General features: G+C 45.5%; 2 protein-coding genes across 5 annotated transcripts; one reads left to right on the forward strand and one right to left on the reverse strand.

The window, feature by feature from the left end:
• Window positions 1–12,587: 12,587 nt before the first annotated feature.
• RPAP1 (RNA polymerase II associated protein 1) lies at window positions 12,588–59,310 on the reverse strand. Of its 4 annotated transcripts, none has more exons than XM_068399861.1 (25): window positions 59,271–59,310; window positions 52,953–53,192; window positions 51,833–51,981; window positions 51,177–51,269; window positions 49,646–49,826; window positions 47,440–47,616; window positions 44,286–44,492; window positions 39,560–39,675; window positions 39,042–39,140; window positions 38,481–38,582; window positions 37,526–37,693; window positions 35,013–35,195; window positions 33,100–33,234; window positions 32,757–32,936; window positions 28,804–28,961; window positions 27,314–27,493; window positions 26,344–26,545; window positions 24,266–24,375; window positions 22,210–22,405; window positions 21,130–21,279; window positions 20,509–20,651; window positions 18,294–19,098; window positions 16,031–16,207; window positions 15,294–15,350; window positions 12,588–14,514 (listed from the first exon to the last, which is right to left on the reverse strand). In XM_068399861.1, exons 2-25 carry the CDS (start codon window positions 53,140–53,142, stop codon window positions 14,359–14,361), a joined length of 4,314 nt encoding a protein of 1,437 aa, XP_068255962.1. In that variant the 5' UTR covers window positions 53,143–53,192; window positions 59,271–59,310; the 3' UTR covers window positions 12,588–14,358. The 4 variants fall into 4 exon arrangements, with proteins under 4 accessions (XP_068255962.1, XP_068255959.1, XP_068255961.1 ...); XM_068399858.1 differs by having other exon boundaries at window positions 59,247–59,287; XM_068399860.1 differs by lacking the exon at window positions 59,271–59,310 and adding an exon at window positions 58,749–58,799.
• A 22,700-nt stretch (window positions 59,311–82,010) lies between these two features.
• Window positions 82,011–100,694, forward strand: LOC137661731 (transmembrane protein 151B-like). The gene is made up of 4 exons (XM_068397355.1): window positions 82,011–82,088; window positions 82,218–82,401; window positions 90,898–90,938; window positions 99,264–100,694. Exons 1-4 carry the CDS (start codon window positions 82,011–82,013, stop codon window positions 100,692–100,694), a joined length of 1,734 nt encoding a protein of 577 aa, XP_068253456.1.
• The last annotated feature ends 5,644 nt before the right edge of the window (window positions 100,695–106,338 follow it).

Raw genomic sequence — 106,338 nt, forward strand, 5'->3', positions numbered from 1 at the left:
ATCACGAGAGACTACCCTAACCTCAGGCTACTGGTCTTTCTGGGGTGCATCATATTTTCTATCTAGTTTAGACCAGAAACTGCATTCTGGAAAATGTTCCTGGCAAGGGTTTAGGATGACTATAAAACTGCATTTTCTGTTTAAATAAAGGCCAAGAATTCCATGCTAGCTGTAGGCTTATTGCTTCTTTCTTCCATCTGCAGCTAACTACAGGAATTACCAAAATAAATAGCTACAGAAAGCAGCAAGCAAAGATTGCTGGTTCAAAGGGAAAGTTAGGTTGCAAAACTGACAATAGTTTCTTAATCTCAAGAGCATCTTGGTAGCATAAGAGACTCATACAAGGAGAAAATTTATTGTCCCTAAGACAATACTGGCAATTACATACTAATTCTAGAGGAGCTCTGCAAAATGCAGCGGGTACACCTGCTAACTTTTCCAACAGTGCAATGCTTGGCCTTCGTGGCACCAGTGCACACTGAGAATGAAACCATTTGACTTGTGATGCACAGGAATAGTTAGAATCATAGAATTGTTAAGGTTGGAAAAGACCTAAAAGATCAAAGTTATTCAGAGTCGCTGCTGAATACAAATACCCAAAGTTCTGCATCCTATTTTTAACTTGCAAATTGTACTGTTACAAAAAATATAAGTGCCCCCCTCCCCCCAAAAAAATTGAGCTTCAGAAACAGCTATAAAATATAAAACTTGCTGATAAGAGATCATTGCAAAAAAGCATGGTCAGCAAGTCCACACTTTCCTCCATAAATATTTTAAGTATTCACAAAACAGTACCGAAGAGAGAAAGACACCAAAAAGTATAGTTTACATCCCCTTTCCTCCCACTCCTTTTAACAGTGGACAGACAGGAGAAGAGCAATGGCAGCTCCTGCCCAAATAATTTCATCAATTCAAACCTCATCAATCTTACAGCAGACAGTACCAAGAGGAACAAAAATGAGCCACCATCTGTGGCATCTTCTTGGTGGCAGCACAACTAACATTTTGTGAGTGAGCTGACACTCACGTCAGAGACAACAGATGCACAATACTCTAGCAGAAACTTTTGTATCGTTCTAAATTTATTTTTGATAATCTGTATTGAAAGAAATATTGATGCCAGGAGTAGCAAGCTGCTTTTTTTGTGAAGGATGCTAACAACATATTCACAGTTGCACAGCACACTTGTGTGGACATCATTGTATTGTCATGGTGTGACACAAACCAACCCCCCTCTGAAACTACAGGTTCACTACTGGCAACATGATACCTGAAGTTAATTCAGAGCTCTTTGTGCTTCCTGCTGCTCTGAAGAGATCAAAGAGCCACCCTGAAAGTGCATTGTGATAGAAGCTGCTAACAAAAGCCCACATACACTGAGGAAGCCTGGAAAATTGTTTTGGCAACGTGCTTATTCATTTTGTGAGGCAAAAACTTGCCATGGTGGAAGCAATAACAGTAAAGAAAAGTCACTTGATACACAAGCATCAGTCTTCCTTTCAGTACACAATAGATTAATTGCTAAAGTGTCATCAAATATCTGACGGACCAGACTCAAACGGCGTGGTGTGCTTACACCACCTACACAGCAGGCAATCTGAGTCTTAAAAGTAAAGTTACAGCCGCCTTTGCTGTAAGGTTTCCAAACAGGCATGTCGCACACATTATTTATGGACATCTGCCCAGACATTTAGATGAACACCCCAAGAGACGCGAGCTTCCACCTCAAACTCGGCAGCGGCATCTCAGTTCTCCAGTTTAACTATTGAATTACTCATTGCCTCTGCAACCAGTCAAAGGATTGAGAAAAGCCAACAGAGAGGAACTAGAAATTACTATGATGTGGGAAAATTCAAAGTAGAAAGGCAAAGACAGGGAGGGAAGGAGAGCCTAGTGAAGGACAGCAGGGACACGGAAGAAAACACATGAGGGGACTACTGGGGGAGGGGGACACTGTGGAGAGAGGGGGAACCACAAACCTCACCTCAACATGACAGGCCCAGAAACAATGGCACCTGAAAGCTGAGCCACCCTCCATGCTCACCGGCTTGCTCAGTCCTTCCCTTTGACCAGGTCACTGCCATCGTGGAGCGAGGTTGCATTGTGGTGGGACCTTCGGTACCTGTTTTCCTGCTCCCCTATCCCCTCAGCTACTGCTGGGACGGGGCTCCTCCTGCCTCCACACAGAGCGACTGGAGGAGCCCGGCGCTTGCCAGAGCCCCCTCAGTGCACCCCAGGGCCCCACAAACCCCCAAAGCAAGGCCTCACTGAGGACGGGACTGATACAAAAAATCGGAGATCTCCAAACCCCCTTGCTTTCTAACTTTCCTCACCGAAGTGGGAAGCTAGGTGCGGCTGGGTAAGGAGTCCGAAAGAAAACTCAATAACACCAGAGTGTGTTATTAAGGAGGCATTCTTTATTGCAGCGCTGGGCAGCACTGGGGATTATCCACCATGAGTGCTCCGACGATTTTGCAGATTTTCAGAGATTATATACCATAAAGTTATACATAGTCATAAGATTCCCAATAACTCATTTGCATAGTCATGAGATTTCCCGGAACTCATTAATATATGTAAATGTCCGTTCCACATGCGCAGTCGTTTTCTCTGGTGGTCGTCAGGGGCCTTCAGATGAAGGCTTATAGTCTTCCTCGCTGTGTTCGCTAACTGACCCCTGCTTCTGCGCAAACTCAGTCCAGGGATCACGTAGGTCACGTAGGCTGTGTCCTTCAAGGCAGCTGTTGCAACTCCCTTATCTTTAGGTTTCTGTGCCTCTGTTTTCCCAAGGCCAAGTTGTCTTAGGTAGGATCCAAATTTTCATAGCTAATTTCTTCAACCAATACCATAAAACGCAATTGAAAGCTATTAGTACAATGACAAACACTAACAATATCAGAGGTGGTGTCAAAACCAAAAACACAATATAATCATTAACAGTCTCAAGTTAACTTTACGGATGTGGGTTCTGTGAGCTGGGATTTCCATGGTCCTCCAGGTGCCTTCTTGATTCTCAAGTAGGGATCCAGGCAGTGTGCTTCTCAAGCCTGACCGCTGTGTAGGTCGTGAGCAAAACTTGAAAAGGGTTGCTCCATTTCTATTCGAGAGGGTTACCTGAAATATTTTTAACATAAACCCAATTCCCAGGTTTAAACAAACGCACTGGTGGCTATAAACCATTCATAGGTTTCCTTTAAACTGGTCAGCAAAGTATATGGGTTTTCCACTATTGGATACAAACCTTTAACCATCTGATTTATTGTTTGCAAATCCTGCACCCATCGGTAAGTTTTGCCAGCAGGTTTTTAACAGGTAAAATAGGTGTGTGTTATACTCTGAAGAGCATTCAATCAATAATCCAAATCTCATGGCATCCTTGTCAGGGTCCGAGTCAGATTCTGGGCTCTGAGAAGGTTCTTTGCTATCCCAGAGAGAGACATTAAGGCATAAATAAGGTCGGATGCTGCCACTCAGACCACTTTGTTGAACGAGAGGGCAGAGAGAAAACGAAGCGATAGGAAAGGTAGGAAGTGAGAGGAGAAAACTAAGGAGGAGAGCAGAGAGAGCAGCAGGGTTAGTCACCACCATGGATCCAGCGGTGTGCCGTCGGTCCTCGTTCCTTGGTGCGGGGGGGGTGCACAGACAAAGAAGCAGAAGCAGGCGCCGCCCGGAGGAGGGAGGCGGCAGCAGGGGGGGCAGCAGCAGCAGCAGGGGGAAGCAGGGATGCTGTAAGGATCCTGCGACTGGTCCATGGATTCGTGTCATCCAATGGGCATGTGTCTCCATGTAGGTCTTCTCCAATGGATGCGTGTCCACAGGCCTCGGTAACAGAGCTTGTCGCTGGCAGATAGAACATGCGCACTTACCCCAAAATAACTAAACACACCTGCTGTCTGCCCCAAAGAGCCCATTTTATGGTCCTCCACACCACCCCGTGGCTCAAAGTTTGTTATGTCATCTCAGATCGCTGCCTTCGGGATCCCGTGGTGGTGGGAGAAGGAAAGGATAATAAAGTAGGAAAAGAGCATTTGAACTTTCTAAAATGTAAACAATCAACAAATTCAAACAATTTGTACAACGATGGCTTCGGTTGGTGTATTCAATGCCACCTGGTCATTAGGTAGGTCAGACAGAAATAAATTCAAACAAAATTAGTCTTTAGACCTTATTGCTTTTTCAAACAGAAAGTTGTAGGCAAACATTTATCTCTCTCATGAAAGTTAGTATTGAATAAAGTGGCAGCTCTCCTAGGAAATTTGTATTTTAACAATAAAGAAAACTTAAAATATTGTTCCACCCAACAAACAAAACAAGACAGGCTTATGTAGCGCATGGACAGCTTCGTCCACCATCTTGATATGTACATAGTAATTATCTTAACAATATCTTAACAATCTAAAGAGCAACAATTTAAAGAGAACAGAAACTTAAAAATATCTCAACAATTGAAAGAGAATAAAAACGTATCTCAGGCCATGCTGGAGGTTTATAGCTTTGGGGGATCAGAAGAAGGAGGTGATTGTCCACAATTGCAAACACAAGGCCAATGACAATTACAGGATAAATCATAATCATAAAAAGCCAGAAGATTAAGTATTCCAATAATGATTAAAGTAATAATTAAAAGGAAGAGTACGACCAGAATCATAATTGCAGCTCCTGGTGCCAGCCACATTCTGTCCTTTTTAATTCTTACGATTCGTTTGGCTATTCACAGATGAGTCTGCCACCTGCGTCGCAATCGGGAGACTGGTGGTCACGCTGCCCTGGTCTGCTGGAGTTGGGGTCTGCATACACAGTAGGGAAATAGATTTCCACACCCCCAACCCAATAAGGAATGTTCCAGCATCTTCTCCTGGAAGGGCTGGAAGGCGCATGTGTGGTTTGGGGGAAAAATCTGTGCAATGAGATCTAACAGATATATTCTTTAGATATGTCTTTTATGTCTAGCAATGTTACTTTGATCACCAAGGATACTTGCAAGTAAGTATAGGACCCTGACAATCAGGAGGCTCTGCGTTTTACTAATGTAATACTCTGTTGACCTTTTACCAACTTATATAGATCCACATCATTTATTCACTTTCACACATTCTGATTTCTTTCAGCTTATGTATTCATTTCACTCAAAGCTATCAACTTGTAGCGCATTTCTTGGTTGGTTTAGCAACACAACAGACAAAACAAAAAAACCCAATTTGGTAAGGTAGTTGATGTTTTCCATAGTATTGGAGACTTAAGCTTCAATATTCACCATTACTAGAAAGTTCAATAATTCCTTGTTTTGATGACAAACTAAAAATTGTCCATAAAGCAGAAGGGTTTTCACAATTATGATGATTCTGCCAATAGTTACAAAGATCCTCTTTTCTTTCAAATAACTGTTTACGTAAGATGCAGTTATAGCCTGCTTTGGTTGTCTGCTTTTTGGGCCACCCCAAGACCAATTTCTCTAGCCTGTCTGTGGGTAACCCGTCCATGAGGTCCCTAGGGACACCTTTATGACGCCCCAGAGACCATAAGATGTTTCACCTATTTGGTGTGTTTCTCCCACCAGGAGATCTAGGGGGAGGGAACCCTGTGCAGCTGCCGGGGGATTTTATCTCAGTACGCCACAAGCCCTTTGATTCCGATCTCGCCGACGAGGTGTTAACTGGGCCATATTTTTGCCCACAGTTAATCAATTCCTGAACTATTTCCCCCACGTCCCCACCTTTTTCCCCTGGGTATAGCGATCCGGGGTTACAGCTCCGGTTAAAGCAGCTGTCACCCGTGCACTCTGAAGAAAGAAAAAAAATCGGCAATAGGTTTTCCAATACACAAACGGTTTCACTACAAAACCCCAGTCCATAAGCAAGCTTCCACAGAAATCCTAATGCACAAACAGGTTTCACACAAGATCCTAGTTATCAAGCAATTTTCCACACAGAATTCGGATACACAAGTTACACAATCCAGGCACACAAGCCACAAAGTTCTGATGAAGTTCTGATCTACAAACACAACAAGCAGGGGGGTAATCGTCTCAGGGAGGCCGCACATAAATCTTCACAAGGCTCTGGTTTAACAGGGATTTTCGTCACACAACCCCCACCCCAATCGTCCCTGAGAGGCACACACAGAAAACCGAACTCCACACACAAGAACTCCCATCCCTTACATCCCTGAGAGGTGAACACATAATACAGACATGTGATACAGATCAGACCTATCCGGGGTACACAGGAGAAACGAGGCAAAGTTAAAGCAGACTAGAAGCGCAAGCCAAAGTTAAAGCAGGCGAAGGGCGCAAGCTGAAGTTTAAAGCGGGATGGAGGGCGACACTGTCGCTTTAAGGGATCCTGCTGAGTATGCAAGTCCTCTATAACACTTTTCACTCCTCGCCTATCTTCCAGTTTCAGGGGATATTGTTTTATCCTAACAGGCCGTGTTCTCTCTTTAAGTTTAACAACAAACCATTCTGCATTTTTAGCTTTTCCAGGCATTCCTGAGGCCCACACTCCTGGATATACCTGGTCCTTTATTTCGTGTATAATTTCTTCTTCCCTAATTTGGGGTTCAGTGAGAGCCAAACAAAATTTCAATGTTATTCTTTTCTGGTATTTTAACTCAATTTCTCCATTTTTAAATTTTATCTCAGCATTCAATTGTTCTAATAAATCTCTTCCCAAAAGTGGTCTAGGAGCATCAGGCAGGTAGAGAAATTTATTAATTACTACACTTTACCCAATTTTGAATTCTAATGGTTTCAAAAGAAAGCTTTCTCAACCTGCCCAGCTGCTTCCACAATGTTAACATTTTGTTTGCTTGTTGACAATAAGGTCTGATTCAATACTGAAAATGTGGCACCTGTATCTACTAGAAATTCTACAGTTTTTCTCCTTTCCCTAGCTGCATTTTTACCAAGGGTTCTGCTAGGGAAGAATCTCCTCATTCCAGTCAATCAGCTCCTGTGTCAGTAACCATTACCGATTTCAGTTTGAGACAATCCTTTTTCCAATGCCCCATCTGTTTACAATACACACACTGATCTTTTCGGGAGGGGTGTATTTCCCCTCGGTGGGGCACTTGCACTTCGTCTCACAGCGTTAGTGTTATTTCCCGGTAAGTTCCAGAGGGTCTCTGGCCTCCCCGCGGTGCGCAGAGCAGCCGCTGCAGCACCGGCAGCCGCTCCGCCCTCGCTCTCCCCGTCCGAGTCTCCCCACTTCGATACGCCTGCCATGCAGTCTCCAGCAACCTCTCTCAATCTCTCGCAGCCATTCCTTGCACTTTCTGTAGCTTTCTCCTAATATCATCTGCCGATTGTCCCAAAAACAGAGATCCACTGTTCCCGGCAGAATTCCAGCCAGAATCAGAGCCTGCACCTGGGTTCTGACCGCTTTCACAAACACCACATCCAACATTGCATCCACATCCTCCCAGTCAGGATCCTGGGTTTTCACAATTAGTTCAAATCCTTTAGCAACCTTTTCAGGATCATCCCGATAATTCCCCGCAGCATCTCCTTCTCTATCCCCTCCTCTAATCTTTCATTCTCTGCACCAACCTTTAAACACTTTTGTACAATGCTACAAGCCAAGCAACATCCTTCTAACCTCCCATTTTTCTTTTTTTTTTTTTTTTCCTATCACCAGGACCATAGGGTCCTGGGGTGCTAAATTAATTCCACATTCCTTTTGTCACTCTGGGTGATTCCACAGAGTAAAGAACATATCTGCATAACCCACTTCATCCCATTTTCTTTCCCTTCTTAAAAATAACATAAGTTGTAATAAAGCATTGTAATCTAAAGTTCCATTAACAGGCCATTTTTCTCCATCATATAACTTGTGCAAAGGCCACCGATTGCAATATTTTATCAGAGTCTTACGACTCGCACTTCCTCCAGGTGGTCCCCAATATCTTTCCAGCGAGCCAAAACGCAGCCCAAAGGGCTCTTTTTCAAAACTCCACCCTGTTTGTTTCCCATTTAAAATTTATAAAACACAAAGACAGGGACTGGGGCCCGAACACTTATACACACACACACACACAGAGTATTTCAGGTTCCCACATTTATCAATCACTTTGTCCTTCTCAGGCTGTTTCCCTCGCAGGATAACAGAACCGTGGATCCAGACTCTGCACTTGCTTCGTACATATTTGTACGTCTCACTCACACAATCACACAAATTCAGATAGATACAAAGTCAAGTTACAATAAACGAATTTTTCCTCTGAACATTCACTCGCCCCCCCGCCAAACCTCGGGGAGACCAACAAAGGTACAGAGATTACAAAGTTAACAACAGCAGCTGCTACTCCCCAGATGACAAATGTCGACATAAGTTATTCAAAGATGTTCAGATACGCGTATACCAAACACATACGTATTACTACGCATATGTAAACCAAATGCCACCCGGCGGGGTTCTCATGAACCGCGACTTATGAGCAGCCCCAAATACAAATGCACAAACAAACGATCGCACTAACCAGAAGATTAATACGAATTGTACATGCAAATGTCAAAACCAAATACAAATGCACAAACAAACGACTGCACTAACCGGATGATTAATACAAATCGTACATGCAGATGTATGCCACCCGGCGGGGTTCTCACGAACCGCGACTTATGAGTAGCTCCAAATGACCGGTCCCCAAAACAGAAACAAAACCAAACCAAAACAAAACAAACAAACACAGAAAGAATGCCTTTTCTTACCAGTGGTCCTTGTCTGTCCCTGCACGGATCGGCTGAATCGGAGAGTCCCTCCAGAGAAGTCTCCGGGGCCGGCCAAGGGAGTCTCCGACCCAGGGGTCCTGCAGCCGGACAGAGAGTCTCCTGGCTGGCTCGCCAAAACTGATACAAAAAATCAGAGATCTCCAAACCCCCTAGCTTCCCACTTCGGTGAGGAAAGTTAGAAAGCAAGGGGGTTTGGAGATCTCCGATTTTTTGTATCAGGACCAGCACAAGGCTGAGGACTCAGGCAGCCCTTCCTCCTTCCTTGTGGAAAGCACAAGGCAACCATCAGCGTAGCCCCAAAAACACAGCAATTGCCTCAGCCAGACAGAAGCCTCGACCCAACAGGACCACACCAGCCCTGGCCCCAGCACACAAAATTTATTTTAACACTGCCAACCTGGTCCGCAGCCTCGACAGCCCCTGCCAGCCATCTAGTGCTCCAGAAAAACAGATAAAATGGATGAAATACAGTATTTTCCTCCTTTCGATGCTGCTGCTGGCCCCTCCACAAGCTCTCTGAGGGCTGGTGCTGCCCCTCCCTGCCTGAGACTGGGCCCAGGTGTCCCCCATTACCTGCCCAGCCCCACAGCTGCCACCTCTCAGGGCAGGCTGCCAGCACCTGGGCTCTTCCAGAAAACTTCCTTCCAGCCTAACAGGCAACTAATGCACCAACCTCAGATTTTAGCACACACTCCTGTCACACATGGCTATGCTTTGACATGGTAGCACTTCTAGGTCACACAAGCCTCCTTTTTGTTGTGGCTGGGACAAGCTGCTGCTTCACGAGCATCAGCGTCAGTGGTCTGGTTTGTCATCCATGTTAGATTGGGGCAGGGTGACATAGAGGGTAGCAGCCCCTGGCCTTCCTCATACACCTTAGACTTTATGATCTCCTTATACAGTACTTTCTGGAAACATCCATCGCCCTGATAGGACTTTTGAGCTGGCTGCTCAATAGACAACAGAGTACTGCAAAAAAGTTGCCCAGGGGCAGGATAAAGGATATTACTCTGGTATCTGGAGCCACAGGTGTCTGTCAGTATCTGCTAGTTACGCCCCAGCAGAAAATGAAGAACTGGACCCAGCAACAGACCAGGTGTCCCTCTGTCTTAAACGTCCTTTGTTCACTAGTAACCTGCACATGGCTATTGCTCAGGGTCAGGGTTCGCTGGAGGGTCACCACAACACCGCTGGTGCAGTGTCCGGTCCTTTTGCACCATGCAACTTCTGTCAGGTTGAATTTGGGTTCTTCATGCTCTTCTTTTCCTCTTTGGGCTGGGGCTGGCCAGAAATCCACATACAGCACTTTTGCAACAGCTGTTTTGAGACTCAAGATTACCACAAAAACATGGAGGGAGGGGAGCACACAGTGGCCATTTTACCCCTGCATACAAACACCAGTCATTGCACAAAACAACAGCAGTTCTGACAGCACACCTTCATGGCACACTCTCCATTCAAAGGGCAGGGGGGGAAGCCAGTTTTTAAAAACTAGGGCAAAGGCCAGTAAATTATCATGAAGTTATTTTTACAAGGGATATTGGAGGGCCAGCTTTGTGAATGAGGAGCTTATATAAGCTTCCGTAAGCTGAAAGAAAACATATTTTGCCCCCAAATTTGATTATCAGCTCGAGGCAGCACCACTTCATTGATGAGAGGTTTCCAAGGAGAACTGCAAAGGAGCAAACGCAAGGACTAACATGCCTTTCTGCGCTACTTTCTGTCTGACACCAAAAGAAACACATTTGTCTGACCTGTAGTATATTTATACACCCACATCTTATGGCTTGTTCTATCTGTCCATGACTTCATCAGCAAAAGGTGTTTAGGGTTTGCCTGATATTAAGTGGTCAGACAGAATGCATTAGTCTAGAAATGGGTTATTAAATTCCACTGTCAAACTGAAGGAGTCAATAAATACAGTGGAATGCAAGTGCTTTAATCATATAATGCTTCATGTGTACTTTACTGTTAAAAAGTTCCCATACAGTGGGGTTTCAGTCCTATTTTGATCTCTTCCTTGCCTAACTCTTTACTACTTCTGCCAGGCTTTGTCCTACCCCAGTGTATAATACAGCCAGCTACTGAGTTGCCTACATCTTCTTTGGGAACTGCCCCTGCTCAGCGAAGTGGGCCAAGTCACCACATAGGGATCCTAAATCCAGGGAATTCAAACCACTCAGTCAAAGGATCAAATCAACTCCATTTCTTCTAGGTAGAAAAGGACATGCTTTCAGGCTGATAGGAAGCCTCTCTCTCCCCTTTCAAAATGCAAAGAAAGATTCAGTATAATGCAGAAAACTGCTACCATTAAAGTTATGGGATGCAAAACTATGACAGCCCCATCATCTTACCTACCAACTCAACAGCAATACTAGAATCTTCAACTCATCTCCAGTTCAATCAACCACTTGTTTTTAAAACCACATTGTTGCCATCTTCCAGCACAGTCCCTGCTGAATTTGTCCCAATACAGATTTTCATTGTTCCTACATGGGATAACATAAAACCAAGCATTTTCTAGCTTCTATGGACCACAAGATGTCTTTTTTTTCTAAGAATTAAAAGATAGCACCTCTGGGCATTTTTTTATTTGGTTGTTGTTGGTTGTTTTGTCTCCTGACAGAATTAGACAACATATGCTGTTCTGAGTTAGAACTACTTCAACCCCAGAAACCTATTTGTTGGTCTTATTTCAGCAGAATTACTTTCTTCTCAAAGAAATCTTAATCTTTTGATAAAGAGTTAAGAAGTCACATCAATTTTTGGGACAGTTTTCATTTTCTTCATCTCCTCACTTACTTTGATCAGGATTAAACTGAATTAACAGAACTGGCACACTTTGGTCCTGTTTCACTTAAACTGCATTGAGTTTAAATTTTAAGCTTCCATTCACCCTATCATGATTTTTCCAAAATGCTCCTGCTGGCAAAGCACTGAGTGATTCTTAGCAACCAATCACATTAAAAAAATTATTTAATTCTCCACACTTTTTCCAGAAGTATATGCAAAAATAAAAAGTACAGAAAATTCAAACCAGGTTTAAGGGCTGGTTGATTTTTGTTGGGTTTTTTTTGTTTGTTTGTTTGTTTTTGTTTGGTTTGTTTGGTTTTTTTTTTAAGTCCCAACTTCACTGAAGCTGAGAAAGTTTGCATTTAAACTACATAAAGCAATGCCCTCTAGTGTTCTGCAGAGAAATCTGTTACAAGGCTGCCCAAAGCCTTAAAAACTTCAAGCTTAGGATTGCTGTACCAGCTCAAGTGACAGCCAAAGCTTTGAAAGCTTACAGCTCACATGCAGCATCCTTAGAATGTTCTGCACACAAGCGTGGCCTGCAGAACCATTTGGGATCCTTTCCTTCCCTCCATTGCTGATGCCTGCATCAGAATTTCATGTCAAGAGATGTAGGTATTTTCTGGGCATACACTGATGGCTTGAGGAACACCTGGGAACGAGAGGGGCTTTTCAGAATCAGACAAAAGCCTAATTTTTCTTTCCTTCCCAGAGTTCACAAAATAAATGAAATCCACCTCCTCTCATCACCTACAAATGCCATCTGTGGACAGTTTTTTACTGTCTTCCCACCTCTGGCACGTGACAAGTCACATAATACCCACCTGGCACCTTCCCCAAGTACACGCAGCATTTGGTACCCTGTGTTACTGACCCACCACACAAGCAGGATGATGCCTTTGGTGTGAAGCTTAGTGTGCTTCCTCACAGCAGTAGCACTCCCATGATATTGATAAGTTCCAAACAGAACTATCCAAATTCAGGAAAGATTTAAATAAAGGAGAGCATTCTCATAGTTCCAAAAAAACCCTGTAGAGCTATCAAAATATTTATTTACACCCTGTACACATTACAAATCTCAATTTTGCATCGCACGAAGGACTGGGAGAATTTTTATAACTGGAGGTCTGAAAAACAAAAGGCAAAGTCTTGGATGAAGGCTGCTCTTAAATGGGCAGCTAGGAGTCCTCACCATCTGGACAGAATAGAAATTTGAATGCCTTTGATTAAACTTTTACTCACACCAAGTACTTTTAAAATACTTAACAACAAAAAACCTCCATGTTAACCACTGTGCTTTTGTTACTTCATGTGCCATTGATCTGCAGTAGAGAGAAACCACAGATCAAAAGCTGCAATACTGGAAAAAAAAATATATTAAAATGTAACGTCAGTTCTGCCCATGTGCTATCTGAAATAAGGGGGAAAAAGATGAAATGGTGTATTTTCTGGCAATCTGAGGGGGATCGCTACACTTAGAAAACTGCCAATGCAAAGACAACACCACAGCCATAAAGTTGCTAGCTGGAATTTGTTTCTTGTCTGGAACAATTACAACAATTACAAGCTGGCCTATTAACAGTGTTTCACGCTCTTATTAGGACATTCACTGTAGCAAGATTAATACAGACATGGTTTCTTTGGAGGGAAGCTAGCTTGGCCTGTTTGATAGGTAAAGAGAGAAGCTTAGGTCTTCAGGCTAAGCATCACCCTGCACCTTCCAGAGGAATTTATTGACAAGAACAAAAGAAATAACTTTAACAAGTTTTGTTCATAAAAGTAAGTTCTCCAAACAAAAGCCTGCCAGAGTGACTGTAGTTCTGCAAAAATCACTGGGTATAAACAAAACATCCAGTGAGATCACACCTAGGGTAAATTCTGGACTTGACCTGGCACTTGTGATGAGCCTTTTAGGGCACTATATGGGTAGCCCTTGGGTCTGAGGCTGCAATACAGAATTTGAATGTTGAAGTGGGATCAAATTCAGAATTTTTAGAATTAGGTTTAAGCTTAGGAACTCCACTTTAAAATTTAAATTACATTCCCCTCTTCTCAGAGGGCAACCAATACATATTCTAGTTAAACAAGCAGATACTTTTTTTTTTCTCTAATGGGGAGTAGTTGCTGCCAAGCATCCTGCCCTGCAAAGAAGTTATTTTCCTCTTGTTATACACGCAACCAAATTAAGGGAGAGAAGAAAGCAGTTTAGAGACTATCCAGAAGACAGCCAAGGGAGGATATCCAGTGTTTGTACCACTGCACTAGGAACCACTATTTCTTAGAGGTCTGATGCAATGTGTCTATGTGACTGCCTGTATGCATGGAACGCTGTCCTAGAGAAACTGCTTGTATATATATTTAAAAAAAAGTTCTCAAGATCAGCTTCTTCCCTGCTGTACTGTCATTTTATTTGCAGGGGATAGAGTGGGGAAAGGATCATTCAAAACTCAGGGTACAAAAAAAAGCAAGAGAAAGATCTGGGGAAGACAGACATCATCTTGAGAACCCACAGTCTCCAGCCTGACTGAACGAAATAGCTTTTCCACTTCCTTCAGTTTATTCAACAGTCCAGTGCCTCTCAGATACATTCTCACCTTCTCCGCAGGGAAGCAGAACCTGAAAAAGAATGGAGGAAAATGCTCCAGCACTCATCATGGAGAGGCCACACACACATATTGCCATATCTTGAGAAGATACGTATTGTTCTACTAGTGCAAAGATGCCAAGAGTGTCCAGGTAACACACAAACTGTCTGAAGTGCACGTAGTTTCATCAGTTAAGCATAAACTGAGCTCTTTCATTCTTCCCCTTGGCCCTCTTCTTGCACAAGTGTTTTGCTATGAGACTTGCGCTGGTGCATTCTCCTTATTTTCTTTCTGTGTCACCATCTGCAGGTACTTCAGTCGCATGGGAGGGAGCTGCTCATAAAGGTCAAATCCCAAAGGCCTCTCTGCATTCAGCAGTCTATAGTAGAGTAGGTGCTTCTTCAACGTCTGAAGAAAGAAACAGCAGCCATTAAGTATGTCTGCAAAGAATCTAATCTTTTCCACCCTGTCTCCAACACGACATAGCGACCTGCCAGACAGTAGAATTCCATCATGCCCAACATATTTAATTACATCGTCTTCAATAGAAGAGCTACAAAAGGTGAGTTTCTTACAAGAAAATTCACTTTTGATTTGCATGAGATTTCCTCTTCTGAACACAACTCCACTGTCTCCTCAACAACCCCTCAAAATGCCTTCTTGCCAGAAGCCCAAACTGGGTTTTGAGCAGGATCTAAGAATTTACCCTGGACGCTAAACACAAAGGGTCAAATGACCCAGCCCTGTCACGCAAATAATAGACTTCGGCAAGTTCCCCGAGAGAAAGAGAAACCTTACATCTGTTTTGTTCTTTCTGGGGGAAGCATCCAGCTAAGAGCTAAGGGAGATCACTGGTGCTGGCCACCTATTCATAGTTGTGCTAGATCATCCCTCTAGGACCTCTCACTATCCAGATATAACACTGCTTGGGCAAGAGGCATGGAAACACAGTACAGGAGATTCATCTAGGTTCCAATGGGCTCAATGCTTTGAGTTCAGTTACTATAAGAACTGGGTAACAGTATTTATAGCCATCACAGGACAAAATCCTGCTGCTAATCTCCTCTCCTCCTCAAATTAGCAAGGTAGTTAAACACAAATGTCAAAAGCCAAAGGTAAATCTGTAAGAGTACTGTGTCTGAAAAACATAAGTCCCAGTGGCACAGACTGAACCTTACAGATCCTACCTCATCCACCAACAGCCACGTCTTCCGCAGCATGCTTTTCCGAGCAGCATCAGCCTCCTGGGAACAAAACACATACTTGGCTTAATATGGCGCAATGCTACCTTTGCCTGCTGGCATACAGCACTCCAGGAGGATGCTTTGCTCATTCTAGTGATGCTCCAAAGAGCAGCTTGTTCAATCAGAAAGGGCTTGAGATGGCTATCGCTTGGATTTTGTCTCTCTCCTCCTTCTCCTGACCTGAAACTCAGCTGACTTCTCAACCTTCAGGTAGAGGTGAAGTGGTAGCACAAGTAACCATTGCTAGAGGGCCCAAGGCCATGGAAGGGCTTCTACTTGGTTATTCAAGCAAGCTGAAAGGAAAGAGTACTCTGCACATTAAGATTGCCCAAAGCAGAGGCTAAATCTGCCACAGGCTCTCTCTGCCTGATCAGCTCCCTCATCTTCGCTGCTTCATTCTTCCCCGCCTACCATAGCCCACGTAGTTTATGACTTCAAAGGCTTATGTAGGATTAGCTACCATTAATGCAAGTGCTTTATAGGGTATAACGAACAAGAGCTGCTGTCCGTGTCTTATATGTGGATTCTCAAACAGCTGACCAGTCCTCAAAACATTTGCTTGCAATCTTTGTTTTCAAGCCCAGGGTCAGTGACTCACCACAAAACACACTGGACCCTTGGGAAGAGCAGATGCAAAACCCAAAGCTTGCAGTCCTGAGGGTCTGCTATCCATTACCTACCTGCGTCGTGCTGTCTTGGGAGAAAATAAAGCTGTTCACATGAGCCACAGCCACCACATAAAGAACAGGGCACCAGGTGTGGCGCAGTGCACCAGTGACCAGTGTTCGAAAGTAGAGTCGTAAGAGGTTCAGGTTATCCTCAGGAGGGGAAGTGTATCGCTCAAGAGGCACAGGAAACTGCAACAAACCCACCCAGAGGCAACGTTACAATTTTTGTCAGGGTCTAAGTAGTGAGGGGAAGTTCATGACTTTAGGGTGCCCCTCCCCAGCTGTTTGTGCATGCACTCCTATATAACACGATGTACCTCGGTGGCACGACCCCCATTTGCAGCAGAGCTGTTACTGCCCACACTGACTAATGTGACATGCCTTTGACAAAGCATCCTCAAGACCTCTTCAGCTTTATGGAGAGATGTTTTACTGCTTAAATCACTGCAGTTGCTTTTTGGCACAGGTAAGAGTGGTTTCAAAGTGAGGAGACAGAGTACTTTCAACAGAACTGCATCCCACTAATGTACCAGAGAGGCTTACACTGACCTATGCATCTAGCCAGAAAAGGAAAGCAGATATATGTGTCAGATGATGTTGTTAAGTGAAGTTTACAAAATTTTCTGACTTCACTGTCTACCTTTGAAAAACAGGTTAGAAAAGCTTTTAGTAACAACTTGGTTTTGTTTGTTTGTCCCCTCTCCAGAAGTCCAATTTTTATTCTTCTCAATTTTGAGATAAGCTCTCTAGGGCTAAAATTACTCATTTAACTTTGGAGCATCTTCTTTGCATGATTAAAGACAATCATTGATTCAAAAAGCAGTCTGCCTGCTAGGTTATTCCTACTGCCCACTAGGATATTTTTAACTCAAGACAAAAAGGGAAAAACAAACAACACCTCCTCAAGTGAACTTGCTCAAAATTTCCAACACAGTTTGTTTTCAAGCAACATGGCAATGAAAACGTTGTTCAAAGTATCTGGCATTTAAAAAATTTCTAAGCACATGAAAAACAATCTGCTTTGAAATGTTCACCATTGTAACACATGTCACAACTCTGATGGTACTGAGGGATCTGGTGTTGAGATATCAAGACAAGATAAAGCACATGACAGAGAATCAAGGCTTTCATCTGGAATGTGGTGTTCAGCTCTGTTCCTACATATATTTGTGGAACTGGAATAGAGACAGGGAAGGGCTACTGGGAACATCAAGAGAACAGAGAGCTTACCATAAGCAGCAGGCCAGAATATCTTCGCTTACCTACTTTAGAAACAAAGGTTCATCTGGCCATAATGATATAGAAAAACTGGCTGCAGGGCTACTACAACCAGGGCAGAAACACTGCAACCACACAATGGAAAGCACTGATCTCATGTAAACTACTTGTTCACAGTTGTTTGGAAAACAAGTTTTGAAAGGTTAACTTTGTATTAGCAAACATTTTGGCTAGATCAGGGATTGTCTGTCAACTGACATAGAACTTAAAGCCAGCTAAATTCCATCTCTTGTGCTCTGTTCATTCAAAAGAAATGCAGTCCTGCACTTGACAGATCAAGTTTTCCTCGCTGAGTTACACAGCAAGGCACATCTCCAGTACAACTAAACATGGAAACATGGTTGAGAGGGCAAATGACCGTTTGTCCATGCATCGAGCAAGGAAAAGGTTCTCACCAAGGTAAGAAAAGACTTATTTAAGGGAAAGGTAAAATCTGGCAGAAGAACATGGGATGCAGACTAGCACTTCAAACATACAGGTCATAAATTAGAAGGAGGTCCTCAATCATTAGACCAAGCAGAGTGTGGGACAGTTTCCACTGAAGACTGAACAATTTCACACCTCCTGCCCTCCACATATACACACTATCTGCTCTCAGAACAAAGTTCAAGAGGTGGCTGAAAATGATTATGTGACAAGGGCCTGCACCTACAGGGGCTGGACACTGTTCTTCAGACTTACAATCAAATCAGTTTTTCAAAAAAAAAAAAAAAAAGAGAAACAACAACAAAAAGGTATACACTGCTGTCACAGCCCTAAATCAAAAGAACTTTGCTCTCCATTCCTATTCTATTTTACATTCCACACATTGGACTTTCTTCACAGAGAATGAAAAGCTTCTAAGCAAAGAAAGCATGATTATTCTACTAGACATGAAGGGACGAGAAAGAAGGGGAAGTGCTGAGAGGATGCCCAAATCAAGGTTGGAGAAACACAGGCAAGAGCCCAGCAGCCCAGAAATACACAGTGACAGGCAACTACCATAAATCAGGATTACCTGCTGGAGCGGCACTCCCAGTGCCCGCAGGATATTTGTGTGCTCCCCAAAAACAGACAGACGCAGATGAACGCTGAAACACTTCTGTAGAGGTAGAAGAACAAAGACTCCAAACAATGGATCTCCAAAGGAGACACCTTCAAACTGCTCCAGGAGACTTATATAGAGATCGTGGAAGGACGCCAAACCAGGGAGAGGAGCATCCAAGTTCAGGGAGTCCAATGCCTTGGGCTGGCAATACACAGAGAGAAGGGCAGCTGTGTAGCGGTGGATTGGCGCTTCTAGAAAGAGGTCACCGCCTGTGAGGAAGACACACATAAGCCGTGCAAGTTTGGCAGCAGTAGGGATGCTCTGAAGGGTTTTAGCACGCCAGGTCTCCAGCAACAAGACCCACTGCAGGTTCCAGGTCACAGTGTTGACAAGATCAAGTGGGAGAGAGTTCAGTACAGCCCCACGTGTCTCTGCATTAGTCACTTTGTTGTAGAGGCTGATAAGTGGAAAGAACGGCCAGTCTGAAGGCAGGATGGGCCCTTTGACCTCAGGAAGCAGCATTGACTGGATGAGGTAGTGCCGTCCTTGGTAAGACGCTTGGGACCGCATAAGGGTAGGCTGCAAGTGGACAAAATGAGAAAGGTAGCAGGAGCGGATGAAAGGCAGATTCTGGTACGATTCTCTCAGCAGAGCACCGCGAGTAGCCTTTGAAAAAAATGCTGCCGCAGAGTCAGGCTGTGCCGGTTTGACACTGGTACCCAGATGCAGGATATCAGAGAAGTCAGCTGCTTCTGGCCCTCCAGCCTTCCCTTCACTGTAAGATAAAAACAAACATCAGTTTAAGAAATAAAAAAAAAAAAACCAAAACCACCACCAACAAAAAGAACCACTAAACAAATAAACACCACAGAGATCCACCTCTACAATGTTCCTGGATCAGGGAGAGTAGTATATGCACAGCACTCTCAACACTTTCTACAGCATTCAGCTATGATAATACTGAGTGCCTGTAAAGCATCAGCTGTCTTGGTATTTACAGGGAATTCACAGAACTACATTTGGAGCTAGCAACACTAAGGCCTTGCCATGAAAAACCTCCACACAACTCCAGCAGTCTGGTGTGGAGGCTGCAACCCCTTGTCAAGAGAGGCAGTCTACTTACCAACACAGCTATCAGGGTACTGAGATGAAATACTGCATCTCATATAAGGCCTACATGAATCAGTAAGACAATTAATAAGTAGCAGCTTTGCAGCTGGCAGTGGCAAGGTCAGGGGAACCATACAGACTGGGAGTTAGAAATTGGGGGTGTGTGTTTGTCAAATCCATGTGACATGATCTCGGACCAGAGACTGACCATGGTCTCAGAGTACTTGCCAGATTCTCACAAAATGGTAGCTCTATAGCAGGTATTTGTAAAAAGAAAACAAAAACAAAAACACAAAACAAAAACACACACACACAAAAAAAAAACCACCAAAAAAAACAAACCAACCAACCAAAAAACCCACCAAACCACCACAACCACAAAAACAAAACCCAAAAAACAAAACAAGCAAAAAAACCACAAACACCCAACCAAAAACACCCACGCACAAACTTTCCTTCTTTCTGGAAAACTATAGTATCTCCTTGCAGCACCTTGGTTCAACCTCCTACAGAGATGCACCACGGCAAATTTCAGAGAGATTGTGATGAACAAGATAAACTGCTACCATTTTCTTAGCCAGACACGGGAGGCTTCACATTTGAGATGCTCATGATTTCTTCCAGCACAAGGTGGAAGACATCACATTTATGAAGTCATCAAAAATTTGTGTAAGAACTTGTATAATAAGGGTTTGAGGAAGATTTAATAAGCTTTTCAGGCTATGTCAAATTCCCATGTATTTTCTAGACTCACTACTCAGGACAGCAGATGCTGGGCCTTAGTGAGAATCAGTTCTATCAGGAATTACAGGACTCTTGCCACTACCAGGAGATCAAAAGAAACTGGTCACATTTGTCAACATTGGTACATCGGAGAGAAATCTGCAACCACACTGCTGGTCTGATTAGAAGACTCCATTACTGGAGAATACGCCAATGAGTAACTAAAATTTGAATACAGGCCCTATTAAAGGCCAAAAGTTATGACAATGTTGCAGTGCCAACATGTGCTTTTTCAATTTTCCCAAGTTTTCCCACGTACCAGACTACAGAAAGGAAAAAATGCAGAGCTTACGGAAGAAACTCTGGATTAAAGGCAAGATCCAGTAGGACTTCATAAGCCAGATGCTCACTCCCGGGCAACAGACGGTTTAGCAATGCCATGGCAACACAGTGATGGAGTGAGGCATGCTGGGGGTAATCCGGACAAGTGCCTGCCTGTACAGGAAACAAAACAACATATAAAAGCACTGATATCATTTGTCAACAAGGCAATCAGCAAGGACAGGAGGGTCAACCAAGACATAGATCTTGCTGGAAAGTGAGAGACTGAGGCAGACTGCAAGAACTGTCAGCATTCATACCGAGATCTTTCTGCTTCCCCTGATTGTTTTAGGCAGTCACACATCTTTTTTAGCAGCACACTTGAAAACTTTGTTTTCACTCTAGCCCAAAGCCAGGCAAAAATATAATTTTGCCATTCAAACTATTTTGGATCTAAATCCCCACATCAGTAACTGTAAAGATATTACTTGCTAATGGAGCATAAAAGACAATGAAGAGTCACCAGACCTAAGTCAGATATGAGAAAGAACATGGATGCAAAGACCAGTTGCCAGTCTGACACACTGACTTGGAGAGGCCAGGGTGAAGTCAATTCCTCAGGTGAAAGAAATGAAAGGACTAATAATGATACCATTCTCCGAGCCAATGCTAACACGAAGTACTGCAGATGATATTCATGGCGCAGGATCCACGCAGATGAGGGAGTTACAGAGGGATGTCCGGTCTGCCAGCTTTGATGCAGATAATCCCTCAAGCCTCTGAAGCCCAGCACAGAGTTGTACTATAAAGGAATCAGAAGTGGAGACAAATACTGCTAAGACAGTTTGTGGTTGAAGGAAAGTAAAACATAACACTCTCCAAGGCCTACCCCCTACCTTCTCCCATGAGAATTCCTGTGGGCTACTCCAAAAGGGATATTTAAAAATAGCCTGATAAATATCTGCTTTTCTGCCTCAGAGCTCACCTCACCCATCATGACCATCCCTACCGCAGGTAACCAACAGTCACTGCCTACATTTTCCATAGTGCTTTGTAAGGCAGAAGTCTGGCCAGTGGCTTAAGTTCTTCGCTCATCTGGCCAGATATTGCTATTAGTAATCGGTCAGCTAATTCAACATAAGATGACAGAGAAGGCTTTGAGAAAGCTTATGCTAGGTACTCCATCTCTCTAGGGCTCTGCCATTTCCTCTTCAGAGTTTGCACTCTTACATGACTCTCTCATTCTAAAAATTCAAGGCAACCTGAAGTGGGAAGAAACCTCTTCAGCCACTGTAGCACTCATTCTATTGTTTAATTTATCCCATTTTTCTTTGTTATATACACTTCAACCATTCCTTTCCTCCTCTGACACTCATTTATTTTGCTTAGGCAAACAACAGCTATTTAACCCTTCTTAGTGTTCTTTATAAATCCATCCTTTAATCATCATCATCATTCATCACCTGCTCTGTAATTCCAGCTTCCCAGTGTCAACTGGCTATTGGAATTCAAAGACAGAAGGTATTTTTCAGATTCTTGTACCACCTGTTCTGAAAACGGGGGTATTTCTCTCTATAGTACTTGGATATTTTCAAAATAAAAATACACATCAGTTCCTTTTTAATAGTCCTACTAACATCACTCTTAAGCCTGAGAAGATAACAAATACTAATCTCCCTCACAAGTATATCATCATTCACCTAGAACTTACAGTGAAAAAATCTACTCTTACCTTGCTGGTCAGGCCTTTGTGAACGTGAGTGATGCTATTGATGAGAAATAGGAGGGCAGTGAGGAAGGGGAAGGGTGACTTGGAGCCAACCAGGCTCAAAGGAGGTTTACCTCCAGTGCAACTCAGAGATGCAATGCTGAAGACAGATTCTGGTGCTGGGGAACAGGACAGAGGGTTGCACAAAGCAGAACATGGCCTGTGTGAACAGATAAAAAGAGAGGAGTCAGGTCAAAAGCACTCATGCTGCTGAAGAATTATCTTGTATGGATGTTACTATCTGAACTATGCCACACTGCAGTAAAATGGAAGCCCTGAAGACTGCGAGAAAAAACCTAGTATCATGGTTGGTCAAGTAAGCACTATTGCCATGCAAGCTAATGCCAGTGAACTGTCATGAATTCTAATCTTCAGCTACATTGTTCATGACGTGCAGAAATACTGATGCAGTGACACACCTCTGATGTCAAACGTTTGAAAGCGTTGGGCCTTTGATTAAAAAAAAACACATTTCCCCATGTACGTACGTAAACCAGGCTAATAAAGCTGCCCACCCACTCAATACATTTCAATAACAAACCAGCATGCAAAGCCAAAAAGCCAGCTTATATCTAAAATTGACATTGCAAAAATGCTGCCCTTATATACTCATGAAATGCATATTTTTAAAGTCTATTCAGAAACAACCTAGCTTTAACGTACGTGAACATGACCGTGTGTGCTGCTCTTGGTATGTGCGCTCACTCTCTGCAGGCAGAACTAGAACTTTTCATACCAGCAGTGCTTACAGGGCCCACACTAGAAATACCATGTCTGTACAGGTAAGACCACTACAGGAAGAATGACCACAAGCATGTTGCTCAACAGTAATGGGGAAATAGGGGAAATCCTGTCAAAGATCCATATTGTTACTCTATGACAGAGAACTAATTCTTTAAATGCATTGCTCGCTCTTCCACTGGCACTACCATGTAGGAGATGCGTGAACACATCTGGGGCTCACAGAGTACCCTGAACTCCTGGCCCTAATCTGCCCAGAACATTTAGACAAGATTGTCAAAATATTAAGGCAGAGATTAGGTGACTGTTCATTTTTACCAGCCAGTGTTAAGAACAGCCTAGGAGAATTCTTGCTGATGGGCTTTTACAGCCTGACCAAACCCATCATTTTCAGACCTCAAGGACAGGCAGGAAAGCGTCTAATGAGTGCCCTTGTGTTGGAAGCTTTGGCGCTAAGAGCTTCAGACCTCAGTTCTCATTCATGAAAGAACACGGGCCAAACTGTTTGGTGATCATTCAAATACTACTTAAAACCAAAGATTTCAAGAACACTTATATCAGATGTTCTCAGAAGCAGCAGGATGATTACAACTTAGGCCTTTTCAGCTTCCCCCTCTCCAGAGGATTGATCACAGGCTAGTAGGGAGGCTCCCTCTACAGCAGAAAGACGGAATATCTGCAGTGCTGAACAGTTCCCTCAGCCAGAGACAAAGCTTATGTTATCCAAATGTCTGAAAGAACAGTTTGGTATCTGGCTTTTCACTTTCCTGCAGGGGCTTCAAGGCCTTAGTGAAGCTCTGTAGGAGCTTAAAGAAGAGAGTCTAGTTTGAATTATTTTATATAAGCAGCATCACACAGCACATGAATGGTACACGCACACACCCACTCACCTCCCCGATGTAAGAGGGACTCAAATTTATGTTACTTTTTTTTTAAACCCATGAAACCAAAGAAGAATCTAAGACAAGAGTGACTAAAATAAATCTCAAATTGATATGAAAAACACAGCTACATGGAAGGGCAGACATGTAGACTCTGCAGCAGCACCAGTAGGAAAGGAGGAACTGGAGAACCTCTGTGGCCATCATGCTATTTGCTGTGATGGGAGAGAGGACAAAGTAGGGTGTAGACAGAACCCTACTGCACTCCAGTACACACATATGGGGCACATATGTACAGGGGAAAGAAATGGGAGGGGGGAAATCGCCACACAGTGCAGTATAGAAATGAGGCTCCCTTAACTTCTGGTAACAGCATCTTAGCAGTGAAATTATTTTACCTGAGCAAGTCCCACATACTGTGTATGGCTGACTGGCTGAGAAGGGGCTGCAGCATCTCAGATGTCAAACGTTCCAGTTCCTCTAAGCAGTCAATTGGATTGACTGATGGCTGCAGAAGACATGGAGAAAGATAGGAAAAGATGGTGAATGAAGGCATTGCAGTGAGGGCAAAAAGACACATTGATTTAATTGCTTTCTCTGTGTTTATTATCTTTTTGCCAGACCACATCATCTACATAGCAGTACTCCTCTAGGTTAGAGCTGGCCTCCCTGCTAGTAGTGTGGAAGCTGAGAGCTGGCACCTGAATGTGTTCTCACACTCAAGCATTAAAATGCATCACAGAGATTTTCTAATTGGCTGGAAGTAAGGTATGGGATCCTTGGGATCAAGATTCCCTAAATGAAAACTTGCCCTAAGTGGCTAAATCCCCCTCCCCATACTATCTACATGCTGATCTTTCCATTTAACTTGAAGATGACACAAAGGTGATCACAACTACCTTGAGAAACCAGAGTGGTACCATGAGGGTCTCCAAAAAAAATTATTAAAAAAAAAAAAAAATCAACTGTATAAAGTGCAATTGACCTACCTATCAAAGCATGACTGTGGATGAACACTGCACAGAGGAGGATCTGTGGCTTTTAGAGAACCATCTGAATTCTTCTGACCCTAGTAAGCAATATTCCAAGTTGAAGGAACATGCTGGCAAATTTTAATGTTCTTTCCCTTCATTAGAATGCTGCTTTAGGATACAGAAATTCTTGTTTCTATAACATAAAATCTAATTTTCCCCCCAGTGAAATCCCCCTTCAGAAATCAGTAAAATCTACACGAAGATGTTAACCTTAGTTCTTAGTAATCTAACAAAAAAGGTCCCAGTATACACTAATCTAGTTACTATACAAGTTAATTTTTTTTTTGCACTAGTCCATTCAAATGTGCTACATGCAATTTTATTTTTATTTTTTTTAATCAGATTAGCTAACCACAGGTAAACAATTGAACTTCTTTTTAAGTGGAAATAAAAAAATCTTATGTCATAGTTCACGGACTTAAATTATTTTGTCAGCCACTCTTCTGGGATATCTATAAAGGCTGAAAAGGAATATTAACCTCTTGGTTATCCTGGTCCTCTAATGCTTCGGACCTAATGGCAGCATACAAAGGGTACTACCAAACTTCGCGGCACTGAGGACATCTTTGAAAAATACTGACAGCTTCCACCCCAGCCACAATTAACAAATTCAGTTGCTCTGGGCAAGTTTCAGAGGATTTGCAGAAGTGTAAATAACTACAACCATTAAATTACCCCCGTACCTTGAAGACAGCTCTCCCAGGTCAGAACTTGGGCATGTCAGTTGGGCAGTAAAGAGGAAACTTGCATTTATCTTTAGAACATGAATCGTTAAGGTAGCTAGCATATAAGACATTCTTCAACAGCATCTGATGTGACCTGATGTTACCACTGATGTGTCACCTTCAGAAAACTCACTTTAAAAGACGGTCACATACTACAACTGTAACTGGGTTACAGAATTTGACCTTGAATGTCAGTGGGGCAGCAAATAAATTTATCTTTATTGTTTCCTATCCAAAGTTCATACGGCATGACCCTCAACGCTCAATCTTCCAATCCGATTATTGCAGTGTAGCTGTCCACATGTAAGCTCTCAGTCCACAGCAAATGCAAAAATGTGCAGCTTGATTTAGTGCACAAGGACAAAGGACTGCCAAACTAAAGTAGGTCGTATTTGCTTCATGCTTTGGATCTCTGCAGTAAAATCAGAACAGTCACAGCACTACCACATACCTTGATTGAGACTGTGAGCCCAGAGGAAGAAAGGACATGAAAGGAAGACAATGATATTTGGCACTGCTAATGTGAAGGATCAGCAGGCTTATCTGACCCTAAACGCCACACAGCCTAGATATGGCTGTGGTAAACAAAATCTTGTCCTCAGCTAGATGCCTCAACGTCTGTCTTTTTCAGCATTGCCTGTCAGTTCAGGTTTTCAGAGGTAATACACAAGCTGATGCTGGTGAGATGAAAACACACCCTTTATTTTCAGGCCTTACCTGTTGGCTGCAAGCACTGTAATAAACTCCCAGGTAGATCACATAAGTTGTGGTCAGGGGCTGGAGAGTTTGCCAAATTTCTGTCTGGGATATCTCCCGGAGGAATTTTTTCAGACTGGTCTCAAGGAAGGGCTGTAAGCCTGACACTTGATTCCATGCTACTGGAGGGGGTAGAATCTGTTCACTATCTTCAGAGCTGTTACTGAAACACAATGGAAGAACGACACAGGACAGCGAATATGCCTCAGAAACAATTGTCTCTCTAAATCATCATTTTTAATAGCAAGATTTCCAATTGCATGTAGTCTGGAAGGCGATACCCGACAACAGCGACTAAGGGAAAAAAAGTCTTTACACATTCCCACAGACCAGACCAAATCAATTCAGGCAGAAAGGACGAATGCAAAACCTACTCATGAAAGCTTAAGTTTCTTCACCTGCACTACTCTGTCCTTGAGCTATGCTCTGGTTTCACCGGACACACTACCTCAGTATCCAGCTTTAGTTAAGAGTTCCTTGCTTTTCACCAGAAAAAGTACCTGTGTCTTCAGCAAATCCCACTGCTTTGATGTCTATCAAAACCAACAACCTCTTAATCCTAACCTATCTGAGTGTCTGTAGAGAGGTTCTTTCCTCCAAACCTCAGGGAGGTTACTTTCTTTTCCCTAAAGGAAGGTCAAAAGAACTTCCTAGCTCCTTTCAGCAGGGCATTTGGCTAACACTGCCCTTCTGCCCCACAGCTGAATGCAGATTTTTACTCCTGTCTCTTACCAGGCTAGCAGGTATACAGCTGCCAGACTACATACCCCTTCTGACCTTGTGTCAGAGGATGCAGGGATTCACATGTGGGACAGTAAACCATCCAAAATGAAGGAAAAAAAAGAAGGAGATAGCAAGGTCTCCAAACCAAAGAGAAGGAAGAAAGGATGCCAACTACACAGATACACACAACTGGTGAGAGAGGGCCTACCTGCTCAGCTTGGCCTGCAGCTCTGCCGTGTAGCCTGCTGTTTGCGTCACGTGTATCAGCAGAGTAACTACTGCCGTAGCTCGCTGGACAGACAACTCAATCATAGGGCTCTTCCCATGGCAAATGTTGAGCAATTCAGGCAGGGACTGCAGTATCCTCACCAGCACAGGGTAGAGATCCCTATAGTGTGAATCACAGAATAGATGAGTTGGAAGGGGTCTCTGGAGATCATCTATAGTTCAACTCCCTTCTCAAGCCAGGTCAGCTAGAGAAAGTCTGCCCAGGAACATGTCCAGTTGGATTTTGAATATCTTCAAGGATGAAGAGTCCACAATCTTCCTGTGCCACCTGCGCCAGTGTTCGATCACCTTCACAGTAAACTTTTTTTTCTTACACTTAAGAGAAATTTCCTGTATTTCCATTTGTGCCCATTGCTTCTTGTACTTTCATGTCATACCACTGGAAGAAGCTGGCTCTATCTTCTTTACACCCTCCCACCACATATTTATAAAGGTTGCTAAAACGAGATTATGAGAGCCATTGCCACCACCAAAATAACAAAAATAAACAGACAAGGAAAAAAGATGACAAATGAAGAATACTGTCATTCCAAATTCATCTGAATGGGACCTACCTAATACTCTACCTCCAAACATTCCGATAATCTCTTGGAAAAACTACTGTTACTTTATTCTTGTTTCCCTAGTTTATAATCATGCAAATTTAAGGAATCTTCTGCTGTTTCTCTTTCCTCTATATTATTTACAGTGCTAAAATATTATATAGTTTTTACTCTTTATTAACCAATACACCTGATCGGGCTGAAGAACACAAAATGCTGTTGTGGAGAGAGAATCTCCCTTCTGAAACAATACTGGCCTCCCTTTTACTCCTCTTCAGAGCAACTCCATAGTCTGTGCTTCCAAGTCAGTGCAATTACAGGAATAAGATTCAATGCTTGAGGTAGGTCAGACTTATCTCAGTGCAGACCTTGACGGTCAAGCACAAGAACTTGTACTGAACTGAAAGTCAATGCAGCATGCAGAGTTTTTCTGCATCAGTCTGCCTCACTTAGCATGCATGCTGGTGACTGCTGCCCACAGACTGCCTTTAGGTCACCAGATTCAATCCCAGGTGTGCTGCAAACTACGTGTCTTGATGTCACGCAATCACAAGTTATTCACGCCTTCAAGGGGAAAAAGATGCAACCCTAAAAAGTTAGGATGATCTCCCGTAGTACAGAGAAGAAACAACAAAATACCAGTGCTTAAGCACAGGAGATAAAGAACAACAAGAAAAAAAGACAATTCTCAACACAAATACCTTTAAAAACTGTGAGTTTTACTGCAGAAGGCCAGAGAAAGGCAGATAAGACTCCCTGAAGGGAGTAGAGACTGAGCCTGGAGATCCCTATATTTGCCCCTCTGGAATAGGATGTCCATTTTCTCTGTTGTGCCCTCCACCCCCATTTCTCCACCTTTGGACTGTACCTGTAGAGATCACAGGCCTGACCATAGCCAGCCGCCACAGCCCACAACCGGAAGGCTTCAGTGCTTAGCCTGATGGCTTCTTCCCTTGGCAGGGGCAGATCCAGCGGGTCTTCAGCTATAAATCGACTTAAGCGACTTTTCATTTCAAATTTGTTAAGCTGTAAAACAAACAAACAAAAAAGAAAAGAATGAATAACAAAAAAGACAAAGGGATAAAGAGACAACAGTTGCATGCATCATTACCTCATTATGCTGACACACCGAAAGAGCTGCAGATTTCAAATCAGCTCATTCTAAACTCCTCTTGTACTGTTCAAATCTGTCTTTGTCTTGTGTAATCTTAAGGAGCATACTACAAAGGATCAATAAATGGTCAATGGCTATTAAGAGAGAAGTATTTCTGGAAAGGATACCTAGGTGTTACCTAATCCATTCCTAACACAAATCAACTACACCTAAATCATTCACGAGGTTTGTCTAGCCTACGCACACTCTTGTTTTGGATGCTCTCTGCAGCACTTAGCTGATTTTTTAAAAATATATAATTATCCTTCTTTAAGTAGTCATAAATAGAACTCTGTTAGTCAAGATTACATGTAAAGATATATCTTATAAAAAACACTGTATACAAAACTACTGAATTGATGCCAATACTCTTTTTGGGAGGTCACACTAAATGGCTTTCAGAGGTCCTACAACATATATCTTATCCTATGATTCTGTGTTTATTTTATAAAAAGGGTATCTCCTACCTATTATTTTTATAAGATTATAGAATTTTGATGCCTTGGAAATGTTCTGAGGTTATTTTAGTATTGAATTAAGCATGACGTGATTCATTTGCCATTCTCTAGAAATAATTTTTATCCTCCCCAACAACTGGTATTTTTGCTTAGCCATAAAAAGAGCTTCTCTTTCCTTCTCCCACACATACAAAAGCTTGTGTGTGCTCTGTCTAAACAAATGAGATAACAATGTCTTTTTTACAACACAAGGATATATTATAGACAATTTAAAATTCAAATGCTTTAGAGACATCTTGTAGGGAAATCAATGCACACCAGCAAGAAAGCAAAGGAGCTGATGAATCAAACTATGAATTCTGACACCCCTCCTACAGAACAGGAGGCAAAGTCAAATTTACTTCCAGAGGAGGAATATGGAAGAATTTTGTTGTTGGCTAAAATAAATTCCTACATTGGATTTTGATTTAGTTTTTTATTGCCTTCCTTTCCCATGTTTAAGTGCCTGTAACAAGCCATATCAGAGTGCAATAGAACCAAAGCCTGAGTGGCAGGAACCTTGTAAGCAATTTTTGCATGCCTTGAAATACCTGGACTACACAAAGCCTGAAATAGAGTAAAATTCTGAGATTTTCTATTATGTTCCTAGCACCACTTGAAAGCCTTTAAATATCCTACTATCCATTATCAGCACATTATTCTATATATTTTATAGCACAGACTGGTGTTCTGCTGATGTTAGCAATTTCCTGGATGGCAATTTATTAGATGCTATTAACAATACAGAACGAAAAACCCTAAGAGGTGCTCACTGCACTGTAATGGATGCTGCTCTTGGCAAGAGCAGAACTTTTGCCTTAGATTTCCGCAGGGCAGACTTTAGCCTGTTTAAGAGGTTGGTGGACCAAGTCCCTTGGGAGTCGGTCCTGAAGGGCAAAGGAGTCCAGGAAGGCTGGACATGTTTCAAAAGGGAATTGCTAAATATTCAGGAGCAGGCTGTCTGGGTGTGTAGGAAGACAAGCCGTCGGGGAAAAAGACCGGCCTGGTTAAACAGAGAACTTAGGATAGAACTTAAGGAAAAAAAGAGACTATTTGCTCTGGATGAATGGTTGGGTAACTTGGGAGGTCTATAGGGATGTGGCCAGGTCGTGTAGGGAGAAGATTAGAAGGGCCAAAGCTCAATTAGAGCTTGATTTGGCTGCTATGGTCAAAGACAACAAAAAAAGCTTTTACAAATAAACCAACAGCAAAAGGAGGGTCAAGGAGAGCCTCCACCACTGGCTGAATGAGGAGGGTAGTGTAGTGTCAGGGGATGAGGAAAAGGCAGAGGTGCTCAATGCCTTCTTTGCCTCGGTCTTTAATGTCAAGACCGGTTGTCCTCAGGAGACTCGGCCTCCAGAGCCTGAAGTTAGGGATGGGGGGCTGTATGAACCCCCCGTAATCCAGGAGGAGACGGTTAGTGACCTGCTGTGCCAGTTGGACACCCACAAGGCTATGGGCCCGGGAGGGATTCATCCCAGAGTAATGAAGGAACTGGCAAATGAACTTGCCAAACCACTCTCTATTATCTACCAGCAGTCCTGGTTAAAAAACTGGCTGGATGGCCGAGCCCAGAGAGTGGTGGTGAATGGGGCAAAGTCCAACTGGCGGCCAGTCACTAGCGGTGTTCCCCAGGGCTCAGTTCTGGGGCCGGTGCTCTTCAATATCTTTATAGATGATCTAGACGTAGGGATTGAGTGCACCCTCAGTAAATTTGTAGATGACACCAACCTGGGTGGGAGTGTCGATCTGCTGGAGGGGAGGAAGGCCCTACAGAGGGATCTGGACAGGTTAGATAGATTGGCTGAGACCAACGGCATGAGGTTCAACAAGAACAAGTGCCGGGTCTTACACTTCGGCCACAACAACCCCATGCAGCGCTACAGGCTGGGGGAAGAGTGGTTAGAAAGCGGCCCGGTGGAAAGAGACCTGGGGGTGGTGATCGACAGCTGGCTAAACATGAGCCAGCAGTGTGCCCAGGTGGCCAAGAAGGCCAATGGCATCCTGGCCTCTATTAGGAATAGTGTAGCCAGCCGGTCTAGGGAAGTGATCGTCCCTCTGTACTCGGCACTGGTGAGGCTGCACCTTGAATACTGTGTCCACTTCTGGGCCCCGCACTTCAAGAAAGATGTTGAGGTGTTGGAGTGAGTCCAGAGGAGGGCGACCAAGCTGCTGAAGGGTCTGGAGGGTCTGACCTACGAGAAACAGCTGAGGGAGATGGGGTTGTTTAGCCTGGAGAAGAGGAGGCTCAGAGGTGACCTTATTGCAGTCTACAACTACCTGAAGGGAGGTTGTAGTGAAGTGGGAGTTGGCGTCTTCTCCCGGGCAACTAGCGATAGGACAAGAGGACACAGCCTCAAGCTTCGCCAGGGGAGGTTCAGGTTGGACATCAGGAAGAATTTCTTTACAGAAAGGGTTATTAGACATTGGAATGGGCTGCCCAGGGAGGTGGTGGAGTCACCGTCTCTGGATGTGTTTAAGAAAAGACTGGACATGGCACTTAGTGCCATGGTCTAGTTGACATGGTGGTGTCAGGGCAACGGTTGGACTCGATGATCCCTGAGGTCTCTTCCAACCTGGTTGATTCTGTGATTCTGTGAGATGTCATGCATTTCTAGCACCAGTGTGATGACCTATATGAGTGAACGCAATTATCTCTGAAGTTGAAAACCTGTCCAGAAGTAGGTAAGAGGGATTGGAAATACTGATAAATGGCCTCAGAGTTATTAAGACAAACAAATGGCAGGAATGTTCAGCCAGGGTTGTAAAACACAAGGATAGCAATAAAATCTCTGGTTTATACAGTTCTAAGCTGCCTATCACTGGAACATGGGAGAGTGCAGAGCATCACACACCAACATGTGCTCTAAACACCTACTGTTGGTCAGTATCACTGCGCTGTGCTATGATTTTGTATAACTGCGCTACGTAAAACAAAAAAAAGCAGAGAAAAGCCTGAGACAGCTCTTCTGCTGGTACACAGCAGAAGGTATCATTACTATGACGCTGTCAACAATTCCTTCAAAACACACATAGGCACCTTCTTCACAATGACTGTTTCAGCTTCAGCTCAGAGTCACCTCCAATTAATCCTCTAGGTTTACTTAGAAAGTAAGGCACAGAAAAAAAAAGGCCTTTGCAATCAGAAAAGCTATTCTGAGAATCACTCACCAGCCTGGCAGTTGCATTTCGGCCTCCAGATGCCAACACTCTGATGAACTTCATAGCAGCGGCACAAGCAACTCCATGGAGGCTGGTGAGTAAATACCCTGGTTCAGCCAGTTGGGAATTCCACTGAGTAGGCAGAAATTCCCTGACAATGGTCTCAATCAACCGAGGACAGTCAAGCAGCTGCAGAGAAATAGCAGGCAGTATGCAATTATACAGACATGCAGAAGACATGCAAAACACACAAGTTTGTCTAATCGCCTTTCCATAACTTCACCTGCTTTTTTCTTCCCTTTTTCAAACCTTTCTCTACCAATCCAGAGCTCCTGTACAATGGGGGATTTACCTGGCTGCAAGCTTCAGAGGAGTGCCTTGCTATGTGGGTGAGGATGTGCAGTATATCCATGACTACTGTTGGAACAGGTCGTACCACCTCCAGGATGTACCTCAGCCGGTGCTGGATCCGTGTCTTCAAAAGTCCCTGAAAGGAGAGAGGGGAAAAAAAAATTCCATTATGCTCTTAACAATTGCTCTCTGAACTGCAGTTGCTGGAAGACAACAGCAGATTCAATTACATCTTCTGCAGAGAGTAGATTTTAAAATTACCAGTGGGGGAACAAAGAGATAAGTTCCTGTAGATTTGCCAGTACACTAGCAAAGGAGCAAGAATTAGGTCAAGAGAGCAGGAACAACTGACCTTCTGTTCTGAATCAGACCACTGGTGGTGTTTGGATACTTGTGTCTTCTAGAGTATGAAACTGGAATAGGAAACAGGGAATAGGAAAACAACCTTCCCTATAAAGGACCACTAAAACCTAATGTGGCTGAAAAAGCTTCTTGTGCTCCTTGAATCATTTTGGCTAGACACCACCTCCACCTAATGCAGCACTCTGTCCGATAGTACCTACTATGTCAGAGAAAGCTGACAGAAGCGGAGAACAGACACCAATCCCTGTTTTGCAGTAGGAAAAGAGATGCAGAGAGACGATGTGATTTTTATTTTACGGTTCACAGAGCAGAAGACCATGATCACTGGTGGTGCTAGGAAATAAATCTTCAGTTTGAGTAACAGCATTTTGCATTCCTAGTTCTGGGAAAATGCAACTCCACACCACCTGAGTTCATAGTACCGATACTTTTAAATAAAAGTTGCAGCCAAGCAAGGCTGTAGTTCTAGGCCTGACTGAGTTCAGCTGCTAGTTTAAATGCTTTTCCAACTGTGTGAAGTAATTGGGTTGTAACAGCCAATAAACAAGTGTGAAAATGGAATTTCACAACTGTAACAGTGGAGAATTTTATCCCAAATACCTTCTGAGTTCAGGCCACTTGGAACAAGTTAAAATCTGTTATGCTGAACCACGTAACTGTTTCCATAATCACAAACTGATCTCATCTCTTCTGTCTACAACTCTTTTGTTAAGCTTTTTAAACAGTGTCACCTAGTAGAATACATGTGAAATCATGAAGCCTCTAAACGAGACCAGATGCCCAAGTACAGTAATTCATTTTCCCAGGGAAGCTTTTTACCAAGTACCATTCGAACACAGGCTCAAGCACATGGACTAAGTGATGTGATCACAGGTTTTAATGATTGCAGCAGGCAAGAGAGTTGCATTAGCTCCACCAAAGCTGGGTTTGAGATAACAAAGATTGCTATTTTTAGATCTCCTATCAGAAATGTGGGATTAGGCTTAAATATGTGAGGAATTCCTTCCTAATGCTGTAAGTCTTTATCTGAGAAATGCAAATATGAAGAATGAAATTGGGGAAATGCTAATTACCCACCTTATGTCAAATACAAAAAGAATGTCATTGTACAAATCTAGTCCTGAACACTAACTAACCGTAATGCTCATGTTTAACTTTTCAAAAGTGCATACAGACACTTTAATAGCATCTGGAATCTTTTCACTTTTAGGTCAAGTAAGTGAGCTTGAAAGTCACGTCTGTATGCAGTCTTTCAGCAAGTCTTACGAGGTCATCAGTGTGCTTGTTACCACTTACCCTAGAGGAAGTTAGAGATACTTAATGATACTGAAATCACACAGGTCAAGTCTCAACGTTTTTAGAGATCAATAAAACTACCCTCCTGGTAATATATGACAGAAACATAACATCCAACAGCCAGGGAAGAGTTCTAATTCTTGTTCAGAATGTTCTTAATAGTATACACAGGAGGGTAGATATTTCAACAGCACACATAGCCACCATGCAGAGCCTATATTCCTAAAAAGATTTCAGGTCTAGCTCTGTGCTTACCTTTACAACATCATATCGGGCCACATCTGGATCTGGCTTGTTTTCATCCTTTAATTTTTTATCTTGAGACTTCTCTGTTCCATTTAATTCTTCCTCTTCCTCCTCTTCTTCCTCCTCATAGTTAGGGACAAAGGGGAATGCAGCCATCCCTTGGTACCATGAGAAAGTCCAATCAAGATACTTCTATAGGGAGAGTAAAAGCACATAAAATAAAATTCACACAAAGAAATCATGGAAGACAAAAAATTTTCAAGGATGCATTTGATTACAGAATGCTTTATTAATTCCAACCTAACCCCAGGAAAACAAGAGCACAATAAAGGGTATTCTAAATATGTACAAGTAGAATGCAATGCTTTTTCAGGGAAGTGATTTTAACCTATGACCTACACGCACTTGGGAAGCCATGAAAAGTAATTACTGTGAGGTGAATTAAATTCACTACATAGGTAACAGTAATGCAGCTTAACTGCAAAATGTTTAAGACAAAAATAAACAAACAAACCACCAAGGCTCTAGAAGTTAAAACTGGAATTTGGCATTTGTTTGCTCTATTCCCATTTCAGGACCTGTGTGGAACTTAGGTCACAAATAATACAGAATGATCATGTAAAAATTGGTATGTTAAAATAAAGACTGCCTGGTGTATCTGTTCACGTTTGTTTAGCTTTTGTTTGAACATCACTCAGCTTCAGCAAAAAAAAAACCTTTTTTATTCACAGCTAATGACAATGTCAGGTACTTTCAAGTCCTAGGGCAATACTGCAATAAGTGAGCTTTCAACCCTTCAGAGAGGGGATTGCTCCCATAGCAGACCTACTTCCCTCAAAATGTTTTAGAATATAAAAGACAGTCAAATTGAATGCTTGCACTACTTAACAACTGTTTTAAATTTCCATTTCCTGAATTGGCAATTAGAAATAACTACCACATTAGTCAGAAAAGAAGTGGTTGACTTCAACCAAACCCTCAGCTGTTTTGAAAAATTTCAAATGGGGAGTGCCAAGGAAGTGCAAGTTATCAGACATCAAAAAAGAAAAAACGCAATATTAAACAAAGTTAGTAAGTGAGTGAATGACATGGTCAGAAAAGGTCTGACTTTAGAGGATGAAGCTATGAGTCCATCTGGAACACAGAGTTTGGGACCACAGCCTTCCTTCCACCACGAGAAGGAAAAGCACAAGACAAGAGTATCTGGGTCTTCGAAGGAAACAAAGACAAAGGTGCTTCCTTTCCATAACCATTGATGAATGAACAAAACCTTCAGACAGGGTGATTTTTATACGTGTTGATCTTGTGTTTATAGTGAGGACAAATCCTGTTTGTCTTACAAATCCTGGATCAAAAGGCCAGACTTCCAGCCCTGTCCCTTCCTCAGAGACCTTTCGAAACTCAGCAGCATGAGACTCTAGGAAGGACTCTCCAAATAATAAAATATACTGACACAGCACTCAAAGTGCTGCTTTTGGCATCAAGAGAGTCAGCAATCCCCATTTATACAAGACATCATGCCACAAGCTTTGATCTGAGAATCAGAGCACTGCAGATAGTTATAAACTAGAGTAGTATCAGAAGAAAGAAAAGCACATTACGAAGCTGATTCATAGTATTAATTACCTACTATGGGTGAGCAGGACTCATCTAGCAGAACACCATTAGACTCATAGCTTAGAAAAGGCACAAGATATGAAGAAAGCTACCCAGCCCTTCATTTTTCTTGCCTCCCCACTAGGGATAGCTCTAAAGGCCTGGGAGAAGTTGCAGGCGGCTTCTTGAGATCTACCCACTCTTCGCTATCACCAGCCCCTTTACAATCTGACACAGGAGCAGCTTGCATGGAAGGAACTTGAAACACAGCCCACAGCATGCTTTGCCTATAATGGACTGCTTCTGTACAACCAGGAAGACATCTTAATCTTGCTGCTCAGGATTCTCTAGTATCTCTGAACACTCAAAAGAAGTTTCAACCTTCTAACAGGAGAAAAAGCATCAAGAAGAAAACAGACACATGACAAGGCAAAATTAGGTATTTATCGGTGTCAGAAAAGCACATGAGAACAGCAGAAAATGGACAATGAGAGAAAAAGAAAACAGCATCATTATGATGTAAGGGGAAGCAGGGAGAATATTTAATCTGTTCAGAAGCAGGAAAGCTACAAAGCAAGAAGCCAACAACATGAGAGGCCATATTAAAAAAACTAAATTGTACATGTACATTAGTAGTGGTCTGATCTAGATTGTAAAGATATCAAAAGGAAGAGAACCTCAGCAGCCTACACTGAATTTAATCATGGGGCAAAGCTCATTCAGTCAGGAGAAGAGATGTCTGAATCTCTCAAACTGGGATAACACACTCCCTTGTCTGTCCCAAAGCACAGCAATGGCACTCTACTGATCATTATGCTAACCCATCCAGCAAGCCTTTGTTCAAGCTACCTACCATGTCTTCTCATCCTGATTCCTGTAAACAGCTCAGCATGAAATCAAAACCAGGCACTTAATGATTGTCTTACCTCATCATCGAGTGACACCAGCAGAGCCCAGAGAGCACCAACAGATGCTGCCATGACATTATCCACTGCATCATCCAGCGAGAAGCGTAGCAAGAAGAGAAACCCAGCATCAAGCAGCAGACGCAGAATGCTGCCCTTCAAGGAGGACGCAAACTCTCCAGCCCTGGCCTGAAATATATGCCACACAGAGCCAGTGTTAAAGCTGTCTCATCCCAACTGGGTACGTCTCAACATTCTGCATGTTGGCCTCTTCCCATTTCTACTGTAAAGCAGCTAAAGTGTGTGCAGGTTTTTTTTCCTTCATTTTCTCCTTCTTTCATTCTACAGACACAGGCAACTCCAGTTCCTTAATGTAGGAAACCTTTCTTTCTAAAGTCTGGGCCCAGCTTCTGACTTTACTCTGTTCTGCCCCATCGTTCGTCTCAAAACCACACTTTCTTCCTCTCTGCCTCCAGTGCTGTTGGAGGGAAGGTTAGCACTTCCCCTAAGAGCTAGGTGGAAATGTGCACAGAAGTAAATATTCATTTTGCTTTATGATACTGGCACATCATTCTACAAGTAGGCTTGTTCATTCTCACCTCCTATAGAAAAAGCACATCGTGAAGCTGGCTCAGAGAACAGGAGTGAAAGGGTCATTGCTTAGGATAGGTTTGTCACAAAAGTAACACCAAAAAAATAACTTGTGTCCAGAGCAACAACAGAACTGAAGTTGCAGCACTGCTGCTAAACAACACTTGGCAGCATCTCCTTCCAGAGAAACCTGAAACTCAGTTTGTTATGTCCCAACACTTAACTTTTCTAACAGTAAGGATCCCCAGTGAAAAAGAATGCCCTCATGGTGATTTTGCTCATCTTCATTGAATAGTACAAAGCAACCAACTAGTACCAGAAAATCTGGGCCATGATCCACCAGAAACTTGAATTATGGAGAGAAATTCCATGGAAATTGACTTACTTTTTGAACAATACGACCCAAGACCTGTAGAGCCAGTGTCCTCTGTTGAATAACTTGGCTGCGAGACAAATGAAAGAGCTCTTGGAGAGAATAACCAGCCCTCTAAATGGGAAAAAAAAAAAACAACAAAACCAACAAAAACCTCAGCTATAGGTAAAAATGGGCCCCTTAAAATAATATTAACTGTAAAATACTGCATAACAGGAGATAAACTGCATGCAATGTTGTTTGCTGCTGTGTGGCAATTGCAAACGAGATTCTAATCATTGATGTGACAAGACAAAACTGAACTTCTTAGGAAAAGGAAGTATGTGCACGTTTTTCCAACGCCACAGATTCTTAATGGCACTAAAGAGAAAAAGCATTAATGGAGTTTTCTGAAAGTAAAGCAGTTAATGCATGCAGACACAACTTCTCTTCAGGAGCTTGTTTCAAAAGAAAATCACCCGTCCTCACTTTCCTAAGGTTTTTGTCACTAAAAAGCCTTGACACAAAAGGAATCTATCAAATCAAACACAGAAAACGGAAATGTGTTTCCCCTTTCCACTACATTACACCTACCTCTGCCTCTTCTCCATGGTGATGCAGGCCCAGATGTGTCGGTAAATCAGCATCTGCAGGAATCAATTCTCCTTTTAAACTGAATCGAGCTTGCATTCCCTACAGTAAAAAGGTGGAGGGAGAAAAAGATTATTTCTATTGCGTTCCACTCCATTCATCACTTAAAATACCACTTCTTACATCAACTGCTAGAAGGTGACAGTTCAAACACTCCCCAGATCAGGCCTCAAATTCTTAAAAAAAATTACTCCCCTCTTTCCTTTTTTTCTTAGCTTTCAGACCTGTTTCATCCCAGATTACAGTTGCTAGACTCTCACTTCCTAGCTCTCTTGAGCACTACAGATTGAACTGACCATGTATCATCCCACCCTGTGGAAGAAACTGGGGAATCTCTCAGCCTGGTGAAATCTTATAGATTGAGTAACCAGAGGACTAGATTTTGAAGCCTTCAAAACTGTTACTGCTGAGAAGCATAATCCAGACACAAACATGAAAAATATCAGTTCCTGCGTTCAGACCTTTTTTGTTTTCTTCTGCCGGGGTGAGGGCAAATCTTTCATCCATTCCAGCTTCTCAAACTCCACATTATCCATGTGAATCCATTCCTTCTTGGGCTTCACAGGCAGATCATCATCTTTGGGGGGAGAGGGGGAAAATTGCAGTCTTACTTTCCAACGTAGGGATGAAGAAAATACTATTCCCTCCTTGCCAACCTACTTAGCTTAAAGACTGCATCAAATATAAGATTCGTGTAAAATAAGAAGAAAACAATTTTCAAATTGACTGTTGGCTGATGCATAAACATCAAAGGTTTAAAGCTGTTTTCATCTTTCGTGAGAGCTAGAAGAGGAAGTAAACAGCACTGTAATGATAAATTCACAGACAAGGCTAATTTGGAAGAAGTTGAACAGAAGTCAGGACACAAATAAGGCAAGTGATCGGAACCAGGGCAGAAAAATAATATCAGCCCTACTTCTGAGAAAGCAAACTAAGGCAGGGAGTGTTAGGGAAGATGTGAAATGATTCGAAAGTATGAATGCAGAGAGGTCCAAGCAAATTATTGGAAGCCAGTATGATTTCAGCTTAGACACACTGGAGAGAGCACAAACACTACTATTCATGCTTTTGTCGCATTTGCTATGCTGCTCTTCATTCTGTGTCCCCCTCTAAAGGCTTGGGAAGAAAAGATCAAAACAGCTGAAAATTTGCACAGCTTGCCTGAGAAACAGCTCAGTGGGGAAACTGGACAGCTGAACAAGAATTTCAAAGGTGCAAATACTAAAGGAAGAAACTACTGATTTAACTTTATAAAGAACTTCGACTAGAAGAGTTCAAGGAACAAGACATTTATGCCTGACATCACAAGAGTTGCCCTAGGAAAGAGACAGATCAGCATGTGGAAGAATCTCACAAGTGAAGGGACATGACAGATGTAACTGGAAATGATCTGAACACTAGGAAAGGTAATGCTTTGCTACTAGGACACTATCCCATACCAGCATGAGGAGAGATGATCTAAGAAGTCTTTGCTGTCTCAAGAGAAATAACATATAAGGGCAGGAACAGGCAAGTCTGAGGGCATGAAAAGCAGCAGCATCACTCCTGCTGGAGCAGCCCAGAACTCATTTGCATTGCAGCTATTAATCCCAGTGCTCTGGTCTTCTCTTGCAAGGAACAGTGAGTCCCACTGAGTTGCTATTCTTTTGTCAGATCTTTTCCTGCTGATAACTGGCCTGAAACCTAACCTTTTACTTTCCTCCAATTAGCAGATAAACTTTCAGGAAGGTCACTCATCCTTTCTAGGATGAAGCTTCACCCTTATGATCAAGGTGGTATTGAGTCAGGCAAGGAACAAAGCACAGAGTTATCTTCCCCAGCCAGAAAGCTGTTCCACAGAATTTCAGCCAAAGGCTCAGCACACATTTTAATTGAAGAGAAGGAAAAAACATCTGAAATGTAAGAAAGTGGAATGTTTGTGGGTGGTAGGTGCAAAACTAGAGGAAATAAAATCAGCAGAAAAAATGAAATCTATTGACATTTGTAATTCAAAAAATTGTTTTCTCCTCCATTAATCACTAAATGGATAGTGCTGAGTTAATCATTGTAGAAGGAAATTAGTTTTAATAATAAATAGTTTTTGCTGCTCTGTTAGGACTGGTAGCCTTGCTCAGCACTGGAAGCTGAAGTGGCTGAAGCCTTGGGCTGCAAGCTGTGAACTCTCACCTAGTAAAGTGGAAGAAGGCCCCACAGCTGGTTCAAGACAGAAGATAAAGAAGCTACGCTCATGTGCTGGTTTTGGCTGGGACAGTTAATTTTCTTCACAGTAGCTTGTATGGGGCTATGTTTTGGATTTGTGCTGAAAACAGTGTTGCTAATACAGGGATGTTTTTGTTATTGCTGTGCAGTGTTTACACAGAGTCAAGGCCTTTTCTGCCTCTCACACCATCCCACCAGCAAGTGGGCTGGGTGTCCATAAGAAGCTGGGAGAGGACACAGCTGGGACAGCTGACCCCAACTGACCAAAGGGATATTCCACACCATATGGCATCATGCTCAGCATATAAAGCTGGGGGAAGAACAAGTAAGCAGGGGGGACGTTTGGAGTGATGGCGTTTGTCTTCCCAAGTAACCATTACGCATGATGGAGCCCTGCTTTCCTGGGGATGGCTGAACACCTGCCTGCCCACGGGAAGTAGCGAATGAATTCTCTTATTTTGCTTTGCTTGTGCACGCAGCTTTTACTTTACCTATTAAACTGTCTTTATCTCAACCCACAAGTTTTCTCACTTTTACTCTTCTGATTCTCTCCCCAATCTCACCAAGAGGGGAGCAAACAAGCAGCTGTGTGGTGCTTAGTTGCTGGCTGGGGTTAAACCGCAACAATTCATTAACAGAAGCTGCAACCTTAGAGATAAGAAAAGAAATGGCCTGCCCAGAGACAATGAAAGGACCCAGTGAAGAATGGGAGGAGCTCAGACCCTAATATTACTAGTAGTCAGAACTGTTACATGAAGGGTGGGGAACATAGATTATAAGGGTATAATTGCCCAGGGATTTCTTTGTTCAGGGTCCCTCTTAAGAGGCACCCAGCTCGAGATGTTGGGCTATTAATAAAAAGGACTTTATAGAAGAATCTCTTTTTGGCTTATTGATTCAGTGGAAACCTAGAGTTGAACCCTGTTATGGTGGCTGGCATGCGTAATTTCCATAACATCATTCTGTGAATAGGATTACGCGTATTACCACCAGCCCTTAGTATTATGATCTTGTTGACAAGAAAAATAGATATATATTCCAAGGCATCAGCAGATTTTTCAGTTACTGAGAAATCCCTTTACAGAAACACAAGCTGACAGTGTGAATGCAACATTTGTACTGAACTTTTTCAGACTTAGATTATATTAAAGGCTACCACCCAACCTCTTCCCTTTCTGCTTTGCTTTCCCTTTTGTCTTGGTGCCAGAAATTACTTTTACATTTGGTAGGATTACAAGTTGCTGGATAAAGGCTTCACCATCTTGTTTATTAGAAACAGTAGCCTTTTATCCCATTAGACAGACAGGTTTGACTTTTGAGCAATCACATTGCTTTGTGTCATCATCCTGTTCCTGGGGACGTTCAGAATGACCATTTCTGCTGGGTTATTCATTATGAGTTTACTCCTGAGCATGAACAGATGCAACAGCCCAATACTAAGTGCTAATGTCAAATTGATGTTTTACATTTCCTGTTGGCCAAGATGGGCTGCAGGCATAAACTCAGGTGCTGGGAAGGCTTCCCTTGGTTTTGTAACTGTGTTCCAGCTCATCCTTTCTTTGTTATTTCAAATATCCTGGGAAAACTCCTCTTCTCCTTTCCTGTGCAGTCTTCCATGGGAAGCAAAATATGCTGTCAGCACACGATGCTTTGAACACTGAGCTATTCCCAAGAGCACTACTACCATCTCGTTCAGCCCACTACTATTGCTCCCAGGTGAGTCATTTAATCTGGTGCTACTTGTGCACTCAATTGTTCTGGAACTAGAAAGAACTAAAAATAGTCCTTTTGATTAAGATGGATTCACGGAAAAGCAAAACTTGGGGAGAAACAGCAAAAGGACTGCTCAGTGTTCTCCTTAATAAGAGACTACTAATCAGCTTTCCTTCTCCTGCACATGTACATGTGGTAAACTGTTGTTATATCTTGCAAACACTAAGCTGTAATCCAGGAGTGATTGAGACCTCTTTAATGAGTCTGCATGTTGCACTGGGACACAAAGAATGCATCAGAAGAGAGGATCAAGAGACACAGACAGTCAAAAATTGACATGAAATTGGAGGAGAAGCATGCTGAGGAGGGAGAGAGACATGCTACGAGCAAAAGTGTGGGAAAGGTGAGAATGAGAGCCTAAAATCATAACAGAGAAAAATAAATGGCTAAAGAAAAAACTGTAGTGAGGAAAGCAACAAGAGCAGAAGCTTAAGGGGAAAACACTTCTTTTCTCCCATGAGAATATATGGGCTGCTCTAGCTGCTGGGGATAAAGCAGCTTTCTCCTCATACAGGCATATATTGAGTATTAGAGTTCTGTCATAAGAGGCAACAGCTCTGTACAATTCTTCCAAAAAAGAAGAACACTACACCTTAATACTTCCCTCCATCCAAAGCACAAAGAAAAGAACTATATCCTGTGGAAATCACCGCGTGGGCTCTGAGGCACAAGCCACAGAGTAGGGCCATCAGGAGCAGTGTCATGATAAGACACACATGCGCTATATGAGCAATTTCCCTGAAGTGAAGTTGACCATCACCTCCATGCTATCCTGTGAGCAAATCACTGTTACCTACCCAACACCCTCTTCTCCCTAACTGGTCCCAGTTGAAAGAAATTACTCAAGCAGGAGCTGAATCTCACCACCACACTCTTCTGTTTCCCTGTTCACACGACTGAACAGAAGAGCAATGATTCCTACTGTTTAAAACACATTTTCCCTTCAAAGACCTCACAACAAATTTCAAAAACAAAGCAAGACTTCCCACTGAATAGCTCACCTCCATTACATAGTGTATCACCCTTCTAATCTCTGGAGCCCAGCTAGAAATAACAGATGTTAACAGATGTATATGTATTTTTTGAATACCATAATAAAATTCTGAGCTGGGTAACTAACAAAGTGCCACATCAATCCAATCTGGATTGATGCAAACACCATACAAGCCTTACATTTATGTTCAGAACATTAACAACGTGCACTTTGTTTCTTACCTGTGATTTCTACCTTCATATTTTCTTCCTTTCTTACAGATTCTTCCAGACCTGACTCCTGCATGGAAAGAGGTGATCCTACATCATGCTCAGCAACAGGCAGAGATTCCAAACACTCCTCCGGTCTGTTCTGTTCCATTTTTAATTCCTTTTTCTGGCCTTCATTGTCATCACATCGTGACTTTAAGAAAGCAATTAAACTGGAATCTGCAAGTATTGACAGAGACAGACAGAGAAGTGACAGAAAGTCTCAAAACACTTGATACGCCTATAGCTCCTGCTATTTATGTTTTAGCCTTTTCATTGCCATTCCACATGCCCTCTTCTTCTGTACAAACTTTCTTTTCAAACTGAGGCACTTAAGTGCTTTATGACCTCTTCAGCACATAAGCTGGGTACAACTGACTGGTGAGGTGACACCAGAGAAATAAATGATAAATGTCTTTTAAGGTAAAGCAACAACAAAAATTCTAGTTATTCTCCTAGCTTACAAATAAAGAGATAATTGTTCCTTTCCCCTTCACTGCCACTGAAAAGGCACATCCAACCAAGACTATTCATTGCGGAGAGAATTCTGGTTTGTGATTTATGGGAGCAACGCAGGCCTGACAGTTTGCCTACCTTGCCCGTGGGCCGCTCGGTTGCATCAATCTGAATGCTATGAAAACACACCAGACAGACACCACAAAAAGCATTACCTGCTCTTTATTGAATTGCACTAGAGTTGCAGCGCATGGTCTAGATATTATGTTAGGAAAAGGAGATCTTGTTTGTTCTCAACTGACTCCCCACCCTGAGAGTCAATTATGGTCTGACAACATCCAGAAAAGAGATTCTCATTTTTCAGAAAACATTCTCTTCATGGTTTGGAGGAAAAAAGGAACACTTGGGAGGTAGGGGTGTTTTGAAAGACAGATAATATTCCTATGGCTCTAAAATAGGAAAATGTCTGAAGATCATCATTTTACTTTCAGTTCTGCTACAGATATCCCACATCATTTCTGATGGACTACACTTTCTCTCTGAATATTCTCCATCCAGAAGATGGCGTTGGGATGCTTATGCCAGAAGTGAACACTAAGAGCCTGTGCACTGTGCCTCTAAAAGGTACAGAGATACTCCAATAAGCAGTACCAGAGACATATAAAGTAAGAGAATATAACACCTACATTGATTATTTATTCTTTGGAGGACAAAGGACAAGCAATTCAGAAATGCTCTGTACCTGAGAGAAGTCATCCCAAAAAGGAAACTAATCCTGTGTCTCTGAAACAGTTCAAAGAGGATTCAAGGATCCATCCCACACTTGTGATCGCTGCACACTCTCCTCATAATGCAGTTTAAATCTCCCTTGGCAGGGGAGAGGCATTCAGCCCAGTCTCATTAAAACACCCATATTTTTTCCTGAATGCAAGCAGAGCTCTCACTTTCTCACACTTCACTCTACACAGCAAGGAAAATTATTCCATAATTTTGTTATTTCATAATTTCACACAAACAGTGACAAACAAGTCACTGATTATGTCAATCTGTGCATAGCATGTCAGAAAGTAAGCCTACTCCTGCCCAGAGTCTCCATGAGCAAAACCAGAACAGTCTCAACAATAAGACCCTGAAGAGGCTGCCCAGCATGGAATTTCCTACCCATCCTCATACTCCACACCATGGAGTCTCATCTGCTTCATAACTAAGAGGTTAATTCAGAGACTGGGCAGCATTAAACACCCATAAATTATTCACACTCCTGAATATGGAGAAAAAGTCTCTTTAATTCACATCTCTGCGCCTGTCTAGTTCCCAAGTTAACCTGTAAGCCAGCGATTTAGTTTAGGAGTTGCTTCATCATGCATAATTCCTAACAGATATTTTTGGAATGCCAAAATTACTCCCATCTTGCTTAAGGCTTCAAAGACTGAAAGATCTACAATTTTAACCCATAGGGCATATAAACAAATACTTTTAGAAAATGATTTATTGTTCAAAAATACTTAAAATATATCCTACCCTTTTTAAACTCCCTAAGTATTCACTTCACTAATATCCCAAAGGATAGAGTGGTGGGGACAAGGAGCAAATATCACAAATCAGTCACAAGAAGAAAGTACATAAACAAGATATTTTTCATACACATGCCATTGTTATAAGCACTGTATAAAAAAAATATTTTTGTCACCTCAGCTCTCTGAATGAAGGATGTGCCTCTCCTTTGCCACCTTCCCAGTTATACCCATGCTGCTTGCAATAAAGTCAACATTAACATGATCTTTAAGCGAAACCCACAATAGACTTATGCATCTAAAATGCCACTCACACTTAAATTTGATGCTAGAGAATCTGAAATTATGAGAATTTCAAAAACCCTTCCCTGCCACCTACATCTGTACGTCTGCTCTCCTTGAGCATACAAAATAATTGAAACCAATGCCAACGTGTTTTACCATGCCCTAGATCACAGAGAGTCTTATCAAATATATCCCACTCAGGGTTCTCCCCCACCTTGTAATCAGCTGTCAGTGACAGGCATTCCCAGAGCACCACTGTGGACAGGGCTCCAAACCAGAGGCCAGACCCCTGCACCCAACAGCCAGGTAATTAAAACACTTTTTCAAGAAGTTCAAGGCTAGTTGTAAGTTTTTCTGCTCCACCAAGTATAGATTCAAACTGAAATCTCCCACATGCCGACACATTTTCCTTATCTGAGTACTGACAGTTCTGGCCCAAGTCTTAGGTATTTTGGAGGGGAAGACCAAGGGCGCTCTCTCACCTCAGCATTGCTACGGCCATCCTAAGAATAGCTTTGCTTTCTTATCTGCTTCAGAGAATTACATTTTAGGACCTCAATACATGTATATGTAACCAGGTATTTGATGTGCAAAGTAACAGAATGCATGGACCGTCCTAACCCACAGCAAAGGGGAGACAAGACAGACAAGCCAAGCCCCCTCTCAATGAGGAATAAGCACTCTAATTCCTTCACACTTAAATCTTACTCATAAGCTACTGACATGACATGGAAACTAGATTATCCACGTATGCAATGAGCAGGAATCCCAAGCTCCCATCTTTGATCTGTGAACTTGGTAAGACTTCAGGACACCTGCATATTCAGTAATCTTCCACGCCTCTAGTAGAATTCACCCTGGGGAGCACATACCCAGCTGAGCCAGAAGCCTTTCCTGCTCCTGCAGGATCTCTTCCTCAGACATGGACCGCAGCTTCTCCAAGTTCTCTTTGTGAATAGCTTGAGCTTCCTGCTCACTCTTTTGGCTCCTAAGACCCTCTCCCGTTATGAGACAAGGTCGCTGAGAGCTCAAAGAGTCACCAGCTTTATCTGTAAGATCCACCAGAGAAAGGTGTTAGTGATCTAAGTGTCTACAGCATTATGAATGTATCTCCATATTGTCATTATCAGGCTTGCATAATTTCTTTTTTTTTACATTGGTTGCCAAGTTAAAATAGGAGTAAAGAAGTTTAGTTTAACTTCAAACAAAATTAAAATATTTGGGCTTGCATCCTATGTCACAAGAAAATGACATTTCCACCTTGTTTCTTCAGGAGCTGGGGAAAGGATGGGGGGAAAGGAATTTTGTTTCTTTAATGCAAAGCAACAGCAAGAAAAGGTAAAATGGAGCATAATTCACAATTGACGCATCAGAGCGTTCTTCCAAGTTAGTGAACGCTAGATTATTTCTCTGCCCAAGAAAACCTGAACCCACATTTGTATGTCAGGTGAACCACGACCTAATAAATATCTGTTGAGTGAGACAGAGAATTAAAATTACTATGTAACCTAGTTTCTGGAGTGATACAGGATCGATTCTCAACACAGGTGTGGTTGCTTCTAACAGTGTCCTGTATTCACCTTTAAGGGTTAAACATATTTGAAGTTCGGGGAGGGATTTTTCCTACCCTGAACAAAATCAAGTCTCCTTTATCAGCTGATCTAAATCCTTTTTAAAGGCTCATTTCATTTAACTCTAGCAGCAGGGTAACGTGCTCCTTTGGTCAGACTGAGCCCCCTCTCAGCTGTCCTGTAGCCCACTATACAAGGACCTGACTTAGTGACTTCATTCCTTATGCTTTGTTCATATACTCCATATAGTGACTTGCAACATGCCTATGACCCTAAACCAGCCAACTCTGAAAGCATCAAACCCCTGTTCAAACAGCAGTAATTACACTCATCACAACATCAGTAAGGTTTGATGTCATCTCCACAGCAGTTGTCTTGCATATTGAGCAGAAAGAGATGAGAAGCCAGAGCGACCTGGTAAAAGATTCAGTAAGCTTCCCACCATCAGCAACTGAGCTGAGAGTTATCAGGCACAAACATTTTGTTACCAGAGCTCCCCCTGTTCTCCTCTTGCTTATAGTGATCCTGCTGCAACAATCTCGCTGAGGAGGCCAATTCATTTTCTGATCCCTGTGTTGTGCTAGTACATTTTAAAAGCATTCTACTTCAAGAGGATCACAGCTATAGGGCTGCTGTATTCCCCCTTTGAGACTTCTCAGAAGTACACATGCACAAACGTAACAGGATCTACAGTAAGCACAGTGTATTGACCTGGATGGTGGATTTGTGCACGCATAACACAGCACATCTCGGGGTTCTCTTACCAATTTTCTGATGGGGTCAGGGCAGACAGAAACCTTAGCCAAATTGCGATAACCCACAAATGACATCTGGCCTCTATTTCAATGTGAAAAAGAGGGTGCCAGGGAAAAACCCAGCCACATGGTGGTCCTAAGCAAACAGGACTGCCCAAGACAAAAAAGCCTGGAGGTGCTGGTACCAGTTAAATTGGTTTCATCTTTCCTTGTCACGTTGCTGTCAGACAAGTAACTGCTGGAGGTGGCACTGACTCATCAGCACTGCCTCACAGCATTCCTTATGGAGCAAAGCCACAGTCTCATTGCAGCGGATCTGGTGAAAGAAGACTGAGCTTTCAGCTTCTAGGTAGGAGTGGGAACCTGCATCACAGTGGTCTCAAACACCTTCATCAGACACAAGAAGAACCCTCCTCCTAAAATTGTGGAAATCAACGATGAAACAAGAAAAACTTTACATATAACAAACAGACAGGAAAAGGAGGACAAGAACCTTGAAAAATAAATCTGTTTGGCCCTGTGTGAAGCAAAAAGGAAATCAGTGAGAAAGCTAACCCAAATTTTAGAATATTAATTTGGGTCTCAGACCATTTCAAACCCTTGTCACTCCACAGACATTCCAAGCAACCTTGAGATTCCTCAACTGCGGATTAACGGTGCTACCCTACTTTAAAGATAAGGTGCACTGATGTTATGGTTACTAAGGCTATGTAAATATGGTAGGCTGGATAAGCAGAAGATTCTCCACTTACCACCCCTGATGCGGGGGAGAGGTGCCTCTCCTGCTGATCCCTCAGGACCCAGGGCATCCGGAGCAGCTGGTCTCATTTGCACGCACTGGGCAGCAGAGGGAGCTGTGGCTGCCTCTTCAGCAGCTCTTCTCGCTGCCATCTTTTGTGCAAAGATGCTTTTTCTTCCAGATCCCACCTTCACCTGCAAACAGGGAAGCCATGCGTCACCACTTTCCTCTGCAGAACTCCCCCGCACACCTGCCACTAACAAATGTATAGATCTGATCCTAAAGACACCCTCAGATCAGACTTTGGGACGTGACACTGAGAAGCTGCTGGCAGCCACCTGCCCTTTTCTGTGTGTGTTATTCCTTTTTTAACACACAGTTTAATGCTAGGACAGAGAGACAAAAACATGAATGTTTTTGCTAACCTAGAGAAGGAAGATGATTAATTATGAGTGAATTCAAGTCAGGCAAGCACACCTAAAATATCACCAAGCACAACAGTTCCAGCTTTCCTGCTGTTTGGAAACCTTGCATAGCTGAATACTTTGCATTTCTGAGGATAAATGGGGCTATACTGTACTGTGCTCACCACATGCTTGGAACAAGCTTCTTATAAGGTGATTAGAGAACAGCAGGGTGAAGAGATTTATGCCGTAAGAAGTGGGCAAGTGGTGCTAAAATAACCCTGACTAAATTACTGTGCTGCTTGCCTAGGCAATGGAAGGGCATGGCTCTGAAGTGCCTTGCACAGGATGCACAGGAAATCCAAAGCAGACTAAGTGAAAAAACTCTTGCATGTCCTCAGTCCAGAGAAGCGTAAAAGGCAGTCTGAATATTTGGTAGCTGCTTTGTGCACTCCTGCATCAAGTAAACAGAACTGGTAGTTTAAAAAGTATTACTCTTTCCCTTCAAAAAAGCTGTCCTTCAAAATAAGCTACCTCTTCAAAGCAACCACAGCTATCAACCACATACCAATTCCAAGCATCTGACTCCCGCTCAGCTAGCAGCTCTTCCTACTACAGCAAAAACTGATGACAGCAGCCATGGCTTCCAGTTTTACAGCCTCAGATAAAAAAATATGTCAAAATTCCAAAAAATGCAAAACATAATCTGTGCAACCGTACTCAAATATCATGCCAGGAGGAATCAGGCGCAACTTCAGTAAGCATGGACTTAATCAAACCTGGTTGACAAATTAACAGAGATTGTTCCTCAGAGAAAAAAAAAACAGAACAGGATCTATTACAACAGTGCAGATTTGACCTCACTAAAGTTAGCTGAAGGGGATCACCATTTTTCCTAAACCAAAAGGATTCCGATGCCATTTAACTGCATGGTATGGACTGCCTACTTGATGGCAGCTTCGTAGGAGAACTCTTTCCTACACTAAGGTGGTAATGCCAGAGGTACGTTGAGCCAGCTACTAGTCTTCAGCATGCCAAGTCACTTATTTTGAGCCCTACCACCCATCAAGCAGTAGGCTTTGTGGTGGGGAAGTTGAATAGTTAATGAAGGTAGCATAAAAGAGCTGCTCGCAATCTTACCTCACTTTTTATCTCAGAGCGGTGAAATGTCCTTGGAAATGGGTCTCCTGTGGGCACTGGCGTGTTCACTGCTACTGCACTTGTGTCTCGTTCCTGCAGACAAAAATTCAAACCCTGTAGAAACCATTGCAACAGCCAGACGTGTTTCTACCATTTAGCTAAAAGTGGACTGAAAATCTCTCAGCTCTGCATCTCACAAGCTTTCTGCTACATCACTGTCAGGCTCATAGTACCTTATGCTTATTAAGAGCCAAAGTGAGGCTATTTTCCAAAAGGCTGGGCTGCCAAATTCCATGCACCACTGAAAGAATCAGATAAAGGAAAACCTGGGCCAATGCAGAGCAATAAGAACATCGCCCTTAGAAAGTCCAGAACTCAACCAAATCCCCACTAGAGCACGTGCCTGCATTGCAAGCTGTGTGACCTGTAGGCAGTCTGGATTGGAGAGCAGATTCAAACCCATATTTAACTGACAGTAAAACTAAACCCAAAGAACTTTTTCTTTCAAGGTGCTCCAGGACACTGGTCTACAGTGCTACAACTGCTTCATTACACTGTAGAAATAAAAAGCAGCAACAGAACCCTCCATCCCTGTCCACTGCTCAGTTTACAGAATTCAAAGAAACACTAGACCGTCATATAAAAATCAGACCTACAATAATTTTGCTGAAGACTGCTGTAATGTGTTGATCATGACTCTCCAGTCTTTCCTCTGGATCTTCATCCTCAAAGTGGACACAGGCACTTTTGATCTTGGACTTTTTTGGAGGAGCTGGAGTTAAAGCTGGGAGAATATCAGGAAAATCTGTGGAGTGGAAATAATAAGAAAAAAAAGCAGTCAAGTTACTCATACATAACTACTGTGCAACAGGTGCCAGTCCAAAAGCTCCCTAATAGCACCTATTATTGCTTTGATGAGAAACAAAGAAGATCAGGAAGCAATAAGACAACGAAGACTCCTCTGTCTCCGACTTGCACTGGGTAGTGGAGAGAAACATGCTCAAGAATTTCATTATTTATGTATTGGCACCAAGGTCTTTTCAAAGAGGTGCATAAGCAGGAAAGGGTATTGAGGCCTGATGGCAAGTATTAAGGGAAGAAGCAAGGATGTACAGAAACAAATAGCGTCCTTGCAGGTGGTGTACAGAAAAGCACATTTCTACTACCAGCTCTAACAGTGAGTGATTTGTATGATCATGAGCAAGTGAAGGCCTCCTTTTCACTATCTACAAACTGGGATTATATCACCTTATCTGGAGCCAAGCACTGTAAGATTTAAATCGTTGCTTTTAAGAAAGCACCTTGAGCTTCTGAGACTATTAAACAGATGACAGAAATGTTACAGTTACTACTGATGGAGGAAAACAAAACGGCAGGAAGGAGGCTTATCCAGCCAGATCTGCTGGCTGAAAGCTGGAGCTGTTAGCAGAACTAAATCTCAAAGACACTGAGAACAGGGTCTGGATAGATGGAAAAATAAGCAGTGAGTGTCCAAGTTACAGAAAATACCTCCTGCACTGAGGCTGGCAAGGTACCACAGACAGCTGATAAATGTAGACAAAGGCAATGTGCTGGAAAGGTAGTTCTACTGGATGCTAGTAACATTGGACAAGTACATTTTCCAACAAGGCTAAGAACAAACAATACTGCAAGAAGGACACACATGCGGGGCAAAAGCAACACTGGCTTGAGAGGGAGGTGAAAGGGCAACCACTGAGGAACACTGAAAGGGACAGAGAAACCTCGTAATTCAAAGAACCCCACAAGGGAAATTACCATCCAACATGACTACATCCTTGCTGTCCTGTAGTAGGGGTCTCTCAGCATCTGTGCTCCCTTCCTCCCCCTTCCTCTTGTCTGCTTTCTTCACAATCTTCACTGCAGGTAAAGCTCTGGCTGCCAGGAACTGGCTTTGAAAGTGTAGCAGGTCTGCCTCGGACTCCCCAGGCTTTGGTCTTGGCAACATCCTGCCTTCTTGCTCTTGCAGCCCGGCCCTGCGTGCTGTTCACATGGAACCTATTTAAGACATAGAAAACTGGTTACAGAACTGGATTTCCTGGGGAAAGGATGGGGACAGCAATGGAAAACTATTCATTTTTTGTTCCACTCTGTTGTTCCTGTACATACTGCAGCCGCTCTATTTCAGGATCACCCCAGAACACAACCAGTTGTACCAGAGTCCCAGACAAACTATTTATCTTGTTCTTCATTGCCAAACAACATGCTACTAGACAAGCCAACACCTGGTCTACCAGCCACTGGGAGCAGAATGGCATCCATCCAGCAAAAAGCCAGCCAAGAAGTGTATCACTCCAGAATGCCAACAACACAGCCTTGGATTTGCAAAGCCACAGAAGCACCTGGTCCAAGATAACAGTTTTGACCTACTCCAATATCAACACCAACCAAGAACATCAGAAGCACAGTATCATGCAAACCTCTCCCCTCCAGCATAGAGTCTCCTCAGGATCCTAGCATTAGCATCTCTGTCAGGATGCAAGAGCCTGTCCATGTAGACCTGGACAATGCACTCACCCTCACTGACTCTGTTTGCTCTCCTTCTCACTCAAATCTCCCAAGTGAAAAAAGTTTTTCTTCCTTATCTAGTCCTCCTGCTTCAGTTCTCTTGCACTCTTTCACTGCCCTCTTATTTGCAGAAGTCACGCCATTTCCAAGCATTTTCATTCATTGCCCAGGCCAGTTGTGGGTTGAAAGCCAAGGGTGGTATTTATAAAGGCTTTTACCTCTGTGCATAAGAGAACTTAGTAGGAAAGCAACTATTCCACCTCCCATCTACTGGGCATGAAAATATTTGTGAGTATTATTCCCCACCTCTTATTCCCAGAGACTGGGACCATCAATCCATTTCTCATAGGCAGCAAGTAAAGTGTTGCAAATACATTTCACACTAATTGAATCACTGATCAGCACTAATGCTACTGACTTGACACCCTCCCACACTTAGCACATTGAAATATTTTGTTCATATTTGATCTCTTCCACTTTTAAAAGCCCATCAGGACTTAATGATGATTTATTGTGAAGTTGGAAAGGAAAGTGGATATGGATTTTTAAAACTACAATTAACTGCCATATGGATAGGCTGTACGCATGAGAAAATGCAAAGCTTGGAAGTGAATCTCTACTTAATTTCAAAACAAAATTCAGTCATTGTGTAGGCACAGCCACTGCCCTGAAGCCAATGCTTTGTCTTATCATACTTTATTGTAAAATATGTGGGGACATATCTTGTGGGAAGGATACTAACAGACACAAGAATCACCTCATGCAGTATTTATGACCTACACTTGGAATATTTATACTATTTTCAGGGATCTCATTCTTGACCAAGGTGGATTAGATGTGATGCTGCTGGTTCCAAGAGCATGAGGAGGTCCAGGGAGTTTTACATTTGGCTGTTGTTTTTTTTAAAATCAAGGCCTCAGTATAAAGCCAACAACCATGTAAGACCCACTGAAATTCTTTCTCCTGCCCCTCATTTTGTGCAAAAGCTGAACTAAAACCATTCAGAGTTAAGAGTTTTGTGCACCAAAACAAAGTGGAGTTTCAGAGGTTTCGAGGTTTCCAGGGACTCCATTAGCTCCAGCACTTCATGACTGAGGAACCAGACCTCTTCATCCGATGCCAGCATCATGAGTTAGCTGCTGAATTTCAGACTTCTCAAAACACTGACCTTAATGAAAGCTGTCAGCTCAAGAGTCCCAGAACAACAACTTCCATTCACACCAAGCCTACATATCGCACAAGCAGCAACAAGGGGAACTTCCCTGTACCCTCTGAACAATAAAACCCTCCCCCCCAACTTCTCTGCCAGTGCTGCCAAGGACATCTGTAGAACATGGCCACTAGCAAAGGCTACTCCAGGGCAGAAAGGAAAGGGAGCATTCTGCTACGGCGCCTCGCTACTGTCAGAGAAGGACTTAACACAAAAACACCTGGGATGTCATTGCAGTTCTGACTGATGCTGAGAATGCAGAAACACTCCCTTTCAGCCCAGCTCCCTTGCAATTGCACAGCAAAAATTTCAACTTCTGCAGACAGCTCCTTTTTTTGGGCACTCCTAGCATAAGTACACACCTACTTGCTGTTTATTTACAGAGCTTTCTGCCACAACAGGGGCTCCAATAGTCATACTTCAGTTGATAGGTCCCTCTTTGATATGCCTAAGTAGCACCACATGCATCAGAAGCCAAGTGTTTCATGCCCTATCATCACAGGCTTCAAAGCCCAAATGAGGGTGATGCTACGATTAACAGACACAAAATACGCAGTTATAAGCAAAGTGGGCTGCTAATCTTTCTGCAATAAGCCTCTTCCACACAGGGATGTACATTTACTTGTCAGAGTCTCTGTGTATTAAAAACATTAATCAAAAATATAGTGGGCCTTGAAACTGTCTTCATTTGTCTGGGGAATTGTCCTGCACAAGATGCCAACTATGCAGTCACTGTCTAAAGAGGTTAGATGTCGTTCCAGGAACCGTTTCCTCAAAGTCACTCCTTCCTCCATATCGATATATAGGCTGCCCAAATGTAAAGAGTTACAAGATGGTAATACAGAGGTGGGCATTAGTCTGGTGCAAAAATAGATAAAAGCTTTAAATGTGTTCTTTCTATGTTCTAACAAGGTCTAGAAATTTAATACAACCGAGGCCTTTGACTTGGTCCTTCTACAGTCCAACGACCTAGAAATTGCTTAAATACATATGGCACTTGCAGACAGACAGAATGTAGTGAAAATAGTTTGCTTTCTAATGGTACCTTTTTCCATGCGCCCTGAAAGCCATCTAGGCACATTAGCAACACTCACCTGGCCATCATAAGGAGTAATTCTTATCTACCAGTGCTCAAAGAAAACATGCAAGAAAAATAACACACTACTGATGATCAGCACTAACCCCAGCATCGTATGGTCTGGTTATCTCAAATCTTCCAACTGGCTACTTAAAAGCTAACTACACACAAACTGTTTGCCTAGGGGGACCACCATCTAGCCAACATACACAACCTGCTGAGGATATTGTCCTAGGAATGCATGTAAGGGATCAGAAATGCTGTCAAAGGATCATGAGCACCTATACACACGAGAACATAGCAATTATTATGTGAATACACTCTCATCTGCTGTTGTATCCCGTCTGCACTAAGAGTCTCAATAAATAATTTTCTGTCATGGATACTGTTTGAAAAGACCATCAGTGCTGCAGGAAGTTTTACAAATGCAGCTGGGACCAGTGGTCTAAGTCAGCCTAAAAGAAGATGCAAAAGCACAGAAGGCAATAAAGCCACAGACTGCTTCAAGTGCCAAGGTACGCTTTTGGATTAACTAACTTCAGCTCAATTTAAGCCTAAGAAGGAAGGTCAGTTAGAATCACAGAATCACAGAATGTTAGGGATTGGAAGGGACCTCGAAAGATCATCTAGTCCAATTCCCCTGCCGGAGCAGGACTGCCTAGACCATATCACACAGGAACGCATGCAGGCGGGTTTTGAATGTCTCCAGAGAAGGAGACTCCACAACCTCTCTGGGCAGCCTGTTCCAGTGTTCGGTCACCCTCACCGTAAAGAAGTCTTTCCTCATATTTATGTGGAACCTCCTGTGTTCTAGCTTGCACCCATTGCCCCTTGTCCTGTCAAGGGATGTCACTGAGAAGAGCCTGGCTCCATCCTCATGACACTTGCCCTTTACGTAATTATAAACATTAATGAGGTCACCCCTCAGTCTCCTCTTCTCTAAGCTAAAGAGACCCAGCTCCCTCAGCCTCTCCTCATAAGGGAGATGTTCCACCCCCTTAATCATCTTCGTGGCTCTGCGCTGGACTCTCTCTAGCAGTTCCCTGTCCTTCTTGAACTGAGGGGCCCAGAACTGGACACAATATTCTAGATGCGGCCTCACCAGGGCAGAGTAGAGGGGGAGGAGAACCTCTCTTGACCTGCTAACCACACCCCTTCTAATACACCCCAGGATGCCATTGGCCTTCTTGGCCACAAGGGCACACTGCTGGCTCATGGTCATCCTGCTGTCCACTAGGACCCCCAGGTCCCTTTCCCCTACGCTGCTCTCCAACAGGTCTGCCCCCAACTTGTACTGGTACATGGGGTTGTTCTTGCCCAGATGCAGGACTCTACACTCGCCCTTGTTATATTTCATTAAGTTTCTCCCCGCCCAACTCTCCAGCCTGTCTAGGTCCCTCTGAATGGCTGCGCAGCCTTCCGGTGTGTCAGCCACTCCTCACAGTTTTGTGTCATCAGCGAACTTGCTGACAGTGCACTCTATTCCCTCATCCAAGTCATTAATGAATATATTGAATAGAACTGGTCCCAGTAGCGACCCTTGAGGGACTCCGCTAGATACAGGCCTCCAACTGGACTCAGTCCCATTGACCACCACTCTCTGGCTTCTTTCTTTCAGCCAGTTCACAATCCACCTCACTACCCGATCATCCAGACCACACTTCCTCAGTTTAGCTGCGAGGATGCTGTGGGAGACCGTGTCAGTTAGGACCGTGTCATTTAGACCGTTTTCAGTTAGGACAGTAAGGGACCCTCATCACCAAATTAATGCAGCACCAATGTTTTACAAAGGATGGCATTCACTTTACAGAACAACTGAGTTTTATAATACTGTTCCAATGCTTTCCAGAAGCAGCATTTAAGCTCCTGAGGCATGTTACCAACCTCTGCCACTACTCTCAGCAGACATAAAACAACATAAGAACCAGGCACAGCATCTGTGTACCACTCCACTCATGTCCAAGGGTTTTACAGGTGCCATCAGGCCTCAAAAAACTGTACTTACTTGATATAATCCTATACCGTTATGATTTTTACTTTATTCTAGCTCATCTGCATTTACAATCCATTTTTTTTTCTGCAGCAGCAGAGGCCTATGGTCCAAGGGAGACACTTGCATCACAACAACAGCCATGAACTAGACACAGTTAAAAGAGAAAAGGTAGCAAACACATGTAAAAGCAAAGAATCATCTCTGACTCCTACTGATTTCTGAACCCTGACATTTTTTCCCCATCCTCAAGTCTACAACGCTCTTTTGTTAAAGTTATCAGGTTTGGGTCAAAGAAGAATACAAGGACCTGCTGTCACAATTGGTACCTCAAATTAATGTATTTCTTCAGACCTTATTGGTTAAGATAAGGAATTAAAAGGACAAGCAGAGAGTCACATCTCAGCCTCTCCAAGGCAGCTCAGCAGTCAATGGAATGGTACAATTTCCCTGCTCTAGATTAGCAGAATGAAAGCCTCACTCAGGATTCTTGGCTACTTTGCACAATGGTGATGTGCATGCTCTGCTCTGCCACAAAAATGCTTCCTGCACACAATACTGTAATGACTGATAGTCTAAAACACCTAGGCTTTATAAGACAGGCAGCAACTTTAATCTGCTATAGAGAAGGCAGATACCTGTAAATATCTTCCTCCCAGAAGGAAAACCCCAGTCAAAAGCTGCAAGAATGTCTCCTTAAAGAAGCTCCACAGCTCACACTAGTCACGTAAGACTCAGTGACCGCTTCTTCGCCCGTGAGACACATACCGTGTGCATGCATACAGTGCCTTGCCTCGGGAAACGCTGCTTTCCCCAGCTTGCCCGAAGAGCCTCTGCAATAAAGAAGCACCAGCATGACACAAAATAAAATCAAAAGCAACAAGCTGCTGTTAACAAACTGAAGAGCTGATGTGTCCAGACGCTCCCATCGCGTTCACAGCCCTCACGGGCCTTCCCTAAACAAGCCTGAATCGAAACCTGAAAGACACACGTAGGCTAACCCGGAGGCCTGGCGAGGCCTCTCCCTGACGGGGAACTGCTCGGGGGAGGGACCCAGCGAAACAGTGCCCCGCAGCACAGAGCGCCCGGCGGGCACGGCCGCTGCCCCGGAGCCCGCACGGCGCCTCTAGCCGCGCTCCCCTTTACGCTGTAGTACAGGCGAAGCCCTGTGACCCCGCTGGCTGCCGCTGCCGCCGCCGCGGGGGACCCCGCACCCTCAGGGCGGGGGAAAGCCCCGCTGCCCCCACAGCTCGGGCCGCCGCTCACCTGCGCTCGGCCCGCGCCACTCACCGCCAGCACTTCCGCTCTGCCCCGCGGCAGCTACTTCCGCCCGGCCTGGCGTCACTTCCGCCCGCGAGTGCCAGTGCCTCTCCGCCGGCGGGGACGGGGCGGCGCCATTTTCTCTCCCTCCGGGGTCCGAGGCGCGGGTGCGTGGTGGGTTGGGTTGTTGGTGAGGCACAGCAGCGCGGTCCTGCGGTGACTCTGAGGGGGTCCCGTGCCGGCTCCCCCTCTGGCCCGGGAGAAGGTGTGGAGCGGCTGCCCGCGGCTGCTGGCGGCGTGGAAGAAGGGCCCGCTGCTGAACTACCTCCCCAAGGTGGCTCTTGGCTTGTGCAGGCCAAGCGCAGGTTCTCCCAGGTGTGTTCATTGGATCTCAGTATAGGCACCCGCACCCAACAGCCTGTGTCTGCACATGTAAACGTATGGTCTGTGCCTTTTCACTATCAGAGGGCGTTGATGTGCCTGAGACTAGAGGTGTCTCAGGAGAGCAGATACATAAAGCTACATAAAAAGCTGTAATTATTCGTGTCTGAATATTCATTTATTACATATGCCGAGCTTTACTAAAAGCTACTGGAAAGTTGTTACAACTTGCAGAAGCATTGATTTTAATATTGGTCATTAGTTGTAGTGCTTGGTCGCTTTTCAGCCTTTTTACATGGGAGATTAATTCTGTAGGCATAAGTACAGACATAGATCAGAGGGCTTGGGCTGGACCAAGTGGGCTCACTGGGAAGGGCTCACTGTTCTGTTTATCCCTTCAGAAAACTCTGATACTACAGCAAAATTACAACCAGCCACAAGTTTTGTTTTGTTACGACCATTGAAAGCACTTAAATCTATTCTGTCAACAGACAGTCTTAACCACAGTGTCAGAGAAACAGTGTCGTACTGAACTTGTACAAAATGGAAATTCTCAGTGAAAATGCTGGGCAGAAAACATCTCCCTCAGTTGTGCATGTCCCAATGAGCAATGCTTTTCCTGAGATGGTGAAGTTGACGACTGCACTATTTTAGGTTGTTGAGCACTTGAAGTAGAAACCACCAAAATCACTTGAAGATGCCCCATTAGACCAACTTACTAAGTAGCCAAGAGTGATGCTGGTTTTAACCTTATGAGTGGACATTTTTCTACCACCTGATTCTGGCACAGGTGTTTGAGCAGTTACTTCTGTTACATGTGGTGCTTATAGGTGCCTCTAGCAGGAGGAATAAATAGAGCTGCTCTTAATTACATTTGGAGATTCTCAGAAAGGAGCCTCAAGAGTGTTTGGAGTGCTTCTCTGATGCTGCCCTGCCAGACTGCAGTTCATCAGCTGGTGGAGCTCTGCTTTGCTCTCCCTAAAGGAACTGGAATCAAATTAAAGTCAAACCTAGTTCAGGAATAGCAGTGACTGCTGAGAAATGTGATGTCCAATTCTCCATTTCACTGAAATCAACTGTTACCCTACCACCACCATCTGCCACTTAATTTTGTCATTCCCAGTTTCTGCTCGTTTGGGATGCAGGAAACACTTTGAAATAATTGTTCAAGTTTCTTGCAGTTAAACCTCAAGAGCAGCAGTTTCTACTCCTTTCTCTGTGGGACCACTCGGCATTGCTGGTGGCTCTGGGACTCTGTTGGTTGTGTAGGACTGCTCCAAAATCAATTGAAATCAATGGATTATGGCTCTGCTTGAGGCAAAAGGTGGAACTAGGATTTTAGTTTCTTGCACCGGTCATCTTCAGACCAGATGAGAGAGCACCATTGATTTTACAAAAGGGTTTGGCAGTTGGCAGATGCACTGGTGCGAATAGAAGACCTCTCGCACTCTGAGGCTTTGCTGGTGCTGAACTTAGGAACGATCTTCCGTGGATCCCAGTGGAGACATTTGCGTTCTCTTACCTGGACAATAAGGCAGGGAGACCTTGGCACTGGTTGCATTGAAACATGTTTGGGATAAGCGTTGGGACTATATAGACTGTCTGACAACCACTTATGAGGTATGGAAATGATGTAAATGAATGACTCTTCATCCAGTGAAAAAAACATACCCTAAAGGTGTTATAGGATATTTGACTCTATGTGTCTTTAACTGAATCAAGTCAGTAAGCTAGATGGCCTGAGCCATGAACGGGCCTGTTTGAGTGATGGTTCTTCAGGGTGGTCCACCTGTCATCTTTTCCTCTTAAACCCAGGAGAGGTGCCTATGGAGACATAACCAATTGCTGGCTGAATTTTGCATTGCCTGAGTGGTCCTCTGATTCTAATCATAAAAAACATTAACTTTGTATCTTGCTTTCTGCTGAAGTAAGCCTGTACCTTTCTGTAATGCTTCTCATGTGAATGGTCAGCATTGAACTTAGCAAAACTAACGTGTTATTTGAGTTATATCTAATCTGAAACTAACCTGAGGGTCAACCAGGCAGAACTGGTCAATACCCACAGATGGTAATCCTGTCGTGAGCGCGGGGTGGCATTCAAGCCTGACAGCCATAGGCATTTTTCCTCCCTCATTTCTTTCACCCTGCCTGCACAGGTTCTGCAGCCACACACAGTCACTCTTAGCATGCATGTGAAGTGGGCAAGTCATCTTTTTTTGCCAGAAAGATACAAAAATATATGCAGAATATATTCAATTTTAATTACTGCAAGACAGGAATGCTTCTCATCGAAACTGCCAGAGTTTTATGTATCTTTTCTTCATTACATTAATTATTTACTTTCAGTTTTAATAATAGTTAAGGGCACTATATATAGCTTATGCTCTATCAATAAATCATGCTTGTGCGTTTTCATATTTATCCTATAAATTATAAGTACCAACACACTTGTGTGGATCTGCTAAGCTATTCTACCAAAGAAATTCCCACCAGAGCACCTCTAAGTCATTGGAGGTGAACTCAAACATTCCTCACTTAAGGAGAGCTATTTTATGAGATTTTAAAAGGTCATCAGCCTTGCCACAAGCCCCAACAGTCTTCCTCTCTCTCTCTTCTTCTAGCTCACCACAAGCAAATAGTTTCACGTGACTTTCTGGAGGATGGTTTTGGTCTTCCAAATCAGAGAGAAGCATGAGAGCCCACAGCCAAATGCTTTCTCACTGAATTGTAACAGGGAAGGAATCAGAACAACAAAGACAACATGGCAGTGGCCTTGGTGGGATCAGAAAGGGTCAATCCATAAATGTAATAGTATTATGTGTGTTGCAGAGATGATAAATATTAGGATAAGTTGTCTAAGAAGCAGGTGACCAAGGAGACAGATAATCCTAGTGATTTGTTGCCAGAAGACAGAAACTGAAGTCGAGAACAGAGCAGCTGGAGAGCAGGGTGAGGGACAGCACGCAGATCTGCTTGGGAATAGAGAACAGGTGATAATAAGGGATCGGTCCAAGATACAAGTCCTTACTTGTGTTCCCTTGTAAAAAATAATTGAGTCTGGTAGGACAAAATGTTCAGTAGCAGGTTGTCACTAAAGGTTCAACTCTGCAAGGGACTAAGCATTGAACTCAGAAGAAATGGTAATACATCATGCCTCAAAGGAATGGTTGCACTGCACATCCACACCAACGTCTGCAGGAATCCACCTGGAAGAGTGAGAGCCCTGAGACAGCCGAGCAAGGGCTTACACACAGCAGTGTCATACACAGCACATCGGGACTCTCGGTGGTAGTAAAAAAAACTACACACGTTCTTAAAGAAATGCACGTGCACGAGAGCAAAACTGGATTGTGAGCAATCGATGGCAGCTTTCTTGCTGGTGGGAGAACATGATAGGTGAGCAGAGACGGTGTGTGTGTTCAAACATCCTCAGAGATCCACCCACAGAGCCCTGAGTGGCTTTTTCTGCAGCTCTGGTCTGCTTTCGGGACGGAACCCTGGGACTCCGCAGCAGTAACACCTCACCAAGCAAAGGCTTCTGGGCATCCCTGGGACTAGGTAAAGCAGGGATGTTTTAAATCAAACCTCTACTTGCTCACCAATAAAAAGCATGCATCCATGCCCAATGTGAATTGATGCAAGTGAGGGGGAAGGGTTGTGTATTTTAAAAGCCCAAAAGAGCAGAGTGTTTACATATCTCTAGCAATGCATCTGCCAAACATTATGTTGGCTTTTGACAGTTAGCATGGGATTTCCTCTGTGTTGTTTGTTTTATCAATTGTTTCTATAGAAATGCCATTTTTATCAGACTAAATGAAAATAACCTGAAATAACACACATCTTCAGCAAATAAAGATACTTCTCGCTCAGTCTATATAATGTATCCGTATCACACTGGGTTTTCCTCCCCTCAGTACAACATCAGAATAAAACCCAGCTCAAAGCGAGCTGCCGTACAGCTGAGACTCCAGAGAACAGACTGCTGTAGAAATTAGACAGGGCAGTCAAGCAAACGTGTTTCTCAAGTCAGGTCGTTCAGACACTGCCTCTGAAGAGCATTGCAGGTGAAAATCGGTGTTTGCACAGATGGTGGATGCATTGTCATTGACAGTCACTGCTTTACAGAAGGCTTAAATGAAAATGGCCTCTGAGCTGACCCTGCCTGACAATGCCCTCTGCCCCTGCTATCACCGAGGAAAGCAACATTTCTGAAATTCAGCTTCTCTGGGCTGAGGACAGTGTCTCTCGTGGCTGCTGCTGCAGGATCTGTCTGCCAAAACCTGAGCGATGTAGTGCACGCATTCAAGTCTGCTGTCATAGATTTTAAAGGAAGCCTGTCAAAGCGCCTAAGCCTGATATTTCACACAATTTAAGACAGTTTAAAGCACTGGATAAGCTCAGATGATTATCCTCTGTGGCAAATCTCCTGAAGAACTGGCTGTTTTGTTGGCAATTCAGCATTTGTTCCTTTCTTCTCTTCAGATTATTTACTGTTTTACCACGTGGAAAACCTTATACTTCTTCACCTGAACAGGATAAGTGTGATGCATATGTGCTTTATCCAAATCCCATCTATACTAGCCAGAATATCTTCTGAAAGGAGTGCCATGGGAAGCTCACCTCCCAGGCTCCAACTCTCGCACCCTGGGAATGGAAAATGTGGCCTCTGCAATGCACCCGCTTTAGGGAGCTCAATATTCAGTGTAGGTGCACGCACAGCAGCTAGCTCGTACTGCCAGTGGACCCAAGCCTGAAGTACTTAACTCTAAATAGCTGTGCTAATGCTACTAGATCTGCCAAGAGTTTTTAACAGTGACAATCATGATGTCCTGATGATTTAAGTGGTCTGGCAGAACCAACTGCACTCACACAGAGTTGGGATTTTGCCTTCATCTTTGGAAAAGTAAAGGTCTGTGGTGGATTGCTGTGCCTTGTCTTCATGAATACTTGCCCATGGAGTCTTATGAGGCCAGAGCTGGTTTCCCATCCCCTTGGGAATGACATGAAAAGCTGTGGGTTCCCAGAGGACCGTGCTGGCACTGTGCATTTCCGCTTCTGAAGTAGCAACACACACTGCTTCACTCAGCTTGATGGAAGTGAAGTCATCAGAAAGCTTCAGCTGTACACACTTCTCTACCAGGTTGATGTGAAAGCATCTTTCTAGAGTACTCTCTTATGCTCATTATTTGCCTGACAACAAGTTCTCTTCAGTATTGGTTTTTTTTTATTTTATTTTCAGAGGTATTTATAGCTATTGTGATCTCTCATGGTAGTTGCTTACATCAGGAGCAAAGAAGTTGACTGTGGCCGGAGGAAAGCTCCCTGCAGAGCGAGCCTCCTCCTGTTAGTGGCAAGCGGTACCACTAGCAACACCAACATTTAAAAGCCCTTTTCTTCAGTAGCACAGTCACAGGGGAAACAGCAGAGATCACTCCAGTGCTTGCTCAGTGTCACCATGTGGGAGCATTGATTGCTCAGATGTGTGTGTGCACCTTTTCATTTTGGTTTGTCACTGAGGGCCACGCATTTTAAAAGTCTGTTTGGCACTGGACAACAGCCCTGAGTGCTGGCAGGCTGCCTTCTAGAGACATATAGCAGCAGCAACTGCCCAGCTTTCTTCCCATGGGAAAATATTGGGAACTGTCCAAATTATCGACTTGGCTCTGGAATGGTGCTGCCCAGATGCTGCATCAGAAGTCGTGAGCCGTGGAGGTCAATGGATAGATTTGAGCTTCCGAGTTTAACTTGGGAAAGAAGTTGGCCAAGCCCCATGACAGGTATTTCCTGCTAACGACCAGAGGTATTTGCTCTTCTTCCAGCCATACACACCATATTTTGGTGCTTGGAGCTGCTGGTGAATTACCTAGCCTAGGATTGCTCCTCTGGCCAGCCACTGTGCCTAAGGGCCTCTCTTTCATATCTAAGATAACAAAATGTTGTGAAGAGATTCTTCTGTTGCTACTCCCTTTGATTTACAAAGCCCCTCAGTGCTGAGGAGAGAGAATCTGGGGGCTCAAATTCCTTGCCATTGTCCGTAGCACCCCATTAAAATTGGGAAGCCTTTACAGTATTTGTATAAAGACTTTTATCGTCATTTGCTCCAAAGCAGTTTGTGGGCAGAACCTGGCTAGCATTAAGCTGAGCTACCAAGTACCACTGAAAAGCAGGGTACATCAGCTCAGGCTTGGAATAACATGAGCAGCAGCATCAGCCTCAGAGGATTCTGGTGGACTATTATAGGCCTGACCTTTGGCTGCTGCCTAACTCTCAGAGCATGTCCAGTTTTATGCAGGTATGTTCAGCATACAGGGAATAGGAAATGTCAGCACCTGCAGAAAACAAAACCCCTGTGCACAGAGAAGGGCAGAGGCAGCTCTAAGTCCCTCATGCTGCCCCTGGCCCTTCACGTCCTACCTGAGGCTGAGAGGATAGTATCTGTTCTGTCTCTGCCAGTGGAAGCTGGAGATGTCTTCCCTCACCCGTACCCTCAAAAAAGGAGAGCAATAGTTTGAAGAAGGAGAAAAAAGAGAGGTTGGATTCTGCTCCAATACAGTTAGCAGAGGAATAGCCTTTGCTTATTCCTAAATGCAACTTGGGAATGACTCAAGAGAATGCTGTAAGGGGAGATGAAGCTCTTGGTGACAATGATAGGGGTAGAACTAGGAAAGGTTTCTCAGGACTTAAAGATTGATAAGGCTGGGAAATAAGAAGTTGTGGGGGATGGTGATGGTTCAGGTATTGGAAATAGCACATCAGAAGGAGCAAGGTAAGGGAAAGATAGAAATAGGAGAGAGATGCCAAATTTGAAAGGCACAAGCCAGAGGAATAGATGAGAAGGGAGAACATGTCATTCTGAAAGGAAAGGGCGAATGTCAGTGCAAATTCTGGCATACCTGCACAACATGGCGATGACATTACTAAGCCTAGAGCTTGAGAATAGGCATCACTGCCACCAGGAAAGAGAAGGTAGGAGGCAGGGCAGGGACATCTAAGAGAATGGGAGGGAGAAAGTTTGGAAGAAAAAGCCTGGAGTGTAGAGATGGGTTGAGAAATAAAGAGAAGACAATGAGCAGTGCCAGGAGATGAAGATGGCAGGAGATAACATGGAACGAGGAGCACCCCTCTAGAGACGGCCCTTGTCTTGGGCCTAAGGTCTGCGTGGGTGTCATCCATGCTTTCCAGCCATGTTGGGTCCCCAGAGGTTTTGTACATTGGCTGTTAAAGCCCAGGCCTCTCAGGGCACCAAGCCTGCTGTTTACACCAGGGGTGCCTATGCGCCAGGGTGGTACCAATACACCCGGCTCATTTCATGCTGTTGATTGGAATGAGGAGAAGGAACACGCCTCCACACAATCCAATGTGAATCAAAGTGAAGATGCTTTATTAAGCATAAGCTGTCCCTTTTATACATTTTGTACTTTCCCTGGCTGTAAGCATGTGCATTACTATTCGTTAATATTACTAAACATACTCTTCTTTGATGTGTTGATTGGTCACTGCTCTGCCACTGGTCCTTCCTTAATTGTCTCCATCAGTTCTTATTTCTTCTCCTCTGTGTTCGGCTCCCACCGGCTACTCCCTCAATTCTTGTTTGCTCAGCTACTGTTTTTCCTCATCTCTCCAAGGTCGGCTTGTTGACACTAGCTACATGAATCTTGTCACGCAGCTAGGCCCTCACTCCATACTCTCATACTTCTGGCTCATTACATGACCACTCTCCTCCAAAAACCCCTCTACAATTCCCCCTTTCTTTTCTTGAGCCAGAAAGGCCGTGTTTATCATCCGCTGCAGGGCCCTTTGCAAGCAGGAGAATAAACACGGTAATACAAGCATGATAATACAAATCACGAACAATCCCATCAATAGCATTTTAATCAATCCGACCGGCCATCCAGGAACCCATGCTGTTCCCGTATTTTCTGCGTGGTATCCATGAGCTCTTTGATCTGCTTATGAATTGACCTGGAGTGATCGTTCAGATCCATGCAACACGTCCCATCAAAATCCTGACATCCATGACCGTGCACTAATAATAAAAAGTCTATAGCAGCTCTATTTTGTAAGGTAGCATGTCAGATACTATCTACATCATTGGCTAATGTTCCTAAAATTCTAGAAGTTTGATCAGCTCTTTTTGCAACCCAGCAAGCTAAATTTCGCAATTGTGTTAACCCTTGGTCAGCATCGTTACATTCTATCCTTATGTTAGTGACACTTCTTTTTTCCTGGCCTTACGTAGGTTAGTATGGTTAGTATGACTTTTCGTGTAGGCATTAGTAGACTTAATTTACCTATGGTACACGGACCTCCCAGTTTCTTACTGGGCAACTTTGGCCAAGCCCTATCGCCACAAATTAGGAATAAAGCCTTTGGTAATTTTTGCTTTCAGATCCCTTTAAGGGGACCCTCACTAGACATGTATGAAAGGGTTGTTCAGGCTGAGCTAAGGAGGCACAAAACTGCGTCTGGTTCAAGCTCCGCATCAGAGTCACACAAACATTGTGACTCCCCTTCCACGGTGTCAGCGGAAGGACTATCAGTTGATGACCTTTTGTCAGGTCCAGGATCCAAAGCAGACTTAACACAGAAAAAACAACCCCTTGCTTCATCATGACTGCACCTTTTGCTCCCTTTTCTAGACCTCCCACGCAAACCTTTTTTCACACTTCCTGCAGTCAGGGCACTGGATCTCTCGAGAGGTCGGTGTTCCGAGGCAGATCCTGAGTTGACTCCTGTAGTTCGTGTTGTTTTTGTAGCCACGGCTTCACCCACTTAGCTGGTACCCATTTGGCTCCTGTATCTGTAACGACACATGCATACCCTCAACCCGACGTTATTAATTTCATTGGACCTTCCCACACACCGGTCACCCCATTTTTTACCATCACTTTGGCTTGTTCCTGTTCTTTCTGAAAAGCCTCCATACCTCCCTTTAACCCTGCACCATGTTTTACCGCTGGGGGTACAGAGCAGTCCTGTGGCAAGCGTAAAAGGTTTAGTACATAAAGCACTTTACACAACCTGTCAGGAGGAGATAGCCCTGGCTCTCCCCCTTTTTGTTTTTGTAAAAGGTGTTTCAGAGTTTGATTCATGCGCTCCACAATAGCTTGTCCCGTTGGTGAATGTGGGACGCCCGTTACATGTGTTATACCCCAAAGTTGGAAAAAGTCCTGTGTGGCGCGTGCCACATAGCCTGGGCCATGGTCCGTTTTAATCGTCTGTGGAATGCCCAGGGCCGCAATAGCAGAACGCCTGTGTCGTTGAACGTGTTTGCCGGATTCGCCTGTTTGCGCTGTAGCTATAATCAAAGAAGAAAAAGTGTCAATTGTTACATGAACATATTTTAACCTGCCAAATTCAGCAATGTGAGTTACATCTGTTTGCCAAATGTCCAAGGCCTGCAGTCCTCGAGGATTGGTTCCTTGTATCTGCGTAGGTTGCGGCAGTTGCTGACAATCAGGACACATGGCCACGATATTCCGAGCATCACTGTGTGACAAATGAAATTGTCGTCGCAGTGCCCGATGTCCTTGATGAAAAAACTCACATGACATACGTGCCTGCTGTTTAATGTCCGGCACCTGTACAGTCATTGTAGTAGAATTTGTGGGGTCAGAAACCAAAGAGTCCACTCGAGCATTGCCTTCTGCAATAAACCCAGGCAAATTAGTATGATTTCTTACATATAAAACATAAAACAATGCAGTTCGGATTTGAATTTCTTGCCACAGAGCTCGCAGCAATTCAAAAGCACACTGATTACGTGTATGCTCTATAACAGATCTATCCAATTGCTTTACAATGCCAGCCACATATGCTGAATCAGTAACCAAATTAAAGGGAATAGGAAAATTCTGAAATACTTCTAATACAGCTCGTAATTCTACCACCTGAGGTGAACCCTTTTGTTGTACTACCATAGATTCCCACTTGCCATCAGAATACCAGACAAGGCCCACCTTGCCTGTTTTTCCAGATCCATCCGTAAAAATGGTAATTCCATCCACAGGAGTGTCTGCGCACAACACTCCTGTGGCAATTGGAAGTTCCGCACTCAATTTTATAACAGGACGGGAGGGCAAGTGGCAAACAACCTGTCCCGAGAAATTCTCCATGGCTGTTTGCAAAGCAAAGCTATTAGCCATACACCACTCAAAATATTGAGCTGCAATAGGAACGGTTAGTGATGCAGGATCCCTGGCCACAAGCTCCCGACATCGCATCCGTCCTTTGATGATAATCTGTGCCAATAGCTCTGCAATCATGGGGACAGTTTTCTTTGTTCTTGAAGGTAGAAACAACTAATTCCAATACATGTAACAAATCTGATTATTCTGAATTCCATTGACCAATTATTGCATACGGAATTTGCCTATCAAACAAAGTGATAATTTGTATTTCCTGATTCAAATCAATACGATGTACAAATTCGGAATGTAGCCTGCTATCTATTTCTGTAATCAGTTGCTGTACCTCTGCGCTTTATTGTGTCCCTTCTTTCCACATCCAAAACATTGCATCTCCTGAGTCTTATGTTCCGCAGTACCCACTTTTGCACAAACCTTTATCATAGCATTCAAATCTGGTTTTCCAGGTAAAGCTTCAATGATCTTTTGACAATCAGCATTAGCATTATCCCTAGCTAATTGTGTAACTAGAGTATCTCGTAAACCAACATCAAAAACTTGCTTTTCAACTGCTTCTTGTAGCCTCTCAACAAAGGATAAAAAGAGCTCCTTGGGTCCTTGTCTTACAGTAGTATATAATTGCATTCATACCCAGCACGTTTTTGTTTTTGTTTTTAATGACTGAAAGGATAAAAACAGCCACTCTATAACGTGTAGCGGATCCTGCCAGCACTCCTTCCACTGGCCCAGTAATCCCATGGGATGATAGTTGGCAATGGCTACATATAAACTTACTGGTGTCTCTAAATCCACACGATGTACCTTTTTCTGTTGCATACCATTGACATATTGTGGGACTGTTTTTCATACCTTGCGGTAATACCGTCCACTGATATCGTTGACAAGGCACCATGTTGTTCCTACCAGGTATTGAAAAAGCAAATTAGCATTTGTCAATTTCATGTAAAGGGATAGTGAAAAAACAATCTTTCAGATCAATAACCAAAATGTATAGTCTGCATCAATAACTCCTGGTAAAACAAATAGACCTTGCAAGGTTACACTAGGACGTCCGAGTAATAGTGCACTTAACCCATTTCCAGTGGGTCCCACAGCATTCAGTGGTACCTTAGGCACTCTGCTATTCTCTGTTGTGATCGCAGTTGCTGTGGTAACATCCAGTCCGGCGCTCCCTGCGGTTCGGGCTGCGAGTTGACTGCATAGGCCTGGAACTGGTTGGGAAGATTCATTTGTGTCAGCACACGGTTCCTCCCCGCATTCTTTCTCCAGTTTCCCTGCACTCTGCAGCTGGTTGTTATCAGCTGACCTTGAGCATTATACTGAGACCTGCACTGCTTCACGAGATGCCCCAGCTTCCCACAGCAATGACACATCAAAACAGAGTTCTCTCTCCCACTCAGCTTCGACTTCTTAAGGCAGTTTTTCTTAAAGTGACCTTCTTGCCCGCATGTATAACAATGATGAACTACCTTAACTGCCGCCGCAAATGTTTTTGCTAAATGCTCCATCTGAAATGTGGTGGTTCCTACTTTCCCACAAGCATCCATTAGTTTGGTTAAGGTGGGGTTACGATTTGCCATCCCTGCAATCCTTATTTGCTTTGTCCTTCACTAACTGTAACAACAACGCTTCTTTAGTAGCCCCGTTTTGTATTTGTTTGTCTAAGGCAAATCACTCCCCAACTGAATGGCTCCCACTCGGGTGGGCTGCTTCCATCCCCTCGATATACCGAGCAAGCCAATACCCCACCACCCACAGCAGCCGCGGCCCCGAAATCACTGTCCGCAAGTGCGTGCTCTCTTAATTTTCTCCAGAACCTGGCCGGGTCCGGGCCAGACACAGTAACCTGGACTGGCTGCAGCGTGAATAACTCCTCCACGCTACCGCCTGACTTTCACGACCCTCAGGCTCTGAAGCAATTATGTCCCGCTTCCACCTCTTCAGAAAGGTCTATTAAGGGTGGCTCAGTCTCAGATTCGGGTAACTGGACGGTAGAAGGATCAATGTTCTGCTGCTGTTCCCTGGGCGGTGGGGGGGGGCTCTGGCGGCGCGGAGGGTGAAGGGGGGGGCCTCTGGCGACGCGGAGGGCGGTGGTGGTGGGGGCAGCCCTGGCGGTGCGGGGGGGGGAGAGCTCTGATGGCGTGGAGGGCGAAGTCACTGTGAAAGGAGCTGTAGCCGCCTCAGCCGCCGCCTTTGCCTCTCTATCCTCCTTCAATTGCTCCAGTGAGTCTATAACTAATCTCCATGTCGTCAAATGACACAGTGGCGATCTTGTCCCTCCTTGAGGCAGCCTCAAACAGAGAAGTTCCAGCGCTTTGCCACGTACTAACTTCGAAAGCAGTCTGCGCTGTAGCTGGCAAATTATTCTTTTTACACCATAATTTACAATTATTTACACCAATTATTTACATCAATAGTCTCCGGAGCAAATGCTCATCGTATTTTACCCGTCTCTTAGAGAGGATATGTAGGAGAAGCCTTACTACTGCACTTTCTTCTTTACAAATATTTTGGCCCATCTCCTTTTTCCCCGGCTGCTCACCTCACTAAGTGTCCCGTTGCAACATACTATTTTTTTTTTCTTGCGAGTCGTCCTCCGGCTCGCCCCGGTCTTCAGTCCCGCTGAGCCGTACTCCAGCCGGTGTACCTCCTTCTGGGCTATTCCCCGAACTTGCCGTTGATCAGCGTCTCATCGGGGTCACCATCTGAGGAGAAGGAACACGCCTCCACACAATCCAATGTGAATCAAAGTGAAGACGCTTTATTAAGCATAAGCTGTCCCTTTTATACATTTTGTACTTTCCCTGGCTGTAAGCATATGCATTGCTACTGGTTAATATTACTAAACATACTCTTCTTTGATGTGTTGATTGGTCACTGCTCTGCCACTGGTCCTTCCTTAATTGTCTCCATCAGTTCTTGTTTCTTCTCCTCTGTGTTCAGCTCCCACCGGCTACTCCCTCAATTCTTGTTTGCTCAGCTACTGTTTTTCCTCATCTCTCCAAGGTCGGCTTGTTGACACTAGCTACATGAATCTTGTCACGCAGCTAGGCCCTCACTCCATACTCTCATACTTCTGGCTCATTACATGACCATTCTCCTCCAAAAACCCCTCTACATTGGAAGGGCATCACACGACAACAGGCTGGTGGTTCATCCCACTGCGGTCCCTGGAGCTATGGCCATCATGCTGGGAGTCAAAATGCCCCTCAAAATGAGGCATCTTTTGTCAACACCAACATATCAGAGCATGCAAAGGCTTTACAACCTGAGAGACAATATTGCCTTTGTCCTCTTTTCCTCCAAGAAGGCAGCAAACTACAAGCACTGGAGGATGTAATCCAAGTGCTAATGAATTATTGATGTCTCCCTTCAGCTTTTTACTTACCAAAAGGATATCAAAGCTCATTTTGTGAATGGTCCAGACAGATTCTCTTTTGCTATATCCACAATTTAATTCACCAATATTGCACTAACTGTTAATATTCAAGCATTGCAGTGTTTTTTGCAAAAGATAATAGACATGTTTTGGGTTACACAGACTCATAAACAGATACAGTGAAGGAAATGCCACTTGAGACTCCAATAGACGCTTGAATTTGTAATGTAAAAAAGGCAGAGCTTATTATTAACTAGGAATGCACTTCTTTTTTTATATTAAAAGCCTGATTGAAAGCCTGCTGAAATCACTAGACTTACTCCTTACGGATAGTATGCATAGCTCGTTGGCAGCTCACACAAGTTGTAGAGCAGTATGACTTACTTTATATTTAGTAATAGCTCCTCTCTTCCAATATGCCTATTTGCATAAGTCAACTAACAAACCATCTGTATTGGAAATACTTTTTCCGTTACTGTCAGCTTTGGGCAGCATGTGGCAGTTTCTTAACAACATATATTAATTTATGCTATTTTTTGGAGCAGCGGAGAAGTGATTTGAAGTCATCATACTGCAATTTCCCTGCTAGGATCTCCCCTGGACAGAAGGCTTAATGTTTCTTTTTCAGTAAGGTGCACCGCAAGTTTTGATGGCCAGAAATGCTCAGGATCTTGATAGCTGTCTCATTTGAAAGACAGACACCAAGCTCCCAGGTATATCTTAAAATGGTACCAGATCTTTGCAAATTTAACCCAAATGCTGTGTCTCACTAAAGAGCAGGACAAAATTCTGCCTGTTAAATCAGTGCAATGGCCCAACTGAGCTCAGAGAAAGGATTATCAACGTTTTAACAGAGGCACGCTCTGAGTGACAGAGGGCTGATTTTAAACTCACACAAACTGCAGTTCCTGATTGCACCAGTTTCTTCTTGCTCTGAATAGAGGTGGCAGTGCTACAAATGTGTTTGGCTCTGTTCTTTGCTAGCCGTTTAGAAAGAGTGAGTGACCAGGCACATAGCCCAGAAGAGAGAGCTAGTTTTCACAATATGGTATACATATTTTGCACGCCAGCCTGCAAACTGCTTGTCACATTTTTGGTGCTATATACATAAATATTCATAATTAATCTGTGTTAGAATAGAGGGAAAAGCTTCTAAAGAACAAAAATAGCCCCTTCAGGCAGCTCATACCAATGACACTGATCCTCTGCATTTCTGAAATTTAAAAATGAGCTGCTTTGCATAGATTTTGCAGTACTCCCTGGAATTCAAGCTTCCTTTTTTCCCCTGTTCCTTCAGGTTGTGAAGATGACCTTGATAACAGGTATTGATGCCTTGAATCTAGAGCTAGAGAGGTAGAAATAAAGGCACCAAGTGAAAGATGACGTTTCCAAAGCGTAAATCTCAGGGACAGCAACCTTCATTTTCCCTTCTCCAGGTCTCCTTCATCTCTAGGCTTTTCCCCATGTCGTGGTTTCAGACACTAGCAAAATGCTGATAGTATGGCGGGTGGGAAGATGTACACACCTGTGCCTTTCAGATCAAAAGCCTGAATTCAACTGGGGGTTACATACCCTCAGAGAGAACGTTCTCCCTTAAAGGTGGCCAATTAGCCAGTCCTTGGGAGTGCTTGTAGCCATAAGCCAAGCAACAGTCAGGATTGGTTTAGATGAAATAAATCACAGTTTATTCAACATCAAAAGTGGAGCTTCCGTGGGAATGAAAATAAATTAAAAACCTTCATGAAGCTGTTGGGGCTGCCCAACTCAGTATTTGATGTATTTATTAAATAGAGGCGACTATTCGGGCTGGGATGGCAGAGAAATTTGACAGGCTGAGCTGTGCCAGGTCTTTGTTTTCCATCCTTGTCTGACTCAGCTTTTCAATTTGATGCTCTTACTCCTGGGCTGCTTGGCTTACCAGGCTGACACCTTGCCGGTGCACAGCCTCTCCCTGCTGTCTGTACAAATGGGGTCCTCGACTTGAGAAAACCGTCACCCCCTTCTGCCTTATGGAAGGGGGGTGCTTCTTCACAGCTGCCTTGCAGCACACTGAAGCCCGTTTTTTCTACCTCCCTTCATGGTGCCTTTAACTGTTGCTTTTTAACAGTTCCTACAAGTAAAAATTTGGCATTAATACAATGTTCAGCCCAGATTTCTCAGTGCACAATTCTCGGGCTTGGCACGTTTCCGCTCTAACCACAGCACTCCATCACATCCCAGCACAGCCACAGCCACAGGTTTTATAGTGTATATAAGGTCACTGAAACCATCTAGACAAACACACACAGGCTGACCAAGCAGAACGGGTTTTTAATTTCTCTCTTCCCCTATAGATCTTGGTGGGTAAGTCACAGGCACTCCTTATGTGTTCCCTACAGCTCCTTCCCATGTCCCAGATGTGACCTGCTCCTTGCCCATCCACTGGCTATCTTATCCCCAAGAGATCATTTCCCATGGTGCCACTTATGGAAAGGAAACGGGGTATTTAAAATGTGCATTTTCATGTGGTTTATAAATCTGCATTGTACTGCCTTCCACTAGGTGCATCCGGCAGCTCCTCTCCAGGGCTGACATGAGCAAAACCCAGACTACTTTGCATGTATATATCAGATGCAGCCAAACAAATGCCATTCCTGCCAGAAGGAGATGTCATCAGGGGAGGACAGGCACATGCAGCTGTAGCTACAGTGGCAGTAGGTGCACTGCAGTGTGATCCAGAGCCAGGGGAGGCAAAGCAAGCTTGTCAGTTGTTTCTGATGGACATCCTGCACCTCCAAAAATGGGTGAGTTTCTCCATCTGGCTTCAGCCAAGGCTTATCCAATGCAATGAATATCCTAAAATTCAGATTTACCAGACCTCAACACTTCTAGAAAATCCCAGCTTTGGGTCTTTTTTCTCTCTACTTTCACACACCAAGCAGAGTTCCCTGCTCTACAGTCCTTCTAACCAACCTCTTACGCAGCCTGAGTGCCTTGAAACTGGAGTGGAGCTTTCCAGAGCAGCATGCCTGAAAAGCAGCAAGCATGTTGTGGCAGGAGTTGAGATGTAAATAATTAAAGCGAAGGCTGATGCTTCAAGTGTGCTCACTTGCCTGTTTGCAAGATTTTATGAAGCATTTAAAATATACACTGCTCTAGGGCACAGAGAGAGAAATGGATCAAATGAGACGAGCCTCACAAAGCAAAGAGTGTAATGAAACATGAAGCAAACATGGAGAGATAAGATGGTGCGGTACACCAGTCCTGGGCAGCAGGAGAGCAGATAATGACTGGATGCACTGAGCGCGGGATACAGGCGGGAGGGAGAAGTATTGACAGCGCAGGGACTTTGCAGGAGGCTGCAACTGTGGGGGCGAGACCTGTGCTGGAGGTAGGTGAAACCGTAGGAAAGGCTCAGGCAGCAGGGAGGGGAGGAAAGGGCACGAGCAGCACGGTGCCTCTGCCAACTACACCGGGAGACAGGAGGTGAAGGTGGGCAGCAGGGCCGGGGTGCTGGGGCAGCTCCGCGCCAACGCTCCTGTCCTCCTGTCGCACCGAGGCAGCAGAAATCCCACTGCGGGGCACGGGGACGGGGTGGGGGGCGGCTGCTGCTCCCCGGCTGCGCCTGGAGGGGCCGGGATAGCCCCAGGGCTCTGGTCCCCGCCAGCGTCGCCCTCTGCTCCCGGTGCCAGCGTCCAGCGACCGGGGTGGGGAGCGGGGCATCTCCGGGCGACGCCCGGCAAGTTTGCCTGGCTGCTCCGTGCGGGAGCGCTCCCCCGGGGCAGCCTTTTCCTCCTCCTCCTCCTCCTCCTCCTCCTCCTCCTCCTCCTGCTGCTGCTGCCGGGCCGCTGCCGGGCTGCGTCCCGCCGAGGGGTGCCGCCGCCAGCCCGGGCGAGGTGCGGGCTCTGGGAAAGGCGGAGACGTGGTCGGGGGCTGAGCTGCGAGTGGCGGAGGCGTGGAGATGCGCTGAGGAGGGGGTGGCCGGCGGCGGGGGTGCACCCCGGGGGGAGGCGCATCCCTGGGGGGGGGCGAGGCTCACCCCGAGAGGGAGTCGGGAGGGGGCACCCCGGGGAGGGTAGGGGTTGGGAGGGTGTACCCCGCAGCTCTCAGCCTCCCGCAGAGGCGTGCCGGGAGCCGCCGGGCGATCGCCTGCCCACCTGGGGGGGCCGGGAGCGGCAGGGGCACCCTCCTCCGCCTCGTCTTTCTCTCCTCCCCTCCGCCGCCTCCCTCCCTCCCTCTCTGCCCGCCTGCCTGGGATGGTGGAGGGAGCCGGGAACACCCGGCGGGGCGGCCCCGGGCGCTGGGGGGCGGCTCGCCCCAGCCCCGGCCCCGGCGCGGGGGGCGGCCCGCGGGGGGCTCTGCTGTCTCGGGGCCCCGCAGCCCCCGCCTCCGCCGCCGCCGGTGATGGCCAAGGATGTCCTCGGAGAGGGAAGCCGAGGCGGCTGCTGAAAGCGGGCCGGGCTGCACTCCCGCGCCGGGGGCCGCCGCCGCCGCCGTGCGGGAGGAGGTGAGCGGCGGCGGGGGCGCCCGCGCCACCCCGGGCCGGGCCGGGCGGGACCGGGGGAGGCAGGCAGCCCCGCCGCGGGGCCGGGGAGCGGGACGGCGGGACGGGCGTGGGGAGAAACCGGGGAGCCGCGGCGGGAGGAGGGTGCCCCGGCTGGGGGTGTTTGCGGAGCGGGGGGAGCCGAGGGGCCAGCCACAGCCCGCCCCGCTACCTGCAGCCGCGGCGCGCGGATGGCCGCCAGCCGCCGCGGTGCGGTGCGCGGTGCGGTGCCCCGCCAAACCCTGCAGTGCTGGGCCGCCGGCCGGGACCCCCGCCCCCGCGGCCGTTCAGAGCCCCCCGGGCCGGCAGGGCGGCCGCTGGCTGCGGGGCGTTACCGACGGGCCCCTGGTGCCCAGCCCTGCGCCCGGTGCCGCGCTCGGGGCGGCGGCTCGGCCAGCGGCTCTGCACCGAAACGAGGTAGTGGGGGAAAGGGGGCCTGTCCAGGGGAAGTTTGGCTACATAAGCCCCTTGGGGTTTGGCCTAGGAGAGCCGACCGCTTCCCTGGGACTTCTGAAACGGTGAAGGAAATTGCAGCTCAGCGATGCGCTGGCGTAACTAGCGGGAGGGGGCACAGCGAGTGTGGGAAGGGGTTTGCAGCCTGGGGCTCCCTCCGTGGCTTTCAGGTGTTTTGGGCCAAAGGAGGAGGTCATCCCTCTCCTTTTCCCTTGGGGCCTAGGCACTCCTGTTGCCTAATCTGCAATGGAAAAAACTGTAGAAAATAGAGCTTAATATGAGCTGTGAAGCGCTTACTGTGGCCTTGTGGATCATAGGGAGGGAATGACGGGTGTGTCTGAGCACTGACACAAAAAATCCTGGGCCACAAGGCATTGGCCAGACAGACCTGCAGGGTTCTGTGGCAGTAGGTGACAATGTGTGTACAATCCTGCACATTAGGGACAGCAAGCTGTCCTATATTAGTAATGCCTGAGATTTTCTTCTATGCCTAATGGAGCCTTTGCTCCCAACTGTTTTGACAAGTCTGCCATTTACATCGTGTAATCCATGTGCAGATCATGGAAGTGACTTAACTTTCTTCATAATGTGCAGTTAAAAACATACATACATGCTCTCAGGGATGCAGAGAACAGCCTTAAAGCAGACAGAGAAAACTGAAAACAGAAGTGAAAGCAACCCTGGAACATTGCTGTGTGCAATAAGTCGCTTAAAGCTTCTTTTTAACGGGTCCCATCGCTCATCAACTGTCTCATGGTCCTGTAGTCAAAATCTAGTAGCCTCAAAAAGCCTCATGAACCCTGCAGTATACTTAGGCTAAAACCAAACAGCCCTTTTTAAAGTACCTATTATAGAGAATTGACTTTGCAGCTCAGGTTGAAAAAACTGTCCTCCATGGGTGAAAATGAGTGTTTTCTCCTGTATGATTACTTTTTAAACACCTGCGACATGGTTCACCACGAAGAGCTGCGGCTGGATCCAGGATATAGCTGCTGTTCCAACAGTAGAGCTCCCCAATGTAATTACAGCCCTGCAGAAGATCAATAGATGGTTAATGCTGGAAGGGATTTTTTGATTTATTTGGTCTATGACCAGGAAGTACAGAAGGCTTTCCAATATATTAAGTACATCATAAAAACATCCAAGTCATTTCTAGACATGAGAGCACTTGATCTCTGCTAAGCACATTGTATCTTGCTTCACTCATCCTGTTCTCAGTTTTTCTTCTGTTCCAACACAAACATTTGCACAAGTCTATATCTCAAATGCCTGTAACAGCGATGTCTTAACTCTGCAGTCCTACAATGTTGGTCTTTTCCTCATGCTTTCTCCATCTCTTTGTAAATAGTCTTTTTTTGCTTGGACCTGCAGTTGCATTTAAATGCCCAGTATTAAATGGGCATTTCATGGGCTTCTCTATTAGTCTTGTCATTTATGGATTTCACTTAGATCAAATACATGGGCTTAAATCTTAACAGTGACTGAAAATTGCCTTTATTGGGTAGTAAATCAATGTGAGATAAAACCCTGAGCTAGTGACAGACAATGTGTCTGAAGTGTAAGTTTTTACTCTTGAAAGCAGGACAAGCAAAGATGCAGCTGCGGAGCACGAAGCGGAGCGGCAGTTCACTTACCTGCCGCGTCCCTCATCCTCTTCTGTCAAGGGCCACTTAGTTTTGCTGCTGACTTTGCTGAATGTCAGGGCAAGCCCTCAGATTACCTGCCAGTATTCTGGTTTGTTTTTTTTTCTGTTGAGATGTCGATTACTTGAGCTGGATGACCTGGAACAGCCGTGGTTTTGGTGGTGGTGGTGTAGGGGATTTTATCATCCCATCAACTCTTGCAAAAAAGAATCAAGGTCTTTGAGGGGAGGGAATGTAAAGGACGTGTTTTTCCAAATATTTCAGCAGTTACCGGTGTAGATTGATTCTCTGGAGATATTTTCCTTTACTTTCCTCCCTTAGGTAGCAGAACCTGCTGCTCTGTACTGCCCTGGTTAAGCTGTGGGCTGGTGGTTTTTCTTGTCTTACTTATTACTGTGACAGCCTATACCTACAATGAAGAGTTGGTAGGGACTTTTCTGTGTTTTTGCCAATTTACACATCATTGTAAATTGGGAAATGGTTTTAAATATTTAAATCTTTAAAAGTTAGTTGGAAATTGTTTTTCTTTTTCAGGAAAGTGAAGCTGGTGAGTACGAACATCATTTATTTGCTGCCATAGCCAAGTAATCACTGAAGCAAGCTGAAAGCAGCAGCCACTTGACATTTTACAATACATATTTGTCTTGTCTGTACTGACAGAGTCAAACAGCAGTTGTCCGTGCCTGACTTTGTCTTCTCTTTCATATTTAAGAACTTGAATTGGGCATGACATAAGGTAATCAGTTAAGCTATTTAAATAAAAGGAGAAACCTCATGGGTTGATGTTCCTGAAACCCAAGGTCATCAGCTCACTGATGGAGATGTCACAGAAGAGAGAGGCCACTTAAAACTGTCCCATCTGCTTCGTACTGCCAATGCAAAATGCAACAGGAGGTCGTTTCAAAAGTGCTATTTGTGGTCACCACAGCACCAAAGGTTGTTACAAGTTAAGAAAATATACATGCTACTTGTTTGCAGGCTACAGCTTTACAGACTATCAATCAGGTCAAAAGATAGCTGGGTCCTTTGCTCTTAAGCACGCCACTGGAGAGACATCCTCTACTTGAGGGATTTTCTCCATTTAGTTCTCCAGCTTTTTTATCCCTTTCCCCCAATATGAATGTCAAACATGTATCTTTTATTTGTCAAAGCTTATTTTATGGCATTGAAAACATCAGGCATAAAGCCCTTTATAACTTAAACTGGGTTGCTTTAAATTGTCCTCATCTATGGGCTGAGTCGTACTCATATGGCTGAGCGGTAGTGGAGGAAGTGAGGCAGGCGACCATCTCAGGTTTATCAGGCCTTTTGTAGGTGCACCTTCCTCACCAGCAGATCCTAAGAGTCTAATGAAACTCCCTCTCTCACAGATCCACCGGAGCCCGTTTGCTCCCTGCTGCCTTTCTAGCAACCTCCTCTTCCTCTAGAGGCTTGTTGTCATCCCCAAGACTTCTGTGCTCAAGAGAAACGAACCCAGGAGCAGGGTATGGAGAGGAGAGAGGGCTCAGGGCCTGTGACGGAGGTTAATGTTCTTCCTTGCCACCTTTTAAGCAGAAGCTGCAGAGAGACCATTGGTACCAATCATCTCCAGAGAAGGGCTATTTCCCTTGTAAATGTCATCCCCAAGAGATGTGCAGTGCACTGACCCGACAGCTTCTGCCCAGAGGAGGGCAGAAAACATAGCATGTGGCTCTACTTTTCCTTCCCCTCAGCTCTTCCAAACCTCTTGCAAAAGACCTGCTTCCACTGGTGGAAGACTGTCACCATCCCAAGCGAGTATGACTGACCAAACAGTTATTTTGTATGTAGTGCAGGATATTCCCCCTCTTGAGTGAGGGTCGAACAGGACAAGCCCCTTTCTACCCTTCTTGCCCTTGGTTTATTCAGCAGATATAAACCAAAGAATGCATCTCATTCCTTGATCCAAATGGTCTTCCTCATAATTACCTCATAATATCTTTTTTGCCTCAGTTTTTCACAGTAAGGACCGGTTATCCCTCAGGGCAGCTGCCCCCCTGAGGTGGTAGATAGGGACAGGGAGCAGAATAGACCACCTGTAATTCAAGAGCAAGTAGTTAGTGACTTGCTGTGCCACTTGGACGCTCACAAGTCTATGGGACTGGACGGTATCCACCCAAGGGTACTGCGGGAGCTGGCAAAGAGCTTGCTAAGCTGCTCTCCATTATTCATTATCAGTCTTGGCTAACTGGGGAGTTCCCAGATGACTGGAGGCTGGCCAACGTAATGCCCATCCACAAGAAGGGCCAGAAGGAGGATCCTGGGAACTACAGGCCTGTCAGCCTGACCTCGGTGCCCGGCAAGGTCATAGAACAGATCATCTTGAGTGCGATTACGCAGCACATACAGGACAACCAGGGGATCAGTCCCAGTCAGCATGGGTTTAGGAAAGACAGGTCCTGCCTGACCAACCTGACCTCTTTTTATGACCAGGTGACCCACCTAGTGGATGAGGGAAAGGCTGTGGATGAGGTATACTTGGATTTCAGCAAAGCCTTTGATACAGTCTCCCACGGCATTCTCCTGGATAAGCTGACAGCCATGGCTTTAGACAGGTGCACTCTTCACTGGGTTAAGAACTCGCTGGATGGCCGGGCCCAGGGAGTGGTGGTGAACGGTACCGCATCCAGTTGGCGTCCAGTCACTAGTGGTGTCCCCCAGGGCTCAGTACTGGGCCCAGTTCTGTTTAATATCTTTATTGATGATCTGGATGAGGGTATTGAGCGCACCCTCAGTAAATTCGTGGACGACACTAAGTTGGAGGGGAGTGTTGATCTGCCTGAAGGTAGGAAGGCTCTGGGTCAAGACCAATGGCATGAAGTTCAACAAGGCCAAGTGCTGGATCCTACACTTTGGCCATAACAACCCCATATAGCGCTACAGGCTGGGGGAAGAGTGGTTGGAAAGCGGCCCGGTGGAAAAGGACCTGGGGGTATTGGTGGACAGCCAGCAGTGTGCCCAGGTGTCCAAGAAGGCCAACAGCATCCTGGCTTATATCAGAAATAGTGTGGCCAGCAGGACTAGGGAAGTAATTGTCCCCCTGTACTTGGCACTGGTGAGGCCATACCTCAAGTACTGTATCCAGTTCTGGGACGCCTCACTGCAAGAAAGACTTGAGGTGCTGGAGCCAGTCCAGAGGAGGGCAACAAAGCTGGTGAAGGGTCTAGAGGGTATGTCCTATGAGGAGCGGCTGAGGGAGCTGGGATTGTTTAGCCTGGAGGAAAGGAGGCTGAGAGGAGACCTTATTGCTCTCTACAATGGCATGGGGGTCGGCCTCTTCTCCCAGGTAACTAGCAACAGGACTAGAGGACATAGCGCCAGGGGAGATTCAGGTTAGACATTAGGAAAAATTTCTTCACCGCAAGGGTTATTAGGCATTGGAATGGGCTACCCAGGGAGGTGGTGGAATCACCATCCCTGGAGGTGTTTAAGAAAAGACTGGATGTGGCACTTAATCCCATGGTCTAGTTGACACAGTGGTGTTAGGTCAAAGGCTGGACTTGATGATCCCAGAGGTCTCTTCCAACCTAGCTGATTCTGTGATTCTGTGATAGAGACAAAGGAAAAAGTCCAGCAGTAGTGGCATTGGAGGAACGGGAAAGCTTTTTTTCATGATCCTGTAGTTCCAGACAATATTTGCATTGCAGATCCTGTCATAAGAAAATCCGTGCTGAGGCATCACATCTTTTTTTCTGCTTTTGTTCTTTTCATTGTCCCACTTTATCTTCTGATCACGTGTCTGTTCTTGGTGCCCTGAAGTTGTCTGTCTTCTCTGCACTTCACACAAGAAGCTGTCAAGAGTTTAAAAAAGTAGAAAAGAACATCAAATGGATGTGTCTGAGGTCTGAAGGGCAGAGTGGGCTCCAGCTGTGTGGGCTTCTATGGGCAAAGTCTTCTGTCCTCTCCAACAGAGACTTCTTCCTTGACACCATGGCTGAGACTGAAGTGAGTTGCTCCTTCTGCCTGACTTTCCCATTTCCCTTCAACAAGGCAATTTTCTTAATGGATCATTGGGCTGGAGCAACTGGGGAGCTTGTGAAGCTCCACCATTGAAGGGCTGTAAGGACAATTTAGGCAAACAGCTGTTGAGTATGTAGGTATTGCCTCCTGGGAGAAGGAGAGACTAGGCGACTTGGTGGTAGGTACCCTCCAGACCTGGTTTCTAATGCTGTTCTCTCAGGTGGACAGACAGTCAGCTGATACCAGTGGAAAAGCAATGGGTCTACACACTGTTTTGAAGCCCCAAATACTCTCCTTGTTCTCCCTTTCTCACTTCAGAGACCCCAGGGGATGATCTCCCTCCAGAAGGCAAGAGTGTATACCAAGGATGCTTTTCAATCAGTGGTGGTCATTCCAAGAGTGAGGTAGGAGGTATCTTCTTCCTGGGAACAGAGCACGAGGCTTCCTCTCATCTGTTTCTATGCCTTGGAAGAAAATAGCTCGAATCATTGCCAGTGACCAGCGACATTGCGGAAACAGATTAAAAAGAGTGAAATGTCCCCAAGCAGTTCATAGTGAGTGGGGCTTGTTGCTAGGTGTGTCCTAACACATGGTAGTGAGTTAACACCAAAAGTAGTGGCTGCTGAGCTATCATCAACACCATAAGGCCCTTTCAGTTGGTTACAGTGACACTGTTGGGACACTATAGGTAAGGCTGTGTTTGATTTTTCACTTACAGCAGGAGTTCTACTTTTTGGAAAAGCATGGTTAAGTAATTAATTAGTTTTTAAGTTCTAATCATGGAAAATATAGTTCACTCAAGGGTTCACTTTCAGACTCTAATCATTAATCAGGCTCCTCTGAGCTTAAGAACTGTAAAGTTAAAAGTAGCACATCATGAAACTTTGTTGAGGTCACATAGCTGACGGGGTATTATAGTGGGGATGCTGCCTGCAGCAGAGCCGGCAGGCTCTCTGCCAACAGGAGCCCACGGTGAAGGTCAGGGGTGGAGGCTGCCTCCGAGAGCTGCCCACGCCAGCTCCTCCCTGAGCACGGACTGCTCTGCCCACAGCGCATCTCATCCACAGCTGCAAAAGCACGGAAGAAAGTGCCTGAAACGGGCAGGACAGATGGCGAGTGGGAAGGCTGGGAGAGCCTGATGGCGCACGGCGCCGGCAGCTCGGCAGCATCGGGAGGCTGGCAGCTTTCCCAAAGCAGAGTTAAGGCTGTGAAGCAGTGTCTGGTGTACCTGGCAGCCGCTCTCACGGTGCCACGCATGCCACTGGGAGAGGACAGAGGGGAAATGCCCAAGCTTTTAACTTCTGTGACTTTATATCAGGTGAATAATGTACAGGGAACCCCAACTCACACGTAGCACCATTTCTATATGGCTGAGATATTGCACATCCGAGTTCAGCATCCTGCCAGTGAAGGCCTTGTTAAGGAAAGACTGGTAATACTGGGCCTCAGGGAAGACAGAGACTGAAAACAGCTGGCTGGTGAGAACGGGGACGGGCAGGATGGGAGCTGACAGCAAAGGGCAGAGAGCAGGTCACAAAGGATCACGCTCCTGGTAAGAAAGCTAATGGTAGGTAATTGGGGTGACTTGCAAATCTGGAGTCCGCATAACCTGACCTTACCAGAGAAGTGGGTGGGATCAGTCAGAGACTTCTGCAGGTCACGGTGTTTTTGGCTGCAGGAGAGAAGTGATTTGAGGCTGTGCATTTATGGCTGGAGGCCTTCTTCAAACCCATGCGATTGATTGCCCTTAGGAGCTGGTCTGGGAATTGTGAAGTACCACATTCGATTAATGTGGTGACAAAAATGATTCAGCATGAGGCATCAGCGTCTTACCTAGAGTAGCGCTCGCAAACCAGCACGGTGTGTCCTGGAGGACAAGAGCTAGAAGAGCCTGAGTGCCCATAGGCACAAGCCGTGCCGTCTCCTTCACCTTGTGATGGGCAGAGGGAGCACAGAGCACCACAGAGGCTGGCGTAGGTAGCATCTGCCCAGTAGGGTCCTGTCAGCATGGGGATCCCTCTGGGGATCAAAAAGATGGACAACAACCCCTCGTAGCGCCTGGAGGTGAGGTGGCCAGCCAGAAGTCGCCTAGTACCTGGTGGAGGGAAGGGGGGTAGCGAGGACATGTGCTGAAAGGGTGGGAATGACAGTCTGTCTGCAGGTCTGAAGTGTGCTGTAGTCCTCTGTGGGGGACTGTCAGCAGGCCAGGGCAGGAGCTAAATGCCCTGGTTCCCAGCAGCTGGTAGGGATCCAGAGTGGCAGGATGCAACAGCTCGCATGCAGATGAGATACCTTCCCGGAGAGTGCTGCTGCAACGCTTATGTGAAAGCATTTATAGATGCTATTTTTCAGTAGTCTTTGGGAGGTATAAAAAGGTGTGCTGAAACCTGCCATGGGTCAAAGTCAAGAAATAAATCCAGGTGTCCTGGGTCCCAGGATCCCTTTTAACCATTAGGTGTTTTTAAACGAATTTCCCAGTGAAATTTTCACCTGCTGTGCTGTCACATGCTATTGCAGAATGTGTCACAGACAGAGAATAGAGAAGCAAGAGAGGGAGAGAAGTGATATTTATGATGAGGCCTCTTTTCTCACAGGGAAGCATTAGCTGCTGGGATACTACCTCATTTTAACAGGAGCGCCATTATAAAAAAACCTGACAGCGCTGAGGTCCCAGCTGTGTTGAAAAAGGTGCAGAGACAGGGAAACACGGTTGCAGCCGGAGCCACAGCAGCCCAGCACCGTGGGGCTGGCAGGTCCTCTGCTGACAGTGTGGCTGGCAGGCTCCCGACTTGGGAGGTCCACACGTGGGAAATGGGAAGGCTGGAGGTTGAGAGGTTAATCACAGACCACCTTTGCTCTGGTTTTACTAGGTAAAAGGACTGCTTTGCAAAAAAGTGAGAATAAAAATAGAACTTTATGGTTCTGGACAAAGCCTCATTCACAGTTCACTTTGAAAGACTTCCCCTGACTTCACTGGAACTTGGATCAGTCCTGGATCATATTTCTTCTGAGGACCTGAGAGATGTTTCTATCCCCCATTTAAATCTCAAGGTCTTCCTTCAGAGTAAGCAAAGATTAAATGCTGTTAATAATAATGAACTATTTTTCTCAGTTGCGCAGTCTCTAAACAGAGGCATTCAACGACTGGGCTGCAAATAGCTGGTGAGGAACTAAGACTCCTTGGGCTTCCTCCTCACAAGACTGTCTCTTCCTGGCTCCCTGCTTTCCCCTGCAGGGAAACTGGTCTGTGGCTGTTGTCCAGCCTGACTCCAGGTCAGTTCCTCAATTCTCCATGTTGAGACTGAGGGAAGGTCGGGCAGGACACACAGGACATGTGGCAATGGTGAGAACACTAAAGCACAGCACATGCACTCTTCAAGGATGGGAGGAGCACCTGTGACCCTAGGGACCCAGAACTGGGAAGGGACAAGTTTTAGTAGACCACTGAACTGTGGCTCTAACATCCACTACTGCAGGCTGCATGTTTGCACAGCACAGGAGAAAATACGCCTGCTCAAGCACAACCCTCCTCCTCTTGCTGCTCAGTCCTCTCCCACCCCTGGAGAGCTGCATCTTGTGAGCAAAAGTGGGTGCAAAATAGGTATTACAGGATTCCTGTTGAGCCCAACTGGGACTTTGTCAGGCATATAGAGGCCGGCAGCTAGCTACTCTCCCCTTCTCCCCTCCCCGCTGTCCCCATCCTTCCTGGACTGAATCAATGGCAGCTGGTCCCACCAGCCCTCCTGTTTTCCCTTGGCTGGTGTCAGTTTTCCCTTCATGTCAGTGAAGCCGCCGTGCTGTCAGCCGGTTGCATCTAGCTGATCCGCTGTGGTACCTCTGTGTCACCTGCAGCTTGCCCAGGGGCGCAGGGAGCTTGGTCTGGCTTTCACGAGCTGGAGCACACCAGAGCCTGTTCCTGACGAGGTGAGGATCACTCTGCTCTGCAGCCACTCTGCAGGATGGACAGGCTCAAGCACGCTGCCATCAGCCCTTCCAGCAGCTCCCTGCAGTGCAGGAGCAGAGGTATGGGCACCTGCCCAGAAACCTCTGTGCAGCAGGGCTGGCCACTGGCTGCAGTGGGGGCAAGTGGCTGGCTAGGCATGAGGCAGGCTGCAAAATACCGAGCAGCACAGCTATGGCTCATGCCAATCACTCAGTCTCGCTAATCTGGCAGTGGCTGGGAACTGCATCCCAGGAGCTTTCCTGAGGATATGTGATACTTTTATCGGTTGACTGATAAATGTTGAGGTAAACCATGTTGTTACACCTGTAAAATTTACCCTGCGTCTACTAGGAACCACTGATATTCAAGGTGAGGGAGTGGGGAATATGAGCTAAGTCTGATGAATGTGCTTAAAGCGTAGGAAAAAGAACCATTCTTGGAGCTACATGCTTGCTCTGATCCCAGCTCTTCCTTCCCGATGACCTCATTTGCAGCATTGACGTTACTGGGAAAAATCCTCTGCCCCCAGAATATGCAATTTGTGTTGCTGCTGAGTAGAAAGCCAGTGGCATCATCATCAGCAATTTGGGGGGGAAAGGGATAATTTTGTTAGTATAGCATTTTTGTGAGCTTGTAGGAAGCTGCCACTAAAATAGCCCTGATTTCTATTTCACAAATGGTGACCACTTTGTTGCTAGGATTCCTTGACACTGAAGATGTAACTGCATGGCTTTCCTTGGGGCAGCGTGAGGGAACATCACCAGCAGATGTGGCTAGGGCCAAATTCTTCACACCACTCGCATACATACCCTTGTATTTTAGTGAGCGTCTTTCCCATCCCGCTGCGATGTGTGGCATATATATATTCGCTGGGATCCAAATGTCTCTCTTTTCTGGGATTTCCTTTACTTCTGCTTGAAGAACTCCAAAGTATGCTGCAAGAGCTACTGCTGAATCTGACATTTTAGAGGACTGGAGGCTTCTTCTGTCCTGACCTCTGCTTTCCTCTTCAGATGGTGGCTTGAATTCATGAGGGTGAATGGTGTGAAATAACAGGCTGTCTTTGTATGGTACTTCACGGGGGGTGGGGCGGGTGGTCCTAGCATCTGAAATTCAGATGAATCAGCAAAATTTGTGCCTTTTCATGGTTTATCTTGTCCTGCAATAGGCTCTGCTGGGGAGAGAATTTAATGCTACCATTTTGTGCACATTCCCACCCTGAGACGTTCCCTCTGACAGCTCCGTCGATGGAAGGAGGAGACTAAATCTCTGCAGAGACTTAAACAACTAGAAACCAAGCCATCCCTGCTCACCACAGGAGGGCAACTGCCAAAGCGAATGCCTGAGTCAGTGATGCTGCAAACACACAGAGTGCATGAAGGTTATTCATCATCATTTCTGCTTGGCATTGACGTCATAGCCCCTGCCTGCAGGAAGTTTTGATTCTCACAGGAGTTTCATGGCAGAAGAGCAAATGGTACATCCAAAACAGACATGCAGCACCCAATGTGCTACATGGTCAAGGACTGGAGGGAAATTCTCACTGATGCAAAATGGCTTTTTCTGTTGCCTTCTATCCCTTACATTTCTCTTTCCCTCCATGCTGGTGGCCATGCTGGGAGCACCTGCTACTGGTTCAGCATGAGCTAGGGGTAATGGGCTTCTTGCTGTTCAAGATGGATGGCAGGAGGGATTTTGTTTCAGGCTCCCCAGGAGGTGACTATTGCAATATCTCTCTTTTCCTTCACCAGGCCTTATTATCGATGCCCATGCAGTGCCCAGGTGGAGGAGCACTTCTGCCCATCATACACCAATGTCTGGTTTAGCACAGCCCTGCAGGCTCCTTCCTCACCATACTGAGTATCTGACCTAGGAGTTCATTTGTCCCTGAAAGGCAATAAGAGGTTGTACTCTGACTCTTCTGCTGCAGTTGTGTTCTCCCTTGTCACCCCAGACTTCTTGGGCCAGTCTTTCACCAGGATCACCTCGGGAGCTCGACAATGATATCTGCACCCACATCTGTTGTGGCTGCTTGGGGAAGGGGGATAGAGATCTCCTTGATCTTCTTGCATCATCCCTGTCCACTGCACAAATGGTGAAGTCTTTTGTAGCACCAGAGGTTGGTCCTGGTGTCAGAGCTCACCTCAGTTATGGCTAACAGCACAGCCTAGGGCTTGCCTTGAAAGGACTTGGTGGTCCTCTCTGTTATGTCCTGCCATGTCCATCAGGAGGTGGAACATTTTCCACTGCCCTCTTTTGGTCAAGATGGAAGAGGTCTCATAGGTAGAGACAAAAATCTGCTTTCATCCAGGCAGGTCACCACCTGCCAAAGTGTGTGACTTGTGGTTATTGATTATTCTTTCCCTTTCATGTCTCTCATTGGGATATATTCATCACTTGTATAAATCTGCAGAGACAAATGAAATTATGACTGACATTAATTTATCCATCACTTTTTTTTCTTCTTGCTTCTCTATTTTTATTTCTTTTCTTCCAGTCCTATGTCAGTCTTTCCCCCACTCCTTTTTTCCCCATGGACAGGAAGATTATTCTTGCTAAATAAAAGAGAAAAAAAAAAGATTGACTCTTTGCTTACATGAGTAATCCCGAGTAGTGGGGTCATTTTGTTGTGGAAGACACTGATAAAGTCACCCTGTAGCCCTGAAGCCAGGTTGTGGCGGAGAGCAGGAGCATGCTGTGATGCCGCATATCTCGCTGAGACTCAGCTGCAGCATCAGCCCTGCAACATGCTGTCACCTGCATGGGAGTCTCTGCCCCAGTTTACCACAACCTTATCCCAGCCCCCAGGCCATGGGGAGGAGATAGGGGCATAGATCTGATTTTTGGAGAAGTTCCCAGTGGCGAGAAAGCAGCTGTTCAGGAGTGCTGCTTTCCAGGTCATAGGTGGGCCGGGAGGACTCCTGGCTCATATGACACTTTGGTGCTGTCAGGCTTAGTGCTTCCCCCATTGATCCTCGCCCAGGTCCTTTCTCTGGGCCTGATTCCCTCCTGCCCCTGCCCAGGCTGGCTGGTCTCCATCCTCGCCCGCCGGCGCCCGTCCCCTGCCTTGGTGGCACTGGCATTCAGAGCATGTCTAGGCTATCCTTTTCTCTCCTCCACCTCTTCCACCCTGTGTTTCCCTCTTATTTCTCTATTCCATTCGGGCCACGTCTTCGCTGCCCTCTGTTTTCTCTCATTCTTCCGTTTCAGACATGATAGCGTTTTGCTTCAGCAAAATTGCGGCTCTTGAGGTCAGCCACCAAGGGCAAACACATTTACACGTGGGGTTTATAAGGACAGGAAACGCTTTTGGCATGATTTCCCCGAAGCAGAATTTTAATGCTTTTGAAATTGGGAAACCCAGATAACTGGCTGCAAGTGAGACACAGACAGTCGAACCTGGGCCCCAAACTGTCTACAAAACAAACATTAGAATAAATTCATGCTGTGGCAGCATATTTTCTGCTTATACAGCTCATGCTGGAATTTTCAAGGAGACTGAAGCATGAAGTCTGACAGAAGAGGAAAAAGCCATTTTGTCAATAGCTACAGAGAAATAGCAAGCATAGGTCAAAATTATATAGCAAATTTTTAAAGACTGTGACTCCAAAATAATTTGGTCTGTTTCCTTTGGACTTCACAGACTATTTCTCCCCTTCTATTGGGGTCAATTTGGCAACTTTCAGTTCAAATTTATTTTGCCAGTCAAAATCAGAAGTGGACAAAACAAGAGGTTTGTTAACTGTCACTGTAACCATTTGCATGCCATAAGCTGTACTGAGGCAGCTAGAAAAAGAGATGCTTCAGCCCACACTGCCATACAGCTACTTTTGGAGTAAAATACAGCTACTGATGAATAGCACACAGCAACAGCAAGCTAGGTGATAATGTGCTTCACTGAAGCTTTGGGAGGGTTTCTCTTAGTATTGTATCTAGAGTTGCATGTGGGATTACTCCTGGCAGTGAGCACTGGAAGTGTGAGGAGCATCTTGGTGTCCACGTAACACCCACGATTGACACTTACTTTATGAAGACAGATGTCTTGTATAATACTCCATTAGGAGTATTTAGACATTTGATTGGCAGGGTTCTGCAGGAATAACTACCAGATTTGACACTATCCACTGGAATTAAGCATAAAATCACTGCTAGTAACATTTACAGTTGGCACAAAAATTGGCAGGCTGGTCTGTAATGATGACACAAGCACAGTCCTACAGAGGGATCTGCTTCATTTGATAATTTCATTATTCAATCCAAAGCCCAATCTGAAGTTACACATTTCGGGGTGGAGAGTGCAGCCAACCCTTCAGCTGTCCTTAGAAACAGTGACTCAAAAAATACCTGGGAGCAAAGTGGGTGAGTGGTTGAACATGAACTCCTGGGGTGGTGCTGGGCAAAAATCTACTAATGCAAGTAGTAGATTGGAGGAATACTTGGAGACAGTATAAAGGGGGAATGAGTGGGAACGGGAGGTGATTTTATGTTTGGTACAATGCCAGTGAAATAAGTGCTGAAGTCCTGTACTCATTTGCAGGGTACACATTTGAGAGGGATCTCAAGGTGCTAGAGAGAGAGAGCAGAGCACCAAAAAGAGCTAGAAAAAAGGCTGTGCAGTGAAGGACTTCAAGACCTTGACCCATTTAAATTGTCAAAAAGAAGGCTGAGAGGTGTCATAATTAGAATGAAGAAGTATCTTCAGAGAGAGAAGACAGTCATATGAAGGGAGTCTTTCATCATCTGGAGAATGGGCATCCCCACTGCCATGAATGGGGGCTGAAGTGAGACAAAATTACAATGGCAGTAAAATTTCATCACCAGAACAAATTGCAAAGGGGATTGCAGGTTCTTCATTTCTTTTAGTCTATCAGTTAAAGCAGAGTGTCTTTATGGAAGATGAGCTTTTACCAACCACCAGCTACTGGGCTGTACGTAGGACCGTAGAGTGAAATTGCATTGCCCCTGTGATATAGGAGCTACTGAAAGAAGGTGTAGTGTCTCCAGTCTCAAGGTGTAAATGTATTTTGTGTTGTAATAGAAGCTGAACCTTCCTGACTCAGAATAGCCTTGCAAAGTCAATAGGAGAAATTTCTGTGACTACCTGTAAGTGCTAAAGAACCATCTGGCTGTTTATTATATCCTAAGTATCCCTGCCATCACTGAGGGACAGCCACATGGCTAGTGAGTGAGTCCTGCTGTCAGATATACTCGTATCTGGAGGTCAGCAAAAGCAGCGAGCCATCACTGGTAAAACAGAGGCACCGGAGTTTCAGGTTAGGCTCCCAAAAACCTGGACTGGTGGAATCCGTCTGGGCTTCTCTTTAGTGTGGCCCTTCCTCCTCCTGCTAATGGCAGGGGGGCTCACTTGGGACAATGGGGATGCCCAGCCTGCCTCAACCTGCACTCCAGGAAATTCCTTAGTTCTTATGTACCAGTCAAGGAAGGGACCTAGAGACACAAGCACAATTTGGTCACCGAGAAATATGCTGTTCTGGTTCTTTAGCATCAGTCTGACACTTCAAATGTGCCTTTTATGGAGAAATCAGGGTTGGGGGGGGGTGTAATTTTTTGCATTCTTTGCCACCCCCAATACAGTTCACAGAATCACAGAATGTTAGGGATTGGAAGGGACCTCGAAAGATCATCTAGTCCAATCCCCCTGCCGGAGCAGGATTGCCTAGACCATATCACACAGGAACGCGTCCAGGCGGGTTTTGAATGTCTCCAGAGAAGGAGACTCCACAACCTCTCTGGGCAGCCTGTTCCAGTGTTCGGTCACCCTCACTGTAAAGAAGTTTTTCCTCATATTTATGTGGAACGTCCTGAACAGTTGCTTGTAGGCTCACTTAGGATGGTCACCAGCTACAGCTTACCTGCCTGCATCTTAATGCTGGTGCTCGCACGGAGTCCAGGGATGGGTCAGAGAGCCAAAACCAGCCTCTTGCTCTTGCCACCAGAGCACGCTCGGCTCCAGCTGCTAAGCCGCAGATGCACCGGGCTGTGCACTCCCCCTCCGCTCTCTCTCCACCCCTTTACACTATGTGAGATTAGCAGCCCAAATCTGCACGCTGCTACAACACAGAGCAAATTTTAATGATTTTAATTACGGTTGCTGTAGCCAGAACCCGACCTGGCTGCTGTTGAGCCAGGATGAGCACTGGATGGGTGTGCCTGCGCAAGGGAGGCTCCACTCCAGTCCTTGCATACCTGCTTTTGATCTTGGGCATCTGCCATCAGAGGGTGTCTTTGAAGGCAATTGCCCTTTCAGCCACTGCCTGGATGTTTTATCATTTGCAAACTAAGTTTTGCGTGGAACTTTCTTGAAGAAGAAATAATCGAAATGTTGCCAGCCTGGAAACTCCTGTCTGCTACAGGTGTCAGTTGAAATTCCAGTTCCCCATTGGCAGTTAGGGCTTTCCAGACTATTTTCCAGCAACTGTGGCAACAAATTAAATAGCATCTGTCATTTAGTGTCTTGGAAGGCTCCACACCACCAGACAGAAAACAGACCATGGGAGGATGTGGAGCTGCCTCTTCATTTTGCGTGGTACACAGACCCTTCACACTGCCTGAGCTTTCTGGAAATGACAGGCCGAAAAAACCCAACACAAATGTGGAGCAGTGCTGTGGGGCCGACTGCCTGGGGCCAGGGACAGCTCAGGGCAGGACTGTCCCCATACCTTGTCCCTCTCCACAAGGCACCCAGTATGGGCACTGGCAGCCCTCCCGACATGTGCCACCTCTCGCCCCTGGCATTTTCCTCATTTGTGCTGAGATCTACTAAAGAATTTGAGAAATACTTTTTGTTGTTGTTTTTAAGTGTGGAAGAGTAAAGTGAGTTTTGGCTTGTGATTATGGATAGTTTGGATAAGAGTTAGCAGGAGTTTTCAATCCAGTCAGGTGCAATGAGAAGGGAGGCCTCTGAAAGCTGTTCAGCAGCATGCCAGAGCGTAGCAAGACGTTATTTACTGTGTGTGTTCTTAGCACAACTTGAAATTCATAAACAATAATACTGACAGCTCTCTGTGCTTCTTCACAGCATTCCATCCAAAACTGGAGATTTTTTTTTAGAATTTGTACTGTCATCAGAGCTGGTTGGGACTTCTTGGGTGAAACATTTGATTTGGCAAAGCCATCCCTCTTCACAGAAGTGGTTGTAGAATCACAAAACTTTTTGGGTTAGAAGGGACCTTCAAAGATCATCCAGTCCACCCACCCTGCCATGGGCAGGGACACCTTGCACTAGATTGAGTTGCTCAAAGCCCCATCCAACCTGACCTTGAACACTTCCAATGATGGGACATCCACAGCTTCTCTGGGCAACGTGTGTCTCTGTTCTGTTAGGAGGTTTCTCAGGGCAACGCTGGAAGCAAAGCCCAAAGCAAAGCCCCCAACATGGAGGAGAGGAAGGATGCCTCTCTTGATTTGGGTTAGAGACCCAAATTCGCAAGTCCTAGTGTGCAGCAAAACTGCCTGGTGACTGAGCTTCTGTCTATTCTGGGTCAGTTTCTGTTTGGCTCTGGCTTTCTGTCAGGTTATCTGTCTTTGCTTTCTTCAATTATGTTTCTCTATTAACATTTTCCAGGGATTATGCTTTTGTTCCACATCAAAACAGTACAGATACCGCAGCATTCCTCAAAGGATGCAAATCCCATTTGCTGGCTGGCCCAAGTTATCATGGAAATTATTAGTTTCCTTAAACATTTATTGTACTCATCCAGAAATACAAGCTTGCCCTGTTTCTATCTGAAACACTATGCATGGAAAGGAGAAAATTCCACGTAGTACCACAAACATCATGCTTGCAAGAGGGTGGTATGTTAATTAATAAAGTCTGGGAGCCACTTTTTTAACATATTAATGAATTTGTTATGCAGAGAGAGATGGAAAGATGTATTTCCTCATTAGATATTTGAATGTCTGATACTTTTATTTTAATTATGTTCTATTTCATGTATGTCTTACACTCTAGTAGTGTTTCTAATAGTGTAATTGTGTTAGATGGTAGATAGATAGATAGATAGATAGATAGATAGATAGATAGATAGTTATTTCAGCAAAGGGAAGGAGAAATAAGGGGATATAGGCCAGATGAACGTATTCAGAACTTAAAACAGGAGGGACAGCTGTGGGGGTAGATCCTGGAAGAGAGATCCTTTTATAACCGAGGACCTGCGGAAAGTGGGATCTGCTTAGGAACAAAGGAGGGTATGAGACAGTGGGTCAGAAGAGCCAGGAGAAAAGAATTGTGGTTTTCCCAAAGGGTTTTGAACATGAAGGCCCTGCTGAACTGGACTGGTAGGTGTGTGAATCAGAGCGATGTGGCAGTGGGCTCTATGGCTGCATGTCTTCACTAATGCAATGGGGAGAGAAGCTGCCTTTTTTACAGGCTGCAGTGAGAATAGTGGAGGTAATCTGGCTCGGGCTGATCCAGCCCTTTCAGTGCAGTCGGTTGAAGACCATTTTTGAAGTGTCTCCAGAGAACGCATACAGAAATTTCATCTTGGACTGGCAAGCCTCTGAGCTGCTGCCAGCCCAGCCCAGTGCTGCTCCAGGACTGGTGAGACCAGACCCATCTCTTCCCCCAAAGGGGAGATGGCATTTCATGAAGCTAAGCACATTAGGAGGCATTTGCCCTCTCTGATATGGCCACTGATGGCCCTCACCAGCAGAGCTGGTTGAATTACCCCTTGGGCAGAAGCCAGCCTGTGGGTTGTAAGCTGGACCACAGAGCTGCAGAGAGCAGAGAAGTTGTTAGTCAAGGGAAGTGAGATAAAGGGAAGGTACGGATTGCAGTGCCTTTGGCAAATAGTGCCTTAACTGACGTGGGACTGCCCTCTCGCATGCCTGCGCCCAGGGCCAGGCTGACAGTGCTTCAAACAAGTCACAGAAAAAATTGGGGTTCCCAGAGATGCATGGAGTACTTAAGCACTCAGCTCATATTAAAACTGACTGATGGACCTCTTTTACTGGATCCCCTGGCATTCTTCACAGTATTAACCATATGTGATTTTACATGAGAGGTACCTGAGTGTGGAAACCTGAGTGTGAACTTAAATTCCTGTGGTAGAATATTGCCCAGCTATTTTCTTCTGCACAATCCCAGTGACTGGCGTAGAGAGATGTTCATTTTTAGAGTTTTCTTCACCTCAGAAAACCTTCAGGGGAAAAAAAGGGTAGAGGTTTGCAATTCTTCGTTACAGTTTATAGTTTTGCATTACTATAGCACTTAAAAACTCTAGTTCCATGTCAAGAAGAGACAAAGAATAGGAGACAGTGATTCCTGGTGGAGTTCCCACAAGTCAGGAGAGCCTGGGGCTCTGACCCAGGGTCCAGTGTGCGGCTGGGGCAGAAGCCTACTTTGGGGCAGTAACCACACTGCGACAGAGCGGTGGGCATTTGACAAGAGTTTCAAGAGACGAAACTCTCTATGACTGCACATAGACTCAGGGATTCACCCCCAAAGCTCCCACAGTTATTTTTCAGCTGATTTAGGGACTGCCTGAAGGCACTTTGTGGCTTTCCTCAAGGTTTCCTGCAAAAGGCTAAGGAAAACGGCATTATTCTTACCCATACTAATGTCTTTTCACTGCCCTACCTACAGAAAAGTTATCTACCGTGTCCTTTATAACCCACTTAGCTTCTCTACACCCATTTTTTGCCACTGTAAAGAGAACACAGCCCAGAATAATTATTCTTTATTCTGACACACACACACATACAAAAAGTTTGGGATAAGAATAGAAATTCTTCACAGATTCCTTCTGTATGCATCAGGAAGAACCAGGGGCCAGATTCTGACCTTAGTCCCTGCAGATGAATACTGGTGTAGCTCCCTAAAATCGATAAAATTACTCTGCACTTACACAGTGTCAGATTAGAAACTACAAAATCAAAACCAAACCCCATGACGTCTAGTTTGGCATAAAACCCTCTATAGTTACTTAGAAGTGGTTCTCTGTCCCAGAAAAAAAAAAGCAGTATGAAATCTGACCTTATAGCCCTGCAAGGTTAGATGCCAATGCGTCCATGTCATTGAGAAGACAGTAAACTCTTCTTTTTAGTGGTGCCGCGCTATTAATTCCTGAGTCTTAAGATGCTGCTCCTTAAATTCCGTGCTGGTTCAAGATGACTTACTGAATCCTAACTGCTGTGTGTCTGAGATAAGCTATACTAGGGAAGAACTTTATCCCTGGAGAAAGAGAGAGAAGACATTTCCCAAACCTAGCATCTGTTGGCATTTATGGAGCAGTTTGATGCATTAGAGGTGGCCCCTTGGGAGAAGGAGTAACAGTGTGCTTCTATTTTTGCATGAAATCAGGCTCGGCAGAGGGGATGATGATGCATGAATACCAGTGTGTATCTGCTTTCTCCCTTTCATTTCCTCAGAGTTAGGGGGAAGGCAAAGGACGATGGTAACAAGAGGGATGAAGGCAGCCCTCCGCATTTCCTATCATGGCAGTGGGGGGTCTTGCTTCACGCAGTTTTTACAGACGGGCAGCTGCCAGCCAGTAATGTAACTCATGCTGCCGCTGCTCTTTGCAGGGAGACAACTCCATTTCCACTAGCTGCTTGGCTCCATTTAGCATTTTTTATTATAGCCCAACATAGCATGACTGTGCAGCTGATTCACTGCACCATGGCTGGGGTAAGGGCTGCATTCACACCATCTCAGGGGACGCAGTGGGAGTACACGAGTGTGAACTCCAGCTCTACTCCCAGACTAACTTTTGGGACTTGAGAGGGGTGTGCTACGTTTTAAATATTCACGCATACACCCTTAGCTCCAGCCCTTAGGCTTTCAGATATTTTAGGTCAGAGCTAGTCTTATAGCCAGCCTGGAGCAATGCTGCACTGTGCTGTAATCCTGACAGTTTTTTCAACTAAATTTGCTTGAATCTAGTAATTTTCCTGATGGCTCACCTCCAAGAAAAATGGTGTCGATCATTTGGTAGGTTTCAGGGTTGGGTGTGAGTCAGCTCTGAGTCAGGTAGCACCTCCAGCTCCACGAAGTGCTGGTCCCCCTGTGCTGGCACGACCTGTGGGGCTGCAGCCCTGTGACAGATGCTGCTCCCGAGCCTCCCCAGCAGCACTGTGTGGGAACCCAGACACTGGGCACTCGCAAAGCAAAGGGGCAAGTCCACAGCCCTGTGCTTTCGACTGATCACATGCTGCGAAGCCCTCTCGGCCTCAGAAGATGGCGGGGTTAGTAGAAGATGCTGGCTCCAGGCAGGGAGAAGGAGATGGGGACCCGTCTCACCCCCTGCAGAGAGGCCCATCTGAGTGGGGTGCAGGCACGGTGAGTCACTGCTGTGCAAACAGCTTCCCTCCCCAGAGCCAGGAGGAAGCAAGGAAGGAGTTTTGTCCAGAGACCTCTGTCCCTGGCACGATGTTTCTGTTTATATTCACATTTATATTAGGTAGGGTGGTGCCCCAGTCCTCAGGCAGTCAAAAGCAAAGCCAGACACAGTCCTGAAAGCAACAGTCAGTGTGTGCGTTGTGCAAAGCGGCATGACTGACAGGTTCCTCGCTCTCTCTTTGTCTTTCTCTCCCCCTCCCTGGCCATGTGATTGAAGCAACGCCCAGTGAAGCAGTCTCTGAGCGCCTGCATGTGCCGAGAATCCCATTGGAAATGCCTCCTCCTCTCCATCCTCATGTATGGCTGCCTGGGTGCGGTGGCCTGGTGTCAGCTGGCCCGGGTCACCAAGCTCAGCTTTGATAGCTCCTTCAAGGGCAAGTCCATGATCTATCATGACAGCCCGTGCTCGGACGGCTACATCTATATCCCGCTGGCCTTCCTCTCTATGCTGTATGTGGTGTACCTGGTGGAGTGCTGGCATTGCCATGTCAAGAGAGAGCTGCAGTACAAGGCAGACGTGGACAGTGTCTATGAATGCATCAACCGCATGCAGCAAGCCACTCCGTGCATCTGGTGGAAGGCCATCAGCTACCACTTTGTGCGGCGAACCCGGCAGGTGACCCGGTACCGCAACGGTGATGCCTATACCACCACGCAAGTCTACCACGAAAGGGTCAACACCCACGTGGCTGAAGCTGAGTTTAACTACTCTCACTGTGGATACAAGGACATCTCCAAGGAGCTCCTGGGCCTGGAGAGCTACACAGCCACCAAGCTGAGGTTCACCAAGTGCTTCAGCTTTGCCAACATTGAGTCTGAGAACTCTTACCTGACTCAGAGGGCTCACTTCTTTACAGAGATTGAGGGGCTGGATGACTACATGGAGGTCAGGGAAGGCATGCAGCTCAAAAACGTGGACTTTAAAGAGCTTATGATGGCCTACGGGGACCCGGATCACCTCCCGTGGTACGTGTCCCACTATGCTTTCTGGGTGGCAGCTATCCTGATGATCTCATGGCCACTCAGGGTACTCATAGAGTATCGGACTGCTTATGTCCACTACCACGTGGAAAAGCTGCTGGGCCTGGAGTACACAGCGCCCACAGCAGTGGAGGAGCCCTTGTACCGGTACCGCATGCCCCGAGATGCCACGCAGGACAGCACCGAGCTGGAGTGGCACATCTGCACCAACCGACAGCTGATCCCCAGCTACTCAGAGGCCATGCTCATGGACCTGGCCAACTCCCCAGCCTACAACAGCTATACGGTGTGCCGGTACGGCGAAACATCCCACGGCTGCGAACGCTGCAACCGTGCCTCCAGCACCTCCTCCATCTTCTCACGCCATGCTTTCCACAGCTGCAGTGGCAACTCCCGCCTCTCCCTCAACACCAGCCGCTTCTCCCTCTGCCGTGTCCACGGCTCCCATAGGACAGGGCTCTGGAGGAGCCGCAGCAGCAGCATCGCGGACCGGGGCTGCCAGGACGAGCAGTGCTGCTCCTACTCCAGCCAGCTAGCTGTCAACGAAAACCCCCCAACCTACCACGACGCCCGCTTCTTCCCCGTCCTGATTGTGCACAGGCCGGAGGGGCACGACGGGCGGCATTTCTACGTCAGGCACTCCTCCTGTCTAGAAACCTCTCTGTGACAGGCCTCCGTGGTTTCTCAGCTCCTCTGCCCCAGGACAGGGCTTGCAGAGGTGCCACCAGCGGGGAGCCTGCAAGCATCGGTCTCCACAGCAGGTGGGCAGGACGAGCTTCAGCTCTTCCCTCTGCCATTGCAAGAGGACGTAGTCACTCTGACCAACAGCTAACCTCATTTCCAAGAGTTTCTCCCCCTCCTTTGGCCGGTCTCCCTAGTCTTTTGTTCCCCTCTTCCTTTTGCTCTTTCACTCCTCACCCTTTCTCTGCTCCTCGGTTCCCTGCCTCTCTGCCCATCCCACCCTCAGTCTTTTTTTTTGCATTTCATTCAAAGCATTTGACCACTGTTGCCGCTGGAGGATTTATAAAGCTTGTGCTTTGCGGTATATTTGCCCTCTTGGATGCCCTGCAAGGTAAGAAACTCAGATAGAGCAAGGCGAAAGGCACATGGCTAGACAGAGTCAAGTCAGAAGGAGAATTCAGTCACCTCCTGCAAACCCCAAATGAGTGCTTTTTTATTTTATTTTCACCAGTCTTTTTTCCTCTTCTGTCACTTATTCTCTCCTTTCTTCATGTTCTCCTCCTCTCGCTTTACCCTCATGTTCCTTTTTTTTTTCATTTTTCTCACTTCTGCTTTCCAGTCCTTCTGGGGTTTTGACGGTGAGGATGTCTTTCAGGGTGTAATTGCCTTCCATTGGGCAAAAATAAGGTATTCACGGCACAAATGTCACTGACTGCTGACACAACCACAGGCTATGCCCCTGAGAAGTGCTGAGGACTTTCTTTCCAGAGCAGTAACATACACCAATAAAGCAAAAAGCCCTTTACTCCCCTTGCCCTTCCTGGTCTGCAGCAGAGACACTGCTGTGTTCCCAGCTGTAATTAACCTTGTCCAGCTCCACCCCTGTTAGCAATCGTTGAGAGCCATAACGTAGATCAGTGCCCTGTTAGTGCCACTATTTTTAGGACCGTGGGTCTGGTTTGTGGTTGTTTCATTCCTACCACTTGCTTAGAGCAGCAAAGATTGGACAAGGGGAGGGGGGCTGGAGAGGGAAAGGTAAATATGGTATTAACCCTCCCACCGATAGTCTGGACTTAAGAAGCTCTTCCATCCACAGTGTCTATTAGAGCAGTTGTCCTTCAGCTTTCTGTGTGCCCTGGGGAGGGCTTTTGGCCCGTAGCCCCCTGCTGCCTTCCCACCTTCCCAGGCAGGGTGTGGTGCCACCCCAGCCCCAGGCAGGGAGCACAGCTGGGAGCCAGCGCCACCGGCCACTCCTGCCAGCGCTCCAGGCTCTTCCTGCAAGGCTTCCCCCAGAGCAGGTGCAGCACCCTCCAGAAACTTTTGGAGTAGTCCCAGCAACACCAAACCCAGAAGGTGTCCGGTCCTGGCAGAGCGGACCGCTGCACTCTGGGCTGTGGGCTGCCCTCCTGGCCCAGACGGAGACCCCCTGAGAGCCAGGGACCGACCCAAGAAGGTTGTGGCCACGCTGAGGACCCACCAGGGACCTCGCACCTGCCAAACCTCCATCCCACAAGGAATGGTCATACGCTGAGGAAGCTCTGTGCCATTTTGTCGTGTGGATGGCGGAGATATTGTTATCCACCGTGACTCACAGGAGAACGCAATACGATCGCAATACAGTCACTTTCAAAAACAAAGTGTTGCCACTCCCTACAGCAAGTAGGTAAGAAACCAAGCCCCAGAGGGGCTGGCAACAAATGCTTCCTCCCAAGTCCATTCTGTGTGTATCTACATGTAATATGAGATTTGTAAAGTCATATTAGTATGTGTAGATTATATATAACTGTGCATACTTATATGGTGATTTCTTATGGCATTGACTGTTGCACCATGTTAAATACATTTTGTTTTGGTTTGATGACTCTGTTTTGATGTGCTGTGTTTATTTCAACTCCAGAAATAGAAATGTTGGCAATACCTGGCTAACCTGCTGCAAATGATGGCACCATCAGAAAGGTTGTCTAAATTCATATGAGTTGGTCGTTTTTAATGTAAATACTTTATGTATGATTTATGTGACATTTTCATTCTGACAGCTTGGCATTTATCGCAAAAGATAGATAACACATATGATGTGTTAGTTTATCACCTCTGAAAAAGAATAACCATCCCAGACACATAGAGGAACCAGGTTTGGGCTCAGGGTAATGATTATGGTTGGGCTGGGGCCAAACTGGATAACATTGAAACTTAGAGACTAATCCAAACTTAGATCCACCCTACAGTGATCCAGTCCTAGCCCCCATCTACACCGTGCCACCTACCACCCCCAGGCAGAGCTGGGAGAGTTTGGCAACTAGGAAAGGATCAGGCCTGAACTCAAAGCTCAGACTCATCCCTGATTTACTTGTATTCTGAAGATGGAGTAAATGCAAGTCTTTAATATGGCTCCCTGTCCTTATCTGCATTCACACAGGAAGTTAAAACCAGCACATATGAAAGATGTAAGAACTGGAGGTGGCTGAAACTTCACAAAACAGGCTGGAATATTTCAACACAGTTTATTGCTGAAGGAGATGGTAGGGAGGAAGACAAGAAAGGAGAAAGGAAGAGATGGTAGAATAATATAAATTAAAAGAGGACAGAGTTCAGCTGCAGCTCAGATAATTCCCAAATGAGCAGCATAACTCAGTTACGGCAAGCTTAGCCCAGACACAGGCAGGATGAGTGTCAGTCTTCTTGTGTGTGGCTTTAAATACCATGTCCAAGGTCTTGGCATGGCCAGTTTGGTCCGATATGTATTTCAAGATGGAGAGTTATGTTTGGGTCCTCAGAAGTGGCCACGTTAAACAGTATTATTATCTGACATGAACAAGCTCTGGCAATCCCATTATTATGATGGGTTGGGCAGAGAACTGAGACAGCTTATGCCCAGTTTAACCTTTTCAGTGTCCTCAAAAGCCACTGTAATATCCAGCAGCTCTCAAGCTGTGTCCTTGGCAGGATTTGGAAAGCCCAGAGAGTTTCTGCTTCCTCACTCCTTGTGTTCTGGCCCCACTTTGGGGCATTTATTTGAGAAGCCATCCCTAAGCTGCAAAAGCCCCCACACACATGGAGCTCCCTTCTGTCACTTGCTGAAGCCTCTGGTGGTGACTGAAAAGCTGGGAGCAGCTCCTGTTCTGGCCTGGGGCTGAATATGCTGGTTCGACAGATCGCCCACTCAGGAAGCACCTGAACAGCCATCCTGGGTCTCTTACACTGTAGAGCAGAGCTACTCCTGTAACCCTTGAACACCACTTCATCGTTGCTCTTGCCATTGCCACAGCTTCCTGACGCAGGATGAGGAATCGGTCCCCTAGCAATGGAGGGAATAACGCTGCTCTTCAAATCCCAAGCCAGAGGATGGAGCAGACAGGTTCTCAAATCCCATTGCAAACCAGGCAGCTCTATGGAAAATGCCTTGTGTAAAACACAGGGTTTTGTATCCAGTTGCAGACTGACTACTTCAACAATGGAGTAGTGGCATGCGCTAGCAGCTTTTGCTGAACTTCTAGGGCTATGGCTTCTCATGTGGAAATGGGCGTTTTGGGGTGCTTTCTCACTCCGATAACCCATCCTTGTCCTGTTGGGTCTTAATAATTAGAAGAGGCTGAACAGCAGAGGAAGGTGAGGAAGTCCACCAATCACTTCTCTCCCTCCTGCTTTCTCTCTCCCCTCCCTCCCTCGCTTCCTTTCTTCCTTTTTCCTTCTCCCTGGTCTTCAGAAGTCTCCCAGCACTGGGAATTCACCTCTTGATTATTGTGCAGCTCTTCAGGCATTTTCTAGAACATGCCTACACTGCCCAGCAAGTCAGGTGAGATGTGACAACACACTATCGTGACAGAAGCAGCAAGGAAAGGACGTAAGCCAGGAAGGCACCGGCTTATTTGTAAGCCACTGTGCTGTGTCCTGTGCATGTGAGCGGTGAGCACTGCCACTGGTGTTATGGCCTGTAGAACAAAGCCACGTTGCTGAATTCAGTGGCACGAGAGGCCGGGAGAGTTTATTCATCTTCAGTTCCTAAAAGCATTTCAGAATCACCAGTTCCTCTGATTTCTGCATGGTAACATTGCACTCCTCCGTAAGTTTTCCCATATGAGTTTGCACTCCAACTGGCAACGTGTGCAGGATTTCAGTCCAATTTTCATATGGCTCTTCCTGCCTATCACTGTTGACACAAAGCCCTTCTAGAAGAGCTGAAGCCAGATCCCCTGCTGAGGAAAATTCCCTTTGGTCTACTGCTTCCAGCACAGCTTTGCTTTCTTATACCAGCCCAGAGTCTGGCCTATGCCGTGCTACAACAACTTCCTATCCCGTACTCCTCGTTACAGATGAAAGCTTCTTTCCCCTTCTCCTTCCCCTTCCCAGAGCCTTTGGAAGCATCACATATGACATTTGGACGAAGCACAACATGCCTGTTGAGGTAGAGGCATGCTCTGGGCACGCAGTGGGGAGTCCAGCCTCTCTCAGCCACTGCCTCCCCAGATGGGCTTGGCCAAGTCACAGCACTTGCCTGTGCCTCCTCTCTCCTGCTTGTACACCAGAGAGTTTCCTGAGCCCACAGGGCCGGTATAGTGTTGTCAGCTGCTGTAATTGTAAGGCTAGAAGAAATCCTTAGAAGGAAAATGCTGTAGAAACACAGCGTTATTCCAACAGACATTATTTTTTTCTCATGAGACAACTAAAATCTGCAAAAGTAGCTACTTTCTGGAAGGCACTATTGCAATGAGTAAGCGCAGAGACATGCCGCACACTCGGAGAGATGGGTATATATGGGTACACGGGGGAGAGAGAGCAGCGACAGCAGGTGCGCGTGAAGCTTTTAGCAAACACCGGCGCAGAAGCTCTCAACCCAAGAGCTGTCGTGATCCCGGTGAGAGGCATGTCACGATTTCCTGTCCCTGAGAGCAGCCAGGCTTCCCACAGCCTCTTGGGTGAATGGCTTGTCACTGTCTCCTCCTGGCCACCTCACTGCGGCTGGAGGCACAGGGGAGGGAGTGACATTTCCATTCCAGTGGTGAAATCTTCTTGGCGTTGCTCCAGTTCCCTAGGAGTTCGTATCAGAAATGCAAATGGCTGGTGTGGGGGAAGTCAGAGCTTGGGAGGGAATCACATGAGCTTGTTGTGCCTCAGTTTCTCCATCCCCCTGATGGGGATAACGCTATTTTGCTGTGCTCCTCTGTTTAGCCAAGTTTCCAGCGTATTGCAGGAGCCGCTGGGTAAGTGTTGCAAACCAATGGCTGTGGCAGAGCTGAAACCTGCATCGTGTTGTAACGATATTGCTCCTTATGGTGCTTTTCAACCCAGATTCTCACCATAACTCCTATGAAAAGGCAGCACCAGATTTTTTTTTAAACTTTGTCAGTGACTTTTTCCACACTGTGCTAGTAACTCCGTGGCAGCAGAGATCTCCTTCCTCAGACCTCTCCCTACTTTTCCACTAGTGCAAAAGAGGGCAAGGCCAAGCCGATCCTGCTTGAAGGGCACAGGCGCATCTCCTCACATTGCTGGTGCTCCTCCACAGATCTGGCCCCGGGATGGGGTGGCCGGCATCTCCAGGGCCGGGGTCCAGCTGGTGAGGGGAGCAGGGCCGAGGCAAAGAGCCGGCGAGGGCCGGCCAGGGAAGATGGGGCTGGGGGTGCTGTGTGCAT

The sequence above is a fragment of the Nyctibius grandis genome, chromosome 4, assembly GCF_013368605.1.
Source record: "Nyctibius grandis isolate bNycGra1 chromosome 4, bNycGra1.pri, whole genome shotgun sequence".
Classification (NCBI taxonomy): Eukaryota; Metazoa; Chordata; class Aves; order Nyctibiiformes; family Nyctibiidae; genus Nyctibius; species Nyctibius grandis.

What these genes read in the sequence shown, in the direction of transcription:
- LOC137661731 (XM_068397355.1), top strand. Translation starts at nt 82,011, where the DNA reads ATGCCCATCCACAAGAAGGGCCAGAAGGAGGATCCTGGGAACTACAGG. An exon ending in CCAGGGAGTGGTGGTGAACG is followed by an intron (nt 82,402 to 90,897) that starts GTACCGCATCCA and finishes CTTCCGTTTCAG; the next exon opens with ACATGATAGCGTTTTGCTTC. An exon ending in GCAAAATTGCGGCTCTTGAG is followed by an intron (nt 90,939 to 99,263) that starts GTCAGCCACCAA and finishes ATGTGATTGAAG; the next exon opens with CAACGCCCAGTGAAGCAGTC.
- RPAP1 (XM_068399861.1), bottom strand. Translation starts at nt 53,142, where the DNA reads ATGTTGCCAAGACCAAAGCCTGGGGAGTCCGAGGCAGACCTGCTACAC. An exon ending in ACAAAGGCCTGACCAGCAAG is followed by an intron (nt 21,280 to 22,209) that starts GTAAGAGTAGAT and finishes ATTCCTTTATAG; the next exon opens with TACAACTCTGTGCTGGGCTT. An exon ending in TAGCATTGGCTCGGAGAATG is followed by an intron (nt 20,652 to 21,129) that starts GTATCATTATTA and finishes TTTCCTGTACAG; the next exon opens with GCAGGCACTTGTCCGGATTA.